The following is a 141,297-nucleotide window of genomic DNA, read 5'->3' on the forward strand; positions in this document are numbered from 1 at the left end:
TGATTTGGGTATTGACTATCATTTTGGCTACTTCAGAAAGCTTTTCTTTCTTTCTTTTTTTTTTTTTAAAGATTTTATTTATTTATTTGTCAGAGAGAGAGCACAAGCAGAAGGAGCAGCAGGCAGAGGGAGAAGCAGGTTCCCCACTGAGCTGGAAGCTCAGTGTGGGACTTGATCCCAGGACCCTGGGATCATGACCCGAGCTGAAGGCAGATGCTTAACTGACTGAGCCACCCTGGGACCCTGTCTTTTTCTTTCCATATAGGAAATTGTATGGAAACATGTCTGAGAAATTTTTTTGGTTTTAGTTAATTAAACATCTTAATTTGAACTCACCAAAATAGTTGAAGAAGGTTTTTTACTTTTCCACTTGAAACTTCCCATGATAGAATAGAATAGCATAGAATTAATATATTTCATAAGTAAGTAATAAAGAAGGGAAGTATTTCCATTTTGGAATTTTTAAAAAAATTTTTTATTTGACAGACAGAGATCACAAGTAGGCAGAGAGGCAGGCAGAGAGAGAGGAGGAAGCAGGCTCCCGGCTGAGCAGAGAGTCGGATGTGGGGCTCGATCCCAGGACCCCTGAGATCATGACCTGAGCCGAAGGCAGAGGCTTAACCCATTGAGTCACCCAGGTGCCCCTCCAATTTGGAATTTAAAAAAATATATTTTATTTATTCTTCTTAGAGAGGGAGAGTGAGCACACAAGCAGGGGAGAGGTAGAAGAAAAGGGAAAAACAGACTCCCCACTGAGCTGAGAGCCCGATGTGGGGCTCGATTGCAGGACCTGGAGATAATGACCTGAGCCGAAGGCAGACACTTAACCATCTGAGCCACCCAGGTGCTCCTCCAATTGGGATTTTAAGAGAATGCACATTTTCTTGGCACTTATCCTTTTAACACTAAAGGATATAGTAAAGTAGCCAATTAAATATTATAAGGAATCTCCTGTGGTAAATGAAGTTGGGAATGTTGAGCTGATCACTTTACTTTTGTGTCATGGCTTACCTATTACATGTATCTATGATATTGTAATTATTTATTTCCACTCTACCTACCCTTCAAAGGATGAGCACCTTAAAGTTAGAGATAATGACCTAATCTTGTTCCCCCAGAACCTAGCTAATGGGGTGCAAGCAATACGATAGGCACTCAATACAAAGGCACTCAATACGATACAATACATTCGATTTACAACACAGTATATTTGGTTTGCTTATCTGAAGCCTGGAAGTTAAAGATTATTTAAAGCAGGAGCACATCACATGATTAAATGGCATAAACTGGTTATGCACCTAGTGTAGCTTTGTCTAGAAATTAAAAAAAATTAATATCCTAACTTTAAATAAATTTCAAATATTAATATACTTTTGATTACAAATCACATAAATCCCAATGGAATGAACTTAAGCAAAAAAGGGGGAGGTATTGGCTCTTATTGTCAAACTACAGAAAGGGTGGGAGTAGAGTGTTCTCATAGATGACCCGTTCCAAGAGCTTTGGTATCATCTGGAATCTCCTCATTTCTTTCTTGTCACATCTCACCTCTGCTTCTCTCTCTGTGTTGGCTTTGATCTTTTAAGTTGCTGTCAACATATTTCAACCATAGTCTTTAGTAGCCCTGAGCTTATACCCTCAGGACCTCATAACCTGAGAAAAATCCAGTTAAAAAATCCCAGGGAGGAGCTCTGATGGGTCAAATTTGGGTTATGTGTCATCTTTGCACTAATCACTGAGGTCAAGGTGGATGAGATGTTATGTTTGAAACCATCTGGGTCAGGAGCTCATCTCTGTGACCAGGGAAGTGGAATACTGTTAGTGGCATGTCCCTCCAAAATCACAGGGTTGCAGTAGGAAAGAGAAATGTCCCCAAAGAAAACAAGTACTGTTGTAGTCAGACAAAACGATAAATATTCATTGCATGGCCAATAATCCATATCACTCATTTTCTTCTACTATTCCTTCTGCCCTCTTCCTTAGTAAAATAATCTCTCATTTTAATTTGCCAAATGGTCACCCAGAATAAATCATACATTTATAAGCTTTCTTTGCAGCTGGATGTGGTCATGCGACCAAGTTCTGACCAATGATGAAAAACAGAAATGTTGTGTGCAACTTCAAGGAGATGTTCTAAAAGGAGGGAACATGTACTTCTTCATTCCTTCCACCTCCCTTTGAAGAACACTGGAAGCAGTAGCTGTTCTCACTCAAAGCCACTCTTGCCTCAGAGAGTTCTCCAGATCCCTTTGCAGCCCTATAAATACACTCTCCCAGCTTTGCATCCCCTATACTGTTTTGCCCCAAGTATGAACACAAGCTCTTGACCACATCTCCTTCTCCAACCATATAATTTTTTTTTTTTTTTTGAGAGAGAGAGAGAGAATGCCCAAAGGCGAGGGCACAAGTGGTGGGAGAGGGGCAGAAGGAGAGAAGGAGAGAGAATCTTAAATTGGCATAGAGCCCAACTTGGGGCTCCATCTCAGGACACTGAGACCATGACCTGAGCTGAAATTAAGAGTTGGACACTTAACTGACTGATACCCAGGTGCACCATCCAACCATATAATTTTTAGAGAGGCTTCCATGTTCTTATATAACTCTATTTCTCTGACCACAGTTGTTGGTCTAGGGCTAGACCCCTGACCTAAACGTTATAATTCTCTGTCCCCCATACTAGACATAATTCATTGGTCTGGCAATGGTCATTGACCCAGTATGGTCCAATCAGAGCCCTTCCTCCAGATTTTTAACTTGGACCTGGAAAGCTGGTCTCAGGGGCTCTCTGGTGGAGAGCATTGTGAGATGTGAGGCTCCGGAGTTGTTATTACTTCTTGTGTGAAAGAAGCCAGTTTGTATTGGGTGAGAATAAAGCTTAAATGTAGGAAGAAGTCATGATGAAGCCTGGAGAGAATTCTGGAAATATTTCAGTCCTTGGTTTCAGTCAGTTGCTTCTTCCTGAGGTCACTCATATGTAGAGATTTCCCACAATTACAGAAATTTGCTCTCAAATATCTATATTTATGTTTTTACAATTCTTGTCATATAATGTCATTCAGGCTAACTCCTAAAAGGTCAAGAATCATTTTTCTAGCTTTTTGAAGAGTGTGGAAAACAGCATATAGATCAATGTCTTTAACTTCTTTAGTGTTCTTCATCAAGCCATCTGTTCCTAGGCTTTATCACCTTGTACTCAAATCCCTTATCCTCTTTATTGTTCTCTTCCTTTAAGCTAATGTCCCCTCATAAACCTATGAAATCCCTTATTCCCCAAAGTGCAGAGGCAATAATCAGGGACAAGCTCCTGCCAGAAAGACTGTTACCTCAGGCATTATAATTTGCCCTGCTCTCATCCTTAACAACAAAAGTGAAAATGACTCTATTTGAAGGGGCTCAGGTGCTTAGAAAAGTTAACCAGGGACTAGATTTAACTTGTAGAATGGAATATTTATTCATTTGCTTTAAAAGTGCTTTTGTTAATATGCTACCTAATGGTGTTCCATTGAGAAATAATTGTCTTTCAAATCCCTGGCACTGAACACTGATATGTCAAAGCTAGGAAGGAATAGAAACTAATAAAACAAAACAAAACAAAACAAAACAAAACAAAAAGAAACTAATAAAACACTGTGTGTCAACTATACCTCAATTTAAAAAAAATTAGGAAGGAATAGTATTGCTCTCAGCTAAAGAAGTTAAATTCTGTCTTCATTCACTAACATGTGTAAGAAAAAACAGGAAATGTTAATGTCACTCAGTCAGGTTACTATACCCTTTCGTGTTTAAAGACAACACTTCCTGATTCTGTTTTCAGAACAGAGACCAGGAAAGAGGAGTTTCTCTGTCTTTTCTAGTTCCCCAGTGCCAGCTCTCATTTAATTGTGATAAAACTAATGCCACAACAATGGTGAACAACAAAAACGTATTAGATGTTAATGTTCTAAGCTGTGGCTGCAGTTCCTGTGGCTATTGCTACTGATGAGAAGGTTCTGGTCTTTCAGAGAAGAGACTCCTCAGACTTTTTAGTAATAGGCTGCCTTGAGGTATCTCTTTTTCCTTCTGGGTTCCTAAAAATATATACCACTGAACATAAGATGAGTCTAGTGAGATTTCAGAGAGCTGAATAAAACTGAGGGTAAATGGAGAGTGACTACTGACTGACCTGCCCAGAGGTTGGACTCTCCCATCTGTCCTTAGTGGTTTCAGTGTCTGTTTTAGAACCCTGGGTGATAAGACATCATTATATGGCCTGTGGTGTCTCTTTATGCCCATAAGTCTACTGTCTGCATTTCCAGTGAGCTTCAAAGTGATGGACTGTTGCTGGTCTGAGAACCATGTGACGTACGTGCTCGACTCACGGGAGCCCATGAGGATGCAGCTCTTCTAGACAGTCCTAGTTACCAAGGGCCAGAGTTGTTCCCTTAGCTAGATCAGTCAGTTGCTTTTCAGACTCAGGCATACGATTTTATAGCATTTGTCCCAGGTGAAGACTGTGGACTAACCCTGACTCATTACTTCCATTCTGAGTTCCAGACTCAGGCTGGGAGGCAGAAAGAGTAATAAAAAGGGGCAGGGGGTGGAAGTAGGGGAGACAGAGAGAGAGAGACTAGATTTTTCTTCATTCCTGAATAAGAAACTGTTGTTGCTGCTAAATGACTGGGTTAGATGGTGTATTTGGTGGCAAGAGAAAGGTCTAGAGAAATGACTGTGTCTGTAATGTTGGTGAATTTTAAATGTCTACATTCACACCTTTTTCTCCCTTCTGCTTCTCATGAGAGAAGCTGAGGTTGCTGGCAATATGCCCATATTAATAAATCTTGCGTATTTCTCATAAATATTGTCGACAAATTAATAGATTGAGTTCATCATCTGAAAAGTATTCATTGAGCACCAGAGTCTGAATTCCATCGGGCTGGTGCCGTCATGTGCTCTTTCACTAAACCTGATCTGGGCTCAGCCCATGTTTGCTCATCCCATAAAAGGGAGCCCTGGGACTCAGTAAATTCAGTACAATGATTAAGGCAGGTATGAGGTGAAAGGGTCCAGTGCTATAGAATGAAGTAGACTAAGTTCCTGACCTCTGATGTCATCTTCTATTTTTGGCTCTGAATTTGACCCTGGGACTTGATGACAAGAGTTTACTTCTCTAGATTAATACTTAACCCCTGCCACACCTCCCCAATATAGTTTTACACTCACCCTCTGGCTTCATTCCCTGCCAGCTGCCCATGAGTAAATACTCAGGTCCCTGCCCCTAGAACCCTGCCTGAGCCTGGCCTGCCTTCCTCCTGGGAAAAGAAAAATCAGACACTGAAAGACTTCACAATACACTATTTAATATAGCAAAATGGAACATGTTTCCTATTAAAGTATATGACCCAAAGGGGGGAAAAGAATCTGAGTCACTTAAAAAAATTGTTAAGGTTTTTTTTTTTTCTTTTGAGAGAAAGAAACATAAGAGTCATTTCTTTTGCCACTGAATAAAAAAATCTTTTGAACTATGTACTTGGGGTGCCTGGGTAGCTCAGTCGGTTAAGCATCTGACTCTTTTTTTTTTTTTTTAATAAACATATAATGTATTTTTAGCCCCAGGGGTATAGGTCTATGAATCGCCAGGTTTACACACTTCACAGCACTCACCATATCACATACCCTCCCAATGTCCATAACCCCAACACCCTTTCCCTCCCCCCCTCCCCCCGGCCACCCTTAGTTTGTTTTGTGACATTAAGAGTCTCTTATGGTTTGTCTCCCTCCCGATCCCATCTTGTTTCATTTATTCTTTTCCTACCCCCCAAACCCCCCATGTTGCATCTCCACTTCCTCATATCAGGGAGATCATATGATAGTTGTCTTTCTCCGATTGATTTATTTCGCTAAGCATAATACCCTCTAGTTCCATCCACGTCATCGCAAATGGCAAGATTTCATTTCTTTTGATGGCTGCATAGTATTCCATTGCATATATATACCACCTCTTCTTTATCCATTCATCTGTTGATGGACATCAAGGTTCTTTCCATAGTTTGGCTATTGTGGACATTGCTGCTATAAACATTCAGGTGCACGTGCCCCTTAGATCACTATGTTTGTATCTTTAGGGCAAATACCCAGTGGTGCAATTTCTGGTCATAAGGTAGCTCTATTTTCAACTTTCTGAGGAACCTCCATGCTGTTTTCCAGAGTGGTTGCACCAGCTTGCATTCCCACCAACAGTGTAGGAGGGTTCCCCTTTCTCCGCATCCTCGCCAGCATCTGTCATTTCCTGACTTGTTAATTTTAGCCATTCTGACTGGTGTGAGGTGGTATCTCATTGTGGTTTTGATTTTTATTTCCCTGATGCCGGGTGAAGCATCCAACTCTTGACTGCAGCTCTGGTCATGATCTCTGGGCCCTGGGATTGAGACCCAGACAGGCTTGACACTCCGCCCAGAGTCTGCTTGAGATTCTCTTTCCTTCTGCTCCTCCCATTGTGCACCTGGGCAAATGTTTTCTCTCTTTCAAAGAAGTCGATCTTTAAAAAAGGAATTATGTACTTAAATACTATATTAATTTTGATTTATTAGAAGGCTGGCTAATGGAAGTGGGATGAGGGAGATTGAGGCCAAGCTGGGGAGAAGAGGTGGGGGGAGCAGCCCCAGCAGACGCCAGAGCTCCAGGAGATAAGGCAACTAGAGGCCAGGATCCACACCGTTGCTTGGAATCTAGGAAACCAAGTGCCAATAATTTTTTTTTTTTTTTTTTTTTTAAGATCACAAGTAGGCAGGGAGGCAGGCAGAGAGAGAGGAGGAAGCAGGCTCCCCGCGGAGCAGAAAGCCCAATGCGGGGCTCCATCCCAGGACCCTGAGATCATGACTGGAGCCAAAGGCAGAGGCTCAACCCACTGAGCCACCCATGTGCCCCTGCCAATAATTATTTTGTTACACTAAGCATTTTTAGGAAAAGTGTAATCTTCAGATACAGATAATTATTTGATAGGGGTCTACTTGGTTTTAGAGAAAATTTTAAAGGTAAATCAGTAGGTGTAATAAAAATCTAGGTTTGTAGTCAAGGCTTTTAATCAATAGCAGAGAAGAATATTTTTTTTTAATTTGATGGTTGAATTGATTTTATTAAGTGATTCACGAGTCAGACAGCATCCCATATAGCAAGTAGAGGGGAGCTCCCACATATTTTCTCTTAAATATACAGTTAATATAAGTTGTCTCAGGGTGCCTGGGTGGCTCAGTCAGTTGAGCGGCTGCCTTTGGCTCAGGTCATGATCCCAGTATCCTCGGATAGAGTCCCACATCAGGCTCCTTGCTCCAGGGGGAGCCTGCTTATCCCTTTGCCTCTACCTGCCACTCTGCCTGACTGCTCTCTCTCTCTCACTCTAACAAATAAATATATAAAATTAAAAAAAATATATATATATAGTTGTCTCATTCCAAGCACTTTTTATTTTAAATAGGCCTACCGCTGACATTTGTGGGGCCTGAGGCAAGAGCACAAATAGAGACCCTATATATCATACGTCTAAATATTTAAAAGCTAGCAAGTTGGAGGTGCCTGGGTGGCTCAGTTGGTTAAGCGACTGCCTTCGGCTCAGGTCATGATCCTGGAGTCCTGGGATTGAATCCCACATCGGGCTCCCGGCTCTGCAGGGAGTCTGCTTCTTCCTCTGACCCTCCCCCTTCTCATGCTCTCGCTCTCTCTCTCTCAAATAAATAAATAAAATCTTTAAAAATAAAAGCTAGCAAGTTGTTAGATAAAAACGTTTAATTCCCACCTTGACAAATTCATTTTCATAATAACTTGGAATAACTTTAGAATAACTGGACTCCTGGGGTTGTTTCCTGGAATATGGCTGAGCCGGGTCAGCTGGTCTATTGTTGATAGTGTTCACCCTAGGGAGTCCAGACGCAGGGAAGAGTCCAATGCAGGCTCTGGAAGCTGGCTCAGAATATTTGGACCAGGAATTCCAGAATTCCAGGTACCCAGAGGGTGCTCTAGAAAAGAGTACCTGGCCTCTGGATATGCCTGTCTCCAGATTCTATAGACTTTTCATTCTAGAGAGATATGACTAGAAGAAGGTCAGAATGGTGCCTTTTCAAGTTCAGGTCTCAGAGTAGAGCAGCCCCTTGTACAAGCCTGAGGGTGGTATGATTTGTCACCTGGGAATCACTGTTTATAATTTCTACTACTAATCCCCTGTCCTTGTCTTTTCTGGTCTATTGTCTCCCCTCAGAACACACAGAAGCTTCCTATTGTTCTGCTCAGATACTAGTTTTACTAAATAGGACACAAAGATGGTGTCTTCCATTAGTTCTGTCTTTGATTCCAATTCCCTCTACTAATTATCTGGGACCTTTCTTATTAGCAATGTTTACCCATGGGAGGCCTGTCACGGAAGAAAGAGCGTGGCTGGCAGTAAGTCTTTGGGAAGAGACACCGTGTTTTCCTTTTACTGAGGTGAAGGCTTTGGAACTGTTCCCAGGGTTTGTGGCAGGTTCCACCCCTTGGGTCGCGGGTGGGGGGAGGGAAGGCTTTGGCCCCAGCAGCATTCCCGCTGCTTGCTGGCCACAGCTGGGGAACCAGAAAATGGATGATGGACCAGGCCTCTGAGCAGACCATTTTAAATAAAAGGAAAATAAAAGGAAAAATGAATGTCAAGACCATCGTCACATAAGTATGTATTTGGTGGGCACAGAGCACCACACAGGGCCCCTGTCAAACTTACAGGGAGAGAGACTAAAAAGGGAATACACACCTCTCGGTAAACTGTAACCCACAAGGGTGTGAAGGTTCTGGTGAGATTCAAAGGAAACTGCCCAAAACCCGTTCTTCTGCAGGGTTAAGCTCCACCCCCCCGCCAGGGATTCTGGGGCTGGGGGGCGGGCCTTGTGCTTTTCCTTGTTCCTAATTGGCTCAATGGGTCTATCGCTTCATTGTCCCTACTGTGCGATCGCTGTTTTGCATCACGTTGCTCTAAGATGCCGAACAACTTCTTTTCATTTTCCCCAGAAAATACTCTTCACATAGGTTATTAGTTTATGTGTTCGGCTTTGCTGAAGACTTGAAGGCAATGGGGAAGTTTTATATTTTCGTATTGCTTGGTCCTTTGTTTTCCGTTAGAGACTCATTTTCCTGACCACGGGGCTTCCCTTTTACAATTTGATTTTCCTTATTTTATTACAGCCCAGGGTGCATTAATGTGTCCTTCTGAATTATGGATTATGTTTCAGTTCCCATCCTGAGACTCGGAAGAAACGACAGAAGCTTGCAATGGCCACCACTCCCTTTTTCCAGTTCTGTGAGGGAAAGGAGGCAGCGAGAGGAATGTTTTCTTTGTTCTATGAATTATGTTATCTCCTTTAAAAGGCAGCATCTATAGTCAGTTTTGGTTTTAAATGACAATATTTTCTTTCTCAGTTTACACAGCGGTCCCAAAGAAATCTATAATCTCTCTAAATTCTTTTAGTCCCTCAGTTATTTTTAGTACCAACTACATTTAAAATAATAATAATACTATTATAAGTGTATTATAATAAGTGTAATTTTAATTATAATATTTTATTTCATATGATCAGACACTTAAAATAGTAATAATTATTACAATAATTGTTATTATTAGCGGTAGATCAATTTCTCTTCAAGGACAATTGAAGGCTTTTGAGCAGGGGAATGATTGACTATACCTTAGGTTTATTTATTTATTTTTTATTTTTTAAGATTTTAATTTATCTATTAGCAAGAGAGAGAGAGCACAAGCACGGGGAGCAGGAGAGGGAGAGGGAGAAACAGACTCCCCACGGAGCAGGGAGCTGGATCCCAGAACCCTGGGATCAAACCTGACCTGAAGGCAGACAGCCAACCAACTGAGTCACCAGGCATCCCTTTTTTTTTTTTTTTGAGAAGGTTCTACACCCAACGTGGAGCCGAACTCGTGACCCTGAGATCAAGACCTGAGTTTAACCAACTGAGCCTCCCAGGTGCCCCAACTAGACCTTAGTTTTAGGCAAGGCATGAGGGGTGGTAAGAGAAGAGAGAGATTGTAGGCAAGAGAACAGCGGGAAGTTATTTTACAGTAGTTGAGGTCAGAGGTAATGAGCTAAGATTGTGGTTGTGGAGAAAAGGTAATGACTCAGCGTAGAGGTATTGACAATGGATTCAGACGTTAAAAAAAAAAAAAAAAAAACCAAACAACTAGCCTAGGTTTAGGGAGGGACACTGGTAATGAGCCGAATCTGCAGTGTAATCTGAGTTTTGTGTTTGTCCAGTGGTGAGGATAACCCCTGGAATAGGCCAGAGCAACACCAACTCACTGGGTTGTGTTTCTGTGCTAAGTGACTGTCATCCGCTCTTTCTCAGTGTTAGAAGCTGTTTGCTGCAGGAGGGCCTGTAAATACTTTTCATCTAGAGAAGGAGAGGAGGAGGAAACTAAAGATCAAAAGGAAAGCCTTAGAGGAAGCAGGAAATCAATGACAACCTGTACTGTATGGGTAGCAATAATCAACTCTTTCAGCTTCTTTCAGGAATGAATGTCTATAGTTAAAGGCCGCATTGTCTTGTTGAGTCTATATCACCTTCCATCTTCCTTCTTGGATAAGGTGAAGGACATGTGTCAGGCACAGAAGGATTTGGATTACTAAAGCCTAGTTTTGCTCATGAAAGCTCCCTGAGGGCCATGATTGTATCTTTGTATGCCTCATGCATGGTGGGCACTTAAAAATAGCGACAGAATTCACTGAATTGTATTAATTCGCCTTTCATTGAGTTTTGTTGCTCCTGTAGAGGACCTAGACAAGGAGGCAAGTGGTCTGGTGCTGTATTCAGTATCATTTACTGGCAAGTAAGAACAGAGCAGCCAGCTGTGTGTGATCTTCCGCCTGAAGGAGGGGGAGAAGGGCACCGCCTGTGGGGAGCTAGCCCACTTAGAATTTGTGACAGGTCCAACATCCTAGATTAACACTTGGCGACCTTCTTCTAACTGGGTCTCATTATTCAGCCCTTTAGTTTGCCTTCCTTTCTCTTCCCATAGTCGACGCCTCCTTTTTAAATGTCCCTCAGGTTTTACACTTTTCTCTTAGGTACTTCTGTAGTACTTTACTCATTCATAGATCCCTCCCTAGTTCTTGGTCTTGTTCTACCCATTTCTTCTGACCTTAGGGTCTCATCTCTTCTTCAAATGGGAAGGTTCCCTAACACACTAGGGCAAATGTAACCTGATATAACCTAAGTAATGGTGACATTTTTCTTCTTCTTCTTCTTTTTGTTGAGATTTTATTTATTCATTTGAGAGAGAGAGACATATAGTGACAAGAGATAGTGAGAGAGAGCACAAGCAGGTTGGACAGGGAGAAGCAGGCTCCTGCTAAGCAGGGAGCCTGACGTGGGGCTTGATACCAGGACCGAGATCATGACCTGAGCCAAAGGCAGATGCTTAACCATCTGAGCCACCCAGGCGCCCCAATGATGACATTCTTCAGTTCCAGATTATTTTCCAGCTGAAAAAACTATCATCTGTTTACTTCTTTATGAGGAGTTGCTATGATGCCCAGGCTTGTCCACAGACCATAAGTAATGTGGGAACTAATGCTCATCATTTCAGTAACCTGGAAAGCGATAGACAGAGGGTACATTACTGAGAAAGATTCTGGTAGACGCCAATTTGATATAGTCACTCAATCCTAGAGCTTTCTGATACAGGGGGAAAAGCATATATTTATAATTTAGAAAACATTCTTTGTGTGTAGTACCTATAGAGTTCAACGTGCACCATTAGTCACACAAAAAAGGGCAGTTCGGTGCAGTTTCACATCTTCTATCTCCTGAATGTTCTGTCAGTTTCCAGTAGCCTGAATTTGGCCTGTCTCCCAGGGCTGACCTAGTCAGGGGACACAGCGACTTAGTCACTCCATTGCCCAGCCTCTCCTCATTGCCTCAGCCAATGTTGGCAGCCTAATTATTTGCTTTTCCTCCAAAGCCGAGGGTGTGTTGCCTGTGAGATACGGATGAGGCTGACCCACCTGGCGGGCGTTCCAATCAAGTTAAGGTTGCACTCGCTGTCTGCAAAGCCTCAGGAACAGGCTTTTCTTCCGCACCCACCTGTTGCTAGGCCTCTGATGGCCAAAGAAGCCCATTCTCACATCCTCAGGGGATTTGTCGGGACCAGAATAGGAACACGCCCAACCTTGCCAAGAGCCCTTTAGATAATGTCCTAACATGGTTCTCCCGGGAACCAGCACTTGCAATAATTGAGAGCTGATAAGTCCTATTTACAACAAAGTACCTCCTGAGATCTTTAGTGCTCTTAAGGCCGGGTGGCCCGGACTTTCTACCAGAGCTCCCCTAAAGCCTAACGCTAGGAACCTCTTAGAAGCTGCAGGAACAAAAATGGTTCACTGAACTCTTCTCTCTTACTGTTTTATTATTCCTAGGTTTTTTTCATTAGTCGATTAAATAGTTGACTTATTAGAAAATACCTGTGAAAAACAATTCAAGGCAACTGTTAGATTCCAACTGGTAAAGACATTCATAGTTTGGGATTTTACAGGAAGTCTTTAAAAGGAGATGATACAGGTTGGGCCTGGAATTCTTGGGAGAAAATTTATGGCCAGGGGAGAGAAAGCTGGATGGTAGCATGGTGGTGTGGTCTCATTGGCTTGTTAGTGCTGATTGCCCATCTCTTTTCCAAGTTCATGTTCAGTGACGTAGTAGCATGAAATCGTCATGGATAGGTGTATTTACAGCATGGAAGTCGGTAAATGCTAAAAGTCGGGATTCTTTCCTCCTGGAAAGCTGCTTGTTAGTATTTACCAGCACACCACTAGTGGTGAAGAATGTAGTACACAAATTGGCAAGCCATATTCTGGAGTTAGGACTAGGCCGGGGTCAAATTATATAGGATCTTACAGGGCAGACTAAGGATTTCTGACTTTATCCTATAGATATTGAAGAGCTGTTGATGGGTTTTTATTAGTTGAGATGCTTTTGGTTACAGATAATAGAAAAACTGAATTCAAAATGGCTGAAACAATAAGGAAGATGTATTACGTCATATAATAAGAATTCCAAGGAGGACCCTTCAGGGTTGGCTAATTCAGCAGTTCACCCAAGACCCAGGTTGTTTTCATCTTTTTGCTCAGCCATCCTTAGTATGTCGTCTTGTCCCCTGTCCAGGACAACAGTTCCAGATCCAACAACAGTCAACAGCAGCAAAGAGTCTTTTATTTCTCTCTATCTCTTTGTAAGAGCAAAGAAGTCAAGCACATTTCCCTGAATCTCACATTGGTCAGAACTTTATCATATGCCTAAACCAAGCACTGACAAGGGGAATGAAGCCTCATAATTGGCTCAGATCTCTCAGTGTTTCACCCATCTCCTTTCCATGCAGCCTCTACCTCTCCACTGGAGCCAATCTCTTCAGTAGCCTGTGGTCATGTACAGAAGGGTGGCCACTTGAATGTAATCAGGGTTCTATAAGCAAGGAGGAAAAAGGGGCACAGACATTGGTTAAGTAAAGAACAGGCTGCTGCAGGTTTTGAGAAGAGAGAAAATATCAATGGAGTGTTTTAGGAAGCATAATTTCACAATGGTACACAAAGAGACAAAGGTCTTATGAATATAGAGACCCAGTTATACTATTATGAGTCTGGCTGTGACTCTTTTTTTAAAACTAGGCTGCACACCCAGCGTGGAGTCCAATGTGGGGCTTGAAGATATAGACCTGAGGTGAGATCAAGTTGGATGGCCAACCAGTTAAGCCCCTGAGGCATCCCTGGATGTGACTCTGTTAAAAGAGTCTGATATGTGCTACCAAGACAGTGGTTCTCAACTGTCAATTCATTCATTCATTCAATATTTAATGAATGGGTAGCATGGGTCAAGCACTGTGTTAGGTGCTATAAACAAAATGATGAACTTGTGGAGCTTCACAATCTAATGGATGAAGCAAATATCAGTAAAATAATCCACAAATAAATGTGAATTTATAACTTGGTTAAGTGTTACAAAGGAACCTAGCATATTTGTTTTCTCTTTTTAAAATTGAGGTAAAATTCACACAGTGAAATACACAGAGCTTCAGTATACAATTTGAGGTACATGTGTAACAGCTACTCCATTAAGACAGAGAAGATTTCCATCACCCTAGAAAGTTTCTTCATGCCCTCCTACTTCCCCCCAACCCTCTGCCATAGGCAACCATGTTTTTTTTTGTTTTTGTTTATTTTTAAAAGAATTTATTTAAGAGAGAGAAAGAGAGCATGAGAGGCGAGAAGTGTAGGGGCCTACTTAGCCAGAGCGACTCCATCTCAGTTAAACAGCCATTTTGTTGTTTGTACAGTGAAACTTAAACTGACTCTGCCCCTCCCCCCCCACCCCGCCCCGAGGAACTTACTTAAAAGCAAGTCTGGGAAACCAGTAAAATATGGTCGACCAGTCCCTGATAACAGAGCCCAAATACAAGGACGGGTCAGGTCAGGTGGAGACAACCTCATTGGCCAGGCTCAACCACATGGCCTTTGCTCTATAAAAGCTAATCTGTGAAGCTGGGGGTGGTGGCTCTCTCCATAAGAGACATCCCTGGCCAATCGGTTTGATTCTCGGTGCTGGCACAAAATAAAACTTTGCTTGACCTTCGCTTTGTATCAGTCTCGCTCCTTTGATCACGGACCCCATCAAGAAGGTCAGAGGGAGAAGCAGACTCCCCACAGAGCTGAGAGCCCGATGTGGGACTTGATCCTGGAACTCCAGGATCATGACCTGAGCCAAAGGCAGTGGCTTAATTAAACAACCAAGCCACCCAGGCATTCCTAGGCAACCATGGTTTAATTTCTATTTTCAAGATTACCTTTGTCTCTTCTCAAACTTCATATAAATGGCTTCTTTTGTTCAATGAATGATTTTGAGATTTATCCATGTTGTGTTTAAAGGGAGTTCATTTTTAAAATATGTGTCCCATTGTTTGATCAATTTATTTGTCTATTTTTCTGCTGGTAGACATTTGGGATATTTTCAGTTTGGGTCAATTGTGAATAAGGCAGTTTTTGAATATTCATTTATAAGCTTTTTGTGTACATATGTTTTCATTTCCATTGGGTAAATACCCAGGAATGGAATTGCTGGGTAATAGGGTAGAAATGTGTTTGGCTTTATAAGAACCAGGTATGTTAGAACTAACAAAGGAATTCAATAAAGTTGTAAGATACAAAATCAATATACAAAAATCTGTTGCATTTCTATACACTAACTTATCAGGAAAAGAAAGTAAGAAAATCCCATTTACAATTGCATCAGAAAGAATAAAATACTAGGAATAAATTTAGTCAAGGAGGTGAAAGACCTGTACACTGAAAACTATAAGACATCAATGAAAGAAACTGAAGAAGATACAGAAAAATAGTTCAAGCTCAGGGAGTGGAAGAATTAATATTATTAAAATGTCTATTCTATCCAAAGCAATCTGTAGATTCAATGCAATCCCTATCAAAACTCCGGTGACACTTTTCACAGAAATAGAACCAACAATCCTAAAATGTGTATGAACCATGATAGACCCTGAGGCATTAAAGTAAACTTGAGAAAGAAGAACAATGCTAGAGGCATCATGCTCCTTGACTTCAAACTATATTACAAAACTATTATAATAAAAAAGTAAGACAGTGACATAAGACCAGACACATAAATCAATGGAACAGAATAGTGAGCCCAGAAAGACACCCATGTATTCTATGACATGCAGTGGGGGCAAGGACAGTCTCTTCAATAAATGTTGGGAAAGCTGTATAGCCACGTGCAAAAGGATGAACCTAGACTACAATACATAAAATATCTTACACCACACACACAAATAAACTCAAAATGGGGTAAGGACTTGAATTTAAGACCTGAAACCATAAAACTCCTACAAGAAAACATAGGTGACTTCTGTCTTGATTTTTTTGGCTCTGAGTCCAAAAGCAATGGCACCAAAAGCAAAAATAAACAAGAGGGACTACATCGAACTAAAAACTTATGCAAAGAGCAAAGGAAATCAAAATCATCTATCCAATAACGGGTTAATGTCCAAAATACATGATGAACTTACACAATTTAATAGCAAAAAACCAATCTGATTAATAAATGGGCAGAAGATTTGAACATTTTTTCCAAAAAAGACATGCAGATAGCCCCCAGACACATGAATAAGTGCTCAACATCAGTAATCATGAGGGAAATGCAAATCGAAACCACAATGAACTATCCCGTCACACACGTTATAGTGGTCATCATCCAAAAGAAGAAATAACAAGTGTTGGCAAGGATGTGGAGAAAAGGAAACCTTTGTGCACTGTTGGTAGGAATTTGAATTGGTGGAACCAATATGGAAAACAGGATGGAGTGTCCTTTAAGAATTATAAATAGAACTATCAGATGATCCAGCAATTCTATTTTTGGGTATTTATCCAAAGAAAATGAAAACACTAATTCAAAAAGATATATGCACCCCCTGTTCACTGCATCATTATTTACCATAAACAAGACATGGAAACAGCCTAAGTGTCCATCCATACCTGAATGGATAAAGAAATTGTGGTATACCAACATACATATATATATACATACACAAACATGTTTTATATATATAACATATATATATTGGAACATTATTCAGCCATAAAAACATGGAATTTTGCCATTTGTGACAACATAGATGGACTTTGAGGGTATTATGCTAAGTGAAATAAGTCAAAGACAGACACCATATGATTTCACTTATATGTGAAATCTAAAAAACAAACAAACAAACAAAAAAACCCGACAACATACAAACCCAAACAAACAAAACAAAGCAACAAAACAAAAAAGCTGAGCTTGAGCTCGTAGATACAGAGAACAGATTGGTGGTTGCCAGAGGAGAGGAGTGGGGTGGGGATGGGCAACCAGTGAAAGGGGTCAAAAGATACAAACTTGCAGTTATAAAATAAGTAAGTCCTGGGGAAGTAATGCAAAGGATGGCAACTACAGTTAATAATACTACTGTGTTGCATATTTGAAAGTTGTTAAGAGAGTAAGTCTTAAAAGTTCTCATCACAAGAAAAAAATTGTAACTATGATAATGGATGTCTACTAGCCTTATTGTGGTGATCATTTCACAACATACACAAATACTGACTCATTATGCTGTACAACTGAAGCTGATACAATGTGGTAGGACAATTATACCTAGAAAAGAAAAAGAACTGTGGATATATTTATTTACTTACTTATTATTAAAGATTTATTTATTTGAGAGAAGAGAGAGAGAGCATGAGCAGGGAGAGGGGCAAAAACAGGGAGAGGAACAGAATCTCAAGCAGATGCCCCGCTGAGCAGAGCCAGATGTGGGGCTCCATCCGACAACCTTGAGATCACGACCTGAGCCAAAATTCAGAGCTGGATGGTCAACTGATTGAGCCACCCAGGTGCCCCGAACTGTGTATATTTTTAAAATATTTAGATTCCTGGTTTTCAGTTTCCCAAATTCTCAGTCAGTCTGAGGTTCTTAGGCATGTACAATATGCTGTTTTGAAACTCCACCGGACCACTGGTTTTAATTATAGTGGTGGTAGTGGAAAGGAAGTTATTTTAGTTTGGTGTTCTGTCCCACCACAAGAGCATATAAATGCAAACAATTGCTTTTTTTTCTTTTTTTTTCCTGGTTAGCTGCAAAATAGCTTTCTCTGAACATTTCCCCCACTCCATCCATTAGCTAGTATTGAAATAGTCGCTCCTTTTCGTTTTTCTGGTGCAATGCTCCTTTTAGTTTTTCTGTTTTTTCTGCTCTTGCTTAAAGTGAAGTGAAAGTTCAGGGAACTCCTTGGAGCATCCCTTCGAATTGCTAAGATGAGTAAACAAAAACAGGCCTTAGGTTGGAAGAGAACTTAGTACTGAATGGCAGATGAGGGTATGTGGCTGGTACACTAGTAGAGTTTTCTCTGCTGCTCACTTTCTTTCTTTCTTTCTTTCTTTTTTTTTTTTAACTATTGTTTTACCTGGCAGCAAAAAATAATCAGCTGTGTTCTGGCAGCTGACAACGACATCAGACAACTGCTTCTGAACATTCAGCATTGTGACAGCCCAAATGGCTGCAGATCACTACAGAAGAGGTCCCCAGTTTCTAGGCAGAGAAATTGACACATAGGAATAGGAAGGGAGTCACTTAATGGCTTAGGGGCTGGCTGAGCTGGGACCAGAATCCAGGTGGCTTGGCTCCCAGCCTGGCTGACCACACTGCTACCCACATAGCCTGGGCTGACCCAAAACAAGTGGCCCATTGAGCAATTGCACAAACAACAATGAGTGATGGATGGTCAGAGCAAGAAACAGGCACAAAGCAACTGCAACCCCATCACTTCCTGGCCCCTAAATTTCCAGGCAAGCCTGTAAATTTGTGGTTACTTAATTGAGTTTGGCCCTGCTTTCAAATATGGAAACTTTTTGTGGTCACTGCCAAAAGTAAAAGTCTGCCTTGTAATGAGGCTGGAGAGTGTCTTTGAACTCTGTACCTGGTTCTAATAAGGTGGTGGTAGTGGAGTACTGGAAAGACATAGTCAACAGATCAGCATTACCTCGTCCTGGTAGGGCTTTGGTGAAACAAGAAAATATAGATTTTTGAGGCTCCTCATCTGTGGACCTGTCCTCCTACCTCAGATTTAGCTAGCAAGGGATGGTTGTGATCAATGGAGTTCACTTAGAACCAACTTAGATGACCAAGTCTTATTCTACCCTCTTCCTCAAATTTGCCACGGAGCAGTAGCCCAAATTTGCAGTCCCCTCATACCTGAAGCCCAGGCCAAATGGCTGTGCTTGCCAACTTGTGATGTTGGTTCTGGGTGTGCCTCCTGCAAGACACTCTGACCTTCTCGGCCTTGCACGGCCTTAGGCCCAGCCCTAAATCAACTCTAAACCTTGGGTGTCCCCAGGAGATATAGCTGCCCGTCCATTTTCTAGTCCTGAGCTGGATAATTCCAAAATGTCTACGCTCCACCCTTGCCATTTAGAGACTAAGGACCTCAGGAAGTACTAAGGGGAAAAGTTGACTGTGATACAGTATTCGTTCTTAAGGAGGCCTAACGGGCACAATTTAGACAATAAACATTTTGAATATGCAGATCAGGTGCCATGATGCTAGGAATCTAAATTAAAATTTAGGATTTCTTTGGTGAGGTTATAGCAGGGGCTGGCCCCATTTTGTGTTTGTCACAAAGAGGTATTGATTAAATGGCTTTTCTTAGTTCACATTCTCCTAATAATTATTTGTTTATTCAATAAATATGGAAGGTCTGCTATATGCTGAAGTTTATGTTCTCATAGCCCTAGCCCATTGTTCCTCACAGAGCACACATAAGAGTTGGTTTATATAATATAGTTTCCCGTATTTTACTAAAGTGTAAGATCCTTTTTTTTTTTTTTTTAAGATTTTTTGAATTTATTTATTTGACAGAGAGAGGGATCACAAGTAGGGGGAGAGGCAGGCAGAGAGAGAGAGAGAGAGAGAGAGGAGGAAGCAGGCTCCCTGCTGAGCAGAGAGCCCGACTTGGGGCTCGATTCCAGGACCCTGAGATCATGACCTGAACCGAAGGCAGAAGCTCAACCCACTGAGCCACCCAGGCGCCCCTAAAGTGTAAGATCCTTGATGCCTGGAATTACGTCTTACTCATTTCTGTGTCCCCAATTATCAATGAGCACAGTACCTTGCACATAGTAGGGACTCAGGAAATATTTGAATTGAATTATGCTGTGATGCTGTTAAAACGCACTAATAAAAACAGCGATACTTAACTTTTTTCTATTGGGCTGAGGCATACATATCATCATTGTGCAAGTAAGTAAGTACTGAGTGTTAAAAGAGAAGGGTATGTTCACTTCACGTGTGACGGAAGACTACTGCAAAACTGGTGGAGACTTGGTCTGGAAGAAGCACTGTTAATTTTCCTCTGGTCAGTCCAGAACGACCGCGAAGAGTAACTAGAATTTCAGTCTTCTACTTCGAAAGTATTTTCACCCTTCTCACTTTTCCAGAACTACCCGCCTCTTTCTGCTTCTTCCCAAAGGGCTGTACCCAACTGACTCTGCCCCGAAGTCTCAAGAGTCCCCTTTGAACCCCTCCAGCTCCGCTTCAAGAACTCTCCAGATCAGAGGCCTCAAGAACACTGGCCAGGAAAACACGGGGTCACGCGCGGGGCAGGCGCCAAACTGGCCAGAGCCAGGGTAGCGGCGCTAAAGGCGGGGCTGCTATGGGGCGGGGCGGGGCGGGGCGGGGCCGGGCAGGAGGAGGCCTGGGGGCGGCTTGGGTGTCACCACCAACCCGCTCCGGCCGGAAACTGGCGCTAGTTTCCGGCCGGACGGCCGAAAGCCACCGATCCTGAACCAGCGGCCGGAGTTAGAGTGGCGACGGGGTGTGGAGCAGGCAAAAAGCCACTGGGGGAGGCCAGTCCTGATCAGTGCCGCCTGGCTCCAGCTCCTGATCCTGTGCGGAGCAACAGCCGCGGTCGCAGTCTCCGCCACAGCCTCCGCCTCCATCGTCGTCGGGGGAGGGGCCAACCGGACCCCGGGGTCACAGCCGAGGAATGAGGAGAGGCGGCCGGGCCCCGCGCTCCGCCCCGGCCTAGGGCCTTGCCCCGGGAGCCGCGAGGGTAACGGAGCCCCCTGCCCTGTCACCCTCCCCCCGTCTGCTCCCGCCCCTCCCGTCTCTTCAGACTCCCAAACTCCGACCCTCTGATCTCCACTGTCCCCCTTCTCCTTTCTGATTATATTTCACCCGGAGCCACCGCCTCCCGGCACCCCCTCCTCGCCCCGACTGTGCCTTGCTTCGTCCCAACCTTTTCCCCGTTACTTCTCCCTTTCACCTGCGTCCCGTGTTCCTCGCTCCCACCCCGGTTCCCGGCTTCCCTTCCTATGCTGTGCTGGGCAGTTTGGACGGTCGCCCCTTGTCAGCGAGACTTTCGGGGAGGGATGGTGGAGTTTTAAGGTGGTTAAGAGTGCGGAACTCCTGTCCTACCCCTATAGTAGGATAAAGTTCATTGTAAAGTCTGAGTATAAAAGTGCAACGGAAAGAAAACAAGCTTGTTCTCCCCTGTAGATAGCCAAACTGAGGTGCGTCCAGTAATGGAGGAAGGGAGCGAAAAAGAAGTGTGTGTGTGTGTGTGTGTGTGTGTGTGTGTGTGTGAGAGAGAGAGAGAGAGATCGATTGATTCTAGGGCAGGCTTATGAACTTTAGAAAAAAGAAAAGTTGCCATGAGCCGATGGAAACTTTAGAAGCTGATGATGAGTAAGCCGGGGGCTGCGTGATCTCACTCCTCTTCTCATAATTACTAGGTTAACGGTGTGGCTCCGGTCGGGATGGAATGGGATTTGTTTACTGGGCCGGCGTATTTTTAGCTTGTCGGCTCACAAGGACCAGAGCTCCGAGTCTCTGAGTCTCCCTGAGTCGCTCTGAGTCTTTCTCCGTCTCCCTCCCTACCCCCCTCTCGTCTAGGTAGTCTGTCTAACCTAGGTGGTTCCTCTGAGCACAAAACGGGTAGGAAATTAAGTTGAAAGAAGTGGACTGGTGAAATTATATGTAAGAGAGTCTCCCCCACACTCTTCAGGGGGTTTCCTTTTCGTAAATGCAAAAGCAAGAATTAGCAGAATTTGTTATTTTACTCATTTTTATATGAGAATTTATTATTTTCCTCATATTTTTATAACTATGTAAAATGCTTTTTAGAACAACCAGAAGTTGGTAATTTCTCAGTCTTTGGCTTGTCCTACTATATGTTTAGGAGGTCCTTGAGGAGGTTGGATCCCTTTGTCTTTCAGAATCTGTTTCGAAGGTGGAAAAGGGCAAGAAGAGGTAGTCGTGAGGCTAGTCCAAAAAGATAGCAAATCCTAAGTTTAAAAAACATTTAGAAAATTTCTTTCCTAGTGAACGAGACTGCATTTCTGGTGGGGTGGAGAAGACAGCAGGAACATACTGGGTGACTAGGGAGAATCGGACTTATAATTAAACATTTGCTGTGCATAATTTACAAGTGAATACATTATAGGCAAACAATTATACTCTTTGTCCTCATTGTTTTTCTGAACAGTTCTTTTAAAGTTTAGGAACCAACCTGCTGTGCTAGTCTATTGATATTTTGAAGGCTAAACAGAACTGTAAAGTAAATGAAATTGATGTTGCTCATCTGGAGTGTGAATGCTAGTCTTGTTCTAATTTCCACTAGCTACCCGGCATGCCTCAGAGCACCTCCCTGAGTAAGTGGCCAGTTACTATGTACTTACTGATCGCAAATGAATACAAATATTAGCTCATGCTAGGAATAATTGAGAAGGTAAATATGCTGAAAAGATTTTCCAAAACTGGAATAGATTATTTTTCAATTTTTTTTCCATTTCGGATTATCAGCACCTTTCTGCTGATAATTATCCATTAACATGAATAATTTAGAATTGAACAGATATCCACTTTGGGCATTAAGCATTCAAGCAGGAAGGAAAGATGGAAGGAAGATAATTTCCAAACTATTACTAATTTTTTGTTATCGCCTGACTTGACTTATCCCTTTCATTTAATGCCAGAGACTCCCTTGTGGAAAAAAAATGTAAACCTTTGCCAGGGAAAGGGCTGTCTGCTGACTTGTATAAGGCAGGCTGAACAGTAATGAATGGTAATTTTAGTTGGACTTGGTGGAGTTAGGTCACCAACAACTTGGAAATACTTCCTTAATCTTCTTCTGGGGACCCCTGTTGAAAAAAGATTTAATTTGGAGGGTAAGATCAAATTTTTAAAAATCAGAATCACCCTCCCTGAGTCTGTTGACTATTAATAATTGTTTTAATTTGTGAGTCGGTTGATGCTGATTTTTTTTAAAAGATTTTATTTATTTATTTGACAGACAAAGATCACAAGTAGACAGAGAGGTCAGGCAGAGAGAGAGAGAGAGAGAGAGGAGGAAGCAGGCTCCCCGCTGAGCAGAGAGCCCTATGTGGGGCTCGATCCCAAGACCCTGGGATCATGACCTGAGCCAAAGGCAGAGGCTTTAACCCACTGAGCCACCCAGGTGCCCCGGTTGATGCTGATATTAGTGATGTCTGGGAAATTCTAGTTATATCAATGAGATAAATTAGGGAAGATTTCGGAATCAGCAAAATTTGAAATGGAATTGGAGGCTGAGGATTAGAGTCATAAAGAGGCATGACCTATGAAGTTAGATAGAACTTGGTTCAAATCTTGATTACGGCATTTACTATGTGACCTTGGACAATTTACTTCTCCATCCTTATTTATAAAATATGTATGAACATTCAAGCAAATGAAATAGTTATTCTTTATTAGGAGTATAGGAAAAGAAAAGTGTCCCCAGGTAGAAAGTATACTTATGTCTATTTATATCAACTTCCCCTTACATTTATTATTTGGTGGCTGGTGGGGTGGGAATTGAAGCAGTTGAATAAGTAGGAATGAGCCTAGGGCAGCCTAATAGTCTGCCACTATTCCCATTTCTCAGAAATCGTTGTTTGGGGTTTCGAGATTCAATATATGTAACCATATGATGGAGTAACAGTATTAAAAATAAAATTTCAGATTGTTATGGGGGCACTGTGGGCCAGTTGTAAAGTTTTCGAGCTTCTCAAGCATGCTTAAGCATGCCAAGGATCCTGGCAGATCCTTGTGAGGCTCCCTCTTTTACCCAAAAATTCATCCCATCAAGGAAAAATTTTGAGAAAGTGCTTTGAATTGTGGCTTCAGCAGCGTCTTCCCTACGGAAACTTAGGAGCTGTGAAATCTTCTCAACAGTCCCTGATAAATTCAGATAATTAAAATCTGTGTAACTGGAATATAGATGCAGGACTGTTGTGTGAATGCCTGAACTCAGTTGATTTTTTAATATGAGAGAAGAAAGCTTGTTTTTTTTTTAAAGATTTATTTATTTGAGAGAAAGAGAGAGAGCACCTGCAAGCAGGAGCACAAGTGGGAATGGCAGTGGGGGAGGGAAAGAGAATCTCAAGCTGACTCCAAACTGAGTGCCGAGTCTGACACGAGTGCAGAGTCTCACACAGGTCACACATGACCCTGAGATCATGACCTGAGCTGAAACCAAGAGTCAGATGGTCAACTGACTGAGCTACCCAGGTGCCTCTGTGTATTGTTTTGTTTTGTTTTGTTTTGTTTCAAGTAAGGAATCCTTACTGAATAATGATTGAGCATTCTTGTGGATTAAGCTGTCTCCAAGCTCCAGTGACAGGCTTTGGGAAGATAGAAAGGATATAAAGACAAGTGTCCTTGCCTTTGGGACAGGGGTGGGGTTGTGGAAGGTGGTATATATAAATGGGAAGGCACACTGTTACAAGCTTTAACATTTAGGACACAACATATAAACAAAACCAAGTTTAATGTGCTACAAATGGAATATGTAAAGGCTAGAAAACTAGAAGTAAGAGAATCTGTGAAATTAATTAAGGAAGATTTCTGAATCAGCAAAATTTGAAATGGACTTGGAGGCTGTGGATTAGAGTCATAAAGAGGCATGGCCAATGGAGGTAGAACTTGGTTCAAATCTGGACTGTGTGATCTTGGACAATTTACTTGTCCATCCTTATCTATGAAATATGTGTGAGCATTCAAGTAAATGAAATAGCTATTCTGTGTTAAGAGTAAAAGAAAATAAAAGATCTTCCAGGCAAAGAGTATAGAATGTACAGTGTGTAGTGGTGGTATGAATGACTAAGTTGTGTTTGTCGGGGGAATAAATGAGAGGGACTGGAGAGAATGTGGGTGGTCAAGTCATGGGTAGAGCAGGCAAGAGGGTGGAGGGGACTAAGAGGCCAGACTCTGTTGGGTGTTCATGGAAGGGTCAATAGAGTCATTGTAGGTCCTTGAACAAAGGATGAATTTAAAAAGTGTTGAGCCTTCTGGTCAACTCAGGGGCAAGGAGTCAGGCAGGCACCGGTACATTGTAACTCTTCGGTTTCTCTTCTGGACCATCTTGGCCTAAAGGGATCATCCAGGAGACAGGATTCTTGTAGAAGTTTTTGTCTTCACACTTTACTCACTATGCTGAGCTCTGTTTGTGCCTGTCTCACATTGTACTGTGGGCCTGTAGGCTGTGGCTGGCTTATCCTCAAGAGCTTATGGTAAGGACGGTATCATGTTTCAAGGGCATTTAACTTCCAGTTATCTCTGCTGTTGTAGGGTACAGTAATATAAGTAATTCGGATTTTAATATGAAAATTTCTTGGTTTGAAAACATAATTTTCTTAAGCCAGATTTATTTTAATGTTTTGAGGATCATATTGATGTTGAAATGAATTTGCGTTTCTAAGCCTGTATTACCTGATGGTGAGGAGGGTATATACTGATGATGAAGAACAGTCAAACTTGGCTTAAAGATTATGCCTCAGAAATCCTGTAAATTGGGTAATTCATTTATGGATAACTAAGACTGGATTATATGAGTATGTTAATGAAGACCAATTTCTTTTCAAAATCTGTGCAGGTCCATTGTGACCACTTAGGTTGTCTGCCTTATGCCTAAGTGATTTATAAATGATGCCTGTGTTATAGTCAGAGTGAGCATTTACTCACAGTATCTGGAGGAATCCTATTTTGTTATGTTGCATCGATGAAGATGAAGGTGGCTTTTTCAGAGCACTTGGGCATTGTAGAGGCTCTTCCAGATAGTGACTCTGCTGAAAGAACTGTCAGGTTTTTCCTCCTGAAATTAAGTTGTTTGAAAATATGGCTAATTAAAAAAAAAAAAGGAATGAGGAGCAGCGTTCACATTTAATAAACACAGGATCACATGCTTGTTCTTCCAACCTTGTTCTTTCAGTTGACTTGCTTTCCTTCATCCCTGCCTACCCCCTGCCTTCTCACAGTCATTACCAAACTATGTGCTTATGATGTCATGAGCACAGGATTATTATTTACCTCTTGAGTCAGGAGACTGTAGTATTTTTAAGTGGAGATCAGAGGTGGAAGTCAGGAATCTTAATTTATATAGTTTAGGATTATTTTCAACTGTGTTTTTTAGGTTTATGTTTATCTTTTTATTTCTCTAAGAAATAGTTTTGGATAGGAAAAATTACTGAGCTATTATTTTTGGTGACCTGCGTTGAGTTCAGTTTTATGTTAGGTACTGTGGAGGATTAGGAAAAATGATGATTTTGTGCCTTTGAGGAGTTTACAGTCTAGTTGGGAATAAGGAGTATAGAAAGGAGTGAATACCTATTGAACCTCTAATATGCCAGACAAAAAAAAAAAAAGAGAAAATGAGAAATTATATTATCGATTGCACAGTATAGATCTCATATCATATGTCTTTGGGGACAAGAGCATTCAGGTAGTGATGAGTGCTATCACAGAGGAATTGTAACTTATTTCAGATCTTAAAAAAATAAAATTGTATCAAGTACAAGGGGTGAAGATGAAGCAGATAACAACAACAACAAAGTCATTTCATTTTGGAGCTGAGAAGGATCAAGCAAAAGGCTGGACTAGGCTTGGGTGTTCCTGGGGCAGTTGATGAGACTGACCTGAGCAGGTTGGTTAAGTTGGTTTGGAGCTATGTTTTAGAGGGATCTTAAAAGGCAGGCTTATAAATTGAGATTTTAAATTATAGAAAATAGTGAACCACTGTGAATTTTTGAGGATAGTAATAGCAATGATGATAGTAGGAAACAGGTGGGCCGGGAGGGAAGGGGGATTGGCTCCTGGGGTGTATGAGGTGATGAAACCTGAGCTAGAGTTGGGGTGTGGGTTGGGAAAAAGAGATTGTTAAATAAAAATTAAAGTCAGTGACGACTGGATGTAGCCGATGAAGGAGAGTGATCCATCAAGTATGACTATAACATTTTAAGCTTGGGTTTCTGAGACATTAAGATCAGGAAATTAGGAAGGATTCCTCATTTTTTAGGGGAATTTGATGAGTTCAGTTTGAAGGGTATTGGATGTGAAGTAGGAATGAAACACCCAAGAGAAAGCTGATCCATTTGTTAGAGATGAACCTGAAGCTGGTGGAGAATAGAGGCAGAGGTTAATACTTTTGGAAGTGCGGTTTTGTGGCTCCTCAGCATGGATGTGGGAGCTGTAGCCGAGGGAATGAATAAGCTCTCTGAAGACTAGAGTTTAGGGAAAGAGCAAAAGGCCGGGGATAGTGGTAGAGTGATAGACACTATTCTACACTCTTCGGGCCATCTTAATTGACTTCTTCTTTGTCCTTTCTCGTTTTCTGTTCCTTTCCTCCCAGTGCCAGCAAACATCCCTTGAATGTCTCTTTCTGTCATAGGCACTGAGGAAACAGATGAGTCAGACAAGGTCTCTACCTTGGGAGTTATGGGCCCAGGGGGAGGAGACAGATGCATAAATATATAGATATCATGAAGTGTGGCTGTTGTTGTGATAGAAGTATGTAGGGGGGATGGTAGGGGCCTAAAGGTCAGTTCTGACTTGGGCATGCAGAGGTTGGAAAGTGCCTCCAAGAAGAGATGACATTTGAGATGAGTCTTGAAAGATGAGTTAAGGGTGTACCCTACAGAAGACAGGGAGAAGTACACTCCAGGCTGAGAAAACAACATGAACAAAAGCTTAAAGGAACGAAACAGCCAGACTTCTTCAGGTAACTTTTAAGTAATGATTGTGGCTGGAGGACAGGGTTGGAGGGCAGGGATAAGGCTGGAGAAGTAGTTAAGGCTGATCATGGACAGCTTTAGCTTGTGCTCCAGTATGATGAGCATTTCAGGGTTTTTAAGCATCGAGTGGAGAATTAAGTTTCACGCTGTAGAAAGATTATTTCGTCAGTAGTGTAGGGCGTACATTGGAGAGGAACAGAGCAAAAGGCTTTTTAAGTACCTTTATTATGCTTAACAGTAACAGTTCTTATTGAGTGCTGGTGTTTGTAGACTCATAGAATCAGAGAACTATAGGGACTGTTTTAGTCTCCCGTTCATTTTCAGAGGACATACCTGAGATTTACTCAGGGTCACAGAAGTAGTTTTGTGATAGCTTGGTCTGGAATTCCATTTCCAGTGGCTATAATGTGGTTGGAGATTAATAAATGTCATTTCACCTCGCTGATCCTCTCATGTCCCATTCCAGTGTTTGTTACATCCTGCTACACCGCATTGTGCTAGAAGACATTCCATCCCATTGTTGTTTTTACCAGTCTGAAGTGAATGGTGGCATTTTCCCAGGTCTGAATGAGGAAGATCTGCCCTGAGAGTACCTTAGGGAATAGGGTTTTTGAGCTGAGGCAGTTGGGTGCCCTGGAGTGGAGTGAATAGGATGTTAGGATTATTCATCTTTAATGATGTAGATGTAGAAGAATGTCAAGTTATTTGTTTTACTGAATGTGCAGATGTAATTATCTCTCTTGCTAAGTTCCCTTCAAGTTCTTTTAAACTTAATTTTAAATTGTGCCAGTGAAACTTTGGTAGAAGAAATAAATTGGTTATCCACAAAAGGGATATTTATCTTAAAAAACAAGATTTGTTTATTACACTTGTATTCTAAGTCTTCCTTTCCTGTGCTTTTAATTTTATTGGAGATATATATATATATATATATATATATATATATATTTTTTTTTTTTTTTTTTTTTTTTTTTTTTTTTTTAAAGCAAGCACTTGGCCCAACCTGGGGCCTGAACTCATGACACCCAGATCAAGAGTTGCATGTTCTACCAACTGAGCCAGCCAGGTGCCCCTTCACTGGGTTTTCGTGAAGGGAAATTGTTTGGATTTAAAGTGCTAACTTTAAACTTGCGTTTTATGTTTTAGTCATTTTGCTGGAGAAGAACAGGACAGTATAGAAGGATATCTTAGAGATTCTTAGACTCCCCTGGGGAAAGTTGGAACACAAGGGGATGTGGAAGGATGGGTACCTTTCTTTTTCTTTCTCTTTTTTTTTTTTAAAGATTTTATTTATTTATTTGACAGAGAGAGAGATCACAAGTAGGCAGAGAGGCAGGCAGAGAAAGAGGGGGAAGCAGGCTCCCTGCTGAGCAGAGAGCCAATGACGGCCTGATCCCAGGACCCTGAGACCATGACCTGAGCTGAAGGCAGAGGCTTAACCCCCTGAGTGACCCAGGCACCCTGGGATGGGTACCTTTCACTGATAAGTCTTCCTCAAAACTTAACTAAGTTATGATTTCTTTACTCTTTGCTCTGGGCTCTGTCCACATCCTCTCCAGAGAAGGGCCTTGGTTTGGAAACTATCCACGTTAGCAGAATTGCCAATTCTTAATTCTTTCTCAAGTGGGCAAGGGTACATTTTGTTTTTGTTTGTGAGTGTTTTGGGGAGAGGAGGGGAGAGAGGAGGCATGGAATAACTACTCACAGTGAGTCTTTATCAGAATTCCTATGTATCTGGAAGTTTCCTTGGCTTTTTTGGGGGGGGGGGGCTAGGGGAGATGACTTGGTTACACTGGCTTTTATGTTGTGTGGGATTGTGGTCATTACTCTCCTCCGATATCTGATTTAGGATGGCAATAAGAACTTACTTCTTGTCCATATCTGTCAGCCTTCACCCCACCCTGTTCTGAGTACCCTCTGTGCACTCTCTGAGGGGTATGAAGGATCTTGTTCAGTTGAGAGCTGAACTAATCAGGTGTTCCCTGAAAGTTTGGGGGAACCATCTTGCTCCTCCTATTATTTTTGGGTTAGTGATTCCACTATTTTTCCATTCACCTGGCCCTTTCTTAATTTTAAAATTTTGAATAATAAGATATTTTGAATATTTAGAAAAGTCCAGGGGAGAAAAAATCCCAACATTTTGAGCACATAACCCAAATTTAATGGATATTAACATTTTGTCATATTTGTCTTAGATCTCTAACTCTGTTTAAGATATAATGTTAAATATAGCTAAGTCCTACTATGCTTCCTTTCCCCTTTCCTCTTTCTTGGGAAATGACTACTGGCCTGATTTACTATCTGTATTCAATTTCATGTTTTATACTTTTTTTTTTTACGTGTTATGTATACACAAACAACATATAGTTTTGAAATCTTACATAAACAATTGTATGTATCCTTTTGCAGTTTTTTCCTCAACATTGTTTTTCAGATGTGTCTTCATGTAGATCTAATTTACTTAATCATCTAATCTTTAAGCCTCTTACCTCCATTGCCCTTTTCAGTTGTCCTGTTAAAAAATATCCTACCTATCAAAGTCCCCGTTTAAGTCATATTGTCCATAAAAACTTTCCTGATTTTTTTTTCTCCAACAGGATATGATCTTTCCCACTTCTGAATTCTATCATTTTATTCATACTTGTCTGTTTGTAGTTGTATATTTTTGTGTTTTTGTTATTTGTGCCCTTCGGATGCCATTTCTACTACACTATGAGCTCCTGGAATTTCTTTTATCTTCTGTGTCTCTCCTGGGGCTTGCCACAGTAACTTATACATGGTAGGCATTTGGTCACTATTAGTGACTAAATGGTTAATTAATGAATTAAAAAATAAAAATCCTTTGCACTGATGAACTGTTAATTATGAGCATGATAATGTCCCCATTAAAATAGAACTTATAAAGAAACATTCAGCAATGAAAATTAAATAAAATGCACATAATTGTCGAGAGTAGTCAAGACTAACTTCTTGCAAGAGATGAGCAAACATTCCCTGAGAAATGAAATGGGAATTGATTGGTGATATCATCCAATGAGGAAACTCCTGGGAATTGATCCTGATGGCATTTGTGAGGCACTGCTCTCCTGTGGCCAGACTCATTTCACTAGCTATCAAATTTCTGCTGTTGTCATCAAGGTCTTGACACCCTCACTGGAGATGGCATACTGGTGTTGAGAAAAAGCAGCCTCTCTGTTCACTTCATAAACACTGCTGGGACCCAGGAATTCTTTGGTGCTTAAAGAAGAAAGCCTAATAGACATATTTGTACATATGTATGTATATGTGTATGTATATGTTTAACACTTGCCTTTTTTATTGAAACCAGATTGTATCTCAGCAGAATATTTTGAAGCTTTTCATTCTACAAGGTACAGTCCCAATATAACATCATTTCGGCCTCACAGAAACTCTTCCCTCACTTGCCAAGTAGAAATTAAATATTAAGTGGAACTATATGAAATTGCAGTTTTCTAGGCAAAAGCAGTCAAATACTTTTGTATTTGTAGTTTTGTATGGTTAAACCTTATACATCCAGTCTTGATTTTCTCTTGGCGTTCTGCAGAACATTATCATGGACCTTTTCAAGGTGGATAATCCCAAATCCATTTATAATTCTAAAATGCATTTCTGAACTTTAATTTGTAACTAGTTTTCTTTTGTAGTTATCTTAAGCTTCAAGTTTTTTGTAAAATGTTTGTATTTCTCAGCACATATTTAGTAGATATTGGAGAAGGTTGTTGGGGACTGTGTAAGGATTGTAGGCCAGAGTACACTGTGGGAAATAAGCCTGTAATGAAAACTTTTGCTGTCAGTAGCTGCATATAATGGATTGAGTTGGCTTTAAGGAGCATTCAGTTTCTTTGAGTTATCGAACCCCCAGTCCGCACTTCCTACCACCCCCATATCTTCTCTCTAAGTCTTGATAAGGGAGATCAGTGGTGCGGAAAAACTATGGAAGAGAAAATTACCTGTGACCCTTGATTTTATTTGGAGGCTTAACAGGGAAGATGGTATGAGCCCTAGCTCCTGGCACCAGCCTCTTACTTTATGGTTGTCTAAATAGTTCTTAGGTTAAGGGGACCTTGGGGTGTGGGGTGGGGCTGGGGGGAGCGGGGGTGGGGGTGGTGGAGAGTGAAACAACAAAGAGATAGTGGGAGTTAGCAGATACTGTGGAATAGGATTGGGGAACAGGAATGGAAAATGGGGATAGGTATAAAAATTTAAAGAGGCTGTTTCCTCTCATCCTTCAAAACATGGCTTAGAAGTTTTTCTAACCCTTGTACCTTAACTATATAAAACTTGTATTCAGGTCACATACCTGTTTGGAAAACATCATATATAGAATTCAGCTTTGAAAATAGCAGTTTTGTGTTCTAAAATAGTTCTTTGAAAAGTCAGGGTCTTTTTTTTTTAATATTTTTTTAAGATTTTATTTATTTGTCAGAGAGAGAGAGCGCAAACGGAGCACAGGCAGACAGAGTGGCAGGCAGAGGCTGAGGGAGAAGCAGGCTCCCCGCTGAGCAAGGAGCCCGATGTGGGACTCAATCCCAGGATGCTGGGATCATGACCTAAGCCGAAGGCAGCTGTTTAACTAACTGAGCCACCCAGGCGTCCCAAGTCAGGGTCATTTAAAATGAGTTGGTCTATTGTTGTCTTTTGAATCATTAATAACTCTGAGCCTTTAGTATTAGTAAGTCTTGGTCTTTATGTGAAGATAGTCTCATGTGAAGAACTGAGAAAGACAATGGGAAAATATCACACTGCTAACAAAAATATTTTAGACAGCAAGTTCTTATTTATTTAAAAACTAACCTGCTCTTATGAATTCCTTTGTGAGTATTTGCTTTCATCTTCTTTGAACAAAGAGCTCACCTGGCCGAGTGTTAGACTATTCATTTTCTGAAAATTTCCATCAGCCCTAAGGACAAAATTATCTGACATGAAGAATACTTGGTCCGTTTTTGATGACTAGGGATAGAGACTTCTCAAACTCCTCAGAATTCTGAAAATAGAATTCAAAAGTTAGACTTAATATTTGCTGCATCCTGGTTTCTTTGGTTGCCTAAAATAAATTCCTAGCTATTTGGCCAAGGTGACCTCTTGTTTTAACAACATTAAGTTCCTTCTCTCTCACATCATCTTTGAAGTTTTTTGTAATGTGCTAGTTCGTTATGGAAATTGAGATAAGAAAATCATCTACATAAATTTCTCTTGATGTTTGCTGCCAGCTTGAGACTATAAATTCCTTTCTGCTGAATACCTGCTCTGTACCAGAATTTGGACAACATGCTCTAAGGAGATGCTAAGGAAGTGCTACCCAGCAAATAAACTAAACAAGTAGTAGGAGAACTGGCCCCTTGGGAATTTGTATTCTGTGTTAAATGGGAAATAGTTACATATATATAAATAGATATATAGAAAAAAAGAAATATGAGAAACAAATATAACTATGGAGTAGGATATACTATCTATACTAGTATATACTTCTATATACATACACTGTTTTAGAACTGAAGGGAAATTTACATATTGTCATCATTTTCTGGATAAGGAAAATGAGGCCTAGAAAGTTTGACTTGTCCAAGGTAGTATTTACTCTCAACAGCAAACATTTTATTGAATATTTGCTCTCTGAAAAGTTAGGCTTCAGTAAACAAAGAGTTAAAGTCATGAAGAACTTAATTAGTTGTGAAGACTGAATTATTTGCATAAAAAGATGAATAATAATACAAAGTCATGGGTACAAAGTGTCAAGTGAGGAGTACAGTTGTCATAATTACATTTTTTTTTTTTAAGTAAGCTCTGTTACCTATGTGGGTCTTGAACTCATGACCCTGAGATCAAGGGTCATATTATGTGTACCAACTGAGCGTGCCAGGTGCCCCAGGAATTATATAGAAGTTTAGAGGGAGTGGGTAGGGGAAAATTAGCCTAAGTATACTTAGGCTAATCTAGACCTTAGAGAATAGAGGAGACTGGGTAAGTTCAGAGGGCTAGGCGTGAGAACAGTGAGCATTCAGAAAGCATTTAAGGCATGAAAACAGTGAACTATGCCTGCTTTGTTTTGAGGATAGAGAAAGTAGACAAGCAACAAGATTAATAAAGTTGGAGAGTTAGGTAAATAGGAGAGGGCCTTAAATCTCAGGCAGAGGAATTTGGTTTATACTTACAGTGAAAAATCCCCAAGCACAGAACTTTATGTGTAAATGAGTATGTTAGGAAAATGAATTTCAGCTGTGCAGTGTAAAGTGGAAGAAGACCAGGTAGAGCGGTTATGATAGTCCTGGGGGAAGGAGTCTCTACAGGGGTGATAGTAATAGAGAGAGAAAGGAGAGTCCAGTGATTTGAAGAGAAGTAAATAGAATTTGGTAACTGCTTTTTTTTTTTAAAGATTTTATTTATTTATTTGACAGAGAGTACAAGTAGGCAGAGCGGCAGGCAGAGAGAGGGAGAAGCAGGCTCTCCACTGAGCAGGAAGCCCAGTGTGGGGCTCGATCCCAGGACCCTGGGATCTTGACCTGAGCTGAAGGCAGACGCTTTAACTGACTGAGCCACCCAGGTGCCCCTGGTAACTGCGTTTATAGGAAGAGTAGATAATAACAATGCGTGTGTTCTCCATCTGGGTTGTAGCAGTAAAGGAGCTGGGTTTGGCTGGTTTCTAATGCATCTGCTCTCCGAAAGGATGCTTCAGTGGAAGCCTTTGAAGAGCCCTGAGGCTAGCCCAACATTCTCAGGTGATACTGAATACATAGTTTAAATGACCGGTTTAAGTTTGCACACTTCCTAAGTTAGTAGAACTTGGTGTAGAGCCCATTCTTTTGACTCTTGGCCAGTGCTCTATTATATCCTGTTGCTTAAGAGGAGGTGAGACAAGTGGTTAAAAACACAGAGGAAGATGCCTGGGAAGTGAAATGGGAAGTTGAAGAGCACATCATGATGAGGTTTACCCACAAGCCGTTTCAGTTCTCATAGGTTTTCCTTATCTTCAGACAGTAAATGTGTATACTGTCGGACTCATGAGGCAATAGTTACCCAAGTTCCTTAGAGCTGTCTTCTCACATTCAGTTCTTCATAGTCAAGGAAAAAGATTCCTTCCGATTTTGATTTAATTGCATATATTCTCCAATTCCCAATTTTGAAGTGAAATATCTTTTCCTCTGCGTGTAGATAGGTTGCTGTGGTTACAGGCTATAGGTGAGGTAGCCTCAGAAGGCCCCATCAGTCTTTTTGGAGTAAAAGGAGGAGGAGAGTTTTGGACCCAAATCTTTCAAGCTTATTTACCGTGTCAGCAGTTAAGAACAATTTACTTACACAGATCTTATTACCTAAAAAGGTCGGTAAATACTGTGAATCAATAGAATGTTTTCGCTAATGGGAAGTTTTTGGAGAATTAAATAGCCTTCTAAAAAATCCTTTATATTTGGTTTAAAATACATAGTCTGGTTTATTTAAGATGTAACTCAGTCTCACTTCTTTTCCCTTCTGTTTTCCTTTCCTTCCCTTTTCTTTCCCTTTTCCTATTCTGCTGGGCTTATATCTAGTATTAACAGATAACCTGAAGGCTCACAATAGCATTATCTGGATCAACTAACATTTATTATGCACCTACTACAAGGGTCTCTTATTTAATTTCATATGCCAAGATGAAATATTCCTAGATTTTATGACAAGGGCCCTAGTAGTAAACATTTTCCAACACTTGGATTCTATAGTTCTTACCCCATTTTAATCCTTGCCACGACTCTTCTGTTATTAACTTCTGACCTGGCTGGGAAGTAAAGGGAAGAAAACTTTACTATTTAATAGTGAGACCCTACCATGAGTTATACTAAGTACTTTATATATCACTTCACTTAATACTCATAACTCTTCAATAAGGTAGATACTCTTGTACCTATTTACAGATTAATTCATCTAAAATATTTATTACTGTTAATAAAGATATTTACCAATTCAGCCAAGATATTTAAGTACTGTTGAAGTTGCTCAGGATATCATAGTGACTATCAGATGAGGTCCCTGCTAAGGCACAGAGAAGTTAAATAACTTGTTCAAGGTCACACAGCAAGATAGTGACAAAGCTAGGATTTACATACAAATCTGATGAATTTCAGAGGGAATGTATGCAACTACTCTAACATGCTGCCGTTTTTATATATTGCATGTTCTTTGTGATTACTTAAATAAATCAAGTTATAAAGATGAGTGCGACTCCCAGTATTTCTTTGTTTAAAAAAGTTCTCCATGGGGTGCCGGGTGACTCAGTCTGTTAAGCTTCAGTGTCTACCCTTGGCTCAGGTCATGATCCCAGGGTCCTGGAATAGAGCCCTGTGTTGGGCTTCCTGCTCAGCAGGGAGTCTGCTTCTCCCTCTGCCCCTTTTCACTACTCGTGTGCTCTCCCTCTGTAACAAATAAAATCTTTAAAAAAAAAAAAATCAAGGGATCTTTACATAATTAAAAAAAAAAAAAGTCTCTTCATGAGTCCAAGAAAGAAATCTGTTGGTGCTGACAAGCACACCTGCCCAATAATGCTTCTCAGTTCCCCTCCCTTCTCCCCACTCCCTCTCCACTTGCTCATATCTGGGTATAAACTGGACAGTGTGACCTTCTTTGACATGTGGATGTGTTTGTGTTTTGAGGACTGGGAGAGTTTTGTTTGTTTACTTGGCTTCCTGCAAGTTCCTTGCCCGATAATGCTTCTCACTTCCCCTCCTTTCTCCCCACTCCCTCTCCACTCATACCTGGGTATAAACTGGACGGTGTAACCTTCTTTGGCATGTGGATGTGTTTGTGTTTTGAGGACTGGGAGAGTTTTGTTTGTTTCCTTGGCTTCCTGAATATTCCTTGCCCACTTGCAAGTACTTTCTTGTAGGGTGATGGTGAGTAATGTGTTGTTAACGTTGTAATGTGGTCATACCAGTTGGAATATTTTTTTTCCTTTTTCTACCAGTTATCTCTGATGAGTATGTGAGTAAGGACTCTTGGGTCAGACTTGTCTTCTGCAGTTCATTCAAATAGAGAAAACTTTCTGTATTCAGAAGACCAGAAAATAGTCTTGAGGTTGGGAAGACTTAAAATCCAGTGTCTGGGGTGCCTGGATGGCTCACTTGGTTAAGCGTCTGCCTTTGGCTCAGGTCATGATCCTGGAGTTCTAAGATCAAGCCCCATGTTGGGCTCCTTGCTCAGTGGGAGTCTGCTTCTCCCTCTCCTCCCCCCCTGCTCATGTTCTCTCTCTTGCTCTCTCTCTCAAATAAATAAAATCTAAAAAAAAAAAAAAATCTGATGTTGTCTGACCAGCTGAAATTCAGTTTATGGGGCACCTGGGTAGCTCAGTCAGTTAGCATCTGCCTTTGGCTTGGGTCATGATCTCAGGGTTTCGGGGTCGAGCCCCACACAGAGCTCTCTGCTTAGCAATGAGTCCGCTTCTCCCTCTCCCTCTGTGATCTCTCTCACTTTTGCTCTCTTCTGAATAAATAAATAAAATCTTTTTAAAAAATCCAGTTTTGTTAGTATTCTAGGTTTATTTAGCTAGTGTGATCCAAGAGAGTTACTTGTTTTTGATTGTGTCCATTATCACCATGTGCCATATCTCGGATGAACGGTGTTTGTTCTGGAGTTAGGAGCTTATAGGCACGCAGGTTTTGTGGTAAGCATTACTTAGTAGAAGCACTAAAAATGCTTAGGTCCGTGAGACTGAGAAGCTGAGTTCCAGTTGAGTTCTAGGGATTTATTAGGTGGAATCGAGGTAGTTAGTGGTAGAACTAGTGGGTTTTAGGGACCCGGGTCAGTTAAGGATTGGGATTTAGTCTTATCTGTGCATGACACATAAGGTTAATGAGGTGATTTATGTGGATGTGTCTAACCTAGTGCTTAGTACTTGATTGGTACAGAGTAAATATTAGTTAAATCTTTAAAGATACTTGAATGGTGAGTGTTGTCAGCTTGTCATTCTAGGGCAGCTTTCTCATCATTAACTCTTCCTTCTTTAGAATAATATGTATTGATCATTTAACTGTGGGGAAACATTTGGAAATGGGATTGGAGTATCGAAGATTTATATCAGATTCTTGCTGAAACTGTGGTCTTAACATATACAAATTGAAATCAGTTAGACCTAATTTAAAGGGAAGTTTATGATTTTGCTTTGTTAGGGTCAATCCTATGCTTTTTTGATAGAAATAGATTCTCGATCCTGTGGTAGAGTTGAAAGTGCTTGTTTTTCAGTTCCAATTAGTTAAACTCGATTTGGTTTTTGATATTTGAGATGTTTGGCCTATGATGTTTCCTTTTATCCTCTGCATTTTTTTCAGTGAAGTAATATATTTGAAGGTATTTTGTGAACTCCAAAGCTGGCATTTATTATCACCACCACCACTACCAGAGAATGTGAAAATAAAATAATGTTAAAAATATCAATGGGATAGGACTCACTCTAACGATGGTTGGTTTCCTGGAGTAATTTCAAGGAGAAAACCTCAGAGGACAATGACTTGTGTACTAAGTCATACCTTTTGTGCTTTTTGTGGAAGGGAAAAGAAAAAGCAGAGACTCGTCACCCTGAAAACTTGGCCTGGAGCTATGTGATCAAGAAGGGTTGCCTATAGTACTTAGATATACACTCTTGTGGCAAGAAAGTTAAACAGGATTTGTCATATGTTTGACATAGTCCATTCTACTGGAAGCATCTGTCTATATAGGAAACAATTCCTTCCAGTTCATTGATGAGATCAACTATATTCTGTTACTATGGATCCTATATTGTTAAAATGTACCAGTCTAGGACAGTATGGCTTTCTGGAGTGGTAAGATTAAGGAAACAGTGCCTTTGGCCAAAATATTTGGCTAGGTGTTACCATCAAAATCCCTTACAATCAACCTCTGATGATTGGCATTCTTGGAGAAGGACATGTGATTTCAGTAATTCAGAAGAGCAAGTTGTTCAGTAAATTTTGAAAAGACTCTTACTTTTAAAAGTTTACTCTTCATCTTTTTCTGTCACCAGTGCCTGGAACTCAGTAATCTGTGTTAAATAAAGAAAGTTAACCAATACCTATCTTGGGGTTTTCTCTGGAATCAGCCCGTTAGATGAACTTCTAGAAAACAGGGACCACTTACTGGTTTATGCATCCCCTTCACTTAGCAGCCTGCCTGGCTTGGAGTAGGTCCTTACTAAGTGCTTACTGAATGATTGAGTCAGGAAGTTCAGGTTTCATTAGGGGAGAATTGCAGTGACCCGGTGCTTTGTGCTGATGGTGGCCCTTCCTAAGAGGAAGAAGAGATGTAGCTTTCCCACAAATCAACATGAATCGAAGTGAATGTGAGGAAAGTGATTGCTTTGATGCTGCGGGCATTTTATTTACTCTTTCGGACAGGAAGAGGTCATGTGTTAAAAGTTGATGCTTTATTTCTCTCTTGGTTTTTATTTTATGTTGGATTCTATTTAAAATGTAGTAATTGCTGTGATTCCATAATGGCATATGAGAACTATATTATAGCTTCAGACTATCAATAGAAAAGAAAAAGAAAAATCTATCCCTTTGTCACACTTGATTTTATCCTATCCTCTTGCTACACAACTTCAGACCTCGAGTATAGTGCTAGAAGAATATTTCCAAATCCAGTTTATATCGTTAGTGGTGATGAGTCAAACAAAAACGGGGATTTGATTTTAGCATGCCCTCATGATCATCTGTATAGATGATTTCCCTTAATATGGTTTGCTTAAATGATTAAATTTCCTAATTATGCATCTTTTTCTTTGGTACACACCTGTAGAAGTAAGAAATTTATCTGGGTGGCAGGAAGAAAGGAAGTTTTCGTAGATAAATCCACAAAGTAGATCACACGGAGAACTGAAAGTCATCGATACATGTCAAGTCAGGTAAAGATTACTAGAATTGGAGTCAAGAGGGGTGCCTAGGTGGCTGAGTCCATTAAGTGTCTGACTCTTGTTTTTAGCTCAGGTCATGGTCTCGTGGGTCAAGGGATTAAGCCCCGCTTTGGGCTCCATGTTTAATGGGGAGGAGATGAAGGTCTGCTTAAAGATTCTCTCCCCTCTGCCCCTCGCCCCACTCTTGTGCACGCACAAGCTCTCTCGCTCTCTTTAAAATAAATAAATCTCCAAAGAGAAAAAAAAGAATAGTAGTCAACAGATTTATGTTCTATTATACAGTTCTAGCACTAGTTACCCCTGTGACTTTGGGCAAGTCACTTAATCTCACTCACCTGGTTCCCAGTGTTCTCATCTGCAATTTGAAGGTATGGAATGAAGTAATCTCCTGGTTCTAAAGTCCATAATTCCAGATAAAGTCTATAATTCCAAAGTGCCAAACAAGGAAAATAGACTGACTTTCTGCACCTCACCACCAGGCTTGTTCCACATTAGACCGAAATGTAAAAATAGAAGTGTTCCCAGTCTATGTTCCCAGGTAGACTAGAAGTCAGATTATATTATACGCTTATAACTAATTTTATGTGCTTAAATATAAGAAGCGTGGTTGCTTTTATTTATTTTAAATTTTATTTATTTGTGAGAAGAGAGCACAGGGAAGGGAGCAAAGGGGGAAGGAGAGGGACAAGTAGACTCTGCGCTGAAAGTGGTTTAAAAGGTTTTTTTTTTTAGAAAGAGAGAGTGCACAGTGGTGGGGGTGGAGTGGTGCAGAGAGAGGAGAGAGAGAATCTTAAGCAGGCTCTGTGCTGGGTGTCTCAACCTGAGATCATGACCTGAGCCGAAGAAATCAAGAGTCGGATGCTTACAACTGAGCCACCCAGGCACCCAAGGCTCGGTTGCTATTGGGATGCCCGGGTGGCTCAGTCGGTTAAGCATCTGCTTTCAGGTCAGGTCATGATCCCAGGGTCCTAGGATCGAGTCCCACATCTTCTGCATCAGCCTCCTTGTTCAGCAGGGAGCTTGCTTCTCCCTCTGCCTCTACCTGCCACTCCCCCTGCTTGTGCTCTCTCTCTCTGACAAATAAATAAACTCTCTAAAAACAAATAAAGAAAAATTATTACCACAAATGGCACAACCTATACAGATGAAGGAGACCCAGAATTATTTGGGTCTCAGGATACCCTGGGCTGGATTTTCTAGTTCCTAACTCCAACCTAGAAATAGAAATGTATGTGTATTGGTGGAGTTGGTGGGGAGGATGGGGTTAGTAGTGTGGATGAATATGGATAGTATTTTTAAAAGCAAAATAATAAAGAATTTCTTAGTCTGTGGAGTTTGCATGGGTAGACCAATTTGATTTTGTCATAAGTCCCTGTAGAACGAATATAAACCCTGTATTTAAATTCAGGATACCTAGGTCCAAGCTCCTTGCTACCTGGGTATCATTTAAGCTTTGTAAGCTTCTGTATGTATGTATTTTCCATCAGAAAAGAGGGGGTTAGAAATCTCAAAAAGAGTATTTAATTTTTAGAATTCTTATTAAATGAGGCCTTATTTGTGAAAGTGCTTTAAAAACAGAAATTACAGCAAAAGAGAAGCTATTTTTAATGAACAGACAGCTGTACAGATATATTTGCATAGACCTTGGTTATGTGTGTCTGGGGGGGTGAATGATGACATTTGAAACCAGTAAATAATTCACAAGCCTATTTTAGATATAGATTAGCTCTCAGTCATCCATACACATGGACTAGCTTGAATAATTTAGAATGACAAATATTTGTTACACATCTATGTGCCAAGCAATTTTTTAGGCCTGTTTTTCGAATTTTTTTTTTAAGATTTTTATTTACTTATTGGACAGACAGAGATCACAAGCAGGCAGAGAGAGAGGAAGAAGCAGGCTCCCTGCTGAGCAGAGATCCTGATGCGGGGCTCCATCCTGGGATCATGACCCGAGCCGAAAGCAGAGGCTTTAACCCACTGAGCCACCCAGGCACCCCTGTTTAGAATTTTTTTAAGTATAAGAGAAAGGCGCCAACCTCAAGGATCTTAATTCTTTTTAGAATGTATCTTGATTTCCATCTTGATGATCTCTTACACATCCTTTAAGATCCAGTTTGAGAAACCTCCCTAACCCATCCAGGTAAACTAGTTCTTATACCTCTTCCTACCCCACTGGGCATGAATAACATGTTTGGATTTCTCCCAGCAGAAATCTGGGAGAAATCCAGATCCACTAAGAACTGGAGGCCCCGAAGGTAGGACTGTTGGCTTCTCTTCATTTGTATCTCTAAGGCCCTAGGGCAGTGCCTGGTACATGGTGGACCCAGTAAATTTTGATTTTGGGTAAATTTTGATTGAATGACGGATAGTCAGATTGGAGAGATAAGATGCTAGTATCAGGAAGGCCAACTAATAATACAAGGCAGTATATAACAGGAAGTGAATGTTGCACATATGGGGCCTAGAGGAGTTCAAACGAGGTCTAGCTATGGCCAGGATAGATGTAACTATGAAACTTGCAGATGGAGAATTTTAAACATAATGATAGTAATAAGATAGCTTTCTTTGAAAGGAGTTATATAATTTTATAAAAGACAAATTTCTTTTTCTAATTGTTTGGGGCTCTTAAAAAATTAGTAGTTGTGTACTGAAGGAAGTTAATTTACCAGAAGGAGTTTACACAATGAATTAATTTCCTATGGATAACTAATTATAGATAGTTCATAATTAGAATTTTTTTTTCCTTCTGCTATTTCCTTGAGTAGAAGTTCTCTAATTGACAATGAAATGACAAGTATTTAAGAATCAAGAAGGGGAGAGAAGATTGTCTTCAACTAGGGAATGTCGGTTGATTCAGAGAAAGAATGTGTTTTACTATTAGACTAGCCTCTGTTGATTTGTAGTATTTATTTTTTTCTCTCATGTCAAAAGTTTAGTTATCAGAATCTTTATAAGGGCTTAAGTAGAACTTTATTTTTACAGACTGTTCTTTTAAAAGTTGAGTGTACTAAGAATCAAACCTTGAACTATCTTTGACCCTCACTGAAAGAGAAAAAATTTGTTGTATGTGGCAAATAGAAATACTGGTCTGGATCTAAAAAAATAAACATTAGGGGCACCTGGGTGGCTCAGTGGGTTAAAGCCTCTGCCTTCAGCTCAGGTCATGATCCCAGGGTCCTGGGATCGAGCCCCACATCGGGCTCTCTGCTCCGCGGGGAGCCTGTTTCCTCCTCTCTCTCTGCCTGCCTCTCTGCCTACTTCTGATCTCTGTCTGTCAAATAAATAAATTAAAAAAAAATAAACATTAACATGATTTTTGTTTCTATTCAAGTTACTGTTGTTGTGCCAATTTTATAATAATAGACTTTCTCTCTGACTCTCTCTACCCTTATTTTTCTAAAGGTCACTTCTGTTGTACACATCTTCCGAATTATTAAATTTCCCAAGTAATTGTAATCCAAGGAGCCTTTTGTCAGTAGCACTGAGAAGACAAATGCCAATTCATAAGGAGTTCTTTGTGAACTTCTCCCTGATCTTTATATCAGCATTTGGCTGTTAATGGATTTGTCTGTTAGAGATTCATTTTGCTATTGGTAGGCATGATTTAAAAAAAGACAAACTGGAAATTCTTGAAAAAATAGTTAAATCTTGTTCTAACACATACACATACTAGTGGTAGTTATTAAACCATGAAGCCAGTTCTTTTTTTTTTTTAATTTTTTTTTAAGATTTTATTTATTATTTGACAGAGAGAGAGATCACAAGTAGGCAGAGAGGCAGGCAGAGAAAGAGGGGGAAGCAGGCTCCCTGCTGAGCAGAGAGCCCGATGTGGGGCTCGATCCCAGGACCCTGAGATTATGACCTGAGCGGAAGGCAGAGGCTTTAACCCACTGAGCCACCCAGGCACCCCTTGAAGCCAGTTCTTGAGTCCTTACTGGGATGTATCCATAGTAGCATATAGTAAGCTAATAAATTGTTTTGGAATGGTAAATTATATGATTGAGTTTTTTGGGTTCCGTTTATCTCTTAAGTTTGATTTAGGGAGAGTAAGTGGCTCTTCCTTGAGTATATAGTGTCGTGGAGGTAGAAAACAACCCAGAAATTGTGCAGGGTATGTAGGAGGAGATGTGAACATTTTTTCCCAAGAAATAGACAACATGCATGAGATTAAGAGAATATTATAAAATCTTTGAACCTGGATTGAGTAGTGTAGTAAAGGATAACTGTGGGGAGGTAGGGTTGGTAGATTAAGACATTAGAATTTCAGTAAGTATGTGTCAGTTTGCTCTTCCTGGAAATTTGGGGATGAATGGGCTATTTAGCTGTGTCTGTACATCGAGGAGAGGACAGACAGTTTTCTTTTGTTCTTATTTTTGAGGGACCATCTGGTAGAAGGTACAGCCCAAGAAGTCCTTTTGCAACGTTTTCTTGGAGGCTTAACAAATTTGAAAGAGACTGGAATGGAAATGATTGACTGGGTCCTGTGTGCATGTGTTGACGGTGCCTTTGCAATGGCTGTGGGCCCGGAGGGTTTGTTGGGGATGAGTAGAGGGTGCTTGGGGAGGAAAAGTTACAGGGGCTGTACTGGGGATAAGTAGAGGGTGCTTTCGGAGGAAAGGTACAGGGGCTGTACTGGGTACTAGTGGAGCAAGGTGGAGTATGTCGAGGGAGTTAGGCAGAAGGAAGGCAATTGACCTTTTTTGAGGATTTACTTTGTGCCAGGCACTGTCCTAATGTATCTTCAGTTAGTTAATGCTAACAAAAGGTCTGAAATGCAGATATTTTCTCCATTTGATATGTGAAGAAATGGAGGCACCAAGTGGTTATATTATTTACCCATAGTTCAGCCCTTAGTAGGTAGACTGGTATTTAAACCTAAATCTGGGGCACCTGGGTGGCTCAATGGGTTAAAGCCTCTGTCTTTGGCTCAGGTCATGATCCCGGGGTCCTGGGATCGAGTCCCGCATCAGGCTCTCTGCTCAGTGGGCAGCCTGCTTCCCTTCCTCTAACTCTGCCTGCCTCTCTGCCTACTTGTGATCTCTGTCAAATAAATAAATAAAATCTTAAAAAAAAAAAAACAACCTAAATCTGTCCAAATCCAGAGCCAGTTCTCTCTGTCTCACTGTCTCTCTTTCTCTGTGTTGAAAGCAGTTGCAGCTGGGAGGGTAGACTGGCACATGGGTGGATGGCACGTGCTTTTGCCATTAGCCTCCCTGGACTAGGGGTGCTGTGGTGCAAGGGTCTGGCCTCTGGGGTCCAGTAGGCTGGGTTCATGAAAATCCTGGCTCTGCAGCTTTTTCCATTTGTAATCTCGGGTGGATTACTTAACCTTTGTGGGCTTTAGCAATCTCATCTGTGAGGTAGGGTTAATGATACAAACAAATCTCTTAGAGTTACTTGGAAGTTAAAATGAAATAAGGTCTGAAGCTTTAACACATATTACTTCCTGTCCCTTCTTTTTTTCCTTTTAGACCCATCTTTCTGTCTCTCGGTTGTAACATAGGTCTGCATAGGTCTCTTTGGTATGGAATTTGGTCATATTGTCTCTCTTTTTTTAAAAGAAGGTTATATTTTGTTTCTTTCACTTAAAAGGACCCATTTTGATTAAGAACAATCTGCCAAGAGAGTCTTTCATTTTTCCCTCCCACCTAATCAGGAATTGTGTGAAATTTCTAAGGGTTTTTGTCCCTCCTCTTTCTCCCTGTCTGGATTCCTTGGGACTGACATCATAGACATGGAGGAGTCTCTGACCTTTGAAAATTCTTGACAGTCTCGAATGTTGTGGTTTTCCAGTGAGTTTTGGGAGGAGTTGGAGGGGACTCAGACACGCTGTAGTGCATCACTGGGACTGGGAGAGGGTATAGTGTGAGAATGTGGACACTTGGGGATGTAGTAGACGAGAAAATGTAGGGTCAGTAGTTTCTCAGGCATTTTAACTATTATTATAATAGTTATCCATAATCATAATTTAATTTCGGGTCATTTTTCTCTGTTACTAAATAGTTGGGCATGCAGAGCATGCAGACTGATTGTAATGTTAGTCTGAGTTAATGTTTAGGAAAAGAAACTTGTTGCAAATAGTATCATATAACAATCTTAAGCAAATGTCTTTGAGATGAGCCACTGTTTGAGACCTGCCTGTTTACAACACTGATTATCTGATTATCATCGATACTGGTGTGTGTGTGTGCGCGTGTGCGTGGTGGGGTGCTGTACAAATACAGTTCAGTTTATCAAAAAAAACTGAGTGGTGCTTGGGTTTTAGGGATACAGGATGAACAAGACAAGATTCCTGCCCTCAAATTGCTCATGGTTTAGTGGGGGAGACAAACGTGTAAATAAACACAAATACTCTGTGGTGTGTAAATAAAATCACAGAGGTGTAGTAGCAGGTGCAGCAGCAAGGAGGAAGAGAGCAATTTAAGTTTGGAACCTAGAGAAAGTTTTGCAAATGAGGTGGTACTCAAGGTAGTCTCATAGAAGAGTAAGAATTCACTTGCTAGACCACAAGTCATTCCAGGCAGCGGGAACAACATGGGCAAAGGAACTGAAATGTGAGCACATGGTGTACCTGGGGAATTACCAGGACAGAAGGGGGAATGGTGGCAGGTGAATGAGGCCGGAGAGTTAGGCAGAGCCAGATTGTGAAGGGATCTGATGCTTTAGTCATTGGAGAATTTAGAGCAGGGAGCTATAAGACCTATTTGCATTTTAGATTGATCAGCCTCCACAAGCATCCATTGGCTGGAGAGAGGAAGAGGGAGAAATTAGGAAGCTATTTCCTGAAGTCCAGGTTATGAAAACCTGAGAGAATAAAATAGTTGTAGCTTATGAAGAGTGTGGGACGAATTTGAGAAATTTTAAAGGTGAAATGAGTAGTCCTTCATAAAGGACTGTTTGTGAATGAGGATAAGGTAAAAGAGAATTCCAGGTGGTCCCCGGCTTTTGTGACTCGGCTAATAAGGCGGATGATGGTACCTTTTGCTAGAATAGGCAACACTGGAAGAGGGGTAGTTTGAAAGGGGGAAGGGCAGAGATGAGAGAATGAGCTCATGTTTTTAACATGCTGAGTTTGAAGTGCATATGGGATTCCTAGGTGAGCTGGAGAGTTTGGGGCTGTGATTACATTTTGAAGTCATCAGCATTTGGTGTTCAGGGGCATGAATGAAATTCACAAGGAGATGATATAAATTAAGAAGGTGGAAGGCCCGAGGTAGAACCTTCAGTGCCCTAACCCTTGGTTAGGAAGAGGAGTCTGCAAAGGTGACCAAGACATGGAGCCAGAGAGGCAGGAAGAGTGATAAGTATCACGTGCTACAAAGAGGTCATTTTAGATAAGCAGTAAGGATAATTGTGATCTTATTGTAAGTCAATGCCATTCTTCTTCAAGAGAAGCCCATTTTGGTAGGATGAGCACTGCATCTGGGTGAGAAAGTAACAAGTGAATGTTGATTTTAGGAAGTTTTACAGGGTAGAGGAGAAGAACAGCTGACAGGTAGGAACAGGGGAGTAAACCTAAAGGAACTCCTCTTGGCTTTGTTTCGTATTTTTTTCTATGAAGTTGAAGGCAAGGTCATGCGTCAGGAGTTAGGAAGTGGTAAGAATTGGGTAGGAGAATACTGGAGGTGTGGCATTGTAGCTGAGAAGATTGGTTGACTTGTCCCCAAGTCAAGCAGAAGGCAGCAGTGTTCCATGGAAAGTAATGAGACTGACTGCCATTTATTTGTAGTTGGGTTCCTCTGCATGATTATTTGATCTTATCTTGCTCAGTAGGCCCAGGTAGTAGCAGAGAAGTTGAATGTGGGAGCCATCAGGTTGGGCAGATGAAATAGAAGAATAGTGGAACTAGTTTTTTACTGGAAAATAAGTGACCAGTCAGTGGGCTTGCATTCAGTTAGGCAAGAAGGGACAAAGTGGCATCTAATCCATTTTTCCCCCTCAGTCGTCACTGCTTTCCAGCTCACCATCGTGTCCCCTAGTGTAGCTTACCATCATGTTGTTGCAATAATTTCCATTTGTGTTCCTTCCACACTCTTCTCACTACAACCAGGGGGATCTTTTAATACTTCATGTCTGATCATGTCCTGCCCCTGCTTACAACAGTGACTTACATCAATGGCTTTTCATTACCTTTAGGATAAAATCCCCATGTTTAGTAGGGTCCACCAGGCCCCCCTCCTAATCCTCATTTTGTACCATTCTCACCTCTTCCTGCCATAGAACGTTGATATATGTTTCCTCTGCTTGGAGCATTCTTTCTTTCCCAGTTTGTCCCTCCAATTCCTACTCATTCTTTGGTCCTGAGATGTAATATCACTTCCTTGGGAAAGCTTTTTCTGACTCCCTATAGGAGATCACACCCACCTCTCCAGCATTTCTTCATTACAATTTTCTGTGAATTTTTTTTTTTTTCATCCAGACTGGAATCTTTGTGAGGATAAAGATTGTATCTGTCTAGTTCACTGTTGTGTTTCTAGTCCTGGTCATAGTGCACCTAACACATAGTAGGCACACCGTGATTTTTGTTGAATTGTGAACAAGGTAGTTAAGGAATTGGATGACTTGGTCTGAGGTGATGATATATTGAGTTAAGATAACAGGTTTAGGGGCGCCTGGGTGGTTCAGTGGGTTAAGCCTCTACCTTTGGCTCGGGTCATGATCTCAGGGTCCTGGGATCAAGCCCCGCATTGGGCTCTTTGCTCGGCGGGGAGCCTGCTTCTCTTCTCTCTCTGCCTGCCTCTCTGCCTACCTGTGATCTCTGTCTGTCAAATAAATAAATAAAATCTTTGGAACAACAACAACAACAAAAACTTAAAAAAAAAAAAAGATAGCAGGTTTAGTAGTAGAGAGGGAAAGCTGGAAGGAAGATGAGACTGTAGCCAGAGTAAAATTTTGGATGTTGAAAATATAGAGGTGTAGTAGTTTTAGGAGATGGCAGAGTCCAGGACTGAGGTGCTGGAATGAAGATGAAGGTCTTTGCATTTGATGAGATTATGAAACTCTTACAGCAGAAACATTGGATGGATGGTGTAGGTGGGTGTTGAAATTGCTGAGGAAAGTGGTAGGATTTAAAATGAGGGCAATATAAGGCAGGCGTCTAAGTCTTTAATACATATGAGACATAGGCACAGCCCTTTCCTATGTGAAAGAATTCAGTGGATAAGAATCAGTCCTGTTTTGGGGTTCAGTAATGCCCTAGTGCCTTTGGAGGCAGTGTGGTATAGTAGAGCATGTGTCCAAAATATCTGGGTTCAGACTTTGGACAACGCATCCGACTTTTCAAGCCTTATTTGTTTCTCTGTTTGTTAACACATTTTTATGTGAAGAAATGCTTTCACTAATCCTTGTCTATGCAAATGCCATCATTCTTGGGTGTGGTTTTATTGTTCTGGAGAAGAGAACACAGGCCATTATGTGGAAGTTACAGAGGGGGGTGAGCTGGTGATTTAATTTAGAAAAGTATTTTGTAACGATTAGGTCTGTTCAAAGTAAGACGGACATGGTGGCAAAGGAATGAGTCCTCCATCAAGGCTTGCATCCTCCATCAAGGCTTGGATCTATGTGAAGACTGAGTGATTTCTCTATCAGAGATGTAAAAGAAGGATTTCTGCATGGGGGCAGACATTGAATTAAGTAATCACTAATGTCTCATCCAGTTGGAGGACTGGAGGGTTTTGCCCCCAGTTGAGATTTGTCTAAACACTATTCAATCAACAGATGTTTGAGTGTCTCCTCTGTTTTGTTTGAAAGTTTAAAAGCCAGTATTTTCTTTTTTTTCTTCCTGTGTGCTGAGACAGAGCCAAGGACTATGTGTTTTAGTCCATGTTGTGGCTATTTCCCGTTTGGATTTTGAGAAGCGCAAGCCAAGTGTTGGTGGTGATGTAACAGAAGCCACTGTCCTCACCTGCTGGGTGGGGTTCGGTTGGAGTCTGTGGCCTGCACCTGGAGGCATCAGATAGAAGAATGAATGTGCTGCCAAGAAGTTTGGTTTAGTGCTTTGAATTTTTTGGCAAGTCATTCTAGATAGTTTTGGATCTCTGAATTACTTCTCAAAAATAATTTTTTGAAGAAAGACCTACTGTATTGGCAAATGAGGTCTGTGATGCCGTGACATTGATGGTTTTTTTATTGGCCTGTGTCTGGCTGGGAAATTGTCTACATGCCCATGGCTTAATCAACTCTTCTCTCTTCTGCTGAGCATCTTTTTGCTGATTGCTATTTGTCTGCTTACTGTATACCTCCCACAGTCTTTCAGAAAGTTATTAAAGTGGCTTTACTGAGTTCTTTGAATTTTTTTTTTTTTTAAAGAGAGAAGATTGAAATTCATTTTGAAGCTATGCTCTTGGTCTTGGATTAATCATGCTTTCAAGTTATTTGGGCTGCAGCCATCTCCTGTGACCTCTAAGACAGTGACCGAAATGGGCTTGAAGAAGAAGTTCTTGCTTGTATTAGGGGAAGGAGAAACCACTCATTCATTTATGGATTCTGAAGGAATTTAATTCTTAAGTATAAAATGTAAGGAACTAGTTTATTTTATAACTTGATATTTTGAATTTGAGGTTGTTAGGCCAAAAGTTCCATATGTATTGGCAGCATTTTCTGACAATTGGCATATTGAAATGGAAGGAAATTAGATATCGATAATACACAGACTAAAAGAGAATGTCAGGATCATGGTTTATGAGGCCATAGTGAACTGGAGAAGTTCATTTTTTAAACCTGGGAAGGATCTGAGAGGTCATCGAATACGAGTCTAGGATAAACAAGAGGCACCTGAAACCCTGTTAAGTAATTGGACCAAAGCCACCCGGCTAACATATATAGGTGTAGGTAAAAATCTTAAGATACAGGGATGGTGGAACTAGTGACAGTACAGATGTCTCTTCAGAAAAGAGAGTTTCTGGGGGCGCCTGGGTGGCTCAGTGGGTTGAGGCCTCTGCCTTCAGCTCAGGTTATGATCCCAGCCTCAGGTTATGATCCCAGGGTCCTGGGGTCGAGCTCCGCATTGGGCTTTCTGCTGGGCGGGGAGCCTGCTTCCTCCTCTCTTTCTCTGCCTGCCTCTCTGCCTACTTGTGATCTCTGTCTGTCAAATAAATAAATAAAATCTTAAAAAAAAAAAAAAGAAAAAGAGTTTCTGAAACTTGGAGAAATGGATTGGGACCATGGCAGACTCTTAGAAATTGAGGGATGATAGGAAGTCCGAAGGACCCTGGAATTTCTCATTTGCTAAGTTAAGCCGAAAATGGATTGGTTTGGTGGTGGCTGGTGTGGAGGTTCACTCAGTCATTTAATCATTTACTCATCAGGCATTTATTGACTGCCTGCAGTGTTGTAGGTGCTGTGCTAGGTGCTAGGTGTTGGGGCTATAGATATGACTAAAACACGTCCCTGCACTCAGATTAGTGACTTCCTGGTTTTATGACCCACAAATCATTGCTCTTTATTTGCTTAATATTTCTAAGGAATGCAGAAAATCAGGATCTGATCATACCACCAAACAAGCTGTGTCATGGGATTGGAGGAGGTCTGAAGAAAAGGGATCTGAGTCACCCTTAGACTTTAGGTTGTTTAGGAGGAGCTGTTTCTGCAGAGTCACCTGAGTCACCTTTTACCTTTGAGAATTCTACTTTTGGTCTTCTCTAAAAGGCGAGGGATTGGTGGTTGTGGCGGGGCAGGTGTGTTATGGTTGCTTTAGGATCAAGCCCTCTTTTCCAGAGAACCCGTCTAATGTGGTAGAATTGGTCAGAGATTGTTCTTCACTCTGTTATTGCTTCCTCAGCTGGGACTGCTAACTTTAGAGGAATGTGGATTGGTGCCAGGCTATCAGGTCAGGGACAGAGTTTCTGCCAAAGTCAAGTCTGAAAGAAGAGATCTTTTTCAGGTGAACTTACTTGGCTCACTTGTCCGCGGTGGAGAAAGGCATATTTCCTGGGTTCATGAAATTAGTGGGCAAAAATTAACTTTCGTGTACCTTTGAGATCTCCACTCTGCTTTGTGTAAAAGCTTATTTTATTTTGAGTAGTTTAAGCTTAATCAGCTTGCTCCTTCCATATCCTCAGCTAGCCTCAGAACACTAGTCAACTCTAAAGTTTTTCAGTGTATAGTATTCATTTGTTCATTTATCCATTCATTCAGCATATATTTACTGAGGGCCTGTATGCCACGCACTGTGCTAAGTGTTACATGCTGAGGACACAGTAATAAACAAGACACACAGCATTGAACGTTCAAGAAACTGACGTATTAGAGGGGGAGCCTAGACAGCAACCTATTAAAATAATTACGGGTTAAATCAAGTGCCGGCAAGGAAATAAACAAGGTGGGGAGTTCTTCAGGGTGGTAGTCTGCTGCTTTCTTCCATTAGCTTAGATAAGCAAACTGATGGATGGAAATGGAATACTTTAGAGAGGTAGAAGAAAAACATTATACTCAGAACGACATTAGGTCTGTGATTAATTTAGTAGTTAAGAAATTAATGATGGGGGTGTCTGGGAGGCCCAGTAGGTTAAGATCTGCTCAGGTTGTGATCCCAGGGTCCTGGAATCGAGCCCTGCATTGGGCTCTCTGCTCAGCAGGGAACCTGCTTCCCCGCTCTCTGCCTACTTGTGATCTCTGTCTGTCAAATAAATAAATAAAATCTTGAAAAAAGAGAAATTAATGAGGAATTAGGAAACTAAATGTTGCTCTTCATAATAAATTCAGCTGAAATGAATGAGCCAGGATTGTTTCTCCATTTGGTAAGGAAGCTGCTGAAATTGGGCTATGATCATCCTATTTCAGTATAATTTAAGCCTTATGTGTTTATTTCCTCCTCAGGTGGAGGGCTGAATTTTGATCTATGTCCACCCTACCTCAGCTGCTTGAAAGTACTTAATGATCACATGACCCTGGACATGGATGCTGTCCTGTCAGATTTTGTCCGTTCCACAGGCGCAGAGCCTGGGCTGGCCCGAGATCTCCTGGAAGGTAAGGAGTCACGAGGGGAAAGATGAGAAGAGAGAAAGTAAAATGCAATGTTTATTGTTAGGATGACTTGGAACATTTAAAGGTGATCAGAAAGATACTTTGTGTGTGGCAGGCCTTACATTTAAGTTGCTTCTAATAATCCACCTATGTATGACTCACCATAATTTTAAAATGCAAAAATCCCCTTTCACCTTGAATTTTTGGTGTAGCTTTCTCCACTGTGAATGTATGCTCAGGTAATGCAAGTGAAATTTTATATTAATCCACTAAAAGTACAATTCTGTATCTGTAAGTCTTTTTCTTTATATATAAGTGACTTTAGGATCATTTGTGGCTTTGTTTCTTTCCTTCCCTAATTTGTATAGGTGACTCTGTAGAGTGAATTAAGTTAATGTTTTTATTTTGCTACCTTTGTTTATTTAAATCTGTATGTACACATAAGTGTGAACGTTCTGATTTTAAGGTCTTTAAGGCTTGGAATCAGGTCAGTAGAATTCTTTGTTTGGAGTCATAATTAACAGATGTTTTTTGAGGATGGAAATATATAATGACATAGATCGCTAAGCCTGAAGAGAAATGGAAGATCTGGGTTTAGACTCCAGTTTGCTAATTCAGTATGACTCTGCCCTTGACTGGCATTTTTGGTTTTATTTCCTACTACCTTCTTCTCCTCCTTACGCTTCAGCCTGGCCCAACTTGTCACCTTTCCCTGGTCACATTAAGTTGTTTTCTAAGTCTGCAGTGTTCCTTCCTTCATTATTCTCCTGAAATTCTCCTCATCCTTCAGGATTCAGCTCAAATGCTTCCTTTTCCTCTTGTAACATGTGTTGAATGCTGTATGTGTGAAGTACTTGAGATATATTATTTTATTCTTACAGTCACTCTACAATATAAGTTTTATTATCCTACTTTTACAGTTTTAAAAACTGAGGTTCAGAGAAGTTAAGTGGTATTTGAGCTCAGGCGATCAGATTTCAGAGGCTGGCTCTTAACAATTATGTTACAGTTAATATTTGTGTAATCTCTTTCTCTCACACACACATATGCATACACTTCTGTGCTATGAAGGAAAGGTTGAAGGTACTATACGAGTGTAAGAGAGAAACTTAATTTAGATACAGGGTGCAGAAAGGCCTTTCTAAGGAAGTGACATTTGAGCTAAACCCAGAAGGGTGGGTGGGAGTAGCAAGATTAAAGGGATAGAGAAGAGAGTGTTGATATAGAAGCTTACACAAGGACCTAAGGTGAAAGAGTTTGGCACTGAGTAGGAAGAGTGAGGCAAGAGTGGTAGGAAATGAGCAGAAAAGGCAGGAAGCAGAATTGGGGGCCCTTTGTAGACTGTGGTAAGGAGTTTAAATGTCATTCTGTGTTTAGTCGGAAGCTGGTGAAGGGTTGTAATCAGGGGAGTGATGTGATGGGATTTGAATTTTGGTTGAAGGATATGAAACATTGGATTGTGGCCAGAGAAGTGATCAACCCAGTTAAGACTGTTGCTACAGTTGAGGTGAGAGATGGTGGTGGCCTAAACTACTATAGTGTCAGAAGAGAGAAAAGTGAATGGATTTAAGATAGAACTTAGAAGGGAAGTCAAAAGGCCTGATCTTCATTTCCTCCCTGCTTCTGTCTTTATCTCTTGCTTTTCTCTTTAAAAGTTAACTTTGGTTCATGGTGTAAAGAACGAATTCGAGAGGGGACATGCTAGGGGAAGAGAGAATAGCTGAACCTCTCCCAAAGACCAGGGAACAATCTTGAGGGCCGGCATGGGCACAGTAACAATAAAAATGGACAAGAAAGAACAGATTTGAGAGATGTTTCATGAATGCAAACATTGACTAGATAGTGAGGGCAGAGAAGTAGTTGGGTCTGAGTAGTGAGGAGCTGAATTTTCTGATGGAATTTTCTGGCCTGGAGGGCTTGTGATACCATTACCAATTTGAGGAATAGAGAAAGAGAAGACGAAGCAAGTCCTAGGAAGGAGAATGATGGACATTCAGTTTTGGACAAGTTGGCTGTTAGGAGCTGATTCTAAGGAGTTTACCACACAACTGCAAATACAGAGCCAGTGTTCAATACATGTTCTGTATTTCCAACTGTGTGGTAAACATTCATTCATTTATTTGTTGAGTCAGGACAAAAGTCCTTTATTTTTCAACAGATATGTATTGAGTACCTACTGTGTGCCAAGTTCTAGGTGCTGAACAAAACAAAACAAACAAAAATCCCAGCCCTTATGTTCTAGCAGGAAAAACAGTCATTAAATAATAAACATGATAACCAAATCATTGTGAAGTGTATGTTAAGGTGTGAAGTGCTGTGGAAAATGATGAGGCAGGTTGTAATTTTTACTTGGGTAGTTAAGGCGGGCCTTGTTACGAATGTGACATTTGAACAAATATCTGAAGGATTGTCTGTGTAGATAAATTGGGAAGAGAGCCTTCCAGGCAGTGGGGAGATTGTTGAAAAGGCCATAGGTGGGAGCAGTCTTAGCATGTTTGTAGGAACAGTTAAGAGGCCAGAGCCACTGAAGTGGTGTGAGCAAAGGGAGTTGGAACAAGTGGTGAATGTAATGGCTCAGAAGTAAATTCATCAGGTACTAATGATTCATACAGCTTAACTGGAAAATCAGAGTAATAACAAGGTATCACAGCAACAGCAATAAAGACATATATAAAACTTTATGTGGGGGCGCCTGGGTGGCTCAGTGGGTTAAAGCCTCTGCCTTCGGCTCAGATCATGATCCCAGGGTCCTGGAATCAAGCCCCACATCGGGCTCTCTGCTCCACAGGGAGCCTGCTTCCTCCTCTCTGCCTACTTGTGATCTCTGTCTGTCAAATAAATAAATAAAATCTTAAAAAAAAACAAAACAACACTTTTGTGTATCAGTGCTTTTAATTCATTTGATCTTCATAACAGTCCTACATGGACTCATCTCCACTTTTTTTTTTTTTAAGATTTCATTTATTTATTCGACAGACAGAGATCACAAGTAGGCAGAGAGGCAGGCAGAGAGAGAGGGAGGAAGCAGGCTCCCCGCTGAGCAGAGAACCCAATGCGGGGCTCGATCCCAGGACCCTGGGATCATGACCTGAGCGGAAGGCAGAGGCTTTAACCCACTGAGCCACCCAGGTGCCCCTCATCTCCACTTTCATAGCCAGGGAAATTGAAGCACAGAGAAAAGGCTGGAGAAGTAGGCCAGGTCATAGAAAGCCTTGAATGTCAGACACAAGAAAGAGCCTAGAGTTTACTCTGTAGGCAATGGCAGGCAGTTAGCAGTTTTGATTCGGGAACTAAAATGAACAGAATAGAACTGAAATGGAACAGAACTGTGCTTTGGAAAGATTAATCTCATGGGATACTTTAGAGTGGATCGAGGTGGAACAGTGGATGACAGGAATTGAATTGAGGGGGTAGCAGGTGGAATAGGATAGAAAGAAATGTGAACAATCATATAATATATTATTTACTGAATAATATAACTGGAGAAAGCAACAGAAAAATCCAGTATGACATTTAGGGTCTTCGCTTCAGTAGAGTAGTGATTCTTAAATTTGGGGGCAGTTAACAGTTCCTTTTGGTAATCCGATGACAGCTGTCAGCTCTTTTTCTTTAGAAAAATGCATGTACTTATACCTTTGTATACAGTTCTGTATGGTTTAGGACATTATAGTGCATGCATGTCTAGGCTAAGCACTCTCTGGATCTCAGAATCGAGAGACCTGGGCTTTAGTCACACTTCTCCTTGGTGTAAGCTAGCTGTGCATTTGGGCAAGTCACTACTTCTTTAGGCTTCCTCTGTTTTATCTGTGGCCTCTGTGGGCCCTTTCAGATCAGAGACACAAATTTTCAATGCTCACAGAACCGACTTAGGAAGGACAACAAGTAAATAAAGAAATTGTGGTATTGCAGACTGAAGTATTAATGAAGAAAATTAGGAACAGGAGAATGGTGGAAATGCGCATGAATTTTGCTTGTTAGGTTTGAGAGGGTGGTTCAAGTGATTGTTCTATGTCTTTCCCCAGTTTCCCTGTACTCTGAGTACCCATTTCACTTTTTGCTTTGTCTCCTGCCAGGAAAGAATTGGGACGTGAGTGCTGCCCTCAGTGATTTTGAACAGCTACGTCAAGTCCATGCTGGGAACCTGCCCCCACCCTTTAGTGAAGGGAGTGGTGGTTCCAGGACCCCTGAGAAAGGGTTTTCGGATAGAGAGTCTGCCCGCCCTCCCCGACCCACCCTGCAGCGGCAGGATGACATCGTTCAAGGTACTGGGGTAACTGAGGGCTGTTTCTGTAGGCGGGAGTAGAAAGGAAGTGAGGGGACTGCTAAATGGAGCCATCCTTTGGAGACGCTCCTATTCCTCTCCCTGCTCCCCTGACAAACTGTTTAGAGGTGGCCTCAGTCTGTTTTGGTGCAGGAGCCCCGCACTGCCCCACTGCATCTTGAGTATTCCCCTGTGTGAAGGCCTTTTTCACATACTGGGAGGGAAATGGATGAAGCAGAACAATCTAGTTGTCGAGATAAAGTACATAAATGTAGAATTCAGAGGATCATGCCATCTACCTCTGAGGTTAATATTTGTCAGTATATATCAAAATTTTGAAATGCATGTGTACTTTGACTTAGCAATTTGATTTCTAGAAATTTATCATATATGTGTATGTGCACATGGAGATATAAATATAGATATATATATATATCTCCTTTAAATAAATAGACCTCAGTGGGCACATACACATATGCAGCATAAAGCTTGAAAGTTAAAGCTTGAAAACAATATTTAATGTCCATTAGTAGAGGAGTAGTTAAATAAAATCGTTTATGTTGCGGAGTACTCACAGCCACTGGAAAGAATTCAGTAGAACCTGATATGCTGCTTTTAAAGTCTCTAAAATCTATTGAAAAGGGTAAGATGCAGTGCAGTTTATATAGTATGTTCTTTATGTTTTTAAAAATGATTTTAAAAGCTATATGGGCTTTTAAAAAAAGATTTATTTATTTTAGAGAGCAAGAGAGAGAGAGAGGGTGTGCACAGGGGGAGGGGCAGAGGGAGAGGGAGAGAGAGTCCCAGGTAGACTTCACTCCAAGCGCAGAGCCCCATGCAGGGCTCTATCTCATGACCTTGAGATCACAACCTGAGCTGAAACCAAGAGTCCATCGCTTAACTGACTGAGCCATCTGGGCGCCCAAAGCTATGTGTGTTTCTATGTGTATAAAAAATTCTAGAAGAATCCAAAAGGTTGCCTCTGGGGAAGGAATCAGAAATTTTGAATAAAGGGGAGATTTCTTTTGTAATACTTTATATCTTTTGATAGTGTTTTGCTTTTTTACCATGGGCTTATGATACTTTTTTAAATACCAAAAAAAATAGTTTAAAAAATAACATCACTATAAAATGACTTTAGACAACTCTTGACTTACTTTGTATGCCATCTCTGGCAAGTACTGGATTAAGAACTACTTCCCAACACAATTTTTAGCTTTCAATAATCTTTATATATAAATTCAAGTCATGCAAATGGATTGTAATATGACACTGGGCATATTATGATCACAGACTATCTCATGGGGAATTATAAGTGCCATGTAATCAAAACAAATGAAATAAGGATGCCTAGGTGGCTGAGTTGGTTGGGCGTCTGCCTTTGGCTCAGGTCAGAATCCTGGGGTCCGGGGGTCGAGTCCTGCATCCAGGACCGAGTCCTGGACCAGGATCCAGGCTCCTTGCTCACTGAAGAGCCTGCTGCTCCCGCTGCTTGTGCTCTCTCTCTCTAACACATAAAATCTTAAAAAAAAAATAATTTGGGGCACTGTGTACATTACTGTCTTTCTCTAGTATATTGAGAATGACTGTACCTATACATTTCTGACAAATATGAATCCAGAGAAGTTGTAGTAAATAATGTAAATAAATGCTATTAATGGTGGATAAGAAAGTTTCCAGATGTATAAGATTTATCATTAATTTTTTTTATGATTATTTATTCGTGAGAGAGAAAGAGGCCAAGGCAGAGGGAGAAGCAGGTTTCCTGCTGAGCAGGGAGCCCAACTCAGGGCTCAATCCCAGGACCCTGGGATCATGACCTGAGTGAAAGGCAGACGCTTAACTGACTAAGCCACCCAGGCACCCCTATCATTAATTTTCTGTAATGGAAAGTCTTTCCTGTATTCTCCAAAACTGTGAAAATTATCAGAGTGATTATTTGATGCAGTCTAGCAAAATGAAACCCCATTTCCCTTATTGCCTCTTTTTTCCTATCAGTGACCAAGTTGCCAAATGAATGAGTCCCTGTTATGTTGGGAAATGGAAGTGAAAGAAGACAGAGTCATAGGGAGAAGTTCAGGCAAATTTTTTAAAAAGGGTAGAAAGAGGAATGTATATTTGGTGCTAATATAAGTGCCTGCAAAAATACTACTCTCCATATTTCCCCACTTACATTTGGATTTAGAAAGAGGGTTGGGAAGTTTGGTAGCTAGTTCAACTCACAGTTTTTCCCTGCCTTGTCAAGGGGTAATCATCACCACATGAGTGGAACGTTCTCTGGGCTGTGTATGTTCTAAGGTAACTCTGTTTCTCATTGCAGAAAAACGCCTGTCTAGGGGCATCTCCCACGCCAGCTCCAGCATTGTTTCCCTGGCCCGGTCCCATGTCTCCTCCAATGGTGGGGGTGGGGGGAGCAGTGAGCACCCCCTGGAAATGCCCATCTGTGCCTTCCAGCTTCCAGATCTCACTGTGTACAACGAAGACTTCCGCAGCTTCATAGAGAGAGACCTTATTGAACAGTCCATGCTGGTTGCCTTGGAACAGGCAGGTCAGTGAGTGCTTCTTTTCATGGGCTCTTCCCTCTGCTCTGCACTGGTAGGCAGCCACATGGAGCGGCTGGCCTTGACCAGTAGCTTCTAGTTTAAGTCTGGGAGCTGACTGCAAAGTCATGAGTTGGTCAGATCAACATGTACTGAGCTAGGTGCTTCTTTTTGGGACACAAATTGGATACTTTTTTTAAAAAATTATTTTTATTAACATATAATGTATTATTTGCCCCAGGGGTAACAGGTCTGTGAATTGTGAGGCTTACACATTTCACAGCGCTCACCGTATCACATAAAATTAGACACTTTACCCTGGAAATTTCCCATTTGATGGAAGGGAAACCAGATATACACATGAAAGGCCCAGGAATCAATACCTAAAAATCCATACATGGGGAAAAAAATACAAATAAATTACAGTTGGCTCTGGAACACCCTTGTGACCAGAAAGAACCAATACTATAGATGATGCGCAATGGTGATTAATTTAAAAGTCCCATTTGTTTACATGAGCTTTCCCCAAAGATTTATCTACCTTTATAGTTATATTTGTCTTAAATTACTGTTAAAATTAGTTAATATGGTGGGGCGAGACTGTTTGAATTCTGGGAAAAGCTAATCAGGTGTTAAACTTCTTAGAAGAAAGGCTGGGGGCTGGGAGGTGGGGGCATGGGAAAGAAGCTTGCATTTTTCCTTTGTACCCTTCTATAGTAACTATGTGCCTCTCTATACTTTTTTAAAAAGTTAGCAAGTTACCTGGCTAGTGAGATTATAGGCCAGTTTTTCTTTCTGTTGACTTTTCAGTAATTCAAGGAGACTTTGAAGTGTGGTTCACAAAATATTTTCCTCATGTGAATAATGGGAAGAGGGATGACTGTACAGAATCGAGACTCATTTTCTAAGGTGTTTCATGTGCTATCTTGTTGCGCATGTCTTTAAAGTCCTACCACATACAAGCTGACATGCTGTCATATGTGCAGATGATACCTGCGTGACCCTGTGAATACATGCTTTGGGTTGTTTTTCTTTTACTGATGATGGATTTGTGCTGAGCTTCATTGTTATGATGTTTACTGGTCTCCTGAGCAGAGTGAAGGAGTCAGAGCCAGACCAGGTGGCCAACACAGATTTCAACCTATGACCTGGGCCCCATCATCTAACCCAGACTTGCTCAGTCTCAGCACTGTTGATATTTAGGACCAGATAATTCTTTGTTGTGTGAACTGCCTGGTACATTATATTTTGTTTAGCAATCTCTCTAGCCTCTACCCATTAGATGCCAGTAGCATCCCCCCACCAGTCGTGACAACCAAACATATTTCTAGATATTGCCAAATGTCCCCTTGGATATTGGTTAGATCAGGGGTCCCCATGTAAGAACTACTGATCTCACCAATCATGTTCTTCAGGTTCTGATTGACTAGGTGTAAGTGAAGAAGATATAAGGAGTAGCAGTATTCTGGGTCGGCTTCCTAGAGGAGGCAAGTTTGGAGTCTGTTAGAGACCTAGGGAAGTGGGAAGGGCTTTATGGTAATCTGCTCCTCTCCTTTTCCTCCTGTTTCCATAGGGCGTTTGAACTGGTGGGTGAGTGTGGACCCTACCTGCCAGAGGCTGCTTCCTTTGGCAACTACTGGGGATGGAAACTGCCTCCTGCATGCAGCCTCTCTGGGTGAGTCTTGAAAATGGTGTTCCGCACCCTCAGAAAGAAAGCAACAGAATTTAGATCTCATGTGCAGGACTTAATCCACTAACCTTGATCTTAGGCAGAAGTGATCGTACAGCATGCGTGTGTGTGTGTGTGTGTGTGTGTGTGTGCATGGGCATGGGCGTGGGCATGCAGGAGGGGATGGAAGAGAGCCCCGCCCTGACTTTTCAGTCTCTTGTTCAGGGAGCATATGTAGAACAAAGGATTTAGCAGGGGTCCCACTCGGAGAGCTACCCTGCAGAAGTATTGAGCAACAAGTATGTAAGCAGGATAAAGCTATATGTGTGTATCATTCTCCTTAATATTTATTCTTTTAGTATTTAAAAAGGATATTTTCATCAGTTTTTGTGAGATTTGTTTAATTATAAAACTTATTTATAATTCAATATGTTTTTTGCCTTAGATTTTAAAAAAGTCCTCATTTTCCAACCATCCCTCCAGCTTTGATGCTGACTGTCATGTGCCAGACCCATCTTTTCTGCTGCTACTCTGTATTTTAGTTTGTTAGACTTGGATATTAGTAAGGGGCTTTCTGTCAGGAGTTTGTAGGATGTGGTGTATCCCCCACTTATAAGTTCCCGAAGTTTCTGAACCTCCAGAGTAGGAACATCTTTTCACCTCTCCCCTAAGTCACAGGGGTTTCTTTGAACCTAGCCTTAAGCCTGATTTCCTTGCTACTAGGGTATGTGCATCATAATTAATAAAGGTAAGGTGTCCTACTGTATGTTTCCTTGCCACAGGCATGTGGGGTTTCCACGATCGGGACCTGATGCTGCGGAAAGCTTTGTATGCACTGATGGAGAAGGGAGCCGAGAAGGAGGCATTAAAACGGCGCTGGAGGTGGCAGCAGACACAGCAGAACAAAGAGGTGAGGGAGTTGGGGTGGGAGCACCTTGTCCTCCAGAGCTGGCTACAGGAAATGCTCAGTGCATACCAATAGGCAGTGTCTCCTGGTGCTTAATTGGTGGTACTCCCCTTGTAATCCTGGAAGTTGTAGGAAATGCAGAAGACAACACAGGGCTCATGCCTTTCTGATAGAGTCATGAGAACTAGCATGGAGAAGCTGAGACCCATAGAGGAGGCAGCTAACATTGTGCTTCTCACCTGATAGATGCTCAGCAAGTCTCCAGTAGTAATCTTTTACAAAATTAGATATGACAGGTCCACAGGATTTTTTTATTGTTTGGGGTGTTTTGCTTATAATAATGCTAGGCCAATTTTTAAGGACTTATGTTTTCTGTTCTTTTTTTTTTCTTTAAAGATTTTATTTACTTATTTGACAGAAAGAGACATATCACAAGTAGGCAGAGAGGCAGGCAGAGAGAGAAGGGGGAGGCAGGCCCCCTGCTGAGCAGAGAGCCCGATGCCGGCCTCGATCCCAGGACCCTGAGACCATGACCTGAGCTGAAGGCAGAGGCTTAACCCACTGAGCCACCCAGGCGCCCTATGTTTTCAATTCTTATAGAAATGCTAAATGCTTAAAAATTTCATTGGCTGTATGTACTATTTGCTTTTCACATACCCTGTTTGTTTAAAAATTTTAAAAACATGCCTGTTAAATTGAGTTTGAATGGTACTTCTCAGGAGTTTAGCAGATGTTGAGACTGCTTTTGTATAAGAAAGTAACAATAGACTGTTTGTTCTTTCCATCCCCGTAACAAGGGTTGAGCTAACTATGGCCTGTGGGACAAATCCCACCAACAGTTTTATTTAAAAAAAAAAAAAAAAAAAAAGTTTTATTGGAACACAGCCCTGCCCATTCATTTATGTATGTTTGTTTACATTGAGTGCTTGCCTTGTGGAAACTAGAACAGCAGCAGAGTCCAGTAGTTGCATGTGGCCCAAAACGCCTAAAAGATTTACTAGCTACGGTTATGACAGAGCAATAAAAGAGTTTCCTGACCCCTCACTTTAATAATGATACTGTCCACTTACATAAAGATAACAGGTCTCCCTCTTTTCCCCTGGTTCTCGCTCTGTCTTCTGTGTTTATCTTGTGCTCTTTGTGAGTATCTGGTGGTTTTTTGCCATGTATATGGCTGGGTGCTCTAGCATAAATATGGGACTGTCTCTTCAGAAACTTACCTCTTTCTTTCCATCTTCTTTCTTGTCACCTTTTATTGCTCTATCATAACTGGCCATTATATAGAACTAAGAGTTTTTTTTTTAAGTTATTAGAATTTTATATCCTGAAGATTAAAATACGAAGGTAAAATGTGTCCTGTTTCTGTCTTAAAAACAAAGAACTCAGTTGTTAAAATTGGGATGGTATTAAGCTCAGAATGGTGTCTTTGATCAGTTAGTCTGCTCCACAGGGTTCCTGAGGGGAAATAAATGCACAGGAGCAAGGCCAAGTAGATGGCATTCTTTATTATTGCCAGGTCCCATGGCTCCCCGGTGAGCTGACCTGGACCTTGTGGAGAGCTTCTTTTGCTTCAACTAGAGCCAGCTGAAAATTTGCCTTCTTCACTATTTAACTCACACCATCCCTAACCTTACATTTGACCACTCCACAGTCAAGAAAAGACCAAACTAGAGCATTCAGCTATTAAGTCAAAGTGACAGCAACAGTCAGAGAATGGGCATGCCTAATTCCAGCTGTTAAGCTATTGTATTAATTTTAAAGGTGGAGTTAGATTATTATGGATTTAGCTAGGAGACCTAGAAATACCCAAGTTCTGTTCTTGGTCAGCCACCTGTTCCCCCTCAAAGTCCCCAGTGGAAATACATGCATAGAGAATAGCAGCTATCAAAGGAACAATATTTTACTCCTTTTACCCAGCACATTAAAAGTTCCATACTGGAAATGTGTCCTAGAGAATTGTTTTAGTTGAGACTATTTATGGCATTATACTGCACCTTGGGCATGAGAATGGAGGGAGGCGCGAGGGACTGTGGGGGCTTCTTTTAATAAGGACCAAACACCACACGAACTAAATTGGTTTTGATTTCCCAGGCCTTCTTGTTTTTTGTTGAAATTAGTGGTCAAGCCCAATGAGGATGGGGGCACCTGGCTGGCTCAGTAGATAGAACATGTGGCTCTTGACCTGGGAGGGTCATGAATTTGAGCCCCAGGTTGGGTGTAGAGATTGTTTAAATAAATAAACAATAACGAAAAAATCAAAACAGTAGGGAAGGTTTCATGTTGGCAGGGTACGCCACCTAGTGGCTTTGTGTATGAAAACAGGAAGCTGAAATAAGTGAGAGGAAGAGTGACCAGAGTGCCTAGTCAGTATATACTGACCAATCAGTATATACAGTATATACCGTATATTAATATATAGTATATTTCAATATTTAATTGAAAAGCTTTGATACAGCATTTTACAAAGAGAACATAGCTCTGTCTTTTTTTTTATTATTAAAGTAAAATGTGGACACCTGGGTGGCTCAGTCCCTTAAGCATCTGCCTTTAGGTCTTGATCCCTTGGTCCTGGGATCAAGCCTGGCCTTGAGCTCCCTGCTTAGCAGGGAGTCTGCTTCTCCCTCTCCTTCTGCCCTTTGGTCGTGTGCTAGCTCTCAAATAAATAAATAAAATCTTCAAAAAACCCATAAACTAAAATGTGCTTACAATAGCTCTTTAATTCTTCTTAAATTTTGCTGCTCATGCCCCTCATGTTTTCAGTGTGATTCTTTCTACTGTCAGTGTGTGTTTAAGCCTTATAAACTCATTTAAATACCAATGTAAGCTGAATACAATGAATAACATAGACTTGTCTGTCATATTATCATATACATCCTAAAGGCAAATGATATTTTTAAATTGTTTGTACCACTTCTCCCATTCCTTTGATAAAAATTATAGTTTTATTCAGCATCTATTTATTAATTACTGATCACATCGTAGACACTAGCATATTGCCTGAAACATGGTCCTGGCCCTTAAGAGTAGTAGGAGGAGACGGACATGTAAATACATAATTGTACCAAAGTAATAGGTTATTTTGGTACTGTGATAAAGGCTGTATAGCAGTTGAGGAGGGAGGGCGCAAAGGAAAGAGTGGGTCTACCAGGAAGATTTAGGAAGGGCTTCATAGAAAAGATACTTGAGGGATTCCTGGGTGGCTCAGTGGGTTAAGGCCTCTGCCTTCGGCACAGGTCATGATCTCAGGGTCCTGGGATGGAGCCCCACATCGGGCCCTCTGCTCCTCGGGCACCCTGCTTCCTCCTCTCTCTCTCTGCCTGCCTCTCTGCCTACTTGTGATCTCTGTTTGTCAAATAAATAAATAAAATCTTTAAAAAAAAAAAAAAAAAAGAAATACTTGAGTTCTGTCCTGACAGTTACGAAATTGGTCACCAGGTGGATAGGAGGTGGGTTGCTCCAAGCAGAAAGAACAAGCTAGACAGAGGCTCAAGTATAAAGCAACACAGTGCATTCAGGGAACTACAGCTAAGTAAATGATGTATTAGAGAGGTGGGTAGGGCCAGGAAGTAGACTTCGTATGCTTTGCTTAAGGATTTTGAACTATATTTAATAAGTCATGATGGTTCTTTTTTAAAATTTTATTTATTTGAGAGAGAGAGGAAGCATGAGGTGGGGCGGGGAGCAGAGGGAAAAGCAAACTCCCTGAGCAGAGAGCCTGATGTGGGACACGATCCCAGGACCTTGAGGTCGTGACCTGAGCTAAAGGCAGACGCTTAACCAACTGAGCCACCCGGCACCCCAGGTCATGATGATTCTTAAAATAATTTATAGCAGGAAGCAAACATCAGATTTTAATTTTAGAAAAACCTTTCTGGTAATATTGTAGAAAATGGATCAGTGGAATGCATGTCTGGAAGTAGTAAAACCAGTTAAGGACCATTGCAGTAGTTCATGCTTAATAATTGTTGACTAAGGGATCCAGGTGTGGGGTGGGTAAAAGGAGAGGAGTCTTCAGTAAGTCCCTCGTTTCTAGCTTGGATGGTGGGTGATATTCAGTGCTCTTCACTAAGGGAGGAATATAGGAAGAAGAGTGGGTTTTGCAAGAGTTCAGTTTTTTGTTTTTGTTTTTTTTAAGATTTTATTTATTTATTTGACAGACAGAGATCACAAGTAGAGAGATAGGCAGGCAGAGAGAGAGGGGGAAGCAGGCTCCCCGCCAAGCAGAGAGCCCGAAGCAGGACTCAATCCCAGGACCCTGAGATCATGACCCGAGCCGAAGGTAGAGGCTTTAACCCACTGAGCCAGCCAGGCACCCAAGAGTTCAGTTTCGACTGTATAGAGTTTGAGGCAGTCAAGGGCAGTTGGCAGTCTTCAGTAGGCAACTAAATGTGAATATAGAAATTAAGAGAAGGCCTGGGATGGAGAGGGAGATTTTAGCATCCTGAGTGTATAGATGGCAGTGGATGAGATTATGGCAGTCGAAGAGATCACCCAGAAGGAGCTAAGGCTGCTAATATTGTTGACACAACCCCAATATTGTTAGGGTTGGACAGAGTTGAGAGAGAGAGGAGAAGTTGTAGAAGCTGAAGGAGAAAAAAGTTTAATGAGGAGTTGAAATGCTACATGAAGACTGAGAAAGATGAAAACCAAAGAGTCCGCTGAGTTGGCAATTAGAAGGTCATTGTCCTTTGCCAGAGTCAGTTAGGTGAAGTGGTGTAAGTGGGGTAAGGTATTTAGGTGGAGGACAGAAACAAGCTGGACTGAAATGGGCTGGAAAAGAATGGAAGAAAAAGAAGTGTAAGAGAGATCATAGATTATTCTTTTGTGGACCTTGACTAGGAAAGGGAGAAGAGACTTGACTTTGTAGTACATGTTATAAGCCCAAGTGCTAAGAGGATAGGGAGTGGGGCAGTGTGAGTGAGTTGGAATTGCTGAACCTGGTCTTTAACTGCTTGTTCTCCCCTGCTTGTCTTTCACACAGTCAGGGCTGGTGTACACAGAGGACGAATGGCAGAAGGAATGGAATGAGCTGATCAAGCTTGCCTCAAGTGAACCCCGCATGCATCTAGGTACCAATGGAGCCAACTGTGGTGGGTAAGTGTGGCTCAGCAGGGGAGTAGGAAGGAAGTAGTCTTTACTGAGTCCTCAGCATCCAAAGAACTTCGTGCCAAGAGGATATCAGAAGGAAAGAGAGGGGCCGTGGCAAGGGTACAGAAGGGTGTAAGAACGGCGTGCTATGTTCTGGGAACTACAAGTAGTTGGGCATTGCCAGAATACAGGGTACGTGGTCTAGAGTGCTAGACAAGACTGGATAACTAGAGTCGTGTGTGCCATGCTGAGGGTTCTATTGTACCCTGTCCTGTCCAGACTTTGAGAAACTGCAGGACATGACTCAGTTTTCTCAATAAATATATTGAGAATATATTCTCAATATATTTTATATTTATTGAGATATACATATCTCAATATATCTCAATATATAGAAATATATGAGATATATGAGATATACATATCTCTATATATCTCAATATATTCTCAATAGTTTCTCAATAAATATATTGCGAGGAAAATAAAAAAGGAGAGAGAACCTAATTTAAACACTCTTAGACAAATCAGCCAGTGGAAACATATGGTCATTTATAAGACAGTTGGGGAAACATGAACAATGTCTACGTGTTTATTGTTAAATTTTTTAAAAAGTCTGATATTAATGGTTGTGTGGTTGTTATTAACAGGAGTCCTTTCTTTTTTTAGAGATAGAAACTGAAAAATTTATGGATGAAATGATATGATGTTTAGGATTTGATTCAAAATGATCTGGTGGGTTGGGATGGGGGTTTATAGTGAAATAGATCAAGGTCTAGATGAAACGACATTGACCATGTGTTTTATAATTGTTGAGGCTGGGTGATGGTTACATGAGAGTTTAGGTATAATATTCTTTATAGTTTTGAATGTTTAAAATTTTGAAATTTTCTGTAACACAAAGTTAAAAATTATAATCTATCCAGACTTCAGTGTGCATAAGAATAATCTGGGAGGCTTGTTAAAGTGTGGATTTGGGGGCCCCCTCCCTGAGGAACTTCAATTGAGTTGGACTGAGCTATGGCCCAGAAATCTGCATTTGTACCAAATACCCCATATTGAATCATGTTGCTGCAGGGGGCAGGAAGCCACTGAATCGTGTATACGTGGGTGATAGGAGCAAATTCGTGTATTTGAACACACTGCTAGCAGAGTGGCTGATGAAGAAGAGGGCAGTGAGACTGGGTGCAGTTGTAGTAATCCAGGAGACAGGCCATGGGTGTGAACAAGAGTGGTGGGTTGCAGACAGGCAGGAGGAGAGAGACACAAGAGACAGGTAAGAGATGGAATTGGTCAAGCTAGGTGATTAATTAAGATGAGAGATAAAGAAGAGTAACTATTTCAGACTTGTGATTAGGCTACTAGGTAGATATGGTGAGGTGAGATGCTCTTTTTCACGTAAGGGAACGTAGGAAGAGGAATTTTTCTTTTCTTTTTTTTTCCTTCTTTTTTTTGTAGAACTTGATGCATGTGATGTGTGGGCAGTTGTGGTGGGTAAAGTGAGGCTACACAGTTGTGTCCTGAGCTATAGGATGAAGTAGATTGGGGAAGGCTATTGAGCAAGATTGGTTTTAACCAAGGGATTACTTCCAGATTCCTAACACTACTTTAGCCCTAGGGCCTTCAAATCTTTCTTGGATTTCCTCATCTCTGACACAGGAATAGAAATAGCCATGGTAGCATAAAATAATCAGCTATGTCCATGGCAGCCTTAAGATTAGAAAACCAGGAAAGGACATTCCTCTTTTTCCTCTTTGTGGGACTGGTCTTCAGGGGTGTCTTGTTTGATTTTCCTCCCTCTCCCCTCTGCTGTACCCCTTCCACTGTCTCCCCTCCTGCAACTCTAGGGTGGAGAGTTCAGAGGAGCCTGTATATGAGAGCCTAGAAGAATTCCACGTCTTTGTCCTTGCCCATGTGCTTAGGAGGCCCATAGTCGTTGTGGCCGACACCATGCTGAGGGACTCTGGAGGGGAAGGTGAGTCAGTCCTCCCTGCCCTGAGCACCTTCTGTTTGCAGAGCCTTGGGCTAAGCACTGGGAGGAGGGAAGGAAGGGGCTATATGGACCCTTGGGGAGAGACAAGATATACATTAGAATGCAGAATTCTCTAGAGATTGAATGCAAAGCAGTTGGGGTTAATTGATGAGGATTCTTAACTTAAGAGTTAGAGTGAGTGAAAGGGGCGCTCACTTGGTAGAGTAGGGGCGGGGGGATTGCCCTCTAGGCAAGAACACATCCTGAATAACAGTCTTTGTGGTTTGCTGCAGCTTTCGCCCCTATTCCCTTTGGGGGAATCTATCTGCCCTTGGAGGTCCCAGCGAGCCAGTGTCACCGCTCCCCTCTGGTGCTCGCCTATGATCAGGCCCACTTCTCTGCACTTGTGTCCATGGAACAGAAGGAGAACGCCAAAGACCAAGGTGCTGAATGCGGTGTTGTTATCTTTGGGTGTGCTTTATTTTCACTTGGAAAACCTGAAATGGGAGAGAGTGTAGGAGGGAAGAACTAAGTGACATGCAAGCCCAGGCAGGGCACACTGATACTGTTTTACTAAGCCAAAGATACTCCAGGGTGTTTAAGTTAAACATAAAAACATTTTGACAAAGAACTTTGGGGAAAAAACAGTAGCCTGCCTGTATTTGCTGCTCCTTGTTCTGGAGTGAAGAGTGTGTGTATTAAGGTCATAGAACCTTTCAAGTGATGCTTTGCTGTGTTTGTCTTAATAATGACTTTGAATTTTTTGAATCCACATTAACTGGCGAGAACATCATGAGTGTTTGTTGACTGACTGGTGGGGAGTCATGGAGATTAGTGGCCTAAATTGTGTGTTGGCTAGTAAGGGAAAACCAGTCTGTCTGTTTTTGATGCCAGCGTAATTCACATGTGAAAACTGAGGAGTGAGCTCAGTTTGAGACCTGTGATACGATCCAGCCTCCTTTTTAGTGAAGTCAGTTTGTGTTCAGTTTCCTTCCTCTCTTCTTAAGGAGACTCCTTGATGACATGTTTCTTCCTCCTCAGCTGTGATCCCACTTACAGATTCAGAGCATAAGCTGCTGCCCTTGCACTTTGCTGTGGACCCTGGAAAGGGCTGGGAGTGGGGCAAAGATGACAATGACAACGTCCGATTGGCCAGGTGAGGCAGGCGTAGCCTTCCCACCTACGAAGTGTCTTTTCCACATTCAGCATTCGTTTCCCCTGAGACTCTTCTCAGCTTAGAGGCAAGACAGTTACATCCTAGCTCCGGAGTTTTGGGAAGATGGAAACATGGGGGACAGGTTGGGCACCAGGATTCCTGGAACATGCAGCTGCTTTTTCTCCCCATGAAAGAGAGGGAAATCCTGGGACTGCCACTTGTTCTTTCCTTATAATATGAGGAATGGTCGTCTACTGATACATCCCAGAGTCTCCAAAACAGTCATCAGAAAATCAAGATAATCAAGTCACACTTTTTAATCCCAGCCCAAGTGAGAGGGTTTTTATTTTATTTAAGTTTTTTTTTAAAGATTTTATTTTTTAAGTACTCTCTACACCCAACATGGGGCTCAAACTCACAACCCCAGGATCAAGAGTAGTGCGCTTTGTCAGCTAAGCCAACCAGGCAGTCCATGAGAGGGGTTTTTAAAGTAATTGACCAAAATACTTAGTTTGCTTTGGATTTTTGCCTTTCTGAATTTAAATAGCAATAAACATTTGATCTTTCTGACAGCCCCTCTCCTTGCAGCCTCTCAAAGCAGGTTTAGTCTTCCAACTTTGCCTTCCATGGCTTCCTACAAAGAGGGTATGGGTCTAAAAGCTCCTCTCTTACCTCCTGTCCAGTGTTTCCTTCTTTGGGCTCCTGACATTGGGATCTAATGGAGAGGGTTTGATTTAAAAACTCAGAATTTATAGCTTTCAAAATAAGTTCTCACCTAAATATCAAAAGTTCCTTCTTAATAATATTTACACCAACAACAATAGTGGCTATTGTTCAGTCAATATTTCCTGTTTTCCAGACATTATGCTGGGTCCCTTCCAATACTATTTTAATCTTCACAACAACACTACAGGGTAGATATTATCTGTGTCCATTACCAACCCCAGCTGAGTTTAGGGAGGATGAAGTGACTTGCCTCAAGGTCATAAAGCTTAGTACTAATTGGTGGAGCTATAATTCAGACCCAATCTTGTCTGAGTCCCAAGCCATGTAGCCCTCTCCCATCCTCCCAACTGGATCACACACTTTGTTTTTTAAAGGTCATGGGATTTTTTTTTTTAAGATTTTATTTCTTTGACAGAGAGAGAGAGAAACAGAGAGGGAACACAAGCAGGGGGAGTGGCAGAGGGAGAAGCAGGCTTCCTGCTGAGCAGGGAGCCTGATGTGGGGCTTGATCCTAGGACCCTGAAATCATGACCTGAACCAAAGGCAGACGCTTAACAACTGAGCCACCTAGGCGCCCCTCATGGGATGTTTTTAATTCTTCCTTTTTCTTCACAGTGTAATCCTGTCCCTAGAGGTCAAATTGCATCTGCTGCATGGCTACATGAATGTGAAGTGGATCCCAGTGTCCTCCGACGCACAGGTGAGGACTACTCCCACCCCACCCTTGTCTGGCCTCGATTTCAGTGACCGGGTAGCAAGAAGATTTGGTGATGGTCTCTTCCTAAATCGCTTCTGAGTGATAGCTAACCATTCAAGGTTAGGAATAACTGGGAAATATCAGATGAGTTCCAAAAGACACTTTTTCCTGCCTTATTACCTGTTAGTGCCCTCCATTTTCCATAGCTCCTCTCCAGCTCTGCTTTTTGATACTAAAATACATTCTTCAAGAAAAGCTTTCTAGACTTTTTGGTGAACTTTGGATCGTCATTACTTTGTTCCAGGCCTTACATATGTAGACATCTGTGGCAGGTACCAGAGAGACAGAATTGCTTAAGTCTCCTTAAGAGACTGATCCAGTAGGTTCTGAGAATGTCATCATTCTTCATAGAATAGGAACACAGGAACAGGGCAAACAGCCAGACCCCAGTGCTGAATATCTAAAAGTTGAGGGATTACAGAATGGTTAGGCTTGGTTGTGGTTAGTTACGACTTCCTGGAGATTAATTTGGGGCAGAATCTGGCATAGAGAAATTTTTTTTTTAAAGATTTTATTTATTCATTTGAGAAAGACACAGAGAGAGCACAAGCAGTGGGAGAGGTAGAGAGAAAAGCAGACTCCCCACTGAGCAGGGAGCCTGACACGGGGCTCGATACCAGGACCTGGAGATCATGACCTGAGCCAATGGTAGATACCCAACCATCTGAGCCACCTAGGCACCCCAGGCATAGAGAAATCTGTAATGGGACACCTGGGTGGCTCAGATGGTTAAGCCTCTGCCTTCAGCTCAGGTCATGATCTCAGGGTCCAGGGATCAAGTCCCACTTGATCCTCTGCTTGCTTCTCCCTCTGCCTGCCGCTTCCCCCTACTTGTATACTCTCTCTCTGCCAAATAAATAAAATCTTTAAAAAAAGAGAAATTTATAATAAAGAATATTCTAGTATCAATGGAATGTTCTTCCTCACCATGTATTGTATAGTTGCCTGTTGCTCTAGAAGAATGTCAGGCTTCATTTTGTTATCTCCTTATTACAGAAGGGAGTCAGATTGCATTTTAGATATTAGGTACATCTTTCCCTGGCCCATGGGAGAGCTGACTGGAGCTGGGGAAGGACTGTGCCCTCCTGGGTGACCCTTCCCCACCATGACAGCCGCCCTTCACTGGAACTAGGCAGGCACTCCAGAGAGGGAGTGCACAGGGGTGATGTTATTGGTCCTTTTCCACGGGACTAGAACCATTAATCCTGTTCTTATGTCCTCCAGGCTCCCCTGGCACAACCTGAGTCCCCCACAGCCTCAGCTGGAGATGAGCCCCGGTCCACTCCTGAGTCTGGGGACTCAGACAAGGAGTCGGTTGGCAGCAGTTCTACGAGCAATGAGGGCAGCAAGCGGAAAGAGAAGTCAAAGAGAGGTCGGGAGAAAGACAAGAAGAGAGCAGATTCTGTGGCCAACAAACTGGGCAGCTTCGGCAAAACCTTGGGCAGCAAGCTCAAGAAGAACATGGGAGGCCTGATGCACAGCAAGGGCTCTAAGCCGGGAGGGGTGGGGACGGGGTCAGGAGTGAGCAGTGGCACAGAGACACTGGAGAAGAAGAAGAAGAACTCGCTGAAGAGCTGGAAGGGTGGCAAGGAGGAGGCAGCGGGGGATGGGGCCGTGTCTGAGAAGCCCACGTCTGAGTCTGTGGGTAACGGAGGGAGCAAGTACAGCCAGGAGGTGATGCAGAGCTTGAGCATTATGAGGATTGCAATGCAAGGGGAGGGGAAGTTTATTTTTGTTGGCACCCTGAAGATGGGTCACCGTCATCAGTACCAGGAAGAGATGATCCAGCGCTACCTCTCTGATGCTGAGGAGAGATTCCTGGCAGAGCAGAAGCAGAAGGAGGCGGAGAGGAAGATCCTGAATGGGGGGTTGGGGAGTGGGCCTCCTCCAGCCAAAAAGCCAGAGCCAGATGGTGGGGAGGAGTTGCTGCCAGTGCCCCCAGCAGAATCCAAGGCAGTGGCGTTCTCTGCTGGCTACCCTGGAGGCTTTACGATCCCTCGGCCTGCTGGGGTTGGAGTCCACTGCCAGGAACCCCGGAGGCAGCTGGCAGGAGGTCCTTGTGGGGGGGGCCTACCACCCTATGCCACATTCCCCAGACAGTGCCCTCCAGGGCGACCCTACCCCCATCAGGACTGCATCCCGTCTCTGGAGCCAGGCAGCCACTCCAAGGACGGGCACAGGGGCGCACTGTTACCACCCCCCTTCCGCGTGGCTGATTCCTATAGCAACGGCTACAGAGAGCCCCCTGAGCCAGATGGATGGGCTGGAGGTCCCCGGGGGCTTCCTCCAACCCAGACCAAATGCAAACAACCGAACTGCAGCTTCTACGGACACCCGGAGACAAACAACTTCTGCTCCTGCTGTTACAGGGAAGAACTGCGGAGGAGGGAGCGTGAACTGGGTGGGGAGCTGCTGGTGCACAGGTTCTGAGGCGGGGCCCTGGAGGGCAAGGGGGGCTAAACAAAGAGAGTTAAGCTCAAAGAATTGGCTCATCAAGACCCAGCCCCCATGCGGATGGGGCAAATGCAGTGATGGTGGAAGCCTGGCTGGAAACTTTTTTGAAGTGTGTGCGCTGGAGAGCTGCCAGGCTAGGCAGAACAGGTCAGGGCTGGACGGTGCCTGGAGGGCCGTGCTCGTCCTTCGTCAGTCCTGCTGGGACTGAGGAGGTACAAGGGGAAAAGGCGATGCTTCTGTCTCATAACTGCTTGGGTACACCCCAAGACCAAGGGAAACCAGGGGAAGGTTTAGTGTGGGGGTGGGGAGGCGGGCGGACATCCAGGGCAGGAGCAGGCGAAGGAGGTTCTCAGTCAATAAAAGAGAAAACAGACCAAAGTTCTTGGAGGTTGGAAAAAAGCACATGATGGTGGAGTTGGGAGTGTGGAGGGAAACTGGGGAATTAGATTTGCTATTGAATTAAGGTAGAAATTAGGGTTGGATAAATTCTTCCTCCTGAAGGATCTGGAAAGACAAGGCAGTAATGTGTGCTCATGGGTGCTTATTAGGAGGGGGTTAGTTTATATCCATTTATTGAGATGGGATAGGGAAGAACTTAAAAGGGGAATCCTTTTCCTCTCAAGTTTTATTTCCTTCTAAACAGCCATCTGTCATCTGTTCTAGTTTGAGAGGAGATTGCTGATTGCCCTGTATCTTTTGCTCATCCTTTTTGAGGGCTGAGCTCAGCTAAGTTAAGATTGTGATTTTTTTTTTAATGACTTTAATTTTATTAAAAAAAAAAAGTTCCCTCAGGGGAAAGGAAGAGTGATGAGAACAGCTGTGTGGGCTGAATCTTCTCCAGGTGAGTGGGTGCACAGGGGATCTTTTGTAACTACTTAGCAATAACCACACATTGGGATGTGAGTGCACCCTGGGAGGGGCAGGAGCAGGACAGACCTTTGGCCAGACTGTTTCAAACAAAACCAAAAACCTAAATAGAGCACTACCATCCTCTGCTGCTGTGTTTCTGTAGGAAGCAACTTATTTTGACTGCTTTTTTTTTTTTAAAGGAGAAGAAACAAAACCCCAGTGAGCAAAAACATTTTTAAAAATGATTTTTTTTTCTTCCTATTTAAGTGATTCTTTCTCCTTCCTATCTACTTTTGGAGAATGAACTTAACATCCCGGCTTCTTTTGTTAAGCCATAGCTGACCTTAATCTGTGGTTAGTTTATTAAAATAAGACAAAAAATACTTTGTAAGAAGACATATTTTTGATAATAGGATTGATGTTGAAACACAGGGGCAGTTTATTAAAAGGTAGAGAAATATATTTTAGTGAACTGTAACCACGGATCACAGATTACTCCCAATGAGCTGATGTGTCTTTGGGTTTCCCCCTTTCCCTAACTCAGCCCTTTTCCCCAGAGGGTGGGAATGGGCCTATGGACACAGAAGGGGGAGCGCCTTTGCATTTTGCACAAAGCACAAGTCTGGACAGCCTTTTCTCTGGCCAGCACCACTTCTAAGAGCTTTAAACTGGAGGACCTATCCTGGGCCAATTTTCCTTTTTCTTTCTTTCTTTCTTTCTTTTATTCCCCCCCTGGGGGGGGGGGGAATCAACTATGCAATTGTATACACTCCTGGGTAACTATGAAGAAGGGGAATAAGTGTACTTAAGTGTCCAGAGTGTTAACTGGGGCTGTTTTCCTGTATGTGGATTTCTCTTTTGAGGTAGGTACTCCTAACCCATCTCATGGAATGTCATCCCCACATTTGCTCTAAACTGGATGTGGGCTGGTTGTGTGTGTGTGTGTGTTGGGGACATTTGTAATTGCCATATGTTGCTTCTGCCCAATCAGGAAAGTTGTCATCCCATTTCCCCCTTGGTAACAAATCCTGTCAAGACTATCTTCATTGGAACTGCTCAGAGTTTAGAAAGGTTCCTCTCTCCTCAGCAGACTCTAAAGTCACTCATTTTTCAAATCTGATAGTCTGTTGATTTAATCATTTCCTATGGCTATTAATTCTTGGGCTTTTATTTGAAAATAGAATGGGTTTAAGGAAGCAATGAGGTTAAAGGAAATCAGTTCCAAAGGAGGGGATGTCCATATTTCTGGACAGGGCTGGGACTAGTACAAGATGAGCACTTCTCTCAGGTATAGAACTTTAAGCGGTACTGAAAACTCAGTGATTAAGAAATACTGTTTTAATGCAGTATTTAAAATACAATGCAAAAAACTGCATGATGAATAAAATATCAAAATCTTAAAGAATCAAATGGGACTGAGACTAGGGTGGGGGAAATAAGCTGAACTGAGCAAGTGTGGGGTTGAATCCTGTCCTTACAATTTTGAGAGCTAGTTCATTGTGGATGTTTTACATTGGTTTTGATGTTCAAAAAATACTACATTAAAATGGTATATTGGTTATTGAGTTTTGGGGCACCACTTAAATTTTGTGCCCAAAGAGAGTGCCTTGCTCACCTCACTCTGGGGCTAGAACAACTCTGGTGAGACCATCACCTCTGAGCCTCCATCCCCATCCCCTACGTGCACCCAAACAGGTGGCCCCAGCTCCCACCTGTGACAGCTCACTGAGCTTTCCCATCGGCACCTGTCTCCTACACAGGATTATGGCCTGGACCAAGAGGAATGGGAACAAACCAGGGGTTTTCCCAGAGAGTAATACCAGGAAAGTTCTAATTCTTTGGACTGCTGTGTTTGGACTTGATTTGTTACTAGATTCTAGTTAATAGTTTTGTTTTTAAAAACTGAGGACAAATGAACAAAAACAGAAACCTTGTGTCATGTTTGTTTTTGTTTTGATTTCTAAACTAACCAGTCCCAATTTATTTGACCTCTTTTCAAATAAAAGTAGAAATTCTGGGGGGTTGTCTAGGGGTGAGTATGATAGAATAGGGCTTTATTTAGGCCCTATAGCTTTTTATTCAGAATTAAATTATTTTTGTTTAATTTGGGAAGGTAACTATATACTGAAGCATTAAAAAAAAAAAAAAAGAAAATTCTCCATTCTAAGGATGAAGGACCCTGAGTCAATGAATGTTTTTCTGTAGGGATGAGTAAAGACTGTTTTGCTTTATTCTTTGAGGGGTTGTGTGGGATGGAGGGTGAAGGAATAATGCCTGGGAAATGAAAACAGACTCTGGTTGGTTTGTGGTATTTTGGGAAGATGAGGGGGTGGGAGAGGCAAGCCCATGCAATTACTGTGCTGGGGAGGGGGAAGGAGAGGGATACATGATGTGCACCCAAAATGAGCAAGAATTCCTTGGTTAAGGAGGGATATTTGGGAGAAAGGGAAGGCAGATCCTGTAATCCTGGCTGAGGGATGGGATCTCTTGGTCTTAAATAAGTGCACTTAGTTCTTTTAATCCAGGGCATTGGGGTACCTACCGAGGTTTTATTGGAGAGGGGAAATATTTGGGGTTCTTATTTTTCCCTTTCTAAGACAGTGCTGTCCTTCCACCCTACATTCCCCACCCCAGCCCTGATGGAGCAAGTATTCTATAGGATAGGTCTCCAGATTCCTACCTTAATCTGTGCTCGTTTTATTGGGAGTTACAAGGTTTAATAAAAAGTTTTCCCCCCATACTGGATTCTATCAACAAAATAAAAAGATTATATCAGAACTTTTTTTTTTTAAGATTCAGTCTCTGTATGGAGTGGGGATGGTGTGAAACTTGGTGCTGTACAGGGCCTAGAGGGAAGCACTGTCCCTCTCTTTTTGGCTCAGTTTCTTCTCAGGAGAGACTAAAGCTCCCAGACCAATAAAACAAAAGTTAGCACTGCCTATGTATTGTGTATTTGGGAAGTGATACAGAAGTAGAAGAAATGGAGCTGGTTCCGAATGGTCTCCTTTCTAAACAGCCACACGTCCAGGATATCAGCCACATTTTTCTTTCCCATGAAGGCACTTTGGAGATGACGCTCTCTGAGTTACTCAGACACCTGTGACTCTAGACTCTGGGTCGTCTTCTTTCTCCAAGCAGTCAATGCCCTAGACCCAGATGGGATGACGGCATTGGAAGCCCTTCCTGGCCTGGAATCACCTGCACCCCAGATTTTTCTAATTTCTTTTTCCCTCCAGGCCCTTCGACTGCAGATTCAGTGAGTCACACAGGCACTCCTGTCTCTCTCACTTTGTCAATACCCAGCCTGCAAATGGCAGGGTGTTTTGGCCCTGTACTTAAGTAGCTTAACAAAATATTTATTATGACGTCTTCATGGAGACTTTCTCCATGCCACCGCCCTTCACTGGCCACGTGGGTTAGGGGCGGTAGGAAAGAGGAAAGGAAGCTGGCTGACGGTAACCAGAGCGTGGTAGGGGTGGGGAGAACGATGGCCTCTTTCTGTGCTTATAACTGGATCTGTGACTCATCTTGTGAGTCACTCAGCTCCGCCCCCCCCCAGCTGCCCCTCCCAGCAGCCTTCACTCTTGGCACAGACCTGCAACCAGACCAGGATCCTGAAAATGGAAAAATCTGATACAGCCCCATGCTTCTGCATCCTTCCTTTCATCCACTTAAAACCTCTGCTGGTGTGGGGAATATGGAGAGGCGGTCCTCCCATTAGCCCTCAGCTGCTGCCCCTTTTCATTCCCCTGCTCATCCAAGTCACCAACTTTTTTCTGGCTTCCACCTCCTCCCATTCCCCTGTTTTTTTCCCCCCTCTAGATTCCTCTGCTGCTGCTATACCTCAAAATATGAAGAATAGAATGAGGCTCTTGAATGAAGAGTGGTGGGGAGAAGGAAAATGGGGAATGGGATTTTAAAATTGTGGAACACAGCTCTCCCTATGGCAAAAGACCTTGGGAAGTATTTCTTCCCTTAAGAGATTGAGGACCATGGAAAGTAGGTGGGGTTGGGGGTGCTTGGGAGCTTTTAGGTCTTCTAGAATAAGGCTTCTGGACCACCTTCCTAGCAGGTGTATGCCTCTTTGTTCCAAATTAACTTCCTGTGTCCCAATATCTTCACTATTTCCACAGTAGCAGCCAAGACAGGGAAATTTTACAGCTGAGGCCGGAAGGGTGTGTGTGCTGAGGGGAGAGTTGAGTGTCACTTTGGAAAACTGGGGCCCCCACCTAAGGTCTGCTGCCTCTGTACAGACTCAAACATCAATAAAACAGCAGCTCGTTAACCCTTATTTTGTATTGCATTTCCTGTCTTTTTCCACATCTAAATGCAGACTTTAGCCTCCTACCCAGGCGCCATTAACTGCAGTTCCTTTATTTCCCTCCTAAGGTCCTCCCCACCCACCTCTGCTCCTCCGATTGCAGGGGGGAATCATGGAGGGATGGAGCTGTTGAACTGATAGAGGTTTTCAGCCCTCAGCTTTGCAGGTCCTGAACATGAATCATTAATTTGGAGATCTGATGTCTGGGTTGGAGGGAGGGGTCATGTACCTGGAGTGGGCTCTGGTTTCCCACGGGTGTGTGTGTGTGTGTGTGTGTGTGTGTGTGTGTGTGTTTTGGAGTAAGATCTCTTCCTTGGGCCTCCCTCCACTCCCAGAACTTGCACATACACTCCTGTACTTGCCTGTGACCAAGAGATATTTCCATTTCTCTCTCCAGTGTTCTCAGGGCACCCTCCACATGAGGTATGTTTCATGCTCCCCGAAGAACCATATACAACATGCTTTAACTCTTCTCCCTCGTTTCTTGGGCCTCCCCAGGCAAAAAATCCCCCGAGTCCCAATTCCCTACTACTTTTAACAGGTGTGTCCGGGGAGGCAGCAAGGAAGCCTGAACTGCTTTTGCATTCCTCCCACTGCACCACCCCCTTCAAGAAGACCAAAAAAACAGCCCAAATTACTCTGGGTTAATACTCGGTATTACTGCTCCCCTCAAATACTTTCCAGTGCTTGTGAACAGAAAGAGTGTAGGATCTAGGGTTGGGGAAAGAATCTGGGTTTTTTTCCCCCCAGTTATCCATTTTTTCCTCACCTTTTCCAGGCTCCTCCACTTTTCCAAAACTGTGTGTATTCCCCTTTAAGGGGCCGGGCATCTCTCCCGCCCTCTCCAGAGTCAACTGAAGTTTCCGAGGAGCCTCCTCTAGCTGGGTTGGACACACCTTTCAAAAGACCCCTAATCGTGCTCCGTGTACCTCAAACGCTCCTTTTCCTGGTGCTGTCCCCTGCCCCTCTCCCTGACTTCCCTCTTCTCAACTACAAGATTCAGCCTCTCCCTAAGGGGTTTGAGCATCTTCAAGGTCTCCCACCCTTCACTGCTCCGTCCCCGGATGGAGCCAGAGAAATGTGGTGGGGGGGTCGGGGCCAGAGTTTCAACATCGCCCCCCAGAAGGCGGAGCCAGACATGGGGGTAAGGAGGGGAGACTTGGGCTTGGGAGGGAAGGGCACCATGGGCAGGACGGTGTGAATGAAGAGGATGTGTAGATAAAAGGAGCTAGGAAAGGAGCTAGAAGAGGAGGAGGGTGTGTCCCATATCAACTTTGCTTGATGGAGCTTGGTCTGTCTTTTTCACAGTCTCAAGTTCATTGTCTCATTATCCATTAACCAGCCCCTCCCTTTACTGTCAGCCAACTGGGTCCTAAGCTCCTCACAACCGCTGATCTCAGTTTCCCCTGAGAGTCTGAGTGTAATGGTGGCTGCTGAGGTAATCCCAGATCCCGGGATTGGAGAGGCCTGGGGATTAACCCTACACCCTTCACAGCTCTCTGGACCAAAGTCTGTCCAGAGGCCTGGGATGCTGGAGTCCAGGAGTTGTCAGCTTGGCAGTCAGCTGGCCACGGGATGCCTCCCAGGTAATAACTTCCTTTCCAATACTTCCAGTCTCCAAAGACTATTCCAGATTTCATCCTGCTCAAACTTTGCTTCAAACCTCGCCAAAGATACCTCTGTATTCCTCTACTTGCTCAAAGTGCTTCTGTCTGAGGCTTGCTCTCTTCTCTGTCAGAGCTGGCTAGGAGTGTGGACCTTGATGGTCCTGACTCTGTTACTCCCTTTCCTCATTTATTTATTCAAGAGTTATTTGAGTTCCCTAATCTGTGCCAGGCACTGCTCTAAGCTCTAGAGTAAAAGAATACAAATGACCTCCTCCTAAGCTTTTGTTCTAGTGGAGTTAGGGGAGGATCTTCATCTTCCTTCTTTACACCCTTCTGTCTCAGAGGAGTAGGTGTATACCAGTGTGGGTGACACTGGGAATAGTCATAACCTGGTTTCCCCCCTTCCCCTGTAGGGGAGCAGATCCTAGCATGGGCCCCAGGGGTAAGGAAGGGGCTGGAACCTGAATTGCCTGGAACCCTGATCTGCACCAACTTGAGGGTCACCTTCCAGCCCTGTGGATGGCAACGGAGTCAGGTGAGATGGTTAGGCCAATGGAAAGGACAGTTAGTGAGAAATGGATTGGGGAGTCTAGGAGGATTTAGACAAGTGAGACAGGGAGACTTATGCTTAAGGGGTTGTCTCCAGGGAGGTTAGGGATTGCCAAGGTAGGATAATGAGCGAGATTTCAGATGTCTTTAGCATCAGTCATGCGCTTCCTCTAGGAGACTCCCCTGAGCAGTGAATATGATTTTGTCCTGGTCAACATTGGGCGATTAGAGGCTGGTAAGTTGGGGATGGGGGGGTGAGGTGTTGGTGAAGGGGCTTACTGGGGGCTCATCCTTCCTCATCCTTCCTCTATTCTCAGAGGGCAGCAGGGTTGGAGTGGGATGGGCTGGAAGTCTTCCTTGTAGAGGGACCCTGATCCATGGCTACACTGCTTTCTAACTCTTGATTTCAGTGAGTGGATTGTCCAGAGTCCAGCTCCTCCGTCCAGGGTCCCCACTTAAATTTATCCCTGAGGAGATTCTCATTCATGGCCGAGACTTCCGGCTGCTCAGAGTTGCTTTTGAGGCTGGAGGACTAGAGCCTCAGGCCTTTCAGGTAAGAGGCCTTCAACCCAAAGACTCCTCCTCCCCTTAGAACCTTGGGATCCTTTCCTTGGCATTCCTATTACTCCCCTATCTCCCAGGACCCCTCTCATCATTCTATCTGCTTCTCTCCTCAAGGAGAGGCTAAAAGGCTAGGATAGAGGATACTGTAATGAGAGTAAGGGGCCTGAATTCTAGCCCGGCACTGCCAATTAGCAGGAGTGTGACAGCTTCTTCCTTTGAAAAACAGGATGAGATTGTTTCAGAGATTCCTCCCAGAATTGACATTCCATGATTCTGTGGTTCTGGATGTGTTCTCCTGACCCCAGTCCCCACCACTTGTGGAAGCTCCCTTCCTTGGGACGGTCTTCTCTGTTCCCTGTTGGTGGCAAAGACAGTTGAGCAACACATGGGACCCATGTCCTCCTCTTCACTTCTTCAGTCTGAGCCAAAAGGCTGGGATGCCCTTTCCTCCACAGGTGACCATGGCCATTGTCCGAGCCAGAGCTCAGAGCAGTCAAGCCCAACAGTATGCAGGGATATCCCTGAGCAAGGCTGGTGAGTGAGGGTGCTTTAAGGTAGGGAAAGGGTTAAGAATCGGGAAGAGCAGAGGCTGGCTGAGGACAGTAGAGCTGAGGAGCTCTCTCTGGTTCCTCTTCCTTCTTTTCTGTGCTTCATTCCTGCCCTAGGCCAGAGTTCAGGGTCCAGAAAACCACCTATCCCCCTCTTGGAGACATCCGAAGACTGGGAGACTGAGCGGAAAAAGCAGGGGGCCAGGGGCTGGAGAGTCAGCACTGTCAATGAGAGGTTCGACGTAGCCACCAGGTGATCCCCCAGTCCACCCCAACTGCCGCTGCCCTCCCAATCTTCCCACAGTTCTCAGATCCTCTAAAGCTAGGACTGCCCACAAACCCTCTTATGAGATCCATAAAGCTATCCTCCTTACTGCCTAGATCTCTAAACCTGGGGTCCCTTGAAATAATCCCCTCCTGAGCAACTTCCTTGTAATGACACGTCTGCATTATAATAAGCTCATTGAGCCAAGCTGTGACTGTAACTCTCAATTTCATAGCCTCCCCCGTTACTTCTGGGTCCCGAAGCGAACTCTGGACAGTGAGGTCAGGAGAGCATTTGGCCACTTCCATCAGGGCCGTGGACCGGTCAGTGCAGGGACCAGGGTGATGGGTGGGGATTAGATGGTTATGGGAGGTCAGAGGGGGTCGTTGTAGAGGGAGGTCAGGGTGGGTGCGGGATAGGGTGGGGCTAAGAGTTTCTCCCATGGTGATCTTAACCTCCCACCATCTGCAGCGCCTGTCCTGGCATCACCCTGGGGGCAGTGATCTTCTCCGCTGTGGTGGCTTCTATACAGCCAGCGACCCTAACAAAGAGGATATCAGGTGAGGGGAGGTTGGATGAGCAGAAGCAAGGGTTGGAGGTTTTGGACACACTTGTTCCCTTACCTTGTGACTTCTTCCCCTCCAGAGCAGTGGAGTCAATGCTCCAGGCAGGGCATTCAGATGTTGTGTTGGTGGACGCTGTGGATGAACTGCCTAGTCTTACAGATGTTCAGCTTGCCCACTTGAAGCTGAGGGCCCTCTGCCTGCCTGGTGAGATGACCTCTGACCCCTACCCCCACCCCTAGGTCTGCTCACCCTAACCTGGTTTACCTTTTTGCCTGTCACAGTATGAGTAATCCTTCAGGCCAAAGATCCACAGTTTTCTATTCAACTCCCATCTCCCACAGACTCACTGATTTCCTGTCTTCCTATCCCTAGTGTATTCTTTTTTTTTTTTTAACAGCTTTATTGAGATACAATTTACATACCATAAAATCCGGCCTTCACCCATCTTAAGTGTTCAGTGAATTTTATTACATTTACATGGTTGTACAACTGTCCCCACAATTTAATTGTAGTAGCCTCATGACCATTTACAGTTACTGTTTATTTCTATCCCCAGTCCTGAGTAACCCCTCCCCAACTTATTCTTAAACCTCAGGCTGCAGACCCTGAATCATAAATTCTGAGTTCTCCGGATCTCTTTGTCCTTCTGACCCCTCTCCTCTCTCTCAGATTCATCTGCAACTGAGGAGAAATGGCTCTCGGCCTTGGAAGGAACACGATGGCTGGATTACGTCAGGTACACCTGCATTTTCCAGCCACAATTTATATAATTCAACCTACCCCAACTTTCTGTTAACTTGAATTCCTAAATGACCTTCCATTAGCTTTTTTGATTTCCCAAGAAGACTCTTATTTGCTGCTCCTTAGAAGGAGAACGGGCAGAATTTTGGAGTCTGCCTCTTTTCCCTCCCATGACCTATCACTCCTTTCTTCCAGGCTTACCATTCTTCTCTCCTCTTCCTCATCTGCCCCCTCAGGTCTTGTCTTCGAAAGGCCAGTGACATCTCAGTCTTAGTGACATCCAGGGTTCGCTCTGTAGTACTCCAAGGTGAGTTTCTTGGGTTAACCTATTCCATGCCTTCCTTTTTCCTTTACCCACCCCAACTGGGAGGAAGATCTTTAAGTTTTCCTTGTCCCCAGCTAGCACTACAATCCTCCTCTCCTGTCATTAGGAGCTACCCATGGGCCTTAACTCGTCCTTCAGTGCTACCCTGCCTCCCAGTAGCAGTAGTAGTAGTACTACTAGCTGTAGTGTTACTACAGCTTGTGGTCCCTAATAGCAGGGTTCTTTGCCTGCTGTTCCTGTCCTTCCATCAGTAGATGGTGACTGGGTTGGGGTGGGAAGGACAATGAGGAGGCTGGTTTGAGAATTATGATTCTGCCTCCTACACATGAAGCTGGGTATTGCTATCTAGGTGGAGTCTATGAACTGAATCATTCAAGGTCTTTATTTTCTCTTCACTTCTATTTGCCCTCTCAATCCTCCCTAACCCAAACTTTTCTCCTCTGTGTCCCTCTCTTCTTCTTGCCTCGTTTCCTTTTCTCATGTTCTTCTGCCCTAGTTTCTTGGTCCCTCCTTCTTTGTCCCTTCTCCCTCTTTGTCACCCAGAGCGCAGTGATCGTGACTTCAATGGCCTCCTCTCTTCACTCGTCCAGCTGCTTTCAGCCCCTGGAGCCCGAACACTGCTTGGCTTCCAATCACTAGTGCAGCGAGAGTGGGTGGCAGCTGGACATCCCTTCCTGACCCGACTTGGAGTAACTGGAGCCAGTGAAGAGGTAAGATCATTTGAGGAGAGTACTGGGGGGAGATTATTACTAAAGGTGTAAGGGAATGAGAAAACTATGTAATATAATCCACTGGAAGTAAAATTGGGTTAGAAAGATCCTGAGATTAGGTTGAGCTTGAAGGGAGACCTAGATGAATGAGGCACCACACCCCCCAGTACCCTCAATCTAGGCTTCCATTTCCTGACCTTAGTGGCCCTGTTGGCTGTGTCCCTTGTCCCCCATCATTTTGTCATCTTCCCCATTTAGGTGCCTACAATCCCTTCTAACCTCTCACTTTCCCTCTTCTCAGGCTCCAGTGTTTCTTCTCTTCCTTGATTGTGTCTGGCAGCTCCTTCAGCAGTTTCCAGCTGAGTTTGAATTCTCAGAGTTTTTCCTTATTGCTCTTCACGACAGTACCAGAGTTCCTGACACTCTCACATTCTTGAGAAATACTCCCTGGGAGCGCGGAAAGCAGAGCAGACAGGTCAGTCAGTGACTTCCATTTTTGAGCTGTCTTTTCTTCTTCTTGAGAAATACCCTCTGTTTAGTCTTGATTTATGGAAAGTGAAATCTGTGGGGGGCGGGAAGGGGGGAGTTGGTGCTCATTCTCATGACTGGACTTTCACCCCATATCTGATTTCCCAGAGGAAGAGGTGAACTTTTTACGATTTCTCTCCAGACTTGGGAAAAGGATTACTTTTTGTTTAACCATCCATTTTCTTGTTTCCTCTGTCCAGTTCAACTCCTATACACAAATCTGTACCCCAGGGTACTCCCAACCCCTTGCTGGGAACTCTGTTAACCCACAGCTGTCCGTCTGGGACTGGGATTTACGTTACAGCAGTGAACAGATACTACAATTCCATAATCCTGGCTATGACCCGGAATACTGCCCAGATTCCTGGCTCCCTAGACAGCAGGTGAGGTGTCTACACTTCCTAGGTTCCCTTGACTTTCTCACAGGCTTGTCCTACTAGGCAGGGAGAAGTGGAAAGACATGGTGTCTGAGTTCCCCAGGGAACTACACTTCTGTAGCTGTCAGAGTCCCTGACTGTCCCCAGGAAGGCAGAAATCCTAGAATAGCACAGAGGGGGTCCTTCTTGTCCTCATCTTTTTCTATCTCTGACACACATTTTTTAAAAGATTTATTTATTTTAGAGAGAGAGCATGTGAATGCCAGCGGTGGTGGGGTTGGGGAGAGGGTAGAGGGAGAGAGAATCTCAAGTAGACTCCCCATTGAGCACCTGCAGAGCCCGATGTGGGTCTGGATCTCACAACCCTGAGATCATGACCTGAGCTGAAATCAAGAGTTGGATGCTTAACTGACTGAGCCACCTGGTAACCCCTTTCTTACACACATTTTATAAGTTTCCCTTAAATTGACTTTAATCAGACCTGAGGCCTAGTTTGAGGCCTAATGAGGAGAGTAGATAAAGAGTTCTCAGGGGGGAGTCTGGTAGGTTGATCACTAATGCAATGTGAGCAGGTGGCAGCTAGATATTCCTTTCTGACCCAGTTTGGTGAAAGCGGGGTCATCTGGTTTCTAGGTTGCCAGTTGATTTCTCTTTTCCCTTTAGCCAAGCTTCCTGGTTCCTGGACCCCCTAGTTCTGTGTGGCTCTTCTCCAGAGGGGCCCTGACCCCCATGAATCAGCTTTGTCCTTGGCGGGACAGCCCCTCCCTACTGGGTGTCTCTTCTCGTTGGCTCCCTCGACCTGCTATCTCCTCTGAAAGCCTGGCTGATCAGGAGTGGGGGCTCCCCTCACACTGGGGAGCTTGCCCCTTACCCCCGGGGTTGCTGCTGCCTGGATATCTGGGACCCCAGATAAGGCTGTGGAGACGCTGCTACCTGAGGGGAAGGCCTGAGGTCCAGGTGAGGAGGGAAGACAGGGATAGGGATTAGGAGTGGGAGAAGGGGCTTGACTGCTATACCAAATGTTCTGGGAGAAACCAGATGTGTCCAGGAGCTGGAAAACCAAGGAACTGCAGAGGATTGAGGTTGAAGTACCATTCTTGTTGGTAGCAGAGTAGAAAGGTTTGGGAGTGTGTGTGTGTGTGTGTGTGTGTGGGAAAGACTGCTTGTGGTTCAGATTCAAGTAGAACCTAGGGCATAGTTGGAGGGGGAAAGAGAATTAAAGATGCCAGAGGTGATGCGAACTAGACTTATCACGGGGATCACTTTGTAATATATAAAATGATCAACTTTTTGTATAAAAATTGCATAAAAGTACAATTTTATAAAAGTATAATTTTATAAAATTTTATAAAAGTATAAAGAAATCACTAGGATGTGCACCTGAAACAGGATACTGTATGCCAATTGTAATAGTAATAATAATAATAAAAAAAGATGGCAGAAGTAATGGACAGCTCTCATAGAAACAGGCAACTAAGGCTATAATATTATTCCTCTCTGCCTCTCTTCACCCCAGAAAGGCCTCTCAGCTCCCACAATCTCTGGCCTCCAGGATGAGCTATCCCATCTTCAGGAACTTTTAAGGAAATGGACACCAAGAGTATCTCCTGAGGATCATTCCAAGAAAAGAGATTCACATACCATTCTCTACCAATCCCGTTGAAATTGCTGTCTTTTTTATGGGCATGGCAGAGGGTGGTCTGGGGTGAGGGAGGGTTCTTTTTAATTCTCCAATTTTTATTATCTGGTCTTGCTGTCTCAGCTTTTGACACTCCAGCCCTCAACAAGCTCACTGATCAACTTTCCATTGCAGATGGGTGGTGCTAACCTCCCAACTCTTGCCCTGTCCTGTTTTGTTGCTCAACATGTTTCTTAGGATTTGAGGAATTAAGAAACAAAAGCAATCCTCAATACGATTACCTTTGCTTTTTTTTTTTTTTTTTTTCCTCAAGGCAATTCTATCCCTTTGGATATCCAGCTGTTAAATGTGAGATGAGAGATGCTGTTTGTCAGTTCTAAAAAGATGGCCTCCAGAACTCATTCTCACTTCCTCCTGGGGCTTAATCCCAATTTGTTTCTTCCCTTTCTTTCCTATAGGTATGTCGTGGGAGGCACCCTGTCTCTGACAACTGTATATTTTGTAGTGATATTTCTATTTAAGGAGTTCATTAAAGCACAGTATTTATACATGTTGCTGGCATTATCTCTTGTGTCTGAATAAAAGATCCTAGGTAAGGGGCGCCTGGGTGGCTCAGTGGGTTAAAGACTCTGCCTTCTTCGGCTCAGGTCATGATCCCAGGGTCCTGGGATTGAGCCCCACATCGGGCTCTCTGCTCAGCGGGAGGCCTGCTTCCTCCTCTCTCTCTGCCTGCCTCTCTGCCTACTTGTGATCTCTGTCAAATACATAAATAAAATCTTAAAAAAAAAAAAAAGATCCTAGGTAAGAAACTGCTGGGTATAAACCAGGAGAGGATGCGATCCACCACATTATTCTTAAGGAAATACGGGAATAGGTCAGGCAAAGTCCACATGCATCTTTTTAGAAGATCGGCAAAGAGCATACCATCTGAGACCTTGGTTGCTGGGCCCGGGGTGTTCTGGCAGTTGAAACTGAGGCCTCTGGGCTCCAGTATCAACCACCCCTCGGCTTTGATCACACTTCATGAGTCTCAGATTTCCTTTACCCCTCATGCAATAGGACTAGGTGAACTTGGACATGAACCCAGCTCCGCAATCCTCTCCCCTGGGGAAAAACGAACCGCCTCAAGCCCAGGGTCTGTTGAGGCCGCCGCTTCCTACAGACTGCGGGCCAGAATGGAGGGCTGCCTCCATGCCCTAAGGTAGCCGAATCCTTGGGATGGGGGGAGGGGAGGTTTCCACAGCACACCCTTCTCCGGGGAACAGAAAGGATCTTTTGCCAACACAATATTTTAAAAAGTAAAGTTTTGTTGTTTTAGCTGTCGAATTTACATTTTTGGGGAAACTGTGGTCCTTTAACGTCTAGCATTGCCTTAAGAGGGTCTGGGCATTTCCAGTCCGCCTTCCTCGCTCTGATCGCCCGCAGCGGCGACTCTGAACAAGACCAAGGACAGAAACAGCCGCTCGCATAAAACGTATAGTCCCCGCGGTTCCTAAGATGGCCGCGGCCGCTTCCGGCTCCTCCTCCGTTACGACCCCGCCTGCCGCCCTCAAGTCCGCCTTCGCCCCGGAAGTGGAAGTAGTGACTAAGGTCAGGGGGTGGGATCGCTGCCTGGAGACGGCTGGAGCTCTTTCGCCATGGCGGCCGGGCCGATCTCCGAGCGGAACCAGGGTGATTGGAGGGGGCCAGCCGGGAATGGGCCCAGGGGAGCTGGGAGGCCTCGACTAGGGCCAGCAGTGTTTCCGCCGGGGTTGGGAGATCGGATCCCTCCGGAGGGCGGGAGACAGGCCCTCGTGCCTGCTGGGGGCGGGGAGCCGGGTGCAGACTGAGGCCTGTAGGTGTGATGCTCTATCCAATCCTCTCTGCCTTCCCCTTTCAAAAAAAAAATAAAAACAAAAACAAACGAGCAAACAAAAACCAGAAACAAAGCAATTCACAGAGAATTTGCAGCAGAACCTTCAGTTGGACTTAAGGTTCTCTAGTTCTAGAATGAGGGAGGTGTAAGGGCTTAATCTTTCTTTTTTTCTTTTTTTCTTTTACACCCCATGTGCACTCCCAGTTCCCCCGCCTGTCACCTCTTTTTTCCTGTCATTATCTCATCCCTCCCCTAATCTGCTCCTATCTTCTAGATGCCACTGTCTATGTCGGAGGCCTGGACGAGAAGGTTAGCGAACCGCTGCTGTGGGAGCTGTTTCTCCAGGCAGGGCCGGTAGTCAACACCCACATGCCAAAGGATAGAGTCACAGGTCAGCACCAAGGTGAGTACATGACAAGAGGAATGTTTACCTGTGCCAGACAGACTGCCCCTGGAGGGTTCCAGCAGTTTTCATATCTGTTTTGGAATAAATCACCTGCAGATTCTTCTCTTTAAGGGTAGCTCACAGTTTGCTTCTGGGACCATTCCCAGTTGAAGTGAGGTTGTTATTTCATGTTCTTTGTGCTTTGGGAGGTGAATGAGTTATACCCCATTTTGAATCACTTCACTTAAGTTGTTAATCTCCACCCTTCTACTTCCCAGGGTATGGCTTTGTGGAATTCTTGAGTGAAGAAGATGCTGACTATGCCATTAAGATCATGAACATGATCAAACTCTATGGGAAACCAATACGGGTGAACAAGGCATCAGCTCACAACAAGAACCTGGATGTGGGGGCCAACATTTTCATTGGCAATCTGGACCCGGAGATTGATGAGAAGCTGCTTTATGATACTTTCAGCGCCTTTGGGGTTATCTTACAAACCCCGAAGATTATGCGGGACCCTGACACAGGCAACTCCAAAGGTTATGCCTTTATTAATTTCGCCTCTTTTGATGCTTCGGATGCAGCTATTGAGGCCATGAATGGGCAGTATCTCTGTAACCGCCCTATCACTGTGTCCTATGCCTTCAAGAAGGACTCCAAGGGTGAGCGCCATGGCTCAGCAGCTGAACGACTTCTGGCAGCCCAGAACCCACTCTCCCAGGCTGACCGTCCTCATCAACTGTTTGCAGATGCACCCCCTCCGCCCTCAGCCCCCAATCCTGTGGTATCATCATTGGGGTCTGGGCTTCCTCCTCCAGGTAAAGCTTTTATTCAGAATATTTTTGTCTTGGGTTTGGGGTGTGGTGAAGGTGGGGCAGGAGGAAGGAAAAGGAACAGATAAAGGGGGACGTGGGGTCAGTAGGTGATGAGAAAAGGAGTGAGGGGTGACAGTTGTGCTGGGGAAGAAAGTTGTTCAGAGTTGTCTAGTATTGCTTCTAACTTTGGAGGGCTGGGAGGAAGGGAAAAGAAAGAGCTTATCCTGCCTGAAGAGGCTGCATTGAACAGGCTCTCTGAAGACATTCTCTCCTTACTTTGATTAACTCTTCTTCCATTTCCTCTGTAGGCATGCCTCCTCCTGGGTCCTTCCCACCCCCAGTGCCGCCTCCTGGAGCCCTTCCACCTGGGATACCCCCAGCCATGCCCCCACCACCTATGCCTCCTGGGGCTGGAGGGCATGGCCCACCATCAGCAGGAACCCCAGGGGCTGGACATCCTGGACATGGACACTCACATCCTCATCCATTCCCACCGGGTGGGATGCCCCATCCAGGTGGGTGTTCTTTGCTGGGGAAGGGAGGGAGGAGCCTGGTGGAGGAGCTCTATTGCTGCTTATGGTGCTGCACTTGTTGCTTAGCAGTAATAGTAATAGATAGTTTCAGAGCTCTACTTTTCTTCAGACATTAGTTTATAAAAACAAATACAAAATACTGCTCTCTGTTTACTTTAACAACCACCACTCTGTCTCCATTTCTTATCTAAATTTATTCAAAGAGTATAACTGTACTTGCTTTTTTTCCCCTTCAACTTTTACTCATTTCTCTCCTCTGACTTCTACCCCAAAGCAGTAACCTGATTGCCAGATCTAGAGGGCGCTTCCATTCCTTATCTGGTTTGCCCTTTGGTGTACCTGAAACTGGGCACGTCATCTTTTTTGAAAATCTTGTTCCTTGGTTTTTCTGGAGTCTTCATCTATGTCTGATTCCTTAATCTTAGCCACCTTAATAGGCTTTTCTCTCTCTCCATGTAGCCAGGTTTTCGTATTTAGTTCTCTTTTCCACATAGTGGCATTACTTGTACACTGATGCCTCCAAGATACGTATCCCTGGTCCGTGACCTTAAGTCAACTACTGTCTGACAGACAGCTCCACTGTTCTACCCTTCCCTTCAAACCTATTCTTCCTCTAGTATTCTTTGTTTTCAGATGCTTAATTCAGAAATCTGGGAACTATTTTTAACTACTTCCTATCACCCCACTATAGATACCAAGTCTTACTAATATTTCTGGCATTGGCTCCCACTGCCAGTGCCCTCGTTCAGGCCCCCTCATACTCATTATTTCACACTTAATTTATTATTTTATTTATTTATTTATTTATTTATTTTTAAAAGAATTTTTTTTTAAGGTTTTATTTATTCATTTAACAGAGAGGGAGAGTACAAAGCAGGGAGAGCAGCAGGCAGAGTGGGAGGGGGAAGCAAGCTCTCTGCTGAACCAGGAGCCATATGTGGGACTCGATCCCAAGACCCTAGGACCACGACCGGAGCCGAAGGCAGCCGCCCAACAAACTGAGCCACCCAGGTGTCCCACACACCTAATTTATCATAGGAATTTTCTAACGTTTTGCCTCCAGTTTCTCTTATCTTTGATCCACTTGCACAGTTATTTTTCTAAAACACAGACATTTACACACCCTTGCTCAAGATTCTTCTGTTGCTCCCTTTGACCTACAGAGTAAAACCCACACTTGTCACCATAGCATTCTAGGCTTTTCGTGATCAGTGCCTGCCAGTTACTCCCCTGACTACATGCTGCTCTTTATTCCTGAGTTACTGGTTTTCCCTGAACATACTAGCTGTTTGACGCCCCTGTGAATTATACATGCTAATGTTTCCTGCCTGGGTTATTCTAGTCCACTCTTGTCCACTTGAAAAATTCTTATTCGTTCTTTAGAATTAGATCTTTGCTTGGACGGTATCACTGCTACCTTCCCAAATCCTGTCAGTGGAATAATCACTCCACTTGTTACAGACTTCTGTAGCACTGTTAGAGCATCTAAATCATGGAAGGAACAAGTGTAGTGGGAGACCGTTGATTGGGGGTAGTTGACTTATTTGTACCCTTGGAATGCAGTTGAGGATAAAGGCACTTCATACCAGCCTTCTCTTCCGGACGTCCTGATGTGACTTTGTTTTCAATTTTGTTCTCTTCCTTTCTCCATCTTCTGTGCTCTCTGTATTCCTTTTGTCTCCTTTTTTTTTGTGTCTGTTTTGTTCTCACAGGGATGTCTCAGATGCAGCTGGCCCACCATGGCCCTCATGGCTTAGGACACCCGCATGCTGGGCCTCCAGGCTCTGGGGGGCAGCCACCACCTCGACCACCACCTGGAATGCCTCATCCCGGACCTCCTCCAATGGGCATGCCCCCTCGAGGGCCTCCGTTCGGATCTCCCATGGGTGAGTAGGCTCTAGCCACCTCCCTCATCCTCAAGTATCAGAGTCCTGCAACTCCCTTGTCACAGCCCTGTCCCCTGCCCTTTCTTTTATTTGCATTTCTGCTCATGGTCTCCCTGTCAGTGTTCTCTGTGCGGTCACCCCACATCAACACTTCCTATTTCTTGCCTTGACTGACTTTTTTCCTTTGTTCAGGTCACCCAGGTCCTATGCCTCCACATGGGATGCGTGGACCTCCTCCGCTGATGCCGCCTCATGGATACACTGGGCCTCCACGACCTCCACCCTATGGCTACCAGCGGGGGCCCCTCCCTCCACCCCGGCCCACCCCCCGTCCTCCAGTTCCCCCTCGTGGCCCACTTCGAGGCCCTCTTCCGCAGTAATTTTTCATTGTCTTGCCTCCTGTTCTGTCTTCCCAATATCTTCTCAATTCCTTGGACCAGTCAGAGTTGCTGTAGCTCCCTAGGGCTAAGGCATTAATCCCTCTCAGGCCTTTTTTTTTCTTAAGTGTAATTTTTTTTTTTTAAACAGGAGGTTTTATTTTTTTTTCTACGTTGGTCCTAAGTGTTTTGCAGATGCACAGAGAAAATAAAACTAAACTCCTTGTTTATGCTTCGTGCTATTTTCCTTGGCAGAGTAACTTTCTCTCTTTTTTCTCTAGGAAGTATGTTGGGAGAAGAATGAATGGTAAGGTAGGGGTGAGGGTGCTTATCACATTTTTAAAAGGCTCCGTTTAGTTTATAAGCTGAGACCCAGTAGCCATGACACAGGTTATTGTGACCATGACGCGAGGACAGAAGTGAAGTTCCTGGGGATAGTGCTGGCAAAAATACGAGGTAACGTGCGCAAAGCCACCCATCCCAGCACTGTAGGTAATGACATTAGGCTGGAAGCAATTTTTCTATCCATCGGTAATAAGGAACTGGTTGAATAAACTGGTAAATCTGTAGCAGCAGCAGAGAGGAGTGAGGAAAGGCTACGTGGTGTTTTGGAAAGCTCTCTAGCATACATCAGGTGAAGAAAGTACCAGAACAGAAAGTGTAGTATGCCACCTCATCTAAGAGGTATGTGATCTATACATTTATTTATACTTTATTTTTTAAAAGACTTTATTTATTTATTTGAGAGAGAAAGTGAGTGAGAGAGAGAACACAAGCAGGGGGAGCAGCAGAGGGAAAGGGAGAAGCAGGATCCCCGCTGAGCAAGGAGCCAGATGTGGGGCTGGATCCCAGGACCCTGGGACTGCAACCCGAGCTGAAGGCAGGCGCTTAACCAACTGAGCCACCCAGGTGCCCCCATTTGTATTTTAAAAACAGATAAAAATGAATGGAAACATCCCACAGCGGGGGTGTGGGGGGGGGAATGATATGGAAGGAAGCCAGATTTCTTTGAGCATACCGTGTTAAACTCGGTTTCCTTTGACACCGTATAAATAAGTGTCTTACATAATTGCAAAACCGTTGAAATTGGGACTGTAGGAACTCAATAAACCTTCACTTTCTTATGTTGTCTACCTTTAGACATCATGAATAAGGGATTTGGGTTTATCCCTATTTTTTTCTCCTCAGTCCTTCCAGACCTGACTTCCATCCCATTTAAATCTGTTCAAAGACTTTCAGTAATGAAACCAAATCCAAAGGCCTTCTTTCTGTTCTTTGCTGCATTTAATCCCCTGATATCACACCCTTCCTAAAGCTCTTTTTCTGCTTTACGTGGTCATGAACTTTCCTGAAGTCTAGGTAGAAAAAGGTGAGCTTGGCCCTCGTTCTCTTGCACGGTTCTCGTTCTCGTGACCTGATGGCTGCGTGACCTCCACTGGTGGCTGCTGAGTAATGCACAGACAAGCAAGGCAGTTCTGTTCTGCTCTTTACCAAGGGAGTAGGCTGACACATATGAGATTGTTATGAAACAAAATATTTTGAGAGCATGAGAAAGGGTATCTAACTGAGCATGAAAGTCCAAGAAAATTCCTGGGAAAAAAGTGATACATTTGCATGTAATCTTAAAGGAAGGGCAGAAGTTTCCCAGGTGAAGAAAGGAAAGCTCATTCCAGATGGATGGAATATTCCTGAGTGGAAGCAGAGATTGCTGAATGGCACAACAGAAAACGCACTGGATTCAGTGTTGGAACTAGCGGGGGGGGCTCCCACGGATCGGTGCTTCTCTGTCCTTTCTCACATGGCAGAGAACCATTTGAAACAGCGCACTGACAGAGAAGGCAGCTTCGGGCCAGAAGCTATTATTGGCTCAGGGATTCTTGCCGTCCAGGCTCTGTTTAGCAGCCCAACATGCTGAGGGAATTCCCATGTGAGCACCCCTGTCACGCACACAGGTTGCAGGAAGTTGCTCTCCATGAGTGGAAGACGCAGTGGGGATTTAAGCAAGGGAGGGACAGATTTGCATTTTAGAAACGAGGTAGTTTGAGGGAGATGACTGGGGGCAAGGTGCCAAGCTGGGCATTTGGCAATAATTCGGGTGAGAGACAATGTCCTAAACGAGGGCTGTGAAAGGAGCTGGGTGGGATGCAGAGGAAGGGATACACCGGGGAGGTATTATAAAAGGCAAAGTAGCAGGATGAGGTGTTAGAATGGGTATCGTGAAATGATAGGGAGAGCGGAATCAGGATGAGGGTATGCAGTAGGAAGAATTTTGGGGAGCGAGATGGAAATGTAAGTTCAGTTTCAGGTATGTTGACTTTGAGGTGAATGGACATAGGCAAGTGGGGTCATCTAGTGGACAGCTGTCAAAAGCTTGGGGAAGATCCAGCATGATTATTTTACACTGTGGATGACTAAGGATGCCAGGCTTCTAAATCCCAGTGGGATAAATTGACCTCTTCATTTCAAACAGAGCTCTGCTACACAATTGCTTTGCTGTGGCCAGAAGCTGAGGTCCTGGCTGCGCTGGGAACCCGGCACAGCTAGCAGCTGGCTCCTGGCCCCAGGCTCCGCAGGCTGGCGCTCCAGCAGCCCCAGGTGGTGGGAGGCTTTGTCTCAGCCTCTGTGTCCTTTCTGCCTCCACAGCATCTGTCAAATGAACCGACTTCTAACTGATCATCCACGAGGACGTCAATGACGGTTACCCTCGTGCTGATGATTACCAGTTTGTTTTTTTCATATAAGCTCCTGTGTGGCATTTTCAGCTGTTACCTGATAGATAGATGGCATGTGGATGAATTCACCACCGTCACAGAGTGAATTCGTGCCTTTGCTGAATTCCCTGCTTCCCTCTTCAGAACCTCTGTTTCCTCAGGCACTCACTCTCAGAATCTCTGCGCTTTCATTCAGTCAGTGCTAATTTTGGAGTGCCTCCTCCAGTCATTGAGTTTAACTACCCACCCCCCCACCATTACAGACACCAGTGCTCAGCGGTTCTCTGTGCAGAACCAGTGTTGTTCCTACATTTCCTTACTTCACTCCACACATCTGTTTGTTACTCACCAAACCAGGGTTTTTCAACAATTTTTTTTATTATTGCCACCCCACCACTCCCACCACTCCCACCAGGAGACATTGTTTTCAAATTGGTCTCTACCCCCCTGCATGAATTTTTTTAAATTCATTTTTTAAAAGATTTTATTTATTTATTTGACAGAGAGAGATCACAAGTAGGCAGAGAGGCAGGCAGAGAGAGAGAGAAGGAAGCAGGCTCCCTGCCGAGCAGAGAGCCCGATGCGGGACTTGATCCCAGGACCCTGAGATCATGACCTGAGCGGAAGGCAGCGGCTCAACCCACTGAGCCACCCCTGCATGAAATTTTAATATCACAGATAAGCTGTGTATCTGTTTATGTACTAGGGCCCTTTTTGGGGGGAACACAAACCATTGTTATATCTAAGATTCCTGCTGCCCAAACCAGTTTTTGACCCCTTGGGGTCAGTTGAGTATGCATGCCTGCTCTAGACCATGGGTCCTTAATATTTTGTGGGCCACAGACAGTCCTTTGAGAATATAACAAAAACTACGGACCCTACCCAAGAAAAATACATATTTGCATATATATCCAACACCCTGAAGCAAAAATTCCATAAGATTCATGGATCCCAATCTAAGTATCCCTGTATGATACTGAACCCTTAAGGAATCTCATTCTATTAATCTGTCTCCCGAGAATATTGAAAGGTACCTGGCCTATACAATAATAATCATAAAAATAGTAACAGCTAATATTTACTGAACTCTTACTAATGTGTCAGGTACTGTCCTAAGTGTTTTATCTGCATTATCTCCGTTAATCCTCATAACAATTCCCTGAGGTAGGTTTTGTTAATTACCCCCATTTGAAGATCAGGGAACTAACTGGTATTAAGTACTTGACTATAGTCACATGCTAAGAAGTGAGAAATGCAGTAATTGAACCAAGATCTGCCACAGCCCTAGAGCCACATTCGTAGTCATATTATATTACGTTTATTGACTACTTGCTGAATGAATGAATCTTTTCCTTTGGTACTTATCAGTTTTTTTTTTAAGATTATTTATTTATTCATGAGAGAGAGAGAGAGAGAGTGGCAGAGGCAGAGGGAGAGGGAGAGGGAGAAGCAGGCTCCCCGCGAAGCAGGGAGCCCGATGCGGGGCTCCATCCCAAGACCCTGGGATCCTGACCTGAGTCGAGGGCAGATGCTTAACCGACTGAGCCACCCAGGCACCCACTTATCACTCTTCTTATAAGACATTCCCTTTTAACCGGTTTATAAACTCCTAAAGGATGGGAGCTCTTTTTGTGCTTTTAGCATCTGTCCTGGAACTTTCTGGTATCTTAGAGGTGCTGTCATTGACCCTGTTTTGTCCCTCTACTCTCCCCATCCTGACAATCTCAGGTGCTTAGAGTGTGGTGGGGAGAAGGCTGATGGAATGCAGGGGGATTGCTAATGTGAAGGAGCCAATTTGATGGGTAAGTGGGCAAAGAAACTATACAAGGAAGCTTTATATAAGGCAGTGGTTAAAAACCCTGGAAAGCTCTAAGACCTAGAACAACGAAGCCAGACACCTAGATACTATATGAATCTACTTCTATGAGACTCTAGAAAAGACAGATCTAATGTATGGTCACCAAAAGGGGATCATTGGTTGCCAGGGATGGGGATATGGACTGCAGAGGGTATTTTGGGGGGATAAAGGAAAAGTTCTTTATCTTGATCAAGGGGGTGCTTACATGGGTGCAGACTTTTGTTAAAACCCATTGAACTGTATGCTTTAAGTGGGTGCATTTTGAAAGCATTACGGTGCTGAGTCATTATTGCCTGGGTTCTGATCCTCGTTTTGCCACTTCTGAGTTGTGTGATTAAGGTTAAGTTGCTTAGCCATTCAGGGCCTCAATCTCATCACCTGTAAATGGTGATTATCTCATAGGGTTAATGGGGAGGTGGGGTGAGTTCATCAATGTTAAGTGGTCAGAAAATTGCCCATGTCAGGCTCTAACAAGGTTAACCATCATTACCACAGACCCACCACTCACCACCTCCTGGGCCATAGTCTTATTTCCCCCACCTAATACAAGCCGTTGTGGAAAAGAGACTAAAAATGGGGCAACCCTCCGTAGGCAATTAACTTATACTCCTTCAGATTATTTTTTAAAAGGTTTTATTTATTTATTTATTTATTTATTTATTTATTTATTTATTTATTTATCAGAGTGAGAGCACAAGCAGGCAGAGTGGTGGGGAGAAGCAGAGAGAGAAGCAGGCTCCCTGCCGAGCAAGGAGCCCAATGTGGGACTGGGATCATGACCTGAGCCATCAAACAAATTCTTTATCTATTAGTTCAACACTTATCACTGGCACTAAAGGTAACAGTCTTTAATTTATTTGGAATGTTCTTTCATTACATGTTTACTTGATGGATACTGGGGTATAGCCAGCCAGTAAATATGCCAGATGAGGTCCTTGCTTCCTTAGAACCAACAATCTAAGTAGGAGAAGACAAACATTTAAAAAGTAAATAAATAAAGATATAATTTTAGAGAGAGATAACTTGTAAGAAAAAACAATAAGGCAAGGTGATAGGATAGTGACTGTGGAGTTGAGAGGGCCATCCGAAGAGATTACTTTTGAGTGGAGACCTGAATGACGCGGCAAAGATCTGGGAGAAGGGAGTTTTAGTGGCAGGACCCCCAAGTGCCAGGGTCCTCTGCTGTGTCTGCACTGGGCATGTTGGTGACACAGCAGGGAGATCAGTGAGGCTGAAGCAGAGCTATGAGGAAGAGGGTTGGAGAGGCAGCTGGGGGCCAGATCCTACAATGCCTTTGAGGCCATGATTAGGAGTCTGGATTTAATTCTTAGTACAGTGGGAAGCCATTGGAGGATTTAAAGAAAGGGGAGTGGTAAAATCTCATTAAAATTTTCTCGGGGCACCTGGGTGGCTCAGTGGGTTAAAGCCTCTGCCTTTGGCTCAGGTCATGATCCCAGGGTTCTGGGATCAAGCCCCACATTGGGTTCTCTGCTCAGCAGGGAGCCTGCTTCTCCCTCTCTCTCTGCCTGCCTCTCTGCCTACTTGTGATCTCTGTCAAATAAATAAATAAAATCTTTTTTAAAAATTAAAAAATTTAAAAATTAAAAAAAAATTAAAAAAAAACTTTCTCTAAAAATTGCAGGTTAACATATTCAGAAAAACACATTGGTTTTAAGTCAATTTTTACATATGTAAGTACCCCTTTAACCACTGTTTAGATTAAGATGTTAGTACATTTCCAGCCCCCAGAGGGCTCCCTTGTGCCCCTCCACGGTCAGTTTCCCCTTCCTGGTGGTAGCCTCTACTATTAATTTGCTTTTCCTTGAACATTGTATAAATGGAAACATACAGTATGTACTCCTTTTGGTCCAGCTTCTTTTGCTCAATCTTTTGTTTGTGAGATCTTTTTATCCTGTTGCCTATAGTACTTTAGTCTCTTAAATATTTGTCATGTAGTATTCCCTATATGAATATACCAGTTTGTTTATCTAAGTTTAACCATTCTTTGGCTGATAGACATTTGAAGTTTTTGAATATGATGAACGAGGCCACTAGGAAAACTCCCCTGCCTGTCTTTTTTTGCGGGACATAGGCTCTCATTTCTCTTGGGAGAGTATCTGTTGGATCAGATTTGATTTTAGAGAATCACCCTGACCACTGAGAGTAATGGGTTTTAGCAGAGCAAGACTGGAAGTGGGAAAATCAGTTAAGAGGCTGCTGTGGCAAAGGACAGAGATGGTGGTGGGTTAGACTAGGGGGCAGCAGGGAAGGGACAGGTTTCAGAATATATTTTGAAGTGGAGCTGACAAGACTTGATAAAGAAAGGAAACAAGGATAACTCCAAGGTTTCTGGCCTGAGCACCTTGGTGAAGAGTTGAGAAAGACCTCAATTTGAAATTCGTTTACAGATAATACGTTTGAGATGCTAATGAGATATCCATGCAGTGATATTGAGTTTACAGGTGGAGATTTTGAATTTGGGCTTGGTGGAAATGTCTGCACTGGGGAGATAAATGTGGGAACATCAGCATATAGATGTCACTAAAGTCATGAGACTATCTGACTGACAAGTGAGAATGGGGAAGGGGGAATGGAAGGGGAAAAGGGGCCAGGACCTATCCCTTAGGAACTCTTGTGTTAATGGACCCAGCAAAGGAGAGACAGTGAAGGAGTAGCTTTTGGGGTGCATGGGTCTGTAGTTCCTGGGAAAAATAATCAAATCTTTCCTGAGAACTGGAAAATATATACAACCTTTCTCTGTATGACTATAAGATTTCTATTTTAGCAAGTAATGGATAAGTGGAGAGTATGCAAAGTCACCTTAAAGAGAAGAACAAGCTCCCTGCCAGCAAGATTTGGCTGTAACCTAATTGAAAATATTAACATATTTAAATAAAGAATGTATCAAGCTGAAGAGAGGTCAGCGATGGAAACCTAGTAAAGGGAGAGTCCCTGAGGCCCAGGCGGGCACAGCCTTTCTAAATACCATCCTGGAAAGAGTGCTTTAGCCAACAGAATTAGAGTAGTCCAGGAGTATTGGCAAGGCTGCCCATAGAACAGAGATGGGGGTGGAGAATTGTAGCCAAGAAGAGTTTTCTGAACCCATTGGCACGACTCCTTACTGGGGATGGCCAGATGCCATTAAAGATAAAAATATTCCTGTTCAATTATGTTATTGTGCATTTATATGTTGACATTCTGATTCTGATTTGGTTTAAAGAAGAGAATTGCTGGATATGAGTCTGAGCAACAGTAAAATTTCTCATGGTAAATTAATACTGCTATATTATGCTTCGTATTTCAGTTGATTGTAAACTTCACTGGCACAGTCAAGTACTTCCAAGATGTAGTTCTGAGGTCCAGGGCGCCTGGGTGGCTCAGCCAGTTAAGCGTCTGCCTCCAGCTCAGGTCATGATCCTGGGGTTCTGGGATCCTGGGATCAAGTCCCGCATTGGGGACCCCGCTCAGTGGGGAACCTGCTTCTCCCTCTGCCTGTCCTTCCCCCTGCTTGTGCTCTCTCTCTCTCTCTTTCTGACAAATAAATAAATAAGCTCTTTAAAAAAAAAATAAAAGCAACTTATCTAATCTTCCTTTTCCCCCCACTAAAAACCTGGAGTCCACCTCCTGTAACTGGGACGCTGTTTGGGTTTCAACCAAAATCTATGTACCCTGGATTGTAATTCCTTGATCCGAAATAAACACTCTGACTTTTGAACTGGTTTCTTGTTTTTAGATGGACATTCCTGTTAGTGGTACATTCAACACTGCAAATCCCTCCTAGTGCTCTCTCTCTCTCGGCGGGCTAGGCCTCTCCATCCACCATATTCCCACCTTCTGAAACCACCATGTTTGTTTGGTAAAGTAGAATCACACAATGCTAGATTGGAAAGGGTGCCAAGCGCACCATTTTCCAGATGAGGAAACTGAGGTTCCCAAAAGCAGAGAACCTGAGCAAGAGCCCACAGCTTACCGAAGTGAGAACTCAGGTGGGAGCCTCTGGTCAGTGCTCTGTCCAGAATATCCTAAGCCCTCACCTCTTAGAATAGGCATTCAGTATGTATATCCCCAAACCACAGGGCTCCCCTCACTTCTGGAGCAGGGTTGGTCACTAAGGAGTATGTCTTTGATCTCCTGCCCCCAAAGCAGAAGTGTGTGTGTGTGTGTGTGTGTGTGTGTGTGTGTACACGTGTGGTAAAATGCATGGGATGGGGCGTCAAAGGAGTCTCTTCTTAAGTCATTGGAGCAAATGAATAGAAGGGTTAATGCCCAGTTGGTTAGGCCTGTAAATCGCCCTCAGCTTCTTCCCCTACTCACCTCTGCTGCCACCAACTGAAGGGGAAGAACGGGGAGGTCTGCACTGGAAATAAATAATGAGGGCTGCTTCTGTTTCTGGGAAGAGATGGCAGGGATCTATCCAGGAGTCTCACTTCTGGCAGTTCAGGATCAAAAACCTTGCTATTCTTGCTTTCTCTAAAATGGCCAGGTAAACTTGGATTTTGAGCACTCCGTACTGGGGAGAGGGTCGAGGGAAAAGGGTATGGCTGGGATTAGTGGAGAAGGGGAAGAAGGGAGGTGTTTTGGAGGCAGAGAGAAGCCCTGAAATTCCTGAGTCCTGTCATACTAGGAATAGGGCGCCGGGAAAGGGGCTGCCTTGTTCCCCACCTCCCTTTCTGTCTGCCCACTTGTCTTCCTAACAACACTATTCCTTCCTCAGTTCCTTTCATCTTTTATTAGGAGCGGGCTGGGGAAGTGCTGTGTGTCCTCTCCAGCTGTGTCTGTGACAACCCCCTTAGCCCCTCCATCGTTGCTCCCCGATGCCCTGAGGCCATCCCCTCCTCTTTTCTTCTGCCGCTCCCCACCCCCCCAACAATGGTCTCTCCCGGTGCTCAGTGGCGCTGGGGGGTGGGGGGGGAGGGAGGAGGCGGGCGGAGGCGGGGCCGGAGCGTGTATGGGGGGGGGGCAGGTCTGCATTGCCGCTTCCCCTGGTACCCGGAGCAGCAGTCGACGCTGCCGCCAGCCCCGCGCCCGGGACCCCCGCCCGCACCGGGACTCCCCTTACCCGGGGCGCCCAGGCCAGGTGAGACCCGTCTCTCAGTCTCTTACCTCCACCCCACCCGGGGCAGAAGCATCCTTGCTTTGCCTTGCAGCCATTTTATCCTCCGATGCTTTGCTGCGGGGTGGGGGGTGGGGTGGGGAGGGGGGTTGACCGTCCCCACTTTAGGGGTGAGGGGACTGGTGGTGGTCTGAATGGATATTTATTTCAGTTGCTGTGAGGATCAGAATACATATATGGAGTAGGGGTGTTTTTCTCGACCTTAGCCAAGTCGCTACTACCTCTCAGATATGGACGGGTTGGGGGTTTGTTAGGTGGGCTAGCGTTCCTTCAAAGTCCAATGCCCTCCTCACCTTGCACACCCTCCGCCGCACCCCCCCGCCCCCCCCGCAATGATAAGTGACCTTGGCTGGGGCCAGAGAATGGATACTGCCTCAGTCGGCTTGCCTGGAGTTGGGGAGGTGGGGGCAGAGGAGGAAGGGCAGGTGAAGGAGGGAGGGAAGGGAAAGGAAGAATGGAGATGCTGGTTAGAAAGATGGTAAACCACCGGGGTTGAAGCGCGCATTGGAGGGGGCTTTGGGTCGTTGCTCCCGGGTTGGGGGGAAGGGGTGTTGAGCGATGATGGGCACTTGCCCAGAGGCAGGACTAAGGGTGGTGGTGGGGGTGGGAGGCACTCAGAGAATAGGTTCAGTCAATTCTAGGGGCTCCTCTCTTACGCCAGAGCAGAGGCGAGATGGGGCGGGGGGTGCTGGGGGGTTGGCTATTGCTGCAAATGCCGGTAGAGGCGGTCTCTATGCCTGTGCTTGTGGAGGTCTCTCCCTGCCGCCCAGCCTCTCGGTATTCCTCCGCTGTGCCTTCTCAGCGGACACCTTCATATTTTTCCCCTTCCGAACTGTGAATGCTCCATCTTCCTAAGCCTGGGATAGGATGTAAGGAGGGGAGGTGCAGCCTTGGGCATCTTGGGTGGGAGCTGAGGCTCAGTCACCCAGCTGTAACAAGAAGGGGAGCTCCAGCCCTCTCCCCCCACCACCCCCTCGCTCCGGTCTTACCCCCCACCTCCCCGGTCGGTGGATGTTTTAATTGACTGCTTCTTAATGACCTTGTCACCTGGGCTAGGGAGGGTTGGGGAATGCGGGTGACTCCCAAAGTCAGGGATTTTGATTGGGGGTGGGAGCTTCTGGACCCTCTCCTTATCGTCCAGAAGGGAAGCCTTTGCTCGGGAGCCCCCCTCCCCCGTTCTGCAGAAAATTTCCTGGGCCCATTTTTTCCGGTCAGGTGGAGCCAGCCAACCTTAAAGGGCCGTGTAACCCTGAATCTTGTCTCCTATAACCTCCACCTCTTCAAGTCCTGTCTCTCTCTCACAGGCTTAGCCACCCTGTGCTGCTTTGGGGGCTAAAAATAGCACCACTTCCTCACCAACTCGAAGAATTTGTCTTCTTTCCCTCCCTTCTGACCTCCTGGGCTCATTGGCCCTGGGGGAGCTGGCTGTTGAACCATCATATCCAGCTGTGGCTCTGGGAGCCTTATCTACCTATTCTCCATGTACCTTCTCAGGGGTAACTAGTGTTGACAAACACAGGATGTGGCTCCTGGTGGGTCCATCTGTCTCCTTCAGGGTTTGAGGGTTGGGGGAGATCCTAGATAGGAATGAAAGGAGAAGAAAGCAAATGGACATGCAGTGAGGGGACTCCACATTTCCCTCTTGCATGGGGGATGGTTGGGGCCTTGAATCACAAAGAAAAGAAGGTGACCTAGGGGTCATTGGTTTTGGTCATTGTGGTCCACTGCTCTCATCAGTCCTAAGGGGCTAAGGCCCTGCTTGTCAGTGCTTCTCTCTGAGCCACGTAGCGTGACTTACCCCCTTCTACCCGGGCTTCTGTATGCGTGTGTGACATTTAAGGAAGGCCCTAGATGGGTGGGAGCAGGAGGCAGGATATTTTTAGGGGAATGTTCTCTGATCAGAATCTCATCCTGCTTCCTCTTTTTCTGTGAAGGAAAGGGGTTTCTCCTGTGCTTCCCTCTGGAGGATGTCTTTTTTGGGGGGAGGCCCAAGGCCCCCTTCATTCTCTCCTGGCCTCCTACGCAGTGCGGTATTTGTGGACTCCTTTTTCCTTGACTCCTGGAGGAGGAGCAGAAAGGATTAAGGGGGATTAGGAAGGGTGGCCCTGGAGAAAAGAGTCATAGCTATGGACATTAGACCCCCATGCTGGAAAAGTATGGATCTGATCAGCCATTTCTATTCCTGCCCACACCAGGGAAGGGGCCCATGGATGATGTCCTGAGGGAAAGTGGCAGCAGCCAGACTTTGCCTCTTCTCCATGACCTCAGGTTCCAGGTCTCCCCTTTTTTGAGTCTTCCCTAGTTTGTCTGGAGAGAGACAGTGTGGGTCCATCTGCTGGAATTAATTTGAACACAGAGGGGTCTTTGGACTCTATTTTGGGAGGATACTAGACAACAACCTCCAAGTACAACCTCCAGTTCTTCCCTTGCTGCTTCCTGCTTCCTTCACATTTTTTTTTTCAATCTAGTAGGAAGGAGGGAAACTAATATTTATAGAATATCTACTATGAGGTTGAATTCTCTTGTGGACTCAGAAAAATAAAATTATCTCCAGTTTAAATACAAGGACACTGAGGTTGAAGGAAATTAAATAATTTTCCCAAAAGTACTCAGTAAAGTAAATGGCAGAGCTGGGATTTCAACTTAGGTCATATAACCATCGTGTGCTTTGCCCCAACCAGCTTTCTCCATGAACATTCAGAGGTGGCTTTTGTCCTGGGGTCTCGTGAGGGAGTGGAGAGGATCTCACCGTATTATCATCATTGCAAGGAGTAATGACTAGTATTTATTCATCACTTTGATGTGCTGGGTACTATCGTAAGGAACTTATACATATTGTGTCATTTAATCCTTCCTTTCCCCTTCTTAAGGAAGAGGAAACTGAGGCTTGGGTGTTCAGAGTCATGCTTGAGGTCACTTAACTAGTAAGTGCTGAAGCAAAAAGTCAAACCTAAGTCTCTCCAGCTCTGGAACCCATCTTTTACCCGCTGAGAAGATCCCTCCTTGTGAGGCCTACAAACATGGAACTTGAGGGGAGGAGCGCAGAAGCCTCACTTCAGGTGACTGAAGTCAACATTTGGGAGGACTTGGTCCCTATACACATTCTTTCCAAGCTCTGCGCCAAGTAAGAAAGCCAGAGCGGACTAGAATAGAGAATTCTGGTTTCCCATATTTCCTGTTTTGTTCTTTGCAGGTCGGTGGTAAAGCAAGGAATCTGATCTTTATGTGGGACAGGGGATCAGGAGGAGGGCTCTAGGTGACCCTGACTCTAGAGAAATCTCATAGGGCTGATCTCCAAGGTCAAAGTCAGGACTGAATGGTCCACAGTTGGTCCAGGAAATCACCCCTTTTTACTGAGCTTGGGCTTGAAGCAAGGAGACCATCTGTAATACGTGGCCCCAGAGGGGCTCTGAGTTGACTGGAGCTCGATCTTGGCCTTCTTTACCATCTTAGGCTTCACAACCTCCTTTTGTCCCCCCTTTTATATTTTCTAGATCTTCCGAAGCTTCTAGAAGAAAAGTAGGCGGACTTTCCTGAGTTATCCTGGCTCTTCGTCTTAGCCCCCACAACCTGGCTCCCCCCTGCTTTCCTATTCCCCTGCTCCCCATCTCCCTTCCCTATGTATCCAACTGAATTGGCCAGCACTCCTCACCCTCTTTTCCCCTCCTAGACTTTCCTATTTTTTCATTCCTTGGCTAGAGATATTTGAACACACTTCATCTAAGTACCTGGAGGAAGGAGGCTTTCTGACTTCACAAATCCTTGAACAAAATCTGAATAAGGAGCAGGGAGTGGAGGAGGTATAGTGAAGCATTCCCAAAGACATCATGGAAGAAGGCTTCAGAGACCGGGCAGCTTTCATCCGTGGGGCCAAAGACATTGCCAAGGAAGTCAAGAAGCACGCGGCCAAGAAGGTGGTGAAGGGCCTGGACAGAGTCCAGGATGAATATTCCCGTAGATCCTACTCCCGCTTTGAGGAGGAGGACGATGACGATGACTTCCCTGCCCCTGCTGATGGCTATTACCGTGGGGAAGGGGCCCAGGACGAGGAGGAAGGTGGCGCATCCAGTGATGCCACTGAGGGCCACGATGAGGATGATGAGATCTATGAGGGGGAATATCAGGGCATCCCCCGGGCAGAGTCTGGGGGCAAAGGCGAGCGGATGGCAGATGGGGCTCCCCTGGCTGGAGGGCGGGGGGGCTTGGGTGACGGGGAGGGCCCCCCTGGCGGCCGGGGGGAGGCGCAATGGCGGAAAGAACGGGAAGAACTAGCTCAGCAGTACGAAGCCATCCTCCGGGAGTGTGGCCATGGCCGCTTCCAGTGGACACTCTATTTCGTGCTTGGCCTGGCGCTGATGGCTGATGGCGTCGAAGTCTTTGTGGTGGGCTTTGTGTTGCCCAGCGCTGAAAAAGACATGTGCCTGTCAGACTCCAACAAAGGCATGCTAGGTAAGACACACTGGGGAGGCACTCCAGCCCTGTCCTGCCCCAAACTCTAGAAACACCTCTGGTCGTGAGAACCCCTGTCCTTACCACTGGGCTTCTAGGACCCTGGTCCCAAGATGTCCCCAGAGGGCTTGGAGTTCCTCTGCACACTCTCCCCTCACACACCCTCCTCTTGAGACTGGGTCACAGTGAGGTCGTTTGTGCTGGGCTGGGGCGTTTGTGCTGTGGTGGTCTGCTTGGTTCTCCAGGAGTAGGCCATGTTTCTTTGGACATTTCCCTTTTGCCAACTTGACCCTTTCCCTGATCTGGGAAACAAGAAATCGGTGTCTAAACTTCCTAGTTTAGATGGGAAGTCAGTTTAGGCTGATTAGGATAGGGGAACAATCCTAGGCCTGTCTTCAGCCAGAGAAGATGGACCACACTTGCTCTTGGCCAGCCTTGGGAGTGTTCAAGGGCCAGTGAGTGGTCTCTAATGGCCCTTCCTGATGTGAACCCTGAGGGAGAAAACTCCCTAGACTCACCCACAAAGGATCTCTCATTCTTGCCCTGCTCCCAAGTTGCCGTGAGACCTTGGGCAGATCTCCACTCCTTGGGGCTTGGCTGAAGCACGGCTAAAATGCAGAGTTTGGAGTAGATGATTTTTAAGATCAGTTCCAACTCCGAATATAGGAAGGAAGTAAGAAACAGGAGCGTTTTAGGTCCAGAAGCCCTGGAGCTAGGAGGAGGAAAGGGCAGGTTCTGTGTGGGGGATTTCGTGGGGGGGACCGAAGGAATGGAGCTGCTTTCCCAGGTACATGAGAGACCCCTCCTGCTGCTTTGAGGGCATCAAGGCTGGGAGGGGAGAGGTGGCCCTAGGAGGGGTTGGGAGCCTGGGACAATCCATTGCTCCTTCTAGGCAAGCCAGAGATGGGGATGCTTTGTGTGTGAGAGAGAGAAAGAGAGATGGGGAGAGAGAGGGACAGAGAGACAGAGACAGAGAGCAAGAGCTGAGAGCAAGCAAGAGAGAGCAGGGGTGGGGGGGAGAGAAAGAAAGAATTCTTGGGGTCTCCCATGTCTGCCTTCCTGCCTTTGAATCCCTGGCCTGCAGGGATGGCCTTCCGTCTTCGCTTATATTTCACCTTCTCTTACTTGCTCTCATCTCTGGGTAGACTTAGCTATTCTAAAAGTCCTCCAGCTCCTCGATCCATTCTGCTGCAGCTCTAGCTCACTTAATGCTCACAAAGTGCGAGAAAGGAAGCATGTCCTCTCATACCCCTGCTGCCTCTGTTTCCCTCCTTCAGGCCTTATAGTCTACCTGGGCATGATGGTGGGAGCCTTCCTCTGGGGAGGTCTGGCTGATCGGCTGGGCCGGAGGCAGTGCCTGCTCATCTCGCTCTCGGTCAACAGCGTCTTCGCCTTTTTCTCATCTTTCGTCCAGGGTTATGGCACTTTCCTCTTCTGCCGCCTCCTTTCCGGGGTTGGGTGAGTGGCCACTTCCTAAGCCCCCGGAGGAGTCCTGAAGGAGGACCGTCCATGGTCGCTGTTGTATTTCTAGAGCCCAACACAGTGCCGGCATACCAGATGTCCCTCCAATCTGTATGCGTGAATGAATTCCTTTCTCCTACCAACTTCAGGCCAGCTTCCCCCTGTCCAGGACCCATCTACCGCCTGTCCAGAACACCATTCCTTGTCTGGTCTACTCCTCAGTCTGCCACCCACCCTCTAGTTCCATTCTGAGACTGGCTCCATGAAGAGGCCTGGTGGGTCTCAGCCTTAGCCCTGGGTGCCTCCAAACTCTTGAGTTTCCCATTGACATATTTCCTGCATTTGACAAAAGGCCTTGCTAACACCCACAGCGGCAGCCTTGACCCATCACACTCCCACACTCCCTGAGGTACCAGCATGCGTTCATTGCCCGGGCCGCAAGCTCTTGTCCTTGGCCTGCTCCCCACAGACCTGCCCTCAGACTCTTTTCCCATCTTTCTCCTCTGGGCATTTCCCCTCTTGTCCATAATTATCTTCCCTCTCATGCAACTCTGCAGTCATCTTCAAGATTCAACGTTTGTGCCTCCTCTGCCCCTGAGGCCTCCCTGCCTGTCTCTCAGGGTCCCCAGGATGGGTGCTCGCTGGCTGCTGGGGAGGGAGTGTGCAGGGCACTGTGGGAGAAATCTCCTTACCAAAGTGTGGCAGATGAAAGGCACTCAGGGATGCAGAGCGCTGGGGCAAGGGATCAGGAACGGGCCATTTTCTAATGCTCAGTTCTTGCGATGCCCTCCAGGATTGGAGGGTCCATCCCCATTGTCTTCTCCTATTTCTCGGAGTTTCTGGCCCAGGAGAAACGTGGGGAGCATTTGAGCTGGCTCTGCATGTTTTGGATGATTGGTGGAGTGTATGCCGCTGCCATGGCCTGGGCCATCATCCCCCACTACGGTGAGCAGCCCCCAGGGAACGTGCCCCAGTGTCTCCCTCTTCGCCCAGGTGCCTGGTGGTGGGATCCCCCCCCAGCCTCGGGCCTCTTTGCTGATGCTGACTTGTCCCTGCCAGGGTGGAGCTTTCAGATGGGGTCCGCTTACCAGTTCCACAGCTGGAGGGTGTTTGTCCTTGTTTGCGCCTTCCCTTCTGTGTTTGCCATCGGCGCGCTGACCACACAGCCAGAGAGCCCCCGCTTCTTCCTGGAGGTGAGTGGGGCGGGGGCTGGGCTGGGGGAGGGGAGGCAGGGGGTTCTGTGTTCAAGCACTCACGGTGGGTTTGGTTTGGAGGACCCTTGCAGGGTCCATACTTCTGGGGACTTTGGCTTGCTTCCTTTGTCTGGTGCTGTATCTCTGTAGGGGGTGGTCTCTGTGCACAGAGAAACGAGGGTACCTGCTTGTCCAGGAGTGGCTTAAGATGTTGTGGGCAGGAGGCCTGGTCCCGACTTTAGAGTTCAAGAGATGTTCCCCTCCTCTACTTCTTCCCTCTCCAAGTAGATCTTGGTCCAGCAGGGTTAGGAAGCTGCTCTTCCTCTGACCATCTCCTCGCCCTCATCAGTTCCCTTGTTTTCAGTTCTCTTTTCATTGTCCCCATGGATCCCTAGGACCCGTAGTTGTATCTGTCTCCTGGACTCCCCCTACTATGGCCCAAGTCTGATTATATTTTGCTGTATCCCTTCTTGGGCCTCATTCAGAGCAGGCGATGTCCGTGCCCAGAGGTCGGAGGTAGTAGGGGGAGCCTTTTTGTATCTTGGGACTAGAGAAGCCACAGGGAGGGGGCCTGTTGCCCTGGCTCAGGCAGGAGCTAACCCAGATATGGGAACTGTGTCCGTGGCTCTAGAACGGGAAGCATGATGAGGCCTGGATGGTGCTGAAGCAGGTTCATGACACCAACATGCGAGCCAAGGGCCATCCTGAGCGAGTCTTCTCTGTAAGCCACAGCCCTCCCCGCGATCCTCCACAGCATTCCGGTCCCGGCCCCACCAGCCCCTCTCTGGATACCACCCCCTACCTTCCCTGACCTCTCCAACCATACCCCACACCCTCCCTCGATGTCATCTCTCGGGGTATCGGGGTATCGTGGCACATCTGTCCCCTGCCCCCTGCTTGCATTTTGCTACTGGAGGAGAAACCAAGGCACCAGAATGGGGTTGGGAAATACAGACTATATGATGGCTAACCCCCTCTCTTGACCCCAGGTAACCCACATTAAGACGATTCATCAGGAGGATGAGTTGATCGAAATCCAGTCAGACACGGGGACTTGGTACCAGCGCTGGGGGGTCCGGGCCCTGAGCCTGGGGGGGCAGGTAACGAGGGATGGTTCCGTGAAGAGAGAGAAGGGAGCGGGAGAGGTGGAGATGAAGGCAGGGCTGGAGCCTGTGTGTGGGGATGGTGGGTGACCTGAAGGGAAGGGATTGAGTCGGAGAAGGGGTGACCTGGGGGTACTGGAAGTTAGTGCAGCCTCTGTCTGACTGTTCTGTTCCACCTAGGTTTGGGGCAATTTCCTCTCCTGTTTTGGTCCCGAATATCGACGCATCACTCTGATGATGATGGGCGTGTGGTTCACCATGTCATTCAGGTGAGGGGGTGTGTGGGGGCAGTGGGGATCAGAGTCCTGAAGACCAGATGGAGGTTAGACAGGCTGGGGGTGGGGTGGGGAGACTGTTCCAGGCCGAGGGCAGAGCAGATGCATGGGAGATAAGAGTGCAGTGGGTGAGTAGACCAATGCGAAGCTCCCCCTGGACCCTCGGCAGTTGGTGAAGGGAGGAGGGGTGAGGGATGAGGCTAGAGAGGTGAGCAAGGTCCTGACTCTCTCCCCCCCTCATTTCTGGACCCTCCGGTCCTAATCCTGAGCCTTGTCTGATTCCATCGTCCTTGACTCTCCAGCTACTACGGCCTGACTGTCTGGTTTCCTGACATGATCCGCCATCTCCAGGCGGTGGACTACGCAGCCCGGACCAAGTTGTTCTCTGGGGAGCGTGTGGAGCACGTGACCTTTAATTTCACGCTGGAGAATCAGATCCACCGTGGGGGACAGTACTTCAATGACAAGTACGTGGGGAGCTTTCCACGTCACTTCGTCCCTGTCCTTTCTACCTCTTGTATGAGCCTGGGAGTTCAGAGACGGGGTGTTTGGGGGGTATATACCTGGGGTTTCTCCTCACTTCCAAGGAATGAGTCCTGGTGGAGGGTATGAGGATGAGGGGAAGTATGTCTCATCATCCTGGCCTTCCAGGTTCATCGGGCTGCGTCTGAAGTCAGTGTCCTTTGAGGATTCCTTGTTTGAGGAGTGTTATTTTGAGGATGTCACTTCGAGCAACACATTCTTCCGCAACTGCACGTTCATCAACACTGTGTTCTATAACACTGGTAAGGTGGTATGGCCGGTGGCTGTCAGACCAAAGGGCTGGGTGGACCCTGAAGTGGGGAGAAGGAGCCTTGCTCATTCCCTAGCTCAGGTTTCACAAGCTGAGATCTGTGGGGCCCTGCAGGAAGGTGATATGCAGGCCTGTGAGCTACTACCAAGAATTCCAAAAATCAAACGGAAATGGAACATTCTCTGTAATAGTTTTAAGACTACCTGGCAAAAACATCAAAGTTCTTTGCCTTTGAGCTGGAATTCAAGTAACTGTGTGATGTTATGAATGCACTTTGAAGAGGGCAAAACTCGTTCCAACAGGGTCTTCAGGAAAAAAATCATAAAAGGGATATTTGGTGGGTAAAAGGTTGGAAATCATTGTATTAGTCCAGTGCCTTTTTTTTTTTTTTAAAAGATTTTATTTATTTGTGGGGGCGCCTGGGTGGCTCAGTGGGTTAAAGCCTCTGCCTTCGGCTCAGGTCATGGTCTCAGGGTCCTGGGATCAAGCCCCGAGTCAGGCTCTCTGCTCAGCAGGGAGCCTGCTTCCCCCTCTCTCTCTGCCTGCCTCTCTGCCTACCTATGGTATCTCTCTCTGTGTGTCAAATAAATAATAAATAAAACCTTTAAAAAAAAAGATTTTATTTATTTATTTATTTATTTGAAAGAGAGAGAATGAGAGAAAGAGCATGAGGTGGGGAGGGGCACAGGGAGAAGCAGACTCTCTGCTGAGCAGGGAGCCGGATGTGGGACTCTGTCCTGGGACTCCAGGATCATGATCTGAGCCGAGGGCAATTGCTTAACCAACAGGCGCCCTGTTTTGTTTTTATTTTTGTTTTGTTTTTAAAGACTTATTTATTTGAGGGGTGGGGTGGGGAGGGGCAAAGGGAGAGAGAGAGAAAGAGCCTCAAGCAGAGTTCCTGCTAAGCAGGGAGCACCACGAAGGGCTCGACCCCACTACCCTGAAATCACCAGTGGGAATCAAGGGTCGGCTGCTTAACTCAGTGAGACCCACAAGCACCCCACATTAGTCCAGTTTTTAAAACAGTGATTCTCAAACATGAACTGCTGCTTTGTCAGCTAGACTGAGGATCCCACCTCTAATAGAGTACTGGGTAAGTTTTTCCCACCTTGCAAGGAAAAATAAAGGAAAGGACTTCTAATGATTTTTAATATCTGGCTCAGGAATTTTTCCTAGACCCATAGCACCGCTACTGCTTATAGTCAGCTAGGGCAGACAAAAGGAATGAATAAGAAGCAAAGATTATTAGTGAGATAACTTGGAAACAGCCGGTTCCACTGTTCCGTTTCATAGACTATGGTCATTTCCTGCACCATAGGAACAATCCTGGTTGCCAGGGTGCTCTCATTTGATGTTTTATAATGAATGCCCTGAGCAAGTCTGAGAACCCTGCCCCCCACTACCCCCTCCCCGCCCCCCGCCCCACTAACCCCACAAAGGCAGCGCCTTGAGCCCTGCCTTGAGCCTCCCTCTCACATTTCACTCACCACCTGCCTTCCTTGGTCTTGGCCCCCAGACCTGTTTGAGTACAAGTTTGTGAACAGCCGTCTGGTGAACAGCACGTTCCTGCACAACAAGGAGGGCTGCCCGCTGGACGTGACAGGGACTGGTGAAGGCGCCTACATGGTGTACTTTGTCAGCTTCTTGGGGACGCTGGCTGTGCTTCCCGGGAACATCGTGTCTGCCCTGCTTATGGACAAGATTGGCAGGCTCCGGATGCTTGGTAAGGGGGCGGGTGGGTGGTGGTGTGTCAGAACTGACTCGGGGGCCGGGGAGCAGGGCGAGGCTGTCAACACGCTTCTCCCCCGATTCTGAAGGAAAAGTTTAGCCAGAGAAGGTTCTCTCTCTCTTGTCTTCTGTTTAGGTCTTGGCTGCGAGATGGGGTGGGGCCTGGCGTGGAAGCTTCTCTGGGGGGTAAAGGAGGTAGGCAGAATAGCGAGCACGCAGGCTTGGAGGCTATGGGTTTTGAATCTCAGCCCCGCCACCTACCTTGGGCAAGTTACTTCACCTCTCTGAGCCCAGGTGTCTCGTCTGCAAAATGGGGGTGATGACGGTACCCGCCTGACGCATTAGATCAATGCATGTAAAGATCAGGCTCCCTGGCCCACAGCTGTCATTGAAGAGATGGTTGTTACTGACGTTACTAGTAAAAAGAGAATTATAAGGGAGGTTGGGGATGAGGGAGGAGCCTTCGTTTTGAGTCCTTTGGGAAGAAGAGTCTCATCCTGGGCTACCCTCAAGCCTGGTTGATGGCATGGGGTGGGTTGTGGATGGGCATCACTGTGGCTGGGTTCATGTTCCCTCCTTTCCTGGCTCCAGCTGGCTCCAGCGTGATGTCCTGTGTCTCCTGCTTCTTCCTGTCTTTTGGGAACAGCGAGTCAGCCATGATCGCCCTGCTCTGCCTTTTTGGGGGGGTCAGCATTGCATCCTGGAACGCGCTGGACGTGTTGACCGTTGAACTCTACCCCTCGGACAAGAGGTAGTCGGAGTGTCGTGGGGGCAGGGCCGCCGGTTTTTGGGGAGGTGGGATAACGCAGTGGGCTGAATGGGAGACCATCTTTAGGGTTAGAAGGACGCACATTCCCATGGGGTTTCTCTTCTAAGGGCTGGTAACTTTAGTATTCTCTCCTTCAAGTCTTAGCTATTAACCAAATTTTTTGGTCTTCTTTTCATCTTGCCTCCCAATCTCTATTCCCTGATATCCATGCCTCACCTCTCCTATCCTTCCATCCTTCCTCTCCTTCTCGGACACCAACTGCCATCTCTCCTTTGCCCTCCCACCTACTTGCCCATCCCCCACAAACCCTCCCGTGCCTCTTCCTTATCTCCTCTTCCGACTGCCCTGGGGACTCGGAGCAGGACCACAGCTTTCGGCTTCCTGAATGCCCTCTGTAAACTGGCGGCCGTGCTGGGGATCAGCATCTTCACATCGTTTGTGGGAATCACCAAGGCTGCCCCCATCCTGTTTGCCTCTGCCGCGCTTGCCCTCGGGAGCTCTCTGGCCCTGAAGTTGCCTGAGACCCGGGGGCAGGTGCTGCAGTGAGAGGGCCGCCGGGCTTTCGAGGGTGGCAGGCACACTGTGAGGCCAACGGCTCCTTCTCCCTCCCTGCCCTGCCATCCTGGCCCGAGCAGCCTCACTCCCCACTCCCCTTTGTTCCGTGTCTTTGCCGTGTGTTTGTGTGTGCGCGTGCGCGTGTGCATGTGTGTGACCCCATGGGCAGGAACTACAGGGAAGGCTCTTTCATCCCCATTTGGGGATGCAGCTCTCCTCCCCACCTCCTACCCCCTGTTGACTTTGCACAGGAGAAGGCTCGGGCTCCCCCTTCTCCCCCAGTGTTAGTGAGGGGTCCTAGCTCTTCCCGGCTCTAGGGGGTCCAGAACAGGCCTCCTGCCCTCCCCCTCATCCCCTCTACCTGGGCCCTGGTGAAACCGTGGGCATTTGGTTGCTCTGGGGGCTGGGGCTCCGTGTAGTCTATGGACCAAAAGAACTTCTTAGAGTTGGAAGGGCCTCAGGTGCCCTCTCACAGCTGTCAGATGCTGGGGGAGTAGCAATAAACCTCAGCCCCCTGGCCTCCACTCCGCCCCCTCCCCCCAATTTGGGCTACAAGTAAGGAGCCTGAGTTTTATGAAATTAGCTGATTCTTATTTATTTATATATTAAGTTCTGAGGCAGCTCAGCAGGACTGTGTGTGTGTGAATGTGTGTGTAACACTTCACGTATGTGTGTGTATGTGCCGTGGGGCGGGGTGTCACTGTCCTAAGATATAAGCCAAGGGTGATCTCCGTGGATACACACACTACCTGCCTCCCATAGTCCCTCCCCTAATCTTGTTTCTGGACCAGGCCTGGGAGGGAGGAGCCCCAGGCCAGGCTAGGATGAGTCCTGCAGTCTAGCCGGACCAAGGGCACCTGACGAGGTCCATCTCCTCGCCTTCTCTCAAGAAGCACAGGCCTCTGGAGTGAGAGGCTCTACCCACAATAGCACAGACAGGGACGGCACAGCTGCCCTCCCACCCCCCACCTGTCCCCTCACAGGCAGGGTAGCAGGGGAGGGAAAGAAACCAGGCATGGGGTCAAACCAGCAGATCAAAAAGCACAAGGAGCTGGGGCAGGGGCAGAAAGCAGGGGCCCCCCCAGCAACTCCTCTGAAGTGGGAAGAGGTTGGGCAATAAGCCAGGGACCCCCTAATGTGGGACCAGAAGCCTCAGTTTCCCCATTTCACCCTTTCTACTAGCCCCGGTAAGTTAAGCTGCCCTTGTCTCACCCCACTGTGTGGCTGCTTTCTTTGGTGCCCTCCTGCCCCCTCCACCCCCCACTGTAGCTGTGACGTGTTGTAGTTTCTAGCTGTTTGTAAAATGTTAAAAAAAAAAAAAAGTTAAAAGGAAAAAAGTGAAAACAACAACAAAAAAAGAAAATCCAAATTCACCCTCCTCATGCTGCGTCTGGTGCTCCCACCCTGTGGTCACTCCTCCCATTTTGTAACACTGAACCAGGTGGGGACTGTTTAACTCTTTGGTGTCTGTGCTCAAAGGACCTCCTTCTCCAGTGCCCAGTGTACAAGTGTGTACCCCCTTTCCCTACCCTTCATTTGCTGGACGCAGCCTTCTCCCTTGTGCCCTCTCAAGGGACCCATCCATCTCTCCTGCTCTCCGGGAACCCCCCTAAACTCAACTCTGTTGATGTGAAAAATGCAATGAAAAATACTGATGAAAAATAAAAAGGAAATAAATCCTTAAAATCCCAAATGGCTATGTCTGCACTCTGTTCTAATCAAGCCATTTTCTGATTTTTTTTTTTTTTTTATGGTAGCTCTCTAATAAAACTCCATCCTTCCATGCCTACAGCTGACCTTGAAGTCAGGGTCCCACCTTCCCTCTTGGTTGATCTCTGTGCCTCTCATCTCCTATGCCAATTCACTTACACATCACTGCAGATCACTCTGCCCCAGAATGCTCTGTGGTATGCCCTTCCTCAAAACTCAGTGACTTCAGGGCACCTGGGTGGCTCAGCGGGTTAAAGCCTCTGCCTTCAGCTCAGGTCATGATCTCAGGGTCCTGGGATCAAGCCCTGCATCGGGCTCTCTGCTCAGTGGGAGGCCTGCTTCCCTTCCTCTCTCTGCCTGCCTCTCTGCCTACTTGTGATCTCTGTCAAATAAATAAAATCTTAAAAAAAAAACAACAAAAAACCAACAACTCAATGACTTCCTATTGTCCAACCAGATGCAGTCTAAACTATGGCTCAAAATGATCAAGGTTTATGTTCATCTTTTTCTTTAGTATCTAGAGTCTATTGCCACATTGAGGTCATTAAAGTTGTTTATCTGGACATCACTTCAGCTCCCCTCAGAAATACAACTTTAAAAGGCTCATAAGCAAAAGGACTATATATGAAGTTTTCTCCTTCTTCTATATTCATTTTTTGTATTATCATCTTTGCACTGCCTTGGGTTTTGTTTTGTTAAGGATTTTTCTGAGAAACAAAGGCAAATCCTTTTGGAAATGGACAGCTTGATAAAAAGCCAAACATTTCCCTGGTATGAAATTCAAATATATTTGAAACTCCTGTCTTGTCCAATCAAGTCACTGTCTCATCCAGCTTCTCTGCCTTTGCTTGAGCTCTTCCCCCTACTTGTAACATCTTTCCTCTCCTTTCCGGTTTAAGTTGGCTTTCCTTTAAAGATCCAATTAGGTCACTCCCCCCAGGGAAGCCCTCCATGATCACCGGAGGCTACAGGTATCATTCTTCTGCCAAGAATATCTTAGCACTAATTCAACAGGCCATTAACAACACAAAGGAGTATATCTCCTATGATAATTTATCTTTTAATGTGTAGGATTATTACCAACTCATCAGGTCCCATGGTTCCTCAGTCACAATCTAACATGAAATGCTTGGGCAGCTTTTCCTAAATAGTATAGGGCAAGGGCAGTGGTGAGTGACTCTACTCTTTCCTTGGGTAAACTCTGATCTGAAACGAGTTGCTATCTCCAGAGAATATGTATATGCTGGCTGAATGGGACCCAGGGGTCCTTATCCCTTACAAACACCAGACTGTACTGACAGGAAGAAAGCCCGTTGTTTATTCACAGACAAACCATTAGCATCCTGGTCTTCCCTCTCCTGGGGCTCAGGGGGTTCCCCGAGTTTTCTTGCTCCCACCCAGGCAAGGGGGGCTCATGTCCAGTTGAGGGTTTTCCTTCCACTGGGCCGGGGTCCGCGCCTGTATGGCCAGTGCATGGACCGGCCCAGCCAGCTCCTCAGACAGGGCAGCGTGGACCAGCCGGTGCCGTTGTAAGGGGCTTAGTCCCTCAAAGCGAGAGCTCACCACCGCCACGCGGAAATGCGTCTCGCTGCCTGGTGGGACCGCATGGCCGCCGCTCTCGTTGCGCAGCTCCAGCACCTCGGGGTTCAGGGCCTGCTCCAACTTCGTGCGAATGGCTGCCTCGACGGGACCGATAGTCCCCAATCCTGCGCTGCTCCGGGACAAACAGACGCGACCAGCCATGGAGAACAGGCGCCCGACCAGCTGCCCACTCAGCATCGGCTACCGCAGAGACAAGGCCCAGAGCAGTAAGGGTCAGGGCCTCCCACCCCGAACCGCCCACATCCGCACTCCGCTCCTGCAGGGTGACCGCCTCAACTCCAGACACCAACCCTTCCCTCTGTGTGACATGGGGGAATTTGGCCTCCAGCCGCAGGCAGCGGAGGGCCTACGAGGGATCGGAACAGGCACATTTAGCAGGGAGTGGGCCGGCGGTTGCAAAGACAGGGTACGCGCAACTCCGGGTTTGTGGTTGAGCCAGTGTCCCCTTTAAACCCCAGGTTGGGCCCTTTCTACCTTCCGCTCAGCCTTGGCTACCGCAGTTGTGCCTCAGGGACCAGACTCCTGAAGTTCTCCGACAAATGCCGTCGTCGCGTCCTGAGGCACGCTGGGAAATGGAGTCCTGGCTACGCAGTAATGGAATGGGCAGGCGCCACGTGATGCCCCGAGGGCTCACGGGAATTGTAGTCTATGAGTTTTGGCGACTCGTGCTTTTAGGTTGTGAAGCACAGTTGGAAAAAATCCGGGAATTCCTGCTCAGTTGGGACTGCTGTTATTTGATACACTTTATTGCCATCGAGCTGAACTCCTTTACTTTACATACGAGAAAATGGAAGCTCGTTACATTTACTGGACACATAATTACTGTGCGCAGACCAGTTCTGGAGCCTGGGAAATAAAGCTGGTCTGGTCCTCGAGAATTTTCGAGAACAACAAGCAAGCGGGCAGTTACAATACTATGTGCCAAGTGCTATGATGGGACGGAGAGCAGGATGCTAAGGAGTCATGTCAGCCAGACCTGGGGGCGCAGAGGAAACTTCAGAGAGATTTTAGGAGAACGGTTTAGAAGAGACAGCTCGAAAGCCCGTCTCAGTCCCTCATAGTCAGGCTGTGGTAGTCGCACACGCAAAGGCCAGGAGAGAGAACTTTGGAGTGGTTACTTAGGGTCTAGTTAGGTGTAGTCGGAGCCTGGAGGGGGGCGAGGGGAGGGTGCAGAGATAATGGTGATGGGGAGTGAGTGAGTAGGTAGGCGTGCTTGGGAGAAGGCAGGGGCTGGACCATACTGGACCTTGTAGGCCTTGTTAGGTGGCTTTGTCTTTATCCTGGTAGCAGTGGGAGGCTAGTGAAGGTTTTAACCAGGATTGTAACGGAATGAGATTTTTTCTGAGAAGATATGTAAGTTTTCAATTTGTATTTTATTTTTTATCTTTAATATTTTATCGATTATTTCTCCATATATTCCCAAGTATTTTCCCCAGCTTCTAATTTTGAAAAATGTCAAGCCTGCAGAAAAATAAAATCCAAAGCAATAGCTACCTTTCAATATTTTTTACATTTATGTATATTATATGCTTATAAATACATATTTAAGTACTTTTATATACCTGTATACTTTAAAAATATACTTATTTTCAAATTTGAAAATAAGTTGCAGATAGTAGAGGCATTTCACCATCAAGTACTCCAACATGTATCACCTAAGAGAAGGATATTCTCCTATATAATATCTTTATCTCGCTCAAGAAATTGAACATAATGACATATTTTTTCCTAGCCTTTAAAAAAATTTTAAAAACTTTCAGAAAAGTTGCAAGATTAGTAAGGTGAGCTCCTTATTTACCCTTCATCTAGATTCACTGACAACATTTCACCAGACCAGCTTTGTCTCTCTTTGATTTTGTATGTATATAATAACAATAATAAAATCATTGTTATTTTTGCTGAATCATTTGGGAGTTAGTTGCAAAAATCTTTACATTGCACTACTATCGACTTGAGCATCTATCTTCTGAAACAAGGACATTTTCTTACATAACCACAATACCATTAGACATTTAACATTCATAAAATATTATTATCTCATACACAACTGACATGCAAATTTCCCCAGTGGTCTCATTAGTGTCCTTTATAACTTTTTATTTTTGGGAAACCAATCAAGGGTCATGCATTGCATTAAGCTGTCTTTAAATTTGTATTTTGCAAAGATGATGTGAATGGTCGGAGAGGTAAGGGTGAAGGCAGGGAGGCTGGCTGCAGAGTTACTTGTAGCGGGCTCAGTGAGAGATGATGATGACTTGGATGATGGTGGTGGTGGAGGTGAAGGTGAAAGTGGAGAGAAATTGTGACTACAAGATACATATATTAGAAGGGTAAAATCCACAGGATGTGGTGATAGGTTAGTTATGGGAGGGGAATGTGTCAAGGATGACTATCAGGCTTGTACATCCGGATGGACGGCGTTTGTTCTGTAAGATACAGAATGCTGGAAGAAGACACAGTTTGAAGGGTGGAGAAGGGGAAGATTAGGTGCCCAGTTCAGTTTTTGGGCTTGAGTCTGAAGTGTCTTTATGGTATTCTAGAAGAGATAGCAAGCTGGATACATGGTTCTATGTGTGTGTATTTTATTATTAACTTTTCCTTCTGAAGCACTTTCAGAGTTATAGAAATTCCCAAAATGGTACAAATAATTCCTATATATCCCTGTGAGATAATAGAAATATATATAATGGTCCCTGGCCCAGGTTCCTGGCATAGAACTCCTAAAAACCTTGTAAGATCCTAACTGAAAGCAACTCTTGTTCTAATATTGGTCTTTGACCCCAGTTGCTGACACAGTGCTCCTGTAACCCTTGCAACTTCGTGGGTGATAGGAGTGTCTTTTGTTCTAATAAGGCAACTCTGAGGGGAGATCCTGCCTGAGGGGTGGTCACCAGAAAGACCAGGCCATGATTAGAAGCTTGGAATTTCCAGTCCTGCTCCCATTCTCTTGAGAAGGGAGAGGGGTTCAAAATGAAGTTAATGATCCATCGTGTCGATGTGATGAATTTTCCATAAGATCCCAGAAGTATGGAGCTTGGGCAGCTTCTGGGCTGGCGAGCATGTAGAGGTACTGGGAGAGCGGCCTGCCAGAGAGCCCCGTCCCACGTACCTTGCCCTTTCTCTTCCATCTGGGTGTTCTTCTGTATCCTTTATCATATCCTTTTGTAATAAACTGGTAAATGTAAGTAAAATGTTTCCTTGAGGTGTGTGAGCTGCTCTAGCAAATTATTAGAACCCAAAGGAGGGGATCAATGGAACCCTAATTTATAGTCAGTTGGTCAGGAGGACAGGTGACAGACAGCCTGGGCTTACAGCTGGTGTCTGAAGTGTATGTGTGTGTGGGAGGAGGTGTGGGGGACAGTCCTGTGGGACTGAGCCCTGTAATCTGCGGGATGTGATACTGTCCCTGGGTGGATGGTGTCAGAACTGAATTGAATTGTAGGCTACCCAGCTGGTGTTGTGGAAGATTGTTTACTGTTGGGGGAAAACCACACATTTGGAAGTGAGGTGTTTTATGTGACCAGTAGAGGAGACTCACGGGGAAGAAACACACAGGAGACAGACTGAACTGAGGTATTCTGCAACACGGGTGAAAAATGGAGTGTCTCCAATACATAATCCCTCCTCTGATACTCAGATTATCCAAATGTTAACATTTCATTATGTTTGCTTTATTTCTATGTATTTATCTACACAGATAATTTTTTTCTGAACCATCTGAAAATAAGTTTCAGAGATAAAGCCCCACTTACCTCTAAGCAGCCGTGATGGTTAATTTTATGTGTCAACTTGATTGGGCTATAGTGTACCCAGATATTTGGTCAAACATTATTCTGGGTTTTGGGGGATGAGATTAACATTTAAATGGGCAAAGCAGATTGCCTTTCCTGATATGGATGGGCCTCATCAATCAGTCAAAGGCCTGAATGTAGAACAAAAGGGCTGGTCCTCTTTGAGAAAGGGAGGAGTTCTTTCCTGCCTGGATGCCTTTGACTTGGGACTATGGCTTTTTTCCTGCTTTGGGACTCAGACTGAAACACTGACTCTTCCTAGGTCTCCAGCCTACTGGCCCTCGGATGGGAATGGCAGCATTGGTTCTCCTTGTTTGCAGGCCTTCATCAGCTCTCCCAGGTTTCCAGCTTGCTGACCCATCTGCCAAATCTTGGGACTTGTCAGCCTCCACAATCATGTGAGCCAATTCCTTATAATAAATCCTTCTCTCTCTCTTTCTCTCTCCATATATATATATATATATATATATATATATATGCATATATATATATCCTATCAGTCTGTTTCTCTGGAGAACTCCCCCTCCCTGCTTTTTTTAAGTGAGGGGAAGGCAGAAGGAGAAGGAGAGAGAATCTTAAGCAGACTCCACACCCAGTGCAGGGGGTATTGTGGGGCTCGATCTCACAACCCTGAGATCACAACCTGAGCCGAAATCAAGAGTTGGACAGTTAACCCACTGAGCCACCCAGGCACCCATCTCTGGAGAACTCTTATATTTACTGATGTGTATTTAGTTTAAAAAAAAAAAAACAACATTTTCTCACATAGCCACAATATAATTGTCAAATCCTGGAAATTGACATTGATACCGTACTTTTATCTAATATACAGATCTTACTCAAAATTTGTTAATTTCCCCACTAATGTCTCTTTTGTATAAAATGAAAAAAACATGTTCTGGTTCCGGATCCAATCGGGGATCACATGTTATATTCAGTTGCTATGTCTCTTTGGTTTTTGTTAATCAGGAATAGTTCCTTAGTCTTTGTCTTTCATGACTTTGACATTATTGGAGAGTACCGACCATTTATTTTGTAACGTCCCTCAATTTGGGTTTGTCTATTATTTCTCTAGGATTCAGACTCAGGATACACATTTTTGGCAGGAATACTGCAGAAGTGATATTGAGCCCTTTTCAGCGAACCATACCAGTGGGCATGTAACTTGATATGTCATGGCTGGTGAAAATTCCCATCACTTATTAAACTGGTATATTTCAGGTTTCACCATTATAAATTTATTCTTTTTCCACTTGTAACTGTGGGTGATACTTTGAATGTATGTGTTATCTTGTTATTAAGTTTTTGTCTACTAATTTTATCTGAGAAGTGTATCTGAAGCAGGGGTTATTGAAGATGGAATGAGGTTATCTTGGGATAGGTGGGTGGGGAATTGGGTAGGGGTGGTAGAATCATGTCAGGAGAGAGTATATGACGAGAGAGAATCTGATTTTCTACTAAATCGCTCTGGCTAGCATGTGAAGAATGTATTAGAAGGATAGGAAGAGTAGAAAAGCCGTTGGCAGTAATCTGGTGAAAGAATCTGAGTGAAGGCAGGAGATGGGCTAGAGAGAATTAAATCGATCAGAATACTGCTAAAGAGATGGAATCTATAGGAGTTGTTTTTGGTCAGGCCTTTGCTGCTTGCTAATCCAGTGACTGATGGGGAATGATGGGAGGCTGTGGTTGAAGAAGGCCTTGCTAAGGAGGTGATTTAAACAGAGGTTTGAATGACTAGGGGGAACTAACCATGTGGAGAGATCTGGGCAGAGAAAATGTATTCATTATGTTCTTTTTAAAATTGTTTTTATTATGATTTTTTCTTAGAGCACGAGAGTGGGGCAGAAGGGCACAGGGAGAGTATATTAAGCAGGCTCCATGCCCAGCACGAGCCTGACTTGGGGCTCGATCTCCAGACCCTGAGATATGACCTGAGCCATAATCAAGAGTTGGACGCTTAAGCAACTGAGCCACCCCTGCCCTTATAGTCATTATGTTCTAAACATGTTATGTCAAGGTCAGTAGTGGCATACCTGGGTGTTCAATTAAATGTATTGGATGGATATGTGAACTAATGTATGAAGGGAGGGCTGATGACATCATTATTTCTGTTGCAAAAGTGAACAAAAGCTTTGTAAAAGCTTTGTAAATTGCAAACTCCATAGGGCAAGCTTAGTGTCTTTGTTTCTAATAAAAACATAGTCATAATATCTACCATGTAGTGAAGGTTTGTCATGGCCAGACTGAGACTTTTAGAGGCTTTAAACACCAAGAGAGGGGTGCCTGGGTGGCCACCTCATGTATAATTAAAGAAAACAAAACAAAAAAACAATAAACACTAATCTGTGACATGAGGATTGGGATGTCCCGCAAAATACTCATTTTCCCTCCATGATGATTACTTCAGTATTTGTTCTTGGAAAGCTTAATTTGTGCTTATTGGTGTATGATTATACATAAGGAATTTATAAGTATACAGTTTAATCTGCTTATGAATACACCCATATCAAGATACAGAAAATTTCCAGCACCCTAGAAGGCTCCAGGGAAGTCAATACCACCCCACCACAGTAACCATTATTCTAACATCTATCACCATAAATTAGTTTTGCCCATTTTTAACTTCATATAAAAAGAGCCACATAGCATGAATTCATTTGTGTTTGCATTCTTTCATCCAATATTGTCTCTGATGGCATGGCAGCAATTTGCTCATTCTCACTGTTGTGTAGTATGGCAGGATACGAATATACCACATTCTGGTATGTGCTCTTCGTTGCATGCATTCATTTCTGTTTGCTTATGTATATCCAGGAGTGGAATTGCTAGGTTATCTGATAAACCTAATGTTTATTTTTGAAATGACAAATCAGTTCAAAGCATTTGGGGGATGTCCCTGTTAATGTTGGTGCTAGATACTGTTCTAACCCCATGAAGTAGCTACTATTATTACTTTTGCTCTACCAGTGAGGAAGTAGAGACCCTTAGAGGAGAGGTAATTTGCCCATAGTCACAGATCCGGGAAACAATGCAGAGTCAGGCTGTAGAATTTGGGCTCTTAACTGTTAACATTTTCAGCCTCCTAATACAGCTTTGGGCCCTCTCGGGTTCCAGGCTCTGTACTAGGTTCTTTACGTTTGTTCTCATTTATTCTAACAACTCTATTATGGTTGGATGTATTTTTGTGTAATCGACGAGCTTTTGGTCTATCTTCCATCACTCTGGCTATCGCCATGTACTGTTTATAGTTGGCATTTGGAGAGTGGTTGTTGAATAAAGAGAAAGATTTTGGAAAAGAAGACACTAATTCCCTAAGAGCGTTACACCATTTATTCATGCCAAAACATTTAATAATAGAGCCAGGTATAGAAGGAATTAAGGATGCAGATTCAAAAAAGACATTCTCTCCCTTGAGGTGGTCACAGAAAGGAAGGGAGAGCAAAGTCAAAGCACCTTACGGAGTGGTAAGTGCCAGCACCAGGATCTGAACAGAGAGGGGGTACACTGAGGTGGTGTGTGTGGGAAGGGAAGACCTCATGAAGGAGCAGGTGGTTATCTGGGCTGAACCCGGAAGGACAGGGAGGCTTCTGCCAGGTCAAGAGGAGGACAAAGCATTCTAGCCAGAGGCCACTGTACGTGCAATGGCAGGTAACTGCGGACGGGCATTGCTCAAAAGGTGTGCAGCTCAGTATGCAGGAGGCTGAGGGTGGCGCTGAGCGAGGCGGCGGTAGATGGGAAGGGAGAGGAACATGGTGTAATGGAGCCAGAAGACAAAATAAATATTTGATTAACTAGATTGCTTGGAAAGGAACTCAGTTGCCTGGTCTAAAAATCCCAGTTGCCTGCTTGGGAGCCTGCTTCTCCCTTTCCTCCCTGCTTGTGCTTTCTCTCTCTCTCAAATAAATAAATCTTAAAAAAAAAAGAAAGAAAGAAAGAAAGAAAAATCTTAAAAAAAAAATCCCAGTTGCATTTTGTTGAAGGAACTAAGAGCCAGCCTGTTTGTGATGCTGCACTACTTTTACGGATGGCCTGCTCTATTTCTTGTTTTACTAGCTCTGGTAAGAGCGCTGGGCAAAGAGCTCTGGGGAGCGATAGACAGTAATTGAGCCTCGTATAATTTGTAGGATATTGGCCTATCTAGACTTATCTAATAAGGTTTTACAGCTGGATGGAATCTCATGTACTAAATCTAATTTCTCTCATTCTCTTCCTTTGTTTAATAGGGGAAGAAAGGGTGGCTGTGTAAGTGAAGTGGCTTCTTGCAGCCGGACACCTAGTGAGTGAGGCCGCGTGAACGCCCTGAAGAGCACAGATTTTGAGTCAAGCAGATCCAAGTTCAGATCACGTCTCAGTAAATGGCTGTGTCCCCTTCAGCAAGTGCTTTAACTTCTCTGAGCCTCACTTTCCTTATCTGTGACACAGACAATCGTCACAGGTAGCCCCTAGTGTAGGGCTTATCACATAGTAAGGTATAATCTCTTTGCCCTTCACCTTTCCTAATAGCAGTGGGTCACTGCCATAGAAGTAAAAATGAGATCAGAGGGCAAAGAGAAGGGGAGGTCAGCTGCCCCCTCAAGCAGGGCCTCTCAAGGTGCCAGAGTTGTGGTGGGGTCCCCACTCTCTGGGTTTGGACCTTATAGGTCTGAAAAGTTGACACGATCAGAACTTCCAGAGGGTACTGGCTCACTGGGGAGAGAACTTACACTACCAAAACACACAAGAAACTTATGAATAGTCTAGAATGCAAAGTCATTACCCTCCAGTGATATATCTTCTCATAACTGGCTCACCCCTTCTCAGTCTCATATTTGTATCTTGAAGTAGAATAATTGGAAAGCGGTTAATTGAACCCAGAATCTGAGCTAAGAGAGACAGTCAGAACTATTTCACCCAGGTTGTGAGAAAAGGCTGAGCTTTTCCCAAGGACCCTTCTATAATAGCCTAAACCTTTGTGTCTAGCAGACATATAAATATACATTCTTAGTGGTGGAAGAACAACACATTCCTCCTGTAATTGCCCTGTTGAGACTCTATGTGGACCACCTCTTTCTATTAACCCATGCATCTTCTACTGTGATACAGCTGATGGGGTTAGAATCACCTTCGGGTACATTCTGCTATTGAAAAAACCTTTGATTGGATGTGGGTGTTTCACAAATCTACACCAGTATTCTTACCAGGGATAATCTCTACAGAGCTGATTTTAACTTCCAGAGTTTAGATTTCTTCTATTTTCCAGTTTCAGCTATCTTTATCCCCTTTGCCTTGCAGGTAGACCGTACTTGATAAAGTTCAGTTCAATAAAGGCGAGGATGAAAGAGAGAACATCTGAAATGGGCTCAAGGAAGAGGGTTTAAGTGTTTTCTTTTTCTTTTTTTTTTTAAGATTTTATTTATTTATTTGACAGAAAGAGATTACAAGTAGGCAGAGAGGCAGGCAGAGAGAGAGGGGAGGAAGCAGGCTCCCTGCCAATCAGGGAGCGGGACTGGATCCCAGGACCCCGAGATCATGATCTGAGCCGAAGGCAGAGACTTAACCCACTGAGCCACCCAGGCGCCCTAAGACTATTCTTTATAGAATTCTAGGGTGCAAATGGTGTGAGGGGTGTAGAACACTCCAGGGTGGGAAGCTGAGGAGAAGGAAACAAGATTCTCAGTAAAGATTTCTTTAGAAGGCGGCTGGAGGATGAAGGAAAACAAGTCTGCTGGGCTGTTGCTTAACTCAAAGAGAGCAATGAGGAGGCAGACAAGAGCACAGAGAAAAGCCAGAAGAGACGAGAGGTAGCGTACATGCTGTTGAGATGCAGATTAGGGTAGACTCTGGCTTAGGTTGTATTCAGAGAAAGAGCAAACAGAGGCGACTGGGGGCCGTTTGGCTAGTTCGAACCGTTGGGATAAATGGGCTGAAGTACCCGGTAAGCAGTTTGGGGTCAGGGTCTGAGCTTCCGGAACAAATCTGGATGTCTATAATTGAAAGCATGGAAGTGGGAAGACTCCCCGGGAAGAGTGAAGGGTGGAGGGGGGTGTTGGGTAGGAGGCAGAGCCCAGACGGACACGGGAATGTAGGGACGGGCAGAGGAAAAGGAGCAGGAGGAGGGAAGTCGGAAGACATTTTGAAAGCCAAGGAAGCAAGTTTCAAGGCGGTATCGGTTGCCTCCTGGAGGTCAAGAGCAGGAAGACAAATGTCGTCCAGTCCTTGGTTACGTGGATTCCGAAGAGCATAGGCGGCTGGGGGTGGGGCGAAGCCACACCGAAGGCCACGATTCCATTGCAGAGAAAGCGGACGGCCTTAGTAACATATTCTTTTGGAAGTCTGGCTGTGAAGACAGAAAAGGTGGGACTTGGAGGGTAACTTAAAGCTCGAGGGGATAATCAGCTTCAGAGTCCGTAACCTTGAGTGGGAACAATTTGCTGGAGGCCCTCTGCAGGCCTTGTGGGTCCTTCTTAGGATTGTTCTTCTAGCTCTAACTGTGAAGGGGGGGGGGGGGGAGAAAACGACCCCCGCCCTTCTCTAAACTGGAAACAAAAAATGCCATTCAGTAAAAGGCAAAACAAAACAGCGTTTGGTCCGAAAGCCGCCTTTCTTTAAAAATCCTGGCATGCAAATAAGGGACTTTAATGTGGCTCCCAGCGATTGGTAGGTACTTACGAAATCCGTCATTTCCTCGTAGTGCAGGATGCAAACGAAGAGGCTGCTTTCTGCCTTCCTATTGGCTGTTTCACTGGGCTACTTCCCTTCACCCCTCCCGGTAGCTCTTATAAATTACACCAAATTGGCTATCCTTTCCACTTCCTTCTCCTTGAATAAGAAGCTGTAACTGCATTTTTGGCCGTAATGTCAGGACGCGGAAAGCAGGGAGGCAAAGCTCGCGCCAAGGCCAAATCGCGGTCGTCTCGCGCCGGCCTGCAGTTCCCGGTGGGCCGAGTGCACCGGCTGCTGCGCAAGGGCAACTACGCCGAGCGGGTGGGGGCTGGCGCGCCGGTGTACCTGGCCGCGGTGCTGGAGTACCTGACGGCGGAGATCCTGGAGCTGGCCGGGAACGCGGCCCGAGACAACAAGAAGACGCGCATCATCCCTCGCCATTTGCAACTAGCCGTGAGAAATGACGAAGAGCTTAACAAGTTACTTGGGGGTGTCACCATTGCTCAGGGCGGCGTCCTGCCCAATATCCAGGCGGTCTTGTTGCCCAAGAAAACGGAGAGTCACAAGCCTGGCAAGAACAAGTAATTAGGAAGGTCGAGACCATCCCCACTAACCCCAAAGGCTCTTTTAAGAGCCACCAAAACGTCAACGGAGGGGCTGATAACGAAATAGCGCATTAGCTCTTTTTTTGAAAACCTGGGTGGCTCTAAAAAGAGCCTTTGGTCTTTGGCTTGTCAGGGTTTTATTTACTTTTGGCTTTGTGGCTTTCAGTTTTCTTTGGTAAGAGAACGGCCTGGATGTTGGGCAGGACGCCGCCCTGGGCGATGGTGACTTTGCCCAACAGCTTGTTGAGCTCCTCGTCGTTGCGGATGGCCAGCTGGAGGTGGCGGGGGATGATGCGCGTCTTCTTGTTGTCTCGGGCCGCGTTCCCCGCCAGCTCCAGGATCTCCGCCGTCAGGTACTCCAGCACCGCCGCCATGTACACCGGCGCGCCGGCCCCCACCCGCTCGGCGTAGTTGCCCTTGCGTAGCAGCCGGTGCACTCGGCCCACCGGGAACTGCAGGCCGGCGCGAGACGACCGTGACTTGGCCTTGGCGCGGGCCTTACCTCCTTGCTTGCCACGACCTGACATGATTGACAGTGAGGCTAAGACACCCAAAGCACGGAACCTCACGACAAAACAGAATTGAAACGACTGCGATTGAAAAGCCTTTATAAGCTTTGCTAGGGGTGGGGTCATGAACGAGCTTTTCATTGGTCCTAAATTGGCTCCAGAACTGGCCAATGAGGCCAAGAGTAGGTGTTGTTACGTAGTCATTGCTGATAACGCAAGGTTCCTACAAGGTCCAATAGAAATGAAGGGCTTTTCGAGCCCTAATTTGCATACGGTGGTTATAAAAGGATCAGGCCCGCCCATTCTCGCACTTCTTTTCTTTGCTAACGCGTCCGGTGTTTTACAATGCCTGAGCCGGCAAAATCTGCTCCCGCGCCCAAGAAGGGCTCGAAAAAGGCTGTCACCAAAGCCCAGAAAAAAGACGGCAAGAAGCGCAAGCGCAGCCGCAAAGAGAGTTACTCCATCTACGTGTACAAGGTGCTCAAGCAGGTGCACCCGGACACCGGCATCTCGTCCAAGGCCATGGGCATCATGAACTCCTTCGTCAACGACATCTTCGAGCGCATCGCCGGCGAGGCCTCCCGCCTGGCGCATTACAACAAGCGCTCCACCATCACGTCGCGGGAGATCCAGACGGCCGTGCGCCTGCTGCTGCCCGGCGAGCTGGCCAAGCATGCCGTGTCCGAGGGCACCAAGGCGGTCACCAAGTACACCAGCTCCAAGTGAGTCCCTGCCGGGACACGGCGCTCGCATGAGTCGCCGGCCGCTTGACTCCAAAGGCTCTTTTCAGAGCCACCCACCTAATCACCAGAAAAGAGCTTTGTTCACTTATTTTCCCTCACTTGCTCTCACAAAGTAAGTTACTCTACTTGTGAAAGATCCTGGAAGATGGTACACGTAGCTTTTTAAGCCTTTCCTACTTGAGATCCTTGGCGCGTGACTGGCTTTGCTTTTTAATCTGGGGCGCGTCTTAACCCCGTAACTGTGCTTCTTAGTTTTCTTACAAGTCCTTTTCGAATTAGAATATTGAAAATCCGCTTCTCAACTTCCATCCCCAGACTATTGTGTCCTGGTGACTCTGTTGGGTGTATGTTTCATCGGTGTTCTAAAACGAAATGAGTGGTTTCGCTCATCCTCACTTTTAAGGAGGGCCCCAGGACAACTAAGCCCAGGTCCCGAGAACATTGCGTCAGAGCCTTGAAGAATTCTCCCGAGCGTTTGGCAGCTGCGGGCGTCCAGTCACCATTTCTGCCCTGCGGTGTGGCCTCCGGTGGATACCAGCGGTCTGGGCACTGAGGGAGGAGCCTGCGCTGCCGGGTCTTAGCCTTTCCCTCATTGGACGACATGAATATTCAAAATCGCGCGCCCTCTCCGGAATTCGTAGATTCTGGTTTCCGACGCTCGCTTTGGGGCTTTGACATCCCAATTACTTCTCGGTTTGTGGATCGTTTTTGCATTTAATTCTCTAGTCTCCGAACGCCCCAGCCTTGCGTCGCTGCAAGGCGCTGGTCATTTAGGGCTGGGCTCAAAAAGTCACCTCTCAGAGACCTTTCCACGTCCCACTCAGGAATTTGCGTCTCGTTCCTGCCTATCATCTGATCTCATTGTTTTCTCTTCCTCCTAGCAGCTGTCAGAAATTGTCCGGTTCGTTTATTTTCTTATTTATGGTCTTCTCAAGCCCTTAACAGAGAGTTTGTTGGTCTGGTTTTTTGCTAAATTATCAGCGACAGTCTGCCTGGCACATGGTGGACACTTAAATTCTTAATTAAAATTTGTCAAATTAATTTTCCCACCCCATCCCTTTCTTAATTGCTTCCGTGGATGATGTGTGCCGTTCATTTTCATTCAATAAATGTGAAGACGAAAACAGAAATGTTTTTGGAGCTCTTTGGCAAGTCAGTCCAGGGTCCCTTCAGGGCATTAGCTCTGAGGAGGCCTAGGTTAAGATTCTTTTTCTGCACCAAAATGGTTGTGGTGGTTTTCCCATTATGCTTCTGGTGGTGTAACCTCTTTTGGATTTTCATTAAATTCAGAGTATTGGTCGCTGGAAAGATCCTTTTCCCATCTCCTTTTCTGACACCCACCATCTCCATCCTGATGCTCTGTTCCCCATGGAAGATGAGCTTTTAATTTGTACTCATCTTCTCACTTATCAAGAAGCCCTGAAAAGATAGACCCTGCAAGACAGTCAAGGTCAAATAACCCCTTTTACAAAGGAGGTTGAGAAAAGCAAAGGAATTGGTTCACTGGTCATGCAGTTAATATTGTTCGCCTTTGTATCCTTAAATGTGCAATTGCATTTTAGTTTTATTTTGTGTAATTACAGAATGTTCACTCTTTCTGTCCAAGCCTTGATTTTTGCTGATGAAGACACTGATGGTCTGATCAGTTATCCAACTCTACTTTTGGCTAAGGGGTCCTGGAGTTGATCCTAAGGGTTTCACGAATCCAAGTGGACTCCAAACATTATCATAAACTGAATTAATCTTATGTTTCCTACATGTGTGTTTTCAAATGTGCGTAGATGCTGTTGTTATTAATAAAATTACCCATTAATTTAAAAGCTTGCCTGGATTCCTTTTATCTGCGATATATTCTCTCATTAAATGAAGATAAAACTACTGCTGGGTCTGTGGAAAAACTGTTTGCCTCTGACTTGGCGAGTGACTATTTATAAGCCATTGGCCAAACTTACTTCTACCCAAGAGGTGCACTGGGGCTGAAGTAGCTTGTTATGAGGCCTAATCACTTAAAAAGACATGACCGCAAATAAGAAGCATTATAAACAAGACAGAAGAAATGAAGTCCTTAAAAAAGTTTAACATCTATAGAGCACCTACCATGGACCAGACAATTGGTCTAGGCCTTTACACATAATTAATCCTCACAAGAATCTCATGAAATAGTCACCATTATTATCTCCCATTTTATAGATGAGGAAACTGAGGCACAGAGAGGCTTCTCTTCAGGTGCTCCAGAGAATAAACTCCTAGTTCAGGGTTTAAGGGATTTGAGAAAGTAAGATCAATCTCTAGAAGGCTTGGACCCCTCCCTGGAGTTTGGTGGGGTGGGGGGAGGACTGTCTAGGCTTTAAAATGAAAATTAAAAGGAATATCAACTGCTTTATTCTCTTTAGGACACATCCTGTGTATAAGTCTATGGTGGTGACAGTGGTGGTGGCTGAAATCCCTGGGGTTGGGACTGGGGGTTTCTGGTTCTCCAACCCAGAGGCCATACCTCAACTTACTTACCTGCTGGAATCCCTTTACTAGTATGAGAGAGTCTTGGTCACTGGTTTCAGGCTCCATCTGGGCATAGTGTTTATTAGGAAGGAAGTTGTAGAGCGGGGAAGGGGGAAGAGATGAATTTGGAATTTGGAATTTTAACTCCAGAGGGGAGCTAATTTAGGGATGGTGAGTTTAATCCTAAAGATCCTCTTTGATCACTTTTTCCTCCTGTCAAACATCTGTATACATTCGCTTATGTTGGGGTTAATAACAGTCATTGTTATAATAATAATTACTTCTACTTATTGAGCGCTTAACTGTTTTCAGGGTCCTCTGCGGAGGGTTTTATCTGCGTTGCCTCATTTCATCTTCGCAGCCACTGTGAAAGTAGGTTCCGCTATTATCATCCTTATTTTATAGTTGGAGGAAACAGAGTCTCAGAGAAGCGAACTTGTCCCGGATCAGTGGGGAAGTGAGTGATGGAATTGCAGTCCAATGTATGCTTTTAAAAACCTTGATATTCGGGGCACCTGGGTGGCTCAGTGGGTTAAGCCTCTGCCTTCAGCTCAGGTCATGATCTCAGGGTCCTGGGATCGAGTCCCACATCGGGCTCTCGACTCGGCAGGGAGCCTGCTTCCCCTCTCTCTCTGCCTACTTGTGATCTCTCTCTCTCTCTCTGTCAAATAAATAAATGAAAATCTTAAAAAAAAAAAAAAGCTTGATATTCAGGGGCACCCAGGTGGCTCGGTTGGTTAAGCGTCTGACTCTTGATTTCTGCTCAGGTCATTGATGTTAGGGTTGTGAGATGGAGTCCAGGATGCCCAGCGCAGAGCCTGCTTAAGATTCTCCTCTGTCTCCCTGTCCCTCTGCCCGTCTCCACCGACCCCTAAAACACAAAACAAAACGAGAAAACTAACAAAACAAAACAACAAAAAACCTTGATATTCAAAACTCTCCAGAATCCGCCTTTCCCTGCTTTTATAGCTCTGTTTCCTACTGGTCCCCTGTGAGGTTAGGGAGGTTTTCTGCTCTACTGAAAAGGGTCTGCTCACCTTCCACTAAGCCCATTTTGCTCAGGTCTGGACTGGACTGCCCCTTCCTTCTGGCTTGGCCAGAGCCTTCTTTCAAGCCAAAGCTCTATCTTCCAGCTCAAGTGACACCTTCTTTTTTCTACCTTCCTTCCTTCATTTTTCTACCATATCCACCTGTACTTTTATTTTTAAACATTATTGAGTTATAATTGGCATTCAATAAACCGCACGTTTAAAGTATAATTTGCTAAGTTTTGACATACATACATTATACACCAATGAAAACATCACTACACTGAAAATAATGAACATATGCATCACCCCATCCCCTGAATTTCCTAGTCGCCCTTCATAATTCTTCTCTCTGCCCCCTTCACCAATGACCTACTTTGCCCCCATCCCTGCTCTCAGGCAACCACCAGTTATTATATATAATAACCACTGGTATTAGAGATAGTTTGACTTCTAAAGTTTTATGTAACTAGAATCCTACAGCGTGTATCCTTTGTGTCTGGCTTCTTTCACTCAAATTCCTTTTTTTCTTTTTAAGAGATTTTATTTATTTACTTCTGAGACAGAGAGACAGTATGAGCAGGGAGAGGGGCAGAGGGAGAATCAGATTCCCCGCTGAGCAGGGAGGGAGCCTGATGCGGGGCTTGATCCCGGGACCCTGGCACCATGACCTGAGCCCAAGGCAGATACTTAACCGACTGAGCCACCCAGGCGCCCTCTGTTCACTTGCTGATGGATAGTTGGATTCCAGTTCTTCCACTTTGTAATACACTCCAATTTTGTATTGTGATAGTTCCACAGATGAACACGATAAACTTTTTGCCCTCAATTGGGAAGGATCTCAGATGTGGCATGAGACCTATACACAAATATATTCTGTTCAAGTGGGAGAAAGTGTTAGGGTTACACCTCCCCTCTCCTGGGCTCACACCTCTCACATCCATTCCAGGTTCCACAGCTAGCGCAGCCTTCTAAGCACAGAGCTGACCTCATCACCCACCTGCTCATAAACCTCCAGTGGTCTCCCTCACTGCCTCAGTTGGGCTTTCACAAGAAAATAAATGAAACAAAAAATGTAAAACTTCATCAGTAATTCTTATACCATATTTGGCTTTGCAGTGCGGTCTGGGGACTGCATAGCTCACAATGTGGCCAATCAGAATTTACTGCAGAGAGGGTAAGCCTGAGGGCCAGCTCTGTTTAGGTCTCAGTAAGTGACCCTAAACTGGGAGACTGTCCCCGTGCCTGGGGAGACTACATTTCATCATTCACATGGGTGATGGGAAATCTGTATTTACTAATTTTGTAAAAGTTTTTAAGTATCTATTGATAGTATTAAGTTCTGTAAGAAAGACTCTCTAGGACCATTCCTCTTCCCTGACTCCTAAGCATTGCTAGATATGATATCATTATGTCATTTTTTCACTCAGTAATTTGTTGAGTATTTGTTAGATACCAGGTGGTCTGCTGGGAGACAGAAAGGAGCTGAATGGCACTGAAAACAGGAAAGCCCATCTCAGGGACCACGGGCTCTATGTCTATTCAAGTACCTTGTGGGGCCGATGGCACCATGGTCCTCAAATGAGTATCTAGTCACTGCAACAGGGCTTCCCTGAACATAGAAATGGCCCCATCAGGCTTTCCAGGCTGATAACAGCCACACGGTGCTCGGAGGGGACCGTGAGATTCCAAGGGGACTGTGAGATTTATAACTGGTCAAATGTAGAGGTTTGCTAATGCCCTGTGCTGGTTAGGGCTAGAGAAATGGGGTAGTCTTATACACTGTTAGTGGCAGAAGAATGTGGTGCAAATGTTTTAGTGGGTAATATAACAATAACTATTGCAATTCCCTTTTCATATACAAATACAAAACAAAAGACTTCAAACAAAAGACTTCAAGATACTCATGCAGGGATGGTAAATAGCAACTTTTTATTAAAAAATGTATTTTTAATTCTTTTTTTAAAATATTTTATTTCTCTATTGAGAGAGCACGCACAGAGGAAGAAGTACACTCCCCGCTGAGCAGAGAGCCTGATGTGGAGCTTGATCCCAGGACCCTAGGACTGTGACAGGAACCGAAGACAGAGGCTCAACAGACTGAGCCACCCAGGTATCCCCGTATTTTTAATTCTTGACAATTGAGAAATTAAAACATATACAGAGAGGGCAAGGTACTCGTTATCCAACTCGATCAATTACCAAACTTAAGACTGTCTGTCCTGTATCATTTTGAGGCAGATCCCAGATACCGTATTATTTCATCCATAAATATTTCTTTGTGTATCTCTAAAAGATAAGGACCACAATAGCAAGTCACATCGAAAATAATTAACAATAGTTCCTCAATTCATCAAATATCTGGTTGGTGTTAAAATTAATCTGCATGTCACAACTTGAAGAAATGCTTTGCTTGAATCTGAACCCAAAAAGTACTATATACAACGGTTGGTTGACATGTCTTTCAACTCTAATATCTGTTTGCCATTCATCTCTTTTTTCCTTCTATTTTCTTTGTTGGAGAGACTTGGTTGTTTTTCCTATTGAGTTTTCCAATTGGGATTTTGCAGATGGCTTCCCTGTGGGGTAGGTTATCAGGATCTCCTGTCCCTCTACATTTCCTGTAGAAACAGATGGAGTACAGGGAGCAGAGCCTTGACTAGACTTAGGTTCACTTTTTCACTCCCTGGCAAGACTGATATGTAAGTAGTGCTATTTTTTTTTCCTTTCTATTAGGAAACCCACAATGTCTGATTGCTTCCCTTTCTGAGATAACATCTGTTGATGTTTAATGGTTCGATCTTTTAATTCATTAGGAGCTGCAAAATGATAATCTAGCACTCCTCAATTTATTAAATAGAATGATTGAAAAAAGAGAAAGCAGTATTATTTTTAATAGCAAAAACTTAGAGACTACTTAAATATCTTTTAGCAGGTGAAAAGAAAGTGATAGGGTCCCTTTTGGTGTAAATAAAAATGGTGCATGTGTACTGGTGTGTAGGCATGTGTACATGCATGAAACATTTTTCTGGAATTTCACGTGATAAAACTAACAATGCTGGCTACTGATAAGGAGAAGAGTTTGGTTAGGCCAGAAGGAGGCTTTTATTCTTTTATGTCTTTCAATATCATTTGAATTTTTGATCAGTGCTTGAAATCATTATCAGTAGAGGTTATTTGGGCAGTGGGGTTATTGGCTTTAAAGGAAAAAAAAAAAGCCCCAGTGAGTGCTGTGAGAATATTTTTGGTGAAAATAACATGTTTCAAATACTTATCCTACCACTTGGCCGCTACTAGACCCTCAGTTCATTTTAGTTAATTCTGAAAAACAGTTTAAAAAATCTTCAACAGGATAACCAGCCCTCAACCTAGACAGCAGCAATGAACCCCAGACGCTCTTGGGGTTTATGTTTGGACCTCCGGTGCAGGGACTGGGACTCTCCTAGTCCCAGTCTCAAGAAAAATACAATCACTTAAAAATTGGTGAACATTGCCCCGCATCGGGCTCGCTGCTCAGCAGGGAGCCTGCTTCCCCTCGATCTCTGCCTGCCTCTCTGCCTACTTGTGATCTCTGTCTGTCAAATAAATAAATAAAATCTTAAAAAAAAAGAAAAAAGGTGAACATTGGGGCACGTGGGTGGCTAAGTCGGTTAAGTGTCTGCCTCCAGCTCAGGTCATGATCCCAGGGTCCTGGGATCGAGTCCCGCATTGGGCTCCCTGCTCTGGGGGGAGCCTGCTTCTCTCTCTCCCTCTGCCCACCGCTCCCCCTTGCTTCTGTTCTCTCTCTCTGTCAAATAAATAAGTAAAATCGTAATAAAAAAAGAAAGCAATACGCCTTTTAAAAAATTGTGAACGTAACTTTTAAAGAGATGTTTCAAAGTGATTTTCCTGACTAGTCAACCTTGCCGATGAGGCTTCAGTTGGAGATTTGGTGCTCAGCCAGACCAGGAGAGCCAGTCAGGCTCTTCAAGGAGGACTAGGTCACGGAGGTGTGTGAATTTAGAAGAGAGTATGTAAAGCCGGCCCTGGACAGTTGGTATGGGTTACTGGGCAAGTCAAGAGTAATACTTAGGGAAGGTTATTCTGACCTTCTTATCTTTATTCTGACTGAGACATGCAGAATAAATTGATGCTCCTAAATTTTACTCATATTTTTAAAAAATTTGCAGATCACACATAATCTAAGGCTCTATTCCTATATTTGGTGAATACATTTAGTAGAACCATTGGCCCCTTTTCTTATTTATTATTCCTTTGTATGTTCATTCCTTACTCCCTTGCAGACAATCTTAATTTACCCTCTCTGTGTTCTTGCAAAAAGTGTATTGCTTTCTAGGCATTAAAATAATTATCATTGTATACTATATATTTCATCTATATGGCATTCTTGAAATAACACAACTACAGAGATGAATAGATTAATGGTTTCCAGGCGATGCGGGGGAGATGGGAGGTGGTTGGGAAGACGCTGGCAAGTTCTTTTGAGATAACTGCATTACACAAGTTCATACAGGGACTAAAATTGCATAGAATTACATGCACACACGCACATAAATGCAGGTTTAAAAACTTGTAAGCAGTAATTAAGGCCTGCATATTAGTTAACATAATCTACCAATGTCAGTTGCCTGGTTTTGATATTGTATTACAGATACATAACATGTCACTATTGGGAGACGCTAAGTGAAGAGCACATGGAACTCTTTGTACTATTTTGGCAACTTCCTGTGAGTCTCTTATTATTATTTAAAAACATAAACTAAAAAGCTGCAGAATGTGCTTTACTACTAACTAAATAGATGCCAAGGTAAACGAGAAGGGCATATATATTTTTTCTATGGCTTATGTATTCTTCCTTGGTGCCAGACGATGTTTTAAACACTTTGCATGGATTAACTCAGTTTATCCTCATTATTTCCATTGTCCAGATGTGGAATTGGAATCACAAGAGAAGTTAAGTAACATGGTTCAGTCATAGGGTCGGGAAGTGGCCGAGCCAGGATTAAAAGCCAGAGTCTCCTTTCAGACATTACACTGTACGACTAAGTCAAAGAAGCAAGACAATGATGCAGCACGTATAAGCACTAATATTTCTAAAAATATTAGAAATAACCAAAAATGTAGGAGTGCTGAAAAAAATTTAAAAATTGAAAAAAATCCCATGTTAATCAAGCTACAGCACCACTTAGTCTAACAAGCCAGGTTTATGGACTAGTTTTCAAAGAGGGAGAATGCATTACAAACAACTGTGATGTGTCTCACCAAACAAAGGGAAAAACAGAGTTAATGTAGGTTGTAGGGAAGCCTGGAGTGGAGGGTTTTGATGGGCTTAAAGAAAAGCAGGGCTGTGTGAAAGGATGGTCATCAGAATGAGGCTTTGAAGTACGTCCAGGATCCTGTTTCCTTGGAAACCACGAAGTTAAGATAAAGGTGGAATGTTGTGTTTGGAAACCTCTTATTGTAGTTTCGTACCTGGTCTAAGATCAAGGCTGATGCTCTGTGTCAAAGTGATTTGGGTCCTCTCAGCAGGAAGGGGGATGTTTCATTCTTGCCGATGTGCTTTCAAACAGCGAAAGGTTCTGGTTTTCTATGATTTTTAGAACAGGTTTCTCAGGGAATTAGAGAAGCAGTGGTCCCTCAAAGAAGGGATCGTGACTCTAGCTGCAGCATGTCCTTGGGAGAGATGTCTCCTGCTAATTCTTCGGCTCATTAGATTTTCTCAGTTCTAGTTAATTTCTATTTTCTGAGAATGTACCTAAGTGGGGTCGTGATTTGACAGACAGAGATCACAAGTAGGCAGAGAGGCAGGCAGAGAGAGAGGAGGAAGCAGGCTCCCCGCTGAGCAGAGAGCCGCATTCGGGGCTCCATCCTAGGACCCTGGGATCATGAGCTGAGCTGAAAGCAGAGGCTTTAACCTACTGAGCCACCCAGGCGCCCCGCCCCAGATCTATTTATTAACTGAATGAAGAGTACCAGGCTCACCTCCAGAATAGTCAACCCAGACTTCCAGCACCCTGGCATCAGCCCTCCTCTGAGCCCTCTTCCAGGCCAGCCCTTGTGTCATCCAACTTTCTGAGTTTTTCCCCTCTCTCTGGTGTTAAGTGATATCTCATTGTTTTCATTTTTGTTCCTTTGATTGTTAATGAGTTCAAGCATCTTTACATGAGTTTGATAGCTTTTGTGTTTGTTCTCCTGTATATTGCCTATCCCTATCCTTTGCTCCAACATTGTTTCTAGAATAAAACCTAGCCCCTCCCTAGTTTGGCATTGAGTCCCCAGTACTAAAATCTCACGTTTTTTTCCCCAAGATTTTTTTTTAAGTAAATCTGTACCCAACATGGGGCTCAAACTCACAACCCCGAAATCAAGAGTCATATGCTTGGGGTGGGGGGGGTTGCCTAGGTGGCTCAGTCAGTGAAGCAGCCAACTCTTGATTTTGGCTCAGGTCGTGATCTCAGGATTCTGGTATCGAGCCCCACCTGAGGCTCTGCTTCAGGATTCCCTCTCTCCCTCTGCCCCTCCCCCTGCTTTCTTTTTCTGTCTCTCTCTCTCTAATAAATACTAAACCTTAAAAAAAAAAAAAAAGTAAGAAAGAGAAGATTTTGTCTCATATTCCACTGACTGAGACAGGCAGGTGCCCCTAAAAGCTCCCTTCTCATCACTGTCCTTTGCCCAAGCTACATGTGGTCCCACAGCAGTTCTTCCGTCTTTGT

General features: G+C 44.4%; 8 protein-coding genes across 8 annotated transcripts; 6 read left to right on the forward strand and 2 right to left on the reverse strand.

Annotated features, from left to right (window-relative positions):
• Positions 1-20,388: 20,388 nt before the first annotated feature.
• On the forward strand, positions 20,389-76,375 carry OTUD7B (OTU deubiquitinase 7B). The gene is made up of 12 exons (XM_080801530.1): positions 20,389-20,639; positions 52,331-52,480; positions 56,551-56,739; positions 59,059-59,286; positions 60,852-60,953; positions 61,730-61,857; positions 66,836-66,948; positions 68,787-68,914; positions 69,205-69,354; positions 69,953-70,067; positions 71,409-71,493; positions 72,775-76,375. Exons 2-12 carry the CDS (start codon positions 52,396-52,398, stop codon positions 73,978-73,980), a joined length of 2,529 nt encoding a protein of 842 aa, XP_080657656.1. The 5' UTR covers positions 20,389-20,639; positions 52,331-52,395; the 3' UTR covers positions 73,981-76,375.
• A 3,693-nt stretch (positions 76,376-80,068) lies between these two features.
• On the forward strand, positions 80,069-88,145 carry MTMR11 (myotubularin related protein 11). The gene is made up of 17 exons (XM_080802795.1): positions 80,069-80,318; positions 80,670-80,760; positions 81,195-81,316; positions 81,505-81,565; positions 81,741-81,883; positions 82,350-82,428; positions 82,560-82,695; positions 82,943-83,030; positions 83,179-83,267; positions 83,353-83,477; positions 83,943-84,009; positions 84,251-84,321; positions 84,883-85,049; positions 85,351-85,524; positions 85,778-85,960; positions 86,618-86,911; positions 87,471-88,145. The coding sequence occupies exons 1-17, from the start codon at positions 80,253-80,255 to the stop codon at positions 87,615-87,617; spliced, it is 2,103 nt and encodes a 700-aa protein (XP_080658921.1). The 5' UTR covers positions 80,069-80,252; the 3' UTR covers positions 87,618-88,145.
• Positions 88,146-89,186: 1,041 nt separating this feature from the next.
• On the forward strand, positions 89,187-93,675 carry SF3B4 (splicing factor 3b subunit 4). The gene is made up of 6 exons (XM_080803069.1): positions 89,187-89,264; positions 89,723-89,851; positions 90,112-90,654; positions 90,960-91,166; positions 92,897-93,070; positions 93,263-93,675. Exons 1-6 carry the CDS (start codon positions 89,231-89,233, stop codon positions 93,448-93,450), a joined length of 1,275 nt encoding a protein of 424 aa, XP_080659195.1. The 5' UTR covers positions 89,187-89,230; the 3' UTR covers positions 93,451-93,675.
• Positions 93,676-106,956: 13,281 nt separating this feature from the next.
• Positions 106,957-115,446, forward strand: SV2A (synaptic vesicle glycoprotein 2A; the record flags this gene model as incomplete). The annotated part of the gene is made up of 12 exons (XM_080802474.1): positions 106,957-107,578; positions 108,856-109,036; positions 109,833-109,984; positions 110,099-110,232; positions 110,864-110,953; positions 111,222-111,332; positions 111,516-111,604; positions 111,913-112,077; positions 112,262-112,395; positions 113,920-114,126; positions 114,723-114,882; positions 115,263-115,446. 12 exons carry the CDS (start codon positions 106,957-106,959, stop codon positions 115,444-115,446), a joined length of 2,229 nt encoding a protein of 742 aa, XP_080658600.1.
• Positions 115,447-118,460: 3,014 nt separating this feature from the next.
• BOLA1 (bolA family member 1) lies at positions 118,461-119,328 on the reverse strand. The gene is made up of 2 exons (XM_080802499.1): positions 119,242-119,328; positions 118,461-118,947 (listed from the first exon to the last, which is right to left on the reverse strand). Exon 2 carries the CDS (start codon positions 118,942-118,944, stop codon positions 118,531-118,533), a length of 414 nt encoding a protein of 137 aa, XP_080658625.1. The 5' UTR covers positions 118,945-118,947; positions 119,242-119,328; the 3' UTR covers positions 118,461-118,530.
• Positions 119,329-129,392: 10,064 nt separating this feature from the next.
• On the forward strand, positions 129,393-129,785 carry H2AC21 (H2A clustered histone 21; the record flags this gene model as incomplete). The annotated part of the gene is made up of 1 exon (XM_080799919.1): positions 129,393-129,785. One exon carries the CDS (start codon positions 129,393-129,395, stop codon positions 129,783-129,785), a length of 393 nt encoding a protein of 130 aa, XP_080656045.1.
• Positions 129,786-129,942: 157 nt separating this feature from the next.
• Positions 129,943-130,332, reverse strand: LOC308341785 (histone H2A type 2-C; the record flags this gene model as incomplete). Its single annotated transcript, XM_080801793.1, has 1 exon — positions 129,943-130,332. One exon carries the CDS (start codon positions 130,330-130,332, stop codon positions 129,943-129,945), a length of 390 nt encoding a protein of 129 aa, XP_080657919.1.
• Positions 130,333-130,629: 297 nt separating this feature from the next.
• On the forward strand, positions 130,630-132,922 carry H2BC21 (H2B clustered histone 21). The gene has a single exon (XM_080800032.1). It carries the CDS (start codon positions 130,660-130,662, stop codon positions 131,038-131,040), a length of 381 nt encoding a protein of 126 aa, XP_080656158.1. The 5' UTR covers positions 130,630-130,659; the 3' UTR covers positions 131,041-132,922.
• The last annotated feature ends 8,375 nt before the right edge of the window (positions 132,923-141,297 follow it).

The sequence above is a fragment of the Martes martes genome (genome assembly GCF_963455335.1).
Source record: "Martes martes genome assembly, chromosome: 4".
NCBI classification, from domain to species: domain Eukaryota; kingdom Metazoa; phylum Chordata; class Mammalia; order Carnivora; family Mustelidae; genus Martes; species Martes martes.

What these genes read in the sequence shown, in the direction of transcription:
- OTUD7B (XM_080801530.1), top strand. Translation starts at nt 52,396, where the DNA reads ATGACCCTGGACATGGATGCTGTCCTGTCAGATTTTGTCCGTTCCACA. An exon ending in GCAGGATGACATCGTTCAAG is followed by an intron (nt 56,740 to 59,058) that starts GTACTGGGGTAA and finishes TTCTCATTGCAG; the next exon opens with AAAAACGCCTGTCTAGGGGC. An exon ending in GGAGAACGCCAAAGACCAAG is followed by an intron (nt 69,355 to 69,952) that starts GTGCTGAATGCG and finishes CTTCCTCCTCAG; the next exon opens with CTGTGATCCCACTTACAGAT.
- MTMR11 (XM_080802795.1), top strand. Translation starts at nt 80,253, where the DNA reads ATGTGGTGGGGGGGTCGGGGCCAGAGTTTCAACATCGCCCCCCAGAAG. An exon ending in GGCCACGGGATGCCTCCCAG is followed by an intron (nt 80,761 to 81,194) that starts GTAATAACTTCC and finishes CTTCCCCTGTAG; the next exon opens with GGGAGCAGATCCTAGCATGG. An exon ending in AGGTTCGACGTAGCCACCAG is followed by an intron (nt 82,696 to 82,942) that starts GTGATCCCCCAG and finishes TCAATTTCATAG; the next exon opens with CCTCCCCCGTTACTTCTGGG.
- SF3B4 (XM_080803069.1), top strand. Translation starts at nt 89,231, where the DNA reads ATGGCGGCCGGGCCGATCTCCGAGCGGAACCAGG. An exon ending in GATCTCCGAGCGGAACCAGG is followed by an intron (nt 89,265 to 89,722) that starts GTGATTGGAGGG and finishes CCTATCTTCTAG; the next exon opens with ATGCCACTGTCTATGTCGGA. An exon ending in TCCGTTCGGATCTCCCATGG is followed by an intron (nt 93,071 to 93,262) that starts GTGAGTAGGCTC and finishes TCCTTTGTTCAG; the next exon opens with GTCACCCAGGTCCTATGCCT.
- BOLA1 (XM_080802499.1), bottom strand. Translation starts at nt 118,944, where the DNA reads ATGCTGAGTGGGCAGCTGGTCGGGCGCCTGTTCTCCATGGCTGGTCGC.
- H2BC21 (XM_080800032.1), top strand. Translation starts at nt 130,660, where the DNA reads ATGCCTGAGCCGGCAAAATCTGCTCCCGCGCCCAAGAAGGGCTCGAAA.